This window comes from Enhydra lutris, unplaced genomic scaffold (genome assembly GCF_002288905.1).
Source record: "Enhydra lutris kenyoni isolate GAN:26980312 unplaced genomic scaffold, ASM228890v2 scaffoldscaffold6, whole genome shotgun sequence".
Taxonomy (NCBI): Eukaryota; Metazoa; Chordata; class Mammalia; order Carnivora; family Mustelidae; genus Enhydra; species Enhydra lutris.
Window position 1 is genome coordinate 26,153,907 of NW_019154090.1, and position 139,880 is coordinate 26,293,786.

The following is a 139,880-nucleotide window of genomic DNA, read 5'->3' on the forward strand; positions in this document are numbered from 1 at the left end:
CAGACATGGAAACAGATGGTGTTACAGAGTACAATAAGTATCACAATAGCGACTTTAACAAAACTGCTTTTATGTAATCTGTATTTGTGGTACAACATTCAAGACACGGCATGAAAGAAGGTTTCCTTCTCTCCTTATTATATAACTATACACTCTTCCAGCTTTGGCAACAACTGGAACCCATTTCTTATATCATTTCAGAACTATATACACTGTGCATATACACAAAGACATTTCCCACCCTCTTTAGACAAAAGGACACCACTCTTCAAAGTGCGTGCCTCTCTGCATCCTGCTTTTCCCGCCTTGCTTACTTTATCTTGGAAGTAATTTCCCATCCGTTCATAGAAAGCTTCTTCATTTTTATTAATGGCTGTATGGCATCCTATTATCTGTGTGAGCTGCGGATTACTTAACCAGTCTCCGATCACTGAACTTTTGCTTATTTATTTTTTTTAAAGATTTTATTTACTTGTTTGACAGAGAGAGAGAGAGAGAGAGAGATCACAAGTAGGCAGGCAGAGAGAGGGGTAAGTAGGCCCCCCCACTGAGCGGAGAGCCCGACTCGGGGCTCGATCCCAGGACCCTGAGATCATGACCTGAGCCGAAAGGAGAGGCTTAACCCACTGAGCCACCTAGGTTCCCCCATTTGTTTATTTCTAATCTCAACAGTTTTTTTTGCACATCCATCACCTCCACTTTTGTGAGTGTAAATGTAGAAGTTCCTGGCTGTGTATTTGCTGCGTCAATGGGTCCAAGCATGTAAAATATTGTTAAATAGGGTTTATAGCAATGTACATTTCCACGAGCAACGTGGGACAATGTCTGTCTCCTCGCACCTGTACCCACATGGTAAGTGACTAGACTTTCCAAACTTAGCCATTCCAGTGACTGAACAATGTTCTCTCGATGTGGTGTTAATGTATGTTTCTCTTACTATACGTGAGGTTGACACTTGCCACATTTCAGAGTTACTTGTATTTTCTTCTCTGCGGCCCGTACAAATAATTTGCCTATTTTTCTATTACACTGGGAGCGTTTATTATTTGTTTGAATATCTTCTTTGCACATCAAAGACACTATTCCTTTGTCTACCCGATAAGCTTCAAAAACAAGGATTTTTTGGTTTGTTTTTTTGGAACAAGTCACTTTTAGACATTAATGAGAAGTTTCTGCAGGTCATGTCATTTTCCGGGCATCGGGGCAGAGCTGCCCATGGTCTAGGGAGCAGCTGTGCCCTGTAAGGTTCTGGTGTGTGTGTTGGGGGAGGGTGAGAGGTGGGAGGAAGGGGCCAAGGAGGCAGTTGTTAATTCTTGCACTGGATGGAAAGGGCTGTCACCTTTCCAGGAAGGAAAAGGAACTCACCATCCCAGGAAGTAGGCAGGACAGGCTGGCCTAACTCTAAGACCCTTTGCCCTTCATCTGAAATGTCTGAGGATAGGCAAGAAATGGGAGGACACACCAATAGGGCTGCCAATTTCTGATCATTTAAGCCTGAATGGGTGGAGACTGGATCTGGAAGCTCCAAGCTACATTGCTTAATAGTAGTATAGATTTTCTAGAATGTAAACACCATGAGGCCAGGGTTCAAGTGTTAAACAGTTGTGGAAGGAAGGAAGGAAGGAAGGAAGGCAGGCAGGCAGGCAGGCACAAATGAATGAACGAATCTAATCAAAGGTTGTGAGAGGCAGAGTTTCTGAGCAGGGAGAGAGGAGGGAGCCCTCTTACCCCTGCCCCTCCTGAACGTGCTCTCTCCTCTTCCTTCCTCCTACCACATCTGAGTCAGGTCTCAGCTTTTGTCATCAGGTCCTGCCCCAGCTCTCAGGGCGCAGGCTCTCCTCTACCCTGTAGTCAACCCACCCCTCCAAGCAGCTAGACCCCTTGTGGTCACTCCCCACGACCTGCACTTCAAGGGACTTCTCAATCCACCTGCTCCTCTGCTTTCCTCTCCCATAAGTCCTATTTTTCACCCTCCACACCTTATGTTCCTCCAACAATGGTTGTGGTCACATTTACTGAGCACTTCCTGTATGTCCTTTTACATGGGTCATGCTGAAGTCTTGCAGCGAACTACAAGATCTACGAGAGTTATTATTATCCTTATTTTATAGATGAGGAAACCAAGACCAGAGACATTCAGGAGCTTATCCAAAGTCGACCAGCTAGCAGATGATAGAATTGGGATTCAGAACTCACTCAGTCTGGCCCCCGGGGCCGCGGTGCCTCACTGGTGTCGTAGAGCTAACTAGTTACCAGTCTTGGAGGGTGCGATGCTCCCTCAAGCTCCCTGCCCTTTGCTCATGATGGCCCCTTCTGGAGGGCTCTCCTGTCTACCTTCCTCTACTTGCCAAACGTTTTGCTCATCCTTCAAAGTCTTGCTTGTAAGTCACCCCCTCTGCAAAGCCTTTTCTGTTTTCCCTAGGAAGAGCTAGTTGCTCGCTCTTCAGTTTCACAATTGAGAACTTTATGCTGTAATTATTTAGGGACCTGTCTCCCCCATCAAGCCGTAAGCACCCCCCCCACCCCTGCCAGGGGACAGGGCTTGTTCTATATCTCCCTCTTGTCTAGCACAATGCCTGGTACAGAGTGCATGCTCTCGAAACATATGGTGACCAAAGGACAGTGGCCTGAGGACTCCTCCCAACACTCTTTTGTGAAGGTCTGCTAGGAGTCTCTGGTGGGAAGCTGGGAGAGTGTAGGAAGTTGCAGGGCCCAAAATGAAAAGAGTCACCACTGTAAGGGGCAGCTGGAGACAATTTCACTAATGTCACCATTTGACCATGGATCAAAACTGTCCCCTCGAGATCTAGCTGGTAGGGAAGTCCCATCCTTATACCACCTCTAGAGGTTTTTGGGAAGCAGCTGTCCAACCGCCTGTGGTTCCCCCCCTCTTGCAGTGCCAGGAATGAAACCATAATGAGAAGTGATCCTGGAAACTACAGGAAGAAGTGTGGCCAGACTCCTCATGCTGAGAGCCTGGACTGCCCCCACACAGGGCTCTTTGGACCTCAGAAACCAAGAGGTTACACAGCTTTGGTAAGAAGGTAGTTCCTGGATGGGTGGGGACTTCCTGGGGTGTGAGGGAAATTGCTCCATCCCTGGAACTATGGGGTAAGAACTGTCCCAGTGACTCTCAGCGGCCCTGTGCTATGTTTCTCCCTCTGTGTCTGTCTCACGCAGGAACTTACTAAAGTTCCCCATAGTCTCAGGACAAATGCCTAAGCCTGTGGTCACTACATCCCAAAAGTTGGTGGACAGGATAGCAGAGCAGTTAGGACTATGGGATCCGGGGTTGGCCAGATATGGGTCCAAATCCCAACTCACTGTGTGACCTTGGGTCTTTCACTACTTCACTTCCTTAAGCTCCAGTTCCCTCATCTGTAAAATGAAGATAAATAAATTTTAAAACATCAATTAAGGATTTGTTCAATGGAGCAAATTTGTTCAAAAGGAAGGCACAACGGGCCAGTGATTTGCAAAGTGTGTTCCCCGGACCATCAGGTACTTGAGTACTTGTTCGAAATGTAGAATCTCCAGCCTCAGGCCTGCTCTATTGAGCCAGAAACTCCGGGGCGTGGCTCAGCGATCTGTGTTTTAGCAAGCCTTACAGAAGATTCTGGTGCATGGTAAAGTTTGAGAACCACTGCCACAGACAAACCGGACGTGAGCAACATATTGGGGATGATATTGGGAACATCAACAACCAACGAGGCATTAATATCTAAAATTTACAAGTTACTTCTGCAAATTGACAAGAAAAAGATAGGAAACCCAATAGCTAACGGGCCCAAGACAGGAATGGGCAGTTCACTGAAGGCAAAGCCCAAAACCCGACAAGTATAGGAGAAGATTCTGAATCTCATATAATCAGAGAAATTCAAACAATGAGATGCCACCTTACACCCAAACTATAGGCAAAAATTACAGTCAGATAATGTAAGAGCTAATGAAAATGTGGGGAGACAAGCATCTTTCACATGCCATTAATAGGATTTAGTGACTTTTTTTTTAAGATTTTATTTATTTATTTGACAGACAGAGATCACAAGTAGGCAGAGAGGCAGGCAGAGAGAGAGGAAGAAGCAGGTTCCCTGCGGAGCAGAGAGCCCGATGCGGGACTGGATCCCAGGACCCTGAGATCATGACCTGAGCCGAAGGCAGTGGCTTAACCCACTGAGCCACCCAGGCGCCCGATTTAGTGACATTTAAAACATATATGTGTTCCGCTAATTCCACTCGGGTATAGGGTCCAAAGAAGTTTTCACATAGGCCCATAGGGTCATGTTCAAAGCTGTTCATCACAGTGTTGTTTGTGATGAAAGGAAGTTGGAAGCCATCTGGTTGTCCATCATTGGGGTGGGGGAGGGAATAATTAAAACCATGGATGCTCAACTTGGAATGCTTTGCAGCAATTTGATGCAATAAGCTAGACTTTCCCACAGCAACGTGGGTCTATCTTTTTTTTTTAAAGATTTTTTATTTATTAATTTGACAGAGATCACAAGTAGGCAGAGAGGCAGGCAGAGAGAGAGAGAGAGAGAGAGGAGGAAGCAGGCTCCCTGCTGAGGAGAGAGCCCGATACGTGGCTCGATTCCAGGATCCTGAGATCATGACCTGAGCTGAAGGCAGAGGCTTAACCCACTGAGCCACCCAGGCACCCCAATGTGGGTCTATCTTAAATATCTTTCTTAAATATCATATGATGGAGTGAAAAAAGGGGAAGCAATGGAATTAGATTTTTCACACAACACCATTCATGTAGTGTAAATATACACACAAAGCGTTGTGTGTACCATGTTCAGGGACACATATCAACACGTAGGGTGGGTGTGCACTGTGGGGAGGGGAAGGAGTGTGGGGAATGAGGGGTGAATTAAAGCAAAACAAAACATCAGAGGGCGTTGAAGGACTAATTACGATGGGATGGCCATTTGCTACAAACCGAGGATAAATCATGGAACTCTGGACCTAAAGCCCTAATAATATTACTTTAAAATTGTGATCATTGTACCTGCCTCACGGTGAGTACCATGTGTCTGGCCGTGGAAGGCTCTGTGAAGTTTTACAAATAAATTTTTGCAGTTCTGTGTGAGTCTCTGGTCTCCTCTCAGGGCTTTTACTTTACTTTTACTTGTTGTCCTTACGCTGACTTCTCTGCCTCTCCAACCTTGCCATCAGGTTTCTTCAGCTACCCTGGACTCCCGGGATGGTAGCTTGTGGAGTCTGGGGGACTTTTCATCTGGGGCTTGAGCCCAGAGCCAGGGTGCAACCGAGCCGTGGGGAACAAGTCCTATTTCCTCTTCACAAACTTCCCCAAGGGTCTTCTTACAGCCCATCCTCTCCTCAGTTCCTACCCCACTGCTCCCAGGTAAGACAGGCAGGACCAAGTCTGAAAGTATTAGGTGTGGAAGGGAACAGCTTTTATTGGGTGCCTATCAGGTGCTGGACCCAGCCCCAAGACCTTGACTTTTGTTAGTCCCCAGAACCACCCTGAGAAGTGGGAGGCGCCCACCTCATCCGACAGATTAGGGAATGGAAGTCACCCAGAGGTGAGAACACTAACCAGACAGGAGCCCTAGGTCTGTCTGGCTCCAAATCCAAGATCTAAACAAGCAACTCCTTCAGAGTTTTAGGACCAGGACTGGGACCCCAATCATCTACTTCTGACTCAACCAACGGCCAGGAGAGAAAAACCTCTGTTTCACACTGATGATCTAATTCCTGCTATCAGGGGAGGGGCGACCCTGACGCTTAGAGTCCTAAGAAGACCCTCGACGCTATTTCGTATGGTTAGCTTGAGGTAATCTCTAAGGAGAAATAGGAGATTCCCCTAAGTTCCTTCCCATTATTTGAACCTTAATTTCTCAAACTGTGAAAGAGGAAGAACTGCCTGGGCTCTGGGGCTTCCTTTCTCAGTCTGCCAGCAGGTGGAGCCCACCCTTCATCCCTCCCTTGGCCTCCAGAAAGTTGCGGTAGTGGGAGGGGAGGGAGGGAAGATGAGCGGTCCTGGGGCCGCGCCTGGGGCTAGCGGGACAAAGTGGGGCGCTGCCCATCCTGGTCTGGCAGAGCGGCCCGCTGAGCCTCCGGCGACTGCCCGAGACTTTAGGGCCCCGCCCCCTGCAGGACATCCTTGGTACTGCAGGGACTGGAGCCCCGAGGGCAGGGACGGACACCCTAGGGGAGTGGAGGTCCGCGTCGGGTGCGAGGGGGTCCCTGGGCCCGGGGTCTCACAAGCAGGAGCCAGTGAGACGCAGCCGGGATTGCGGCCCCACCGTCCCCTTCGTCTGCGGCTACAGGTAGTTTTCCTCCGCCGCGTCCCCCCCACCCGGGGAGTCCCTGGCCTCCTCGTCCGTGCTTTCATCATCGTCGGGGGCCAGCGCCTCGATGTCGTGCGTGATGTCGGCCAGCAGCCGGTGGAAGGCCTGCGCCTCCGGCCGCTGGGCCGCGCCGTCGTAGCTGCGCACAGCCGACGCCGACGTGGAGCTCATGCTGCGCTTGATGCGGCCGAAGCTGTCGGTGAGGATGCCGCCCTCGCGGATGCCCACGCCCTCCAGGAAGCCCTCGAAGTAGCCGATGTCCTGGTCGGGGATGAAGGGCCGCATCCCTGCGGGGCCGAGAGGCAGGGGGTACTCCTCGAGGTTCAGCCCTCCCCCTCCCACATCGGAGCCACCTTCTGCAGAGATCTGAGTTCAAATCCCTGCTCCGCCCGCTGGCTGGTGGCTTTGCTCAAATTCCTCACCTCTGCGCCAGAGCATAATGACCTAATGCTCCGCACAGAGTAAACACTCAATAGAGGTTAGCTTGTCGTTGTGACTGTAACGGTTACATCCCCATTTATTAGTTTTGTGACCCTCATTAAATAGCTATTCTGGGCTTTACTTTCCTCGCCTGTAAAACTCAGATAATCGCACCAGTTCTCGCGGTAGGGTTGTGAGGAGGTGTCTGGCACACACTGAGGGTCCCAGACAAGTCAGCTCGTTTTGCCTCCATCTCTACTCATTAGCCATGTGACTTCAGTACTTTGCTTCTCTGAGCCTCAGTGTCCTCATCTGCAATATGGGGGCAATAAGTTTCCATTTTCCAAAACTGACGCATTCAAGGAGGGTAACTGCGAAATGCCTGTTAGCTTATTAGTATTATCATTCCTGATGCTATTATTAGCCTTCCTTACCAGCAGCGTGAACTTGGACAAGTTCCTTAGCCTCTGCGAGCCTCAGCTGCCTGTGGGGTGGATGGGGAGAATCACTTCCTCGCCCAGTTTTGCAATGAAGGTGAATGGTTATACTAATGCTCTCTTCTTATGTGCCGTGACAGCAAGCACATCTCTCTTCCACTCTGCCCCTTTCTCCTCCCTGAGATGGATTTCACGATCTTGGCTTTATTGGAGGCTGAAGAATAGGAGTGAACACGTCTAGCCTGATGCCTGATTGGGAATGTCATGGACTATGTAGGGGCCTTAGCTGACCTTGGGGGGGTTTGGGGTGGGCTCACCAAGGAGGAGGAACTTGCGCCGGTCTCCATAGAGCTTCAGCAGGCCTGCACAGTAGTCCTGGATGGGCAGCCCCAGCCGGTACTCCCGCAGCAGCATCGCAAACTGCTGGATCTCAAGAGGTCCCAGTTTACTCCGCAACTGCAGGGACAAGATTCAAGATTAGTCCCAGGGAGCAACCCCCACCCAACCTCTGCCTAAAAGACCCAAAGCCCTCTGTAAGGCTATATTTGGCCAAGACTTCCCTTGAAACCTTCCCATGGCCTATTGGGGAGGGGGGCATCCAGATCGTCTGGGCTGCATGTAAGCATGGATGTGGACTCGAGCTACCTGAGTTCACATCCTGGCCCCTTGGTCAGCTCTGTGGTCTTGGGTAGGTGACAACTTCCCTGACCCTTACTTTTCTTATATATAATGAGGATAATGGTGGCACTTCCCACCTTGGTTATTGAAATTTAAAAAAAAATGCATAAAGGGTGCACAGAACAGTGCCTGGTATACAGCAAACACTCAATTAATGCTAGCTGACACTTGTTAAGGCTTTCACAAGCTGGCCTCTGTTTACTTTCCTAACCTCATGTCCCGCCCTGATCTTCAACATCGGCTTCAATTATGTCCAGGATTATTCATGATTCCTGAAATGCTCCCTGTGATTTCTCCAGTCTCCAGGCCTCTGTTTGTGCTGTTCGCATTGCCTGCCCCAGCTCACCGTAACCATGTAATCTTGCAACTGCTCGAGGCCCGGGCCGCTGTGGTCACTGCCGCTGCAGTGGGAGCCATGGAAAGAGGGTGTGGACGTGCCACTATAACACGCTTCAAATGTATCCTGGGAGCCATTACTGCAAAGAGAGGCAGAAAGGGGAGCCCTCATTCACCTCCCTCCAGCTCCTCTCAGGTGGAGGTGGGAAGGCAAAGCTACCGATGCTCTGGGCCTGAGGCCTCATCCTAGATCCCATTTTGGCCTCTAGGGCCACACATTATCTGGCCCTGAGTCTCCCTGCTGCCTTACTGCACCCTCACTTTGCGTGTTCAGGCCACTCTGCCTTCTCTCTACTCCTCTAGGACTCCAAGTACCTCTTCACCTCTGGGCCTTTGCACATGCCATTCCCTCTGCCTGAAATGCCTCTCTCCCCCTGTCTTTTGCTCAACTAACTCCTACTCATCACTGGGGCTTAAATGTCACCTTCTCAACAACATTTTCCCTGACCCCCCCTCCCGATAACTGGGTTAAATCCTCTGTCAAATGTGGTCACAAACCCATAAGTCCAATCATGACATGTGAGGCCTTTCCAGATCCCCCAATCAATGTCCACAGTGGCCTCTTGGCTGCTGTGCACCAAGCTTCATCCTGCTTCAGAACCCTTGCACTGTCTGCCCTCTGCCTAGGGTGCTCTTCCCTTTTCCTCCTTTGGGTCTCAGTTCAAGTGGCATCAGCTCTGAGAGGCCCTCCTAACTCCCCAGATGTGGAAGGCTCCCATGGCCTCTCTCTCAGCATCCTGAGGTGCTTATGCTCTTTCATGCTTACCATTAATGCTTATTTCTATTAAATCATGATTTCATCATCTTCTGTGTCAGACACTCTAACTGCACTTGCGCCATAAACCATGCAAGGGAAGAACCTTGGTTTCTTCGTCTGTTAAGTACCTGTTCAGTGCCAAGCACAGGTCTCATCCTTGTCTGGCTCCCCACTGTAACCCTAGCACACAGCAGTCTCTGGTGCAGGAAAGATACTCAAGAAATCTTGCTTAATAAAAATTCAACCTGGGGCACCTGAGTGGCTCAGTCAGTTAAGCCACCAGCTCTTAATTTCAGCTCAGGGCATGATCTCACGGTTGTGGGATGGAACCCCTCATCAGGCTCCAAGCTCAGCCTGGAGTCTGCTTGGGATTCTTTTTTTTTTTTTTCCCCAAAGATTTTTATTTATTTATTTGACAGACAGAGATCACAAGTAGGCAGAGAGGCAGGCAGAGAGAGGGGAGGAAGCAGGCTCCCTGCTGAGCAGAGAGCCCGATGTGGGGCTCGATCCCAGGACCCTGAGATCATGACCTGAGCTGAAGGCAGAGGCTTTAACCCACTGGGCCACCCAGGCGCCCCTGCTTGGGATTCTCTCCCTCCCTCTCCTTCTGCCCCTCCCCCTGCTTGTGTGCTCTGTCTCTCTTTCAAAATAAATAAATAAAATCTTTTTTAAAATAAAAGATTTAAAAGATTCTCTACCCCCTGCTCTCTCTCTCAAAAAAAAAAAGTTAACCTGCCTCCTGTTTTCTAAATTGTTCCTGAACCATCTTGCATTATTACCTCCAGAAAAGTAGTGTGGCATAGTGGTTAAGGGATGTGGACCTGGAGCTAGCCTGCTCAGGTTCAAATCTCAGGCTTACAACTTACTAGCTGTTTGACCCTGGGCAAGCTGCTTAGCTTCTCTATTCTTCAGTTTTTCCATCTGTGAAATGGGATGACAAAAATTGCTGTCACAAGAACTAGAGGAGTCTGTACAGCACCTGGAGTCATGGACTATAAGCAGTAAATGAACAATAGCCACTATAATGTTGCTACATGCGTTTTTTAAAAAAAAATGCAGTGCTTGGGGCACCTGGCTGGCTCAGTTGGTAGAGCACGTGACTCTTGATCTTGGGGTGGTGAATTCAAGCCCCATATTGGCGGTAGAGTTTATTTTTTTTTTTAAATGAAGTGCTTTATAGAACAGCACTAGGCACACAGCAAGCTCAAAGGTTAGCCGTTATCATGATTGCCATCTCTCCGGCAGATACCAGGTTGTTTAAGGACTGGCCCAAGTGCACACAGTATTAAGAAGGTGAATATATTGCCGCCAAAGGCGGGGGAGGGGAGGTCAGGCATATATTACAGGCAGAGATTGCTACCAGTCAAGCCTAAGGCCTTAGTAACAGAACCAGCATGACCAACTTGTCCCCCAGTTTGCCTGGGACTTCCCTGGTGTTAGTACTGAAATTCCCATGTCCAGGGAATGCCCTCAAGGCTGGAAGGGCTGGGGGGCAGGGGGGCAGGGGGCAGGCTGGTCACACTAAACAGAACCCTGAACAATGTTCCTGGGTGAGTTTGTTATGTTGCACTTTCCAGCCTTGCTGGCCGCTAGTGGTGGCCACGTGACCAAGTTCTGGCCAATGAGACATAAGCAGATGTTGTCAGGTGGGACTCCCCGCAAAGCTCTTTACTGAGGCCCCTGGCAGGACACTGTGATGACAGGAGCTTTGACCATCATCTTGGTCCATGAGGTGACTTTGAGGATGGGAACAAGTGCTAAGGAGGGGAGAGAAGAGAGGCCTGGACCCCTGCTGACCATAAGGCCATAAACGCCTGATCTATTTTATATAAGAGACAAGGTGGAAAAAAAGCTATCTTGTTTAAAGCTCTACCTTTCTTAGGGTTTTCTATCACATGGAATTAAAACTAAAGTAAACCCAAGTCATTTTTTGGTATTAGGGCTCTGCAGGCCACTATGTCTGGAAGATGAGCAGAGAACTACAGGCCTACGTGGGCCCTGTTCTGGGTTCTGGTCCTCCCCTGGGCCTCTCAGAGTCTTGGTTTGGATCCTCTGAGCTAACTAAAGCCCAGAGGGATCGGTTTACCTACCCCCCACCCTCAGAGTCCAGGGTGTCAACACAAATCGAGGTGGGGTCATTTTCTCCCACCCTCTCTTGCCCACAAGGGGCATAAGAATGCCCAGAAGAGTAACCTTAATTGTGCAGGGATGGGGTGGGGCAGGACGGTACCCACAAGGAGCTGCAGCAGCTGAAGTCGGCGTCATAGGCGTAAGTCCCATCCGTGCGGCAGCTCTCACCTGGGGTCAGCAGACAGGGTGGCTGTCAGAGGCCGCAGACCAGGGACCGACATCCCCGGCTCCCTAAGGCCCCAACCTCAGCCCCTCCCTGCAGTTGGGCTGGTGGCTGGAGCATGGATGGCCTTGTAAGCAACCGTAAGGGTATTAGCTTTTACCCTGAGTGAAATCAGGCAGCGGCTGGAAGATTCTGACCATGATTCCTACCTCCACCACCAACACACAGACAGCCTTTGCGGGGCAATTCACCCCCTCTCCTCGCCCTCAACTTCCCCAAGGCTGGGACAACACCACCTTCCTGCCTGCCTCACAGGGGTCTTGGGAATAGCAGGTAAGGTAACAGGTGAGGTAATGTTTTGAAAACTGTTTGAGGCAAGAAAAAGAAAAAGAACTTTGAGGGAAAGAACCCCAAATCTTGAGAGGATAGAAGCACTATTTACTGAGAACTTGCCCTCTACCTAGGCCTGTTACTCTCTGAATCCACTAGCCTTACCCTTCGGATCTTGGCTCACTCAGTGTCACTTCCTCAGGAAGTGACTTCCCAGGTGAGGCGGGTTCCTCAGTCTGTGTTCTCAGAGTACAATGTGTGGCTACATTTTATTTATGCAACTATTTAATTACTGTGGGCCTACCACAGCAATGCAAGCCTTGTGAGAGCAGGGGCACATCTGGTTCTAATCCCCAGTATATCCTGGTGATAGCAGGTGCTTCAGTAAATATTTGTTGAATAGAATGAAGTTGAAAAATTTGTTGACTTATCTAATTTACCCATCATCCTGTGAGAGCTGATGAGCCATCCCAGCTTCCCCATAACCACAGCCCACGGATGGGAATGCCTCCAGAAGGAAAGAGCTCTGTTGCTGGAGCTATGAAGGAAGGGAGCACACTGAGGGGGCTGTGGCTGAGGAAATTCACTTAGTGGCCTTGAAGGCAGTATGGGACTAAGGCTGCTGCAGATAGAAGCTTTAGAAATCAGACACATCTCGGGTGCCTGGGTGGCTCAGGGGGTTAAAGCCTCTGCCTTCGGCTCAGGTCATGATACCAGAGTCCTGGGATCGAGCCCCGCATCAGGCTCTCTGCTCAGCAGGGAGCCTGCTTCCTCCTCCTCTCTCTCTCTGCCTGCTTCTCTGCCTAGTTGTGATTTATGTCTGTCAAATAAATAAATAAAATCTTAAAAAAAAAAAAGAAGTCAGACACATCTGGGTTTGAATCCCAACTCTGCCATTTACTCGCTGTGTGACCTTGAACAATTTATTGACTACTCTGAGCCTTAATGTCCTCATCTGTAAAACTGGAATCATAAGGCTTCAGAGAGTTCTTTCATCTACTCAAAAAATACTTGTTGGGCATCTGTGATGCCCTTGGTCCTGTGCTAGGCACAGGGGATATAATGCGAATAGGATCGACAAGGTTGCTATGGGGATTAAATAAGACTTGGCACATTGGTACTGTGCTTGGCACACAGTGAGTGCTCAATAAATGCCTCTATTAGTCTTATTCTCATTCTAGCCCTTGATTGCATTCAAGGGTGGGTCTGAAGATCTTGGGTTTGATCTAGATTCCTGGTGGAGTCAGACAGCTCAGGAACCAGAAAGTGCATGTGTTTGGATTTCTGCAAAGCAAGGGCATCAAAAATGAAAGCGGGGAGAAAAGTTCAGTTTTGAGGAGCTCATTCTGAATCTGGCAGCCAGAACATCTGTGAAGAAGCTAAGTTGGAGGTCATCGTGAAAACCGACATTTTATTTTAACTACATAAGGGTGGCAGGAGTGGGGGGGGGAGCCCTGTAACTGTGGTAGAGATCAGGACCCCTAAAGGCAATCATTGACCCTGATTCCTGGGGCAGCCCCCCTCCCCAGCCTTATGAGTTGTTTCACAGGGAGGAGGGCAGCCAGGAGTTCCCATACTCACTGCGGCTGCACAGCCACGGCCGCTCGGGCGTGGACGTGTAGTGGTAGCCAGCTCGGTCCACGCACTCAATGCTCTGGTCCCCGTAGATGATCTGGAAGACCTGACAGATGAGGGCACAGGACTCCTCGGCAGCATCCTGGCCCAGGGAGGAAGACAGAGTGCTCAGGACCTCTCCAGCGGCCAGGGTACCCCTACCCCCTTTCACAGTGTCAGGAGGCTTGTGGGGCCATACACGCACCTATGGGCACTTTGGAGGGCATTCCCTATCAAAATTATATGGCCATCCTCTGAGTTTTGGACTCCTTTATAGAGTCCAGCAGCAACTCTAAGTCTTCTGCTCTGAAAAATGCACCCCATATTTCTAGGGGATTCATAGGACCTCCTGAAGTTTATCTAAAATAAGCCCTAGGAGCACCTGGCTGGCTCATTGGGTTAAGCATCCAACTCTTGATTCAGCTCAGTTCTCTTATCTCACAGTCATGAGTTCAAGCCCCACACTGGGCTCCATACTGGGCATGGAGCCTACTTAAAAAATAAAGTAAAATAAAATAAGCCCCAGTTTAGTTAAATTTGCCAGTAGGAAGTTGAGGCTCAGAGAAGTGAAGTCATTAGCCAGGACTAGAACCCAGGACTCCTGATACATACTAGGAGGAGGAAGAATTACATGTATAAAAATTTTAGGCTCAACATAGTTACTACTACTGGATGCCATATTTAGGTATGAGCTTCCTGGCACTCAGGGCAAAAATGGAAGTAGGATAAATACATAAACTTCAGTCTCTGATAGGAGGCAGGAATTTCAATTCTTGGGTGAAAGTTTCTCAAGACTGCAAATTTGAAGAAGAATTTGCCTTTCTAATTTACCTCTTTATGTCTTTAAGCAAGAGACCCAGAAAGACAATCACCGATGAGACCATCTTCAGGTACCACTTCCTATTTTGTGCCTCTAGAAAGCTCAGGGTATGGATTAAAATGTAACCCAGGAGAGGCAGGATTGATCCTTACAATAACCCTATGAAACAGACACAAGATCCTTCTGTTACAGTTAAAGTCACTGAGGCTTAGAGCGGTCAGGTGACTCACCCAGCTCACACAGCAAGTTCTTAGCATTGGTTATTATTGGCACTCGGTTTTTTTTTTCTTTTTTAAAGATTTTTATTTGACAGAGCATGAGAGAGAGAGAGAGAGAGAGAGAGAGAGAGTTAGAGAGTGCATAAGCAGGGAGAGCAGCAGAGGGTGATGGAGAAGCAGTCTCCCTGCTGAGCAAGGAGCATGATGTGGGACTCAATCCCAGGACCCTGGGATCATGACCTGAGCCAAAGGCAGACACTTAACCGACAGAGCCACCCAGATACCCCAGCACTCGGTTTTTGTTTTTGTTTTTAAGATTTTATTTAGTCATTTGACAGACAGAGATCACAAGTAGGCAGAGAGGCAGGCAGAGAGAGAGGGGAAAGCAGGCTCCCCACCAAGCAGAGAGCCCGATGTGGGGCTCGATCCCAGGACCCTGAGATCATGACCTGAGCCAAAGGCAGAGGCCCAACCCACTGAGCCACCCAGGTGCCGCACCAGCACTCAGGTTTTTTGTTTTTTTTTACTCTAACTCCTATGCCCTCCATTGGACCAAGGCCTTGGAGAGGAGGTCAGAGAATCAGATACTCCTGAAAAACAACTCTTTATTTACTCATTTTGCAAATTCTCATTTAGTCCCATTTTAGGCACTGGGCCAGACTCTAGGGTCTCAGGGTGAATTAGATGAGGTCTGTACCCTAAAGCCCTCACAGTGCAGTGAGATTAACAGGGCACACACTGTTCCTTCTGCCCAGAATTCATTTTCCTGCCAATTTGCCTTGCTCACTGCTTCCTCCCCTTCACATTTCAGTTTAAAAGGCACAAACTCACTTTCTCTTTGGAAAGTGGATCTCCTTTCTCATTATCACTGCAATCTGCTTGTTTTCTTCTTGGTCCCCACCCCAAGGTATAGTAATATAATCCCTATCTCTTCGTCCATTCATTCAATATTTATCATGTGCCAGCCACTGTTTTAGGGGTCAGAGATAACAGAGTGAACGATCCAGAATGCACAGGTCTTTTGCACTCTACAAGGAGACCAGTCTGGCTAGAGTGAAATGCATAAAGGGGGACCTAGAAAGAGGAGTCCAGAGAGGAAATGGGCTTCAGCCACCACCATAAGGTGGGTGGAGGGTGGACTTATAAGCAATTGTAAGGACATCAGCTCTTACTCTGAGTGAGATGGGGAGCCACAGGAAGATTTTGAGCAGTGATATGTTGTGACTTACATGTTAACAGAACTGCTCTGATTGTGTGTGTTGGTGGGGGGATGGGAGACAGATTATAAGCAAGAGCCAAACCCGTGATCTAGATGCATGACCCGAATGATAGAAAATGGGGTGCGGACCTGGGGGTTGGCGAGAAGTAGATAGGTTGGGTTATATTTTAAAAATAGGGCCAACAGGATTTATTGACAGAATGGATGTGTGTTGTGTGAGAGCAAGAGGAGCCACAAGTCACTGCCAAATTTTGATCTGAATGAGGCAAGGACAGAGCTGCCGTTAATCAAGACAGGGAGACAAAGGGAGGCGCAGGTTTGGGGGAGAAGACTGGGCTCTTAGCCTCAGATGTGTTGGGACATTGAGATGGTCATTAGCCCACCGAATGGAGAGGCCAATTGAAGAAAGGAGTCTGGAGATTTGCTGAGAGATAAAATTTGGGGCATTCTCAGTGTTTTAAACACCATGAGATTATTGTTCACTAGGGTAGGTATGGGGTTGGGGGAGGGGTTGGGGGCCCTGGGTTAGAGGAGAAGCTTAGACAGCTCAGGACTTGAAGGTCTCTCTAGATTGTGAGCTCCCTAAGGGAGGGCCCCAAATATTTCTTGTTCAGCTCTGCGTCCATAGCACTTAGCCCAATGCCTAGGACAAAGCTGGTGCTCAATAAAGATGGTCAAAGGAATAGAAGCAAGGGTGAATATAGAGAATGGAGGGAGGGGAGGAGAGGCAAGAATGGAAGGCTTCTGCCTTGAATGACTGCCATAGTTAACAAGAGTACAGGCTCTGAACATCCTGGGTCCCAGTTTCCTGTGTGACCTTCCGCAAGTTACTTAGTCTCTGGGTGTCAGTTTCCTCCTCTATAGAATGAGGATGGTTGTGATGTTTGCCTCTAGGGGTTAGTGAGAGAGTGAAATGTGTTCGTGCTGGTTCCTTGTCTGGCACAGGTTGGCATTCCATTCGTGCTGGTAATGAGTGTCCTCGTGATTGTTACTGTGGTTGTGCCGAAATCGACGACATGGGAGAAGGAGCAGGGCTGGAAAGGGGGTTAGATCAAGTCTGTTTGGGCTGTTTTGAGTTTTCATCCCATTGGGATGGCAAGGGGAGGCGTCCAGGCTGCAGATTTAGAAACCCTTTGGCGTCTGGAGTGCACAGGTAGAACCTGAAGTCCTAGGTAGGGCCTCGGGAGGAAGAAGGGAAGAGGCCAGGGTAGACCCCAGGAACGGGGCGGGGTGGGGTGGAGGACGACGCCCTCCAAATCCCCTCGACGCGCGGGGGAGGCAGGGCGCAGGGGCTCCGGGTGCCCTCGGGCTCACCCTGTTGGCCACGGCCAGGATGACAAGGTTGCAGTAGGCGTCGGGGCTGGGATCCTGCGGGTCGAGAGGGTTGGAGCCCGGGTGGCGCCGCTCCCAGCTGCCGCCGCCGCCGCCCGCCTGCCTCCGCTCCCAGCTGCCGCCCGGCTTGCCCGCGCCGCCGCCGCCGCCGGCGTGCCGCCGCTCCCAGCTGCCGCTGAACGTCTGCCGCCGCTCCCAGCTGCCCGACGCCCGCGCCCCGGCGCGCTGGCGCTCCAGGCTGCCGCCGCCGCCGCCCCCGGCCCGGGCCTCCGCGCTCGCACCCCCGCCCCACGCCATCCGCCAGTCCAGGCTGCAGATGGTGTGGCGCCGCTCCGTGGTGCCCCCCCCGCCGCTTCTCGGGCGCCGCGCCCGGCTGGCCCGGGTCGCGCCCCGCGCCTCCGGGGCTGGCGTCTACGCCTGCTGGCACCGGGTCCACGCCCAGACCTAGGAGGGGCGGGACCGCGGTCAGGAGATCCCAGCTAAGAGCCCCCTCCCGAGACCCGCTGGGGACCAGCGGCGCCTGGCCCTCGAGGCCAGATTCGCCCCCCGAGGTCCCTTACTTTTGGGGCCCGCCCCCGGCCTCGGCTCCACCCTAGTCTTCCTAGCGGTCTGACGGGTCCCACAGCTCTCCCAGCCGGGAGCTCCGCCTCCCCGGCATGCGGCCACGCCCCCAGTTCAGACTCCGCCCCCCTCCCGAGCTCCCAGCGCGCGGCTGCCTGGCTCTGCTTCACCACGCGCTCTAACTTTAGGTTCCAGAATTTGGGCTCTTCCAGCCTTAGGCCGGTGGATCAGGCGGTCCACCCTTCAACCTCAACCTCAACCTGGGGCCGCGTCTTCTTGCGTATGGCCATGGCCTGCCTTAATCTCAGGGTAGTGTAGTCAGTCCTTTTCCATCACACACCATCCACCCTCCGCAGCCCACCCCTCCCCACTCCGGGTCACGCCTTTCCCAAAACTAGACGCTGGTTTTTTTCTCTCCGGGTTCACCTCCCGGCCCCGCCCCACTCGCTGTACCGGTCTTAAGCACCAGCAGGTGCAGCGCGTCGTCCTGCAGGTAGGAGGCGGCTGCGATCTCATGCGTGGGGATGCGCAGGATTAGCTCCTCGTTGTCGCGCCAGGTGAGCAGCAGGCAGCGGGCCGACAGGCTCAAGATACTGTCCTGCTCCGCCGTGGTCTTCAGCGGCAGCTCCTTCAACTGCTGCAGGGTGGGTCGGATCTTTTGGGTTCCGGAGGGGCTCGGGTGGGAGAGGAAGAAGGGGACAAGACCCAGCCCTAACCCTCCCCAGGGCCTCACCCTGGCCGTGTCCAGTAGCTGCAGGAGCTCGTCGCGGCTGGAGGGGTTCAGTGAGGAGGTAACCCAGGTGAGGTGGCCCAGGAACTGGACAGAACATGGGAGGTAGAGGTGGGAGAAGGGCACAGAGAGGTCACCTTGAAGCCTGGAATAACCTAGAACTCCTCATTGACCCAGTGTATATAGACTGAGGTAGAACTATTTGAATTAATAATAACCTGATAATAACTACTAAGGTGGACACAGAAGCCAGACCCCCCAAAATGATGCCCTAAACCAACACAATAATTCTTTATTCTCAGTTATAACTTAATGTCATCACAAACTTTAATGTTATTCAATGTAAGAAATTAACTCTTTTTTTATTTTTAGCTTTGTTCTTCTAGGTGAATTCTACCAATCAAGCTTTTTTCTTCTTTTCTTCTCTATGAAATTTCAGTCCCCAATTTTTAAGTAGATTTATTGGTTAGCTCTACCCTCCACATATGGTTGCCAGGTGAGATACAAGATGCCTGTTAAATTTGAATGTCACATAGACCGTGAATACTTTTTAAGTTTTTTAAAAAGTATTCTTAGTCCCATGCAATATTTGGGACATATTAATACTAAACAAGTACTCACTGCTTTTCTGAAATCCACATTTAACCTGGCAGCCCGTTTTTGCCAAATCTAACCCTCCTACTCCCATACCAATCTTCCCTGGATAATGAGGATTCTCCACTGGTGTTCATGAAATAGTAGTAAAACCCTTGCATGACCTCAGTCCCCTCTGGCTTGCTGAACTGGGTTCCTTTAACAAGTTCATCAACTGTCGGTAAAATCTTACAGGAAGCTATGGCTTTGCCCATCTCTCTCCCCTCTGTTGAAATGGAGACACTGAGGCTGAGCAGGTGGAGGTCATTTGCTTAAGGTCCTCAGCATAAAGCAGGAGCTAGGCTGGCGTGAACCCAGCTCTCTTTTCCCTGAGCCTCCCCTATGTGAGACAGGGCTGGTCAGGGCTTGGTGTGAGGGAGAGAGGTACAGTCCCTCCTGATGGGATCCAGAACACGCTACACCAAAATCTGGCATCTTGGCATATGGAATATCTTTTTCTTAAATAAAGAGTAATTTTAATAGTGATAATAACAAAAAAATATGGAATATCTTAAGCTTGAAGGAACTGAAGAAAATGGTAGAAGTGGGAAGTTACTCTGAACTTCCCCCACCCCTCTTTCCTGAAAGGAGGAGATAATCTCCCACCTGAAACGTCCCCTCCCTGTTCCTGGAGGGAGACCTCCTTCTCACCAGACATAGGGAATTTAGGGCCGAGAAAGCTGTATAAACAAACCTTGTTATTTCTTCACCTTTTACTCCCCAAGCCCAAACCCCTCTGCTTTGTCAGTTTTTCATAAGTTTATTGTCAAGAAGATATAAAAGCTTCCTGTTCTGGTCACTTCTTTGGGTCTTCATTCTCTTGTGAAGGCTCTTCACGGACATGTAAACATTTAATAAAATGTGCACGCTTTTCTCCTGTTCATCTGTGTTTGTTGGCTTCATTTTCAGACCCAGCCAGGGACCCTAAGAGAGTTGATGAAAACCTTACCCCTCCTTTACTCCTCACCCCAAGAGTCTGCGTGCCCTTCTCCTCATCCCACACGTACCTTGACCTCTTTCTCCAGGTAGTCACACAGCAGAATCTGAGGGTCGATGAGATAGTCAGGGGGGTAAAGGGGCATCGAGTGCAGGGGCCGGCGACTCACACTGGTCCGAAAGGCAGCCCGGCGCGCAGACTTGGGGAACACCAGCCTCCGGATGGGGGATACAAAGCCCTGGGAATGGGGGTGGGGGGGTGGGGGACAGGGAGTTGTGGGGGAAAACAACAGTAACAACTGCAACTGACTTTCTCCGAACACTTCCCCATTGGACATTTGACTTCTTTACATAGTACCTAATTTAATTCTCATAGACTCTGCAGAAGCGGTACCTTTGTGATCCCCATTTTACAGATGGAGAAACTAAGCCTCAGAGAGGGAACTAGCTGATAAGGTCACCAGGTAGTGGTGGTAGAATCATGAGAGCAGTCTGGCTCTAAAACCTCCATTCTAAACACCCAGGGGAGCGTGGAGGGCCTACTAAGGCCCAGGCCCAGGCTGAAGGTGTGGGTCTAGGCTGGGACACTAAGAAAAATATTAAGATTCAATGTGGCTGAGTGGTGAGTGCATAGATATTTGTCACGCTATTCTGTGTGCTTTCCGCCAAATTAAAAATGGCTAATAAGTACATTTCAGGAGAATCCACAGATACCTGCATAAAAAATGACCCACAGCAAGGCTCAAGAAGCCAGTTCTGGGCTCCAGCACAGCCCAACGGAATCTACATCTCACAGTCAAGAGTGAGCCCCTCTTTAGAGCAGTTCTCAGTAAGTGTGGGTCCTGGGTCAGCCTCAGCAGCACCAAATGCACATTCTCTCATTCTATCCTAGATCTACTGGATCAGAGCTTGGGGGTGAGACCCAATGATCTATGTTTTAACAAGAGCTGCAGGTGATTCTGATACAGGCCCAGCTCGTATCTTAAAACCAGGATCTTGGAGCCTAGATGAAGTATCTGGACGTTCTGAGAAATGAGAACCAATGATCTGGGAAAGGGCGTTCCAGGCGGAGGGCTTAGCATGTGTAAACCCCGGGGCTGGCTGAGTGTGAGCCTGGAGATGTGTGAGGTCTATTGCGGCTGAATGATGAGATGAATGAACCCTTTAGACCAGCCTGATCTGGGTTTCTTGGAAGAAGAGGGCTGGGTGGGTGTGGGAGTTGGAATCTAAGGGACCCCCTGAATGGCAAAGACAGCCAGGTGAGGCGCCCAGGGAACCAGACTAGAAAACTTCTGACAGTAAGGAGGGGTGAGGATCTAGGGGGTGAAGGGGAGGACCCTCAGACTGAGGCTTTCAGAACAGAGCTGTCCTGACATAAAGAGGGGGAGGGGGCAGGCTAGGCTGGAACCCAGCAGGGGAGCAGGTAGGTGTCTCCACCTTGATAGCCAGTCTTGTAGCACAGAATTGCTCTGGCTGAGGTCCTTCTGTTTGGGGAGGTGAGGAGCAGAGGAATGGGTCTGTTGGGTGTTTGTTGGGCTCTCGGTCTGAGGAAACCCCAGGAAAGCCCTGGAAGCAGGTTGGGAGTATCTCCCAGCAATCTGTCTGGCTGGGTTTCCTTGGAAGGTATCTGTCTGTCTGTCTGTTCCAGGGAGGGCAGGCGCCACTTGAGAGTAGGGGAGACAGGTTAGGGAGCTTGAGCCCAAAAGTCTGACCGCCCAAGGGTTGGAAGGACAGTCTTTTCAGATGAGAAGAAAGACTCTACCCATGCCGGTCCCTGCCCACTACCCCCACCCCAGGCCTCCCACTTTACCAGCTCCAGGGGCATTTCTCTACCTGCATCCCTCCCAAACTCCCACCTACCTTTTTCCCTTTCTTGACTTCATATTCCATGGCGAAGCGTCCCCTCCGTTCTTGCCACCCTCCTGACCATCCCCTCCACCTCCCCCCGCCCCCATGCAGTTCCTTTGTTCTTTTTCCTGCCTGGTCGGAAACTCCACCAGCCCCGGAGTTCCTGCCCCTCCTGTCTGATAGTGAGCAGAGGTGGGGGGCCGGAGGCAGTGGGTGGAGGACTCAGGCTTGGGCCCCTCCAGCTGAAGAGTGGAAGGAAGCCCAGCCAGAGCAACTGACCAGGGAGAATGCCTCCAGCCTCCCTCCAGAAGGTTTGCTGTTGAGGGGGCTTGGGAATCCAGTAAGGCTAGGGAAGAGTCCCCCAATTTGGAGTCCGAGAATCCCAAATTCCAACCCTACTTCTGCCACTGACCTTGTTGTGTGACCTTGGCAAGGCAAGGCAGTTCCCTCTTGTACCGTCTTGGTTGCCCTCTCCTCTCTATGAGGTAGAAATAAACATTGCCTCCCTCTCTGGCTGCTGCGGTAAGAGATAAATGCACGAGTGGAGAGGGAAATGCTTCCTAAATTATGGAATACTGTGTCCAGGCAAGTTATGATTTTAAATATTATTCATTACCATTAAGGACAGCAGTATACATGGGCTTTGAGGATAGGCTGCCTGAGTTTGAATCCTGATTTTGTCACTTACTAGGGTGATGACCTTGGGCAAGTCCCTTATCCACTTGTTTCCCCATCTATAAAATGGGCATAATAGCAGTCTGACCTCATGGTGATCTTGTAAGGATTAAATGCACTTGGAAGAGCTCCTGACACACATGAAATGTTCAGTAAATATTAACTATTTAGCTATCTATGTGTCCTTGTGGCCTGGGCTGTTTTACTGTCTCTTGGGAGAATATTAGCAAGGCAAGTTTCTCTTTGTATGCTGAGCACTTTACATACATGCATACTTTACATACTTCATCTCTCCTATTTCTTACAATATTGGGGTATCCTTATACCTATTATATAGATTGAAAAATCAGGCTCAACTGCAGAGGCTGACCCAAAAAAAGTTATCAAGTTTATAAGAGGGAGACCCGGGATTTCTGGTCAGTCTGAATCTGAAGCCTGGTTCCCTACCTCTAGGGCCAGCGTGCTCAGCAGGTCCCACCCAGGACAGTTGAGAAGTTTCCGACTGACCCATCCATGCCTTGCCATGTCACATGGGTTCTGGAAGCCCCAGTTCTGGACTGATTTGCTGTATGATCTAGGGCAGTTTGCTTATTTTAACCTCTCTGGGCCTCAACTTCCTCATCTTTCCAATGACAACAATGATCCCAGATGCCCTGCCCTTTAGTCAGAGGTGTGGTGAGAAAGATACCGGACTGTGGATGAGAAAGCAGTTGGGAATCGTGAAGTGCAGGGGCCCATGCACTCGATTGTTTTGAAAGTTTCTTCTGGGGGTGCCTGGGTGGCTCAGTGTGTTAAAGCCTTTGCCTTCGGCTCAGGTTGTGATCCCAGGGTTCTGGGATTGAGCCCGCATCGGGCTCTCTGCTCAGCAGAGTGCCTGCTTCCTCCTCTCTCTGCCTGCCTCTCTGCCTACTTGTGATCTGTCAAAAAAAAAAAAAAAAATCTTAAACAAATATTTAAAAAAAAAGAAAGTTTCTTCTGGGGTCGCATGGGTAGCTCAGTCATTAAGCATCTGCCTTCGGCTTAGGTCATGATCCCAGTGTCCTGGGATGGAGCCCCACATCTGGCTCCCTGCTCTGCAGGAGGCTGGCTTCTCCCTCTTCCACTCCCCCTGCTTTGTTCCCTTCTTGCTGTGTCTCTCTCTGTCAAATAAATAAATAAAATATTTTTTTTAAAAAAGAAAGTTTCTTCTGAAAGCGTAAGTGTACAGAAAGAAGGAAGGAAGAAAGAAATAAAAGAAGGAAGAAAGAGAATGAATGAAAGAAAGAAAGAAAGAGAAAGAAGCACAATTGTGCCAATTCAGTGCCCATTGGAGTGAGAAAGAGCTCCCCACTACCTCTGGGAGTGGGGGGCACTGGAACCTCCAACCACTTGCCTCCCCCCACTTGCCTTCCCCCCTCCCTCCCTCTGGGGGAGGGGAAATGATCCAAGCTGCTTAGTGCTAGCTCACAGAGTCTCTCCCTCCCGCTCCCCTGTATCCGGCTGGCTGTCCTGTCCCAGCAGCAGGAAGTGAGCTCTCCACAGGAAGAGGCCAGGATGTGCAACCCAATTCCTGACTGCTCCAGACACCAATACTCCCACTTAACTCCTTGAGCAAATGCCAAATTCCTCAGTGTCCCTATCTGTAAAACAAGGACTTCTGGTGTCACCGGAATGCTGGGAATATCAAATAGGACAAGAAGCATTCTGAATGCTGCTAGAAATAGCAAACTCTCTTTGCATAGCCTGCGATGCCCATGCCAGGGCCACGAACAGGTCAAGCGCTTAGTAAATGTCCGTGGAAGTTGGCAGAGACAGGTGGACCTAGGTTCAAACGTGTATGACCTTGAACAGGTGATTTCTCGGAGCCCCAGAGTTTCATGTGTCAAAAGCAAAATGATGATGATGTGCTTGTCTCATAAGGCTGCTGCAGGGATTAAATGGGAATAGAAGCATATATGATAGGAACATTGATGATTACAATTGGCTTGTGAGGATAAAGAAGAAGTTGTATATATGTGTATGTACATATGTATACACACAGACACACACAGTGGAATATTACTCAGCCATAATAAATGAACAAAATCTTGCTGTTCGCAACAATGTGGGTGGAACTAGAGGGTATTGTGCTAAGTGAAGTAAGTTAGAGAAAAACAAATACCATATGATGTCACTCATGTGGAATTTCAGAAACGAAAGAGATGAACATAGGGGAAAGGAAAAAAGAGAGGGAGGCAAACCATAAGAGACTCCTTTCTTTTAAAGATTTATTTGTTCAAGGGGCGCCTGGGCAGCTCAATTGGTTAAGCATCTGCCTTCAGCTCAGGACATGATCCCAGGGTCCTGAGATCGAGACCCAGATCAGGCTCCCTGCTCGGTGGGAATCCTGCTTCTCCCTTTCCCACTCCTCTTAATTGTGTTTCCACACTCGTTGTCCCTCTCTCTGTCAAACAATTATATAAAAATCTTTAAAAAAAAAGATTTATTTGAGAGAGCGTGGGCACGTGAGTGCGCATGCACGAGTGGGGGACGGGGCAGAGGGGGAGAGGGAGAATCCTGACTGGACTCCCCACGGAGTGTGGAGTCAGAGGAGGGGTTTAATCCCATAGCCCACAACCTTGCGATCATGGCCTGAGCTGAAATCCGGAGTCAGATGCCTCACTGACTGAGCCACACGGGCACTCCAAGAGACTCTTAACTATAGAGAACAAACTGAGGGTTGCTGAAGGGGAGGTGGGGGGGGATAGCCTAATGGTGGATGGGTATTAAGGAAGGCATTTGTGATGAGCACTGGGTGTTACACGTAAGTGACAAATCACTAAATTCTACTCCTGAAACTAATATTATAAATGTGTTAACTAAATAGAATTTGAATAAAAACTTGAAAAATTAAAAAAAATTAGGGGCACCTGGCTGTCTCAGTCGGGGGGGAGGTGTGACTCTTGATCTCCAGGTCGTGGGTTCGAGCCTCACGTTGGATGTGGAAATTACGTAAAAATAAAATCTTAAAAAACTAACTTTTGAATCGAAAAAGATGAGTAAAACAAAGTCCTTGCTCTCAAAGACTGAACAGTTGTGGCAAATAGGATTTCTTTCTTTGGAGCTTCCTTCAGCGGATTGGCAGGGGCTGCCTACAGCTCTATGTAGAAGATTATAAAAACCAGATCTACTCTCAGCAGGAAAAAGGGATTGAGTATCAATGTCTGCCATGGGACGGGAGGCGGGAATGTGGCAGCAGGTGGTCAGCATATATGCTGACCCCAATCAGGCTAGCGGGAAAGACACATAAGCAAAATCTTGGAGACAGGCCAAGCGACTTGTCTGGGGAAGGCAGAATCAGGAGCCATTCACCAAGCCCTGTTATATCCAAGCCAAGCCTTGAAGGACATTTGGAAGGAAGGTCACTGTAGACAGAGGACGCAGCCTGAGCAAACACACAGTGCCTGGGTTTGATGCTTTTGGCTGCAGAGATTAGACTGCCCAATCAAAGGGCTTTGAGAATAAGGAAAATACATTACCTCTCAAGACAAGAAGTCCAAAGGCAAATGATTTCAGGGCTGGCTAACTGAGCAGCCCAAAACGGCATCAAGTCCCATACATTTTTTTTTAAAAGATTTTATTTATTTATTTATTTGACAGAGATGGAGACAGATCATAAGTAGGCAGAGAGGCAGGCAGAGAGAGGGGGAGAAGTAGGCACCCTGCTGAGCAGAGAGCCCGATGTGGACCTTGATCCCAGGACCCTGAGATCATGACCTGGGCTGAAGGCAGAGGCTTAACCCACTGAGCCACCCAGACACCCAAGTCCCATACATTTTTTACTGTGCTGCTGTTATGGGCTGAATTATGCCCCCCGAATTTATAAGTTGAAACCCTAATACCTAGTACCTCAGAATGTGGCTGTTTTTGGAAATAAGGCCTTTAAAGTTGTAACTAAATTTAAATGAGACTGTCGAATGGGCTCTAATCTAATCTGACCGGTATCCTGAGAAGAGGAAATCTGAACACACAGAGAGGTACCAGGGGCACATACACACAGAGGAATGACCACGCAAGGACAGAGTGAGAAGGCAGCCATCTACAAGCCAACGAGAGAAGCCTCAGGAGAAACCAACCCTGCGGACACCTTGATCTCAGCTTCTTGCCCCCAGAACAGTGAGAAAATACATTTCTGCTGTTTAAGTCCCCCGGGCTGTGGCATTTTGTTATGGGAGCCCTAACAAACTCATACAGTTGGCCAGATGCCTGCAGTGGCTTTTGGAATAATACAGACGTGATGTCATTCATCATTATCCTGCTTTTGACGCCATCAACCCTTGATGAGGCAGAAGGGTTTCCCCGTCTTGAGTGTCTTTTTATTGTGAAGGAATGCCTGTCCCACAGATGCTTCAAAAGACTTCCCTTAGGAGTCTAGGAGCCAGATGTATTAGCCAGGATATATTTTGGGTGCAATAAAGACACAAATAACAGCGGCTTAAACATAATAGAAGTTTTTCTCTTCTATTCCCCTAAGTGGTTCAGGGCAGCATACCTGGGACTGCTGGGTCTGGGACCCAGGGGCTTCCTATCTTGTTGCTATGCCATACTGGGATTTTGTTCTCACCTTCAACACAGCTACAGTCCAGCTGATAGGAAGGGTAAACCCTGCCAGCGAGAACACAACCCCTCCCTTTAAAGGGAGGTTGGGTAAGTAGTACAAAATTCTACTGCTCGTATCCCATTGACTAACTCTTGTTTCCTTGGCCACACCCAACTGCAAAGGAGGCTGGGAAATGTAGTCTTTTATTCCAGGGGGCCACAGGGCCCCGCTAAAAATTCCTTTATAGACAGAGGGAAGCATGGATACTGGGGACCACCAAAGCTGTCTCTGCCTCACAGAATTGAGTCACATGCCCCTGCTTCCCACCAACCCTAGGTCAGAGAAATGATCTTGGACCAGTGGTTCTCAAACTTGACTGAGCATCAGAGTCACTTGAAGAGCTTATAAAAATATGTGGCTCTCCACCTAATCCCACGGGTGGCTGATAAGGTGGTCTGGGTCAGGCCTGAGAATCAACATTTCTAACCAATTTCCTGGTAATGTTGGTCTAGGGACCGCGTTTTGATAACCGAGGTCTTGGGCTAATTGTGACTTGGCTCCTGGGGCCAGGTGGGGGCTACATTCCCTGAGCACTTGGGATGGGGGTCCCTAGGAATGGGGCTCCACCTGCAGGAGAGACTAGTGAGAAAGGCTACTGGGTGGCAGGCAGGAGAGGCTCACAAAAATGGGAAGATGAATGGTTTGGAGAGGCTAGGAGGGCCAGGTGGAGATAAGGACCAAGAAGTATTGGGGGGTCCGGGAGTGAAAAGTTGGCCTCACGCAAAGGTTTCAATCTTTATCCTGAAGGCCCTGGGGAACCACGGACGTTCTAAAGCAAGGAACTGTCGTGATAGAATTTGTAAGAGGATAAGGATGCATGAAGGCAGTGGTCCCCAAAGTGAGGTTCTCAAACCCTTTGTACCAGAATGCCCTGGAGAGCCTTTACAATGCAGGCTTCCAGGCAAACTCTGTCCACCTCTCTTCGGGAGATGGAAACCCCCTCTACTTCAAGTGATTCTGTGCACTTCGAAGTTTGAGAACCACTGGATAGAGGGTGGAAACCCTAGAGGCAAAGGAGAACTTTTAGGGGCAAAACTCACTAGAAAGTAAGCTTTATGAGGGTGGGGACATGCTTGTATTATTATTATTTTTTATTTAAAAATGATCTTATTTATTTATTTGACAGTCAAGGAACTCAAGCAAGGGGCGTGGGAGAGGGAGAAGCAGATTCTCCTGCTGAGCGGGGAGCCCGATTTGGGGCTGGATCCTGGGACCCGGGGATCATGACCCGAGCTGAAGGCAGTCAGATGCTTAATGACTGAGGCGCCCAGGCGCCAGCCATGCTTGTTTTATCTTTCTTGTTCACAGAACCTCGAAGAGCGCCTGGCACATAGTAGGTGCTGAACAAATATTTGATTTTGTGCCGTTAGGTACTTCAGTCTGGGTTTTGATTTTGTCTCGGATTCATTCTGGGACCCCTGACAAGTCTGCCCCCAGCCGCACCTTTCCCCCCCTTATCTGTAAAATGAAGAGATTGGAGATAGTCCCTAAAAACGTGGTGGGGAGGGGCATTCTTTGATTGATTGAGGCACTGTCCAATCAACAGGGACTTCTGTGTACTCTCCTATTCCGGTCCCAACCAAATGCTTTTGTCTCTTTAGGGATTGTGCCAGAAGATATCCTTCCTTCCCTCTCCCTCCTTCCTCCGGCCCAGAGCAACCAAAGCAATAGAACACAACCAGCACGTACTGAAATGACTTTTAATATCTCATGTCGCAGCAAAATTAAAAATATACAAAAAGTTTGTGGTGTACAAAAGAGTCTCAGTACAGAAGCCCCAGCTTGGGGTCTCCTCCCCCTCCTGGGGGAAGAGCGGAGGGGGGAGTGGGGGCAGGGGACTAAGGATGGCACAGATGTAGTAAATACCAGGAGGTGGGACCAGGAATGGGAAACAGGGGTGGGCAAGGGTGGGGGCCGGTTAGGGAGGAAAGAAAGAACCTGGAGGGGACAATCACCCGGAATTGTGCTGAGGGAGGGAAATCAGCCCCTCAATCATGGCTAGTGGTTCCTGGAGTTGGAGACAGAGTGGAAGGGGAAGCATTAGTGCTGGGAATGTTCTGGTGGGACCCCGAAGGACCTGGGCTCTGGTCCCACCCTGCCACCAACTGGCCCAGTGACTTTGGGCTGGCTACCTCTGTGGGTGTTCCCCCTTCAGTAAAACAGGACGCTGGATGAGTAAACCAGATTCTCAACTTGAGATCCCTAAGGATCAGGGGAGGCAGGCATGGGGGCCCAGGAGTGCTCTTGAGAATTGTGTATTAGACGCTCCAATATAATACAGATATCCCATCACCCTCAAGCCCTAAAAGCTAACTTGAGGCCTTGGTAGCATTTATCTATGATCAGAAGCTCAGCCTGAGTTAATTTAATGTGGGAAGATGAATTATTCTTTAAGAAGTGAGGCTTGTTTGGAAGAAAATTCTCCCAGACTATAGGATCCTCAGGGGTGAAAATCAGAAGAGGGGTCTGGGAATCATTCAGGTCCTTTCTAGCTATTTTACTAGTTTGCAAAACCAAGAGGGTTGGTTGGGGGTTGTGTTTATCTGAGCGCACCCTCCTTCCCCCTGCCGAGTTCCGTGGGTTAGCCCAGGGGAGACAGGCCTGGTTTGGGTTCTGGGATATTCGGGTGAGAGAAATGGGGGAATGTTCTCCACCTCCTACCCCCTGCCCTTCTCTGCTTTTGTCTCAGGCTACGCTCCACTCGCAGGTGCCCCAAGGGCCTCTCACGCTTCTGCCTGGCCTGCAGGTGCCCTTACAATGATTGTGCATAGAAAAAAGGCCAGGGAGAGGGCAGCGCCTACCTTGCTGTGATCAGGGAAGGGTGGATGGGGCCAGGCATTAGAGGACCAGCCCTCCCCCACTGGGGAGTTTTCTGCCTCTAGGAACCAGTTCCTGAAAGGGGTGTTCCTTTCCCACTTCAACCATTTCCTGCTCTTCTTCCCCTTGACCCAGGAATGTCCTAGCCCCTCCCCACCCAGAATGGCACGTTTTAGTCCCTTGGCCCCACCCCAGGGCCAGGGTCTTGTTAGGGAGAAGGGGCTCAGTCACCATGCCCGCTGCTGCCCAGGTGGCTTGGTACTCATCCAGTCCCTTTCAATGAGACCTCACAAAGCATATCAATATGGAAATTTGTGGCTCCTCCTCCAGCAGGCCCTACCTCCAGCTTATGTGGGAGGGAGATAGGTGCCAAAGGGTGACAGGGGCCAGCATGTGATGGGGGCATCTGGGTCTCAGTTTTCCTTATCCCCTCCCTGGATTCCCCCTTCACACACTGCAGGTTCCTCCTGACTGGGGGCCCCAACCCCGGAGAAGACCCCAGCTTGTAAACTGCTCCCTTCATGCATGGAGGGGCCTCTAGGCCTTATCAGATGATGGTTCCCCAGGCAGGGACCCTGTGAAGGCCCAGGGCTCCCTCCCCTTTCCACTTCTCAGGGGAAGGGGGAAGGACGGACAGCTCTCAGGGGGTCAGTTGGTGGGGGTTTTAAAAATTCTCAGAGGGAGCCAGGGCCTCTGTCCTTGAGTTCTCCAGAGGGGTTATCAGCATCTGCGTGGTTTCCTAGAACCTTCTCAATATTTTGAACCAGAGATTTCAAACTGGTGGCCCGTGGGCCAAATCTGAGATTAGTTTGGCCAGCACAGGGTTCTTCAAAAATGTCAGTTTTAGGTCCTATCGGCAGGGGCAGGCACTGCCCTGTTTTCCAGAGTCCTCACCACTCCCTATGGCATATCACTTGTTCTTCCTTCATTTTCATTACCTGAAGACATTTGAACTTGAAACCCATACACCCCTGTCTAGGAAAACCTCCTCACTACCTAAGGTTTCTGGGAACTCCAAGCCCAAGTGAGTTCCAGGCCCTGAGGGACTTTAGCCCTGAGAAGAGCGTTGGGCTGCAAGGTAAAATCTTCCCTAGTACTTCAGCCCCTTGGCCCCTCGCCAGGTCTCACCCTCCCCGGCCTCTGCTTTCCCTGACTCTTATGGTGACACACCTCTGTGGGACTCAGAGGGGCAGGGAGATGGCTGGGGGTAAGGCAGATTTGGGGGGAGACACCAGGGTGGGACAGATGAGAGGAGGGGACCAAGAAAGCCTTCCTTGTTGGGGAACCCCTGCTGGGAGGGGTGGAGGTCTGTGCTGTCCAGTCGGGGTGACAGTTACAAGGCACATGGTTTATCAGTGCATGGAGGTGTGATGAGGGGTGTGTGGTGCCTGGAGAGGTTTGGGGAGCACAGTCAACAAGCTGGGGGATCAGTTCAAGAAAACTGGGAGACAGAAGTCCACCCTGAAAATGGGGGAAATGTCTCCTGCGGGTAGAGACAGTGAGGGCAATTTTGGTACTTAGTGTCCTGTTTTCTTCCTGGCAAAATTAAGACGGACCTAACTACTGCTCAGCCTAACTCTCCCACTGACTTTCTGTGTGATCTTGGGCAAGTCCCTGGCTCTCTCTGGGCCTCTGTTTCTCCTCTATAATAGATGGGGAGGGTAGGTAGCTTAGGGGACCTCAAGGGTCTGGAATATTCTCTCACTGCAAAGACTCTTTAGGGATTCTGGGAAGGACTAAGCAGCCAGGCTGGGGTGCAGGACAGAGAATGGGGAGCAGGAGGCAGGGACCCAAGGGGTCCAATTCTGGCAGGGAGGAGAGGGATTGGCTGAGGTAGATTGTGTCACAGGAAAAAAAAAAAAAAAGAACCATGAATGAGATGGTGCCCCTTCTCCACTCTGACTCCTCTATCCCAGTGAAACAAAAGGATTGACAGGGACCAGATGTAATGGGGGACAGGCCAGCAGACTAAAAGGACAGGAACGGATGGAGTCCTGAGCTCCTGGCCATATGGGGGTGGTGGAAGGGTGGTGGTCCTTGGAGGCTAAGCTCTTTCCTGGGAGTGAAAAGCAGGAGAAGGTGTCCGTGGCCTGTCTGACGGCCCTTGACTGTGGCCATTTCCAGGGCTCGGTTGTCCCTAGAAGGGACAGAGGCCCTGAAGGTGGGTTTTGTGGGAGAGAAATACAGAAGGTGGGGATGGAGGAAGGTCAAAAATGTGGCCCTGGTTCCTCTGAGAGCCTTGTACCACATTTTAGCACTGCTGGCTCATTCCGATGTCCTGGTTCTCTGGTGCCTTCTGGAGCGGTGAGGACTCCTAATCCCAGGGAGGGTATTTCTAACTTTTCCTTCTAGGATGCTGGCTAATGGTGCAGCCAGATGGGCCGTTTGAGGATGCAGGGGAGTAAAATTTGCCCAGGCTGACCCTCATGTCACTTGTCTGAGCCTCAGTTTCCTCCTCTGTAAGCTGGGTTGCTCAGAGCTCTCTTGTTGAGCTGTCACAAGCAGGAGCGAGTTTAGGGGAGAAGCTGTCAGCCGGACCTCAGTCCGCTTCTCCACTGTTGTCGCTTCTCGAAGGGCTTTAACGCCCAACTGGCCATGGAATTCAGTCTCTGGAGACAGACTTGAGCGGAAGACAAAGTGGCTGGGTGAACTCACCAGAGGAGGTCTAGGTCACCCCAGACCTCCTCTGCCACCCATTCCCTCAGGCCTGGTTTCTGAGGCTTCTTAGGGATTGGGGAAGTAGAAGAAAGCAAACAATAAAAGCATTCTTTGTGTGTTGGTGGGAGGGACACACACACCATCTGGGCCCACATGAATGTCTATGCAGTCACCTGTGTGGCAGGGGTGAGGTTACTTGTGTCACGGGTGTGATGTGTACTTGCATGTATGCATATGTGTGTATATGGGCAGTCTTGGCCTCTCTGCCTTTGGGGTCGCCCGGCACCTTGTATTCTCAGTAAATTCACTATCACCCATTACCATCTGATGGAACAGCAGGATTCTGGGACCCGTGAGACTAGCAGCCACGCTGGGCCTCAGTTTTCCTATCTGTCACCCAAGGGAGTCTGAACCAGAAAGGGCAAAGTGACTCTCTAATTTGCATAGTCTAGGATTCTCATGGGGCTCCTCACCCCCAGCCCAAGTCTGCAGCTGTCCTTAATACTACCCGATGTGCCCTTGTAGTGAATGCAACTTAGTTGGCATGACTGGGGAAGTAGGGACATGGTGGGTGGTTCAAGTTCTCTTTACAGGCTCTGTCCCCTCACCCCACAGAGGCAACTGCTTCTCTGCTCCTGTCCTCCCCACCGCCGCCGGACCCAGGACTCACTGTCCCAGATAGACAGGAGGGGCTATGGGTAAGTGGTCCCATGGGCACTCCACGATGTTTGGGAATAGACTACTGGTCCTAGGGATTTGTCAGATCGGAGGCAAAACAAGCCAGTTTTCCAGCTGCTATCTCAGAGAGCTGCATCTGCATGGTGGCTGAGAGCCAAGATTTATGTCATGTCCCCAGAGTTAATTTTTTTCAGCTGGAAACCAGTTAGCAGTTGAAATGTCTCAAGAGTTAGGATGACAATTTCCTCTGGGGAAGATAGCTGTGGACCAAGGTGGATGGGGCATAGAACTATAAATCTGAGAAATCTAGAACTGGATTACCCATTTCTAGACTACTCCACTTACATGGGGCTCTAGAGCCCCTTCCTCCACCCCCATGGCAGGAGCTAGAACCTCCCAGAACAGAATAGCGGGGCTCCAGGGCCTTCGCCTTCATCACAGAATCCAGATCAGAGGGACTCCCTAGGACATTTTATCAGCCAAGTGTTCTAAAACTTAATCCAGAGTTAAGAATGTCTCTCTGGAACAGTTTCTCTGTCAAATGTGTTAGAACCTCATGTATAATTGAGCCCAGAGTGGCTTCCTAGACATTTTATCTGTTGTATTCAAGACCTTTATCTAGAAGGAATGTTCTAGATTCTCATCTAGAACAAAGGATGGCTCCTGGAAACATTTCACCTGAGGTGTCCAGAACCTCATTCATATTAGAGCCTACAACAAAGGGTGTCTCCTGAGGAGTTCACTTTGGGAACATTCTCTGTGCCGTGGATTGAGGGTACCCCGCCCCCAGACCTGCTAATCCCTTTGTGCCTCTGCTGGCCTCGACCCCTCAGTTGCCTCAGGGTTCTTCCTCCTCTCCAGTTACAGCACTGTCTGTTCCCACCCCAACTCCCCACCCGCCCCAACTCCCGCCTTTCATTCCCTTCTTGCCCAGGATCCGGCCCTCAGAGCCCGCAGGAACTGTACCAACCTGGTCCACCAGATGCCCCCACCTCCCTCACATCTTCCATGGCCTCCTCCATCCTTCTCAGAGATCTCCTCTCCCCAGAGAAGCAGCCCACCCCCCATGCCCCCTGAGGAGCACAGCGCCTAGGTCATGGGCCCCAGGCAGTTCCCTGTCTCTGGCAGGTCCACTGGGAGCAACACGTGGGTGACTCCCGGCAGGGGAGAGTGTGGGGTGCCCCTGGCACCAGATGTGGTGTGGAGGCCTTCATGAAAGTGGGGCAGCTAATGAGGACTGTAGCACCAGTTGGTGCCCTGGGCCCTAGTTCAGGGGAGTTTAGGAAATGGGCCGCAGGGCTGAAAACAGGGCCTAGGGCTGAGGCCTCCACAAAGCTGTCCCTTCCCCTGAAAGTACCCAGGGGTGGGGCACTCTACCCTTGGACCAATGGATCCACACCCCTTTAGCTGGGTGGCCCTGACATTCCGGGCTCAACACTGTGGTTGATGTGGGGTCAGCCAAGCCTGTCCCTCTTGGTGGGGGACACTGTGGCCTACACCGAGGTCTCATACTCCAGCAGCTCCTGGGAGGTCCCCACGCTCCGGTACTGTAGCCGAGGTGTGGCAGGAGAGGCGTACTCCAGTGCCAGAATGGTCTTCCGGAGCCGGCGGTCAATAAAATGAGCATCCCAGGCAGGATACTTCTTCCGGGGCAGGTCAATCCGAATGACAGGCCCTTCTGTCCGCAAAGGACGAGCCACTGGGGTGGGAGGCAAGCCAGGCCGCACCTGGAAGACAGGTGGCGTGGGGGTCCCTGCACGCTCGCCCCCCACAGAGACCCCATCCCTCTCGGCACCTGTAGTCCTCGGCAGGGACCTTGGGGGACTCGTGACAGCATCAGCTGGGGGGCCACAGGGTCCTGGGGTCTCCGGGCAGATGCAGCCAGGCATCTGGGGACCCAGCATGGGCCCATTGGGGTGCAGGAGGCAGTAGTACACACACATGAAGAAGATGCCCAGTGCAAAGCTGGAAGCCACCACGCAGACCAGGATGAGCGAGTGGAAGTCAGTGGAGAAGTTGCGGCTGGAGTACCAGAAGCCCGTGAGCGCGGCATTCTCCAGCAGCACGATGCAATAGTAGAGGGTCATGCGGCGGCGGCTGCGGCCCTCCTTGACATTGAACCAGCAGAAGATGTAGATGATGCCCACCACCATGTTGTAGATGATCTCTTCCCACTTGGACATGCAGAAGTCCGTCTCGCCCTGGATGACCCAGAAGGTCATGACGCACCAGTGGGCCACAATGAAGATGCCGAAGTAGAGCTTGTAGATGCTGGCGAAGAGCGCGAAGGCCAGGCTGCGGGCTGCGATGGTGAACAGGTGCCACAGCACCTGGGCCACAGCGCCCTTGTAGGAGAGCGGCCGCTTGTCATCCCGTGAGTCCCGCAGCACCTTCTGGTAGGAGGCCAGCGTCCAGGCCAGGGACACGAGTGAGGCAGAGGTGGACAGGGCTGCAGAGACAGGGTGAGGGTGGGGTGGGCTGGGTTAGGGGTGGGTCTGGGTTGGGGGCGGGGTGGGGGGTCTGGGGAAAGGGGGAGGGTTCTGGGTCAGGAGCTGGGTTCTGAGGAGGTGTGAGGGAAGGGTCTATAAATCAGGGCTGTGGGGAAGGTCTGGGGGGGGGCAGTCTTCCAGAGCAGTGATGGGAGCAGGGAGCGTGAATGGGGCTGGGGACTTCTGCAGGAGGAGGAGCATAAAGGAAGAAGGAAGGTGGGTGACTTTGGTCTTCATAAGGGTCAGGGCCAGGTCTCTAGAATAGGGATGTCGGGGTTCAGGGGTCTTGGTGTGAGAGTGGAAAATTAGGGTCCAGGATTCTGGGAGCAAGAAAGAAGGTGAAGAGTTGGGTGGTCATGATTAGGGTATGGAGGAGCCAGGAGGGGACAGTTAGTAGCTACAGGCCACCAGGGTGAAGCTGGGTTGTGGAGAGGCGTATCCAAGCTGAGCACAGCTGAGGACATGGGAAGACATCTGCGTGGGAAGTTTTGACTGGGGCCCAGTATCCGGGGCAAGGGGTCCTGAAGGGCCTGAGAGGGGGTGATAGAATCTTTTGGGTCATCAAAGGTAGTATGGACAGTGTCTGGGTGGGAGAAGCTTGGAGGACTCCCGGGGGGGGGGGGGGGGTTTTTCTGACACAGAATGGGTTGGCCTGGTCTATCAGAGTTAGGGGAGGGCCAAGGTTGGGGGTGAGAGCCGGGACCCCGGCTAAGCCTGGTAGGAGTCCCCAGGAAATGAAGACTACGAGAGGGTAGATAAACAGGCTCCCTGGAGACCGAGGGTGACTGAGCAGATCTGTGAGCCAGGGGTGCCTCTGGTGGATGCAATCTGGGATCAGGACAGTTTGGGGAATGAAGGGCAGGGTCTGAGCTGCGGCGATGGGGTCAAGGGCCTCTTTGGACTTAGCAGAAATGGGGTCTGCTCTGCCCTGGCAAGGGAAAAGGGAGGAGGGGGAGAGCGGGAGCACCCAGCGGTCCCAAAAGGGAGGCAAGGAGGTGGAGGGACCAGGCCCCTCCGGACACGGAGGGTAACTGGGCCACTGGAGGGGACATGGGGGTCTCCAGCGGCCTGGAGGGTGGTGAGAGTAGCAGGAGGAGGGGCGCCTCCAAATCCCCGACAGCAAGTGGGCCGAAGTGGGGGTGGTAGGAAGAGTGGGCGGGTGCCCCTGCAGCGGACTGCGTTAGAGGAGCAAGCCCTGGGGCGAGGGCGGGCGCGAGGGCGGAGCTCACCCGGCAGCAGGTCCGGCTCGCCGCCGCGGTGCACCAGGAGGCTGAGCTGCAGCACGAGCTGCGGCGCGCTGCGCAGGAAGGTCTCCAGCAGGCGCAGCATGCTCACGTCTGCGCTCTCGAACAGCATCCGCCAGTAGAAGTGGCGCCGCAGCCGCTCCCCGCGCCAGCGGCTCTGCAGCCCCAGGTACATAGCGCGCAGGTACCTGCGGGAGGGACGCCGTGCTCAGGCCTCCGTGCGCTCGCTTCCCCCTTGCGGCTCTCAAGCCACCCCCGGCCCGGCGGCGGGGGCCGGGGGGGGGGGGAGGGGGGACAGGTGCGCAGGGTGGTGTCGCTCACTGCGCCCAGCAGAGCGGGTGTCCTCGGCTGTAAAATGGGCATATCGGAACGATCGCCTCCGGGACTGTCGTCGAAGGAGCTCCGAATGTGCTCATTAGCTTAAAGCACCGGCACAAAGTAGGCCCTTAATTCAGCATTCTCATCATCATTCTCACAGGATTCCTGACACCTGACAGTGCACTGAGGTTCCACTAGCCCCGCTATTGTCCTCACTTTATAGACAAGAAAACCTGAGACCCAGAGAGGTATGCCACCTGTCCAAGGTCACCCAACTAGGAAGCAGTGGAACCAGGATTCAAACCCAGGCATTCAACCCCCAGCTTCCTGGCCTGTTCCCCAACCCCACCTCTTAGTGCCCAGTTCTTCTCCATAGGGCACAGGGAAGCTGCTCATAGGTCCCCTGGCAGGTGAGACTTTGCTGCTCCATCTTGAGCCATTTCTCTCAACAAACTTTATGGCTCCAGCTGCTCTGCACAGGCCACAGACCTTGGCTCCCAATATTCTCTCTTACCGCTGGGCGTTTGCACCTGCTGTTCCCTCTATCTGGAATCCCCTGCCCTGTCCTCCAGCCCCACTACAGCCCCATTCCCAGTAACTCCTGCTTTTCTTCCAAGTTTCCAGCTTTTAAAGTCACCTTTTCCAGGAAACCTCTGCTGACCGCTTTCTACCTGGGGTTGGGACCACTCAACACAGGCTCTCTCTAACCCACAGTGGGCTGTGACTGCCTGTTTCTTCATCCATCTCCCCCAGACTCTGAACTCTGTGAGGATGACAGAGCAGCTCGCTAACTGCTGTACCCTCAGTTCTTAGCACACAATGGGTGCTCAGTCCGTGTTGGCTCAAAGAGTGAACGCAGGCATGATTGCAAGTTTGTCTTCATTGAATGGAACTCTGGTCACCCAGTAGGGGGTATGGAAGGGATTCTGAAGTCCTGAGTTCAAGGGCTGACTTTGCTTCTAATTTATTGTGTGACCTCGAGCCAGACCCTCTCCGAGCCTTAGTGAAACCTCCCAAAGTGGCTGTAAGGATGAAATGGATTTGAAAATGCTTTGCACCTGGAAAGTGCAGTGCCCGTGTAGGATAAGAAGGGGCCCGCCACCCAGAACTCCTCCCTGCCCTCGTTCTTTGCTCAGCAGCTCTGCCCCGGCCTGCTGCAGCCACAGACCCTGGCCCCGCAAACCCTGAGTTCTCTGATTCATGGGGCAGGCGCACCCTTTGCTGAAACTAGAGAGCACTCCTCCAGAAGTTATCTCCCCAGAAATCAGGGAGGAAAATCCCAACACAGATTCAGTGATCCTGTTACTTGAATCTGAGATCCGAGAACCAGGTGTTTGTGGGTCTACTACAAGATGAGAAGCGCTGGCATTTTTAAGATGCTGTTTGGGAACCTGGGGGCCCACTGTATTCAACTGTGTGTTGCCAGCCCAAGAGAGGCATCAGGGTAGTCCCTGGAATTTGGGATCACCTGATACCCAGAGTTTCCCAGAAGGAGTATCCCAGTCATAGGAATGGCATAGCCCTCTCTGGGCCTCAGTTTCTCTATCTGCCAACAAGAAGGATGGGCTTGATGACTCTGGAGATCCTTTTAGAGCTACCATTCTGGGACTCAAACTCTCTTCCCCAAAATGTGGCTAGAAACATCCCATTCAGGGCCCTCCTCCCCATCCCTGGGTCTTCCAGGCACAAATCAATGGTGTAGAAACACCTTCAACATGACACAGTGTGGGACTAGCAGCTGGGAAGGGGAAGAGGCCTGTTCCCTCAGAAGCAGAATCAACAAAAGCAAAGACCCCTTGGTCTAACTCTCCCATCCAATGCTAGAAATCCTTCGGCAAATCCCAGCCCCATGTGTTTACACCTTCTGCTTGCGTGCTCTCCAGGATGGGGAGTCCCCACCTCTTGGAGCTTCTGAGCACCTCCAAACCTGGATTGTGTTTCTTCTGATGCACAGAAATTTGTTTCCCTGTACTTTCCATTCTTAAGGCCCCTGAATCGCCCCCGCCATAAGGATCCCTGAAGCATAGATTCATGTATCAAATATATTTTGATAGCTTGTTATATGCCAGGCTCTGTGCCCTTAAGTATCTCAGAGTCCCGTGGGACAGAGACAAGGTAAGACCTGAAATAGATGCTCTAAGATGTTATGGTACCCGGAGAAGAGATGGGTAGCTTTAGCTGGAGCGGGGAGATCAGGGAAGGCTGCCCAGAAGAAGAAACATTTGATCTCAGCTTTAAATCATGGGTAGGATTAGAAAGCAGGAAGGAGGGAGAAGGACATTCCAGGCGGAAGAACCAGCCAAGGCCAAGGCAGAGAGGCATGAGAGGGCACGGCCTTTTAGGGTAATGGCCAGTGCTTTGCAGGGCCTGGAGGTATGGCTTTTCACAGGAAAGGCCATAGAAGACCGGAATTGTGAAGGGCATCAAATTCTGGACTGAAGAGTTCATCTTTTATTTTAAATCTGAATTCTATCCCACAGTCAGGAGGATGTGATCAGCTTGCTGGCTTAGAAAGCTCGCTCTGGAGGCTGGCTTGGAGGAAAGCCAGGAGAGGCTGGAGTTTGGTCCAGGCCTGAGCTGACAGGCTGAGCTAAGGCAGGGCACCGAGGAGGGGCAGAGAGCAGAGGAGGAGACGGCCAAGGGTGGTGGGTGGGCTACGAGAGAGACCAGGATGCCCTGTAGGGCTTCTGGGGAGCCCAGAACACAGACTACCTTTTCCAGCCTCCTTCTTCCCCCAGACCTATCCCCTTCTCCATTCCTGTGGCTCTGGCTTTGAACAGAAAGGAGAGACCAGCTGGTCCAACGTGAAGGGGCCTGGGGAGTTGGGGGGAGGGCGACACCCTGGAAGTTTCTCTCAGGCTGGAGGACCATCTGTTTCCTGGCCCGGGTCAGCATGAGGGAGGCCCTGGCCCGGCCAGCATCCATCAGCACTTGACAGGCTGCCTGCCCACCTCCCCGCTCACTCCTGCCCCCTCCTCGGCTGGCTCCCAGGGCCCCTCGCCCCAGATAACCGCAGACAAAGGGCTCACCCAGCCCAAGGCTGCTGTGGGCTGAGTAGGGAAGGGGAGGGGAAGAAAGGTGGCCTCTGAATCCCAAAAACGTGGCATTGGGCAGTGTGGGAAGACCATGGCACAGTCTGGGGATGAGAGGACCTGGGTTCAACCTCACTCTGCCTCTTTTGGCAACAGGACCCAAAACCGTGACTGTTCCTTCCAGCCGGCACTAAACGCTCATTGCCAAGGGGCTGCAAGGTTCTCATGGGCCTAGGAAACCGTTGGAGTCCTGGGAAAAAAATTGGCTCTAAAACACAGGGAAAAACTGCAGAATCAAAATTAATAAATGTTTAATTAAATGTCTGCAAAACAGAACATGATATCAGCTGGTCGACGCAATTTGGCTTTTATCTGGTTATATATAATTTACATTTGGTGTTTGATGTGGCTGCATTTTAATATGCCTGATAAATGTGGGGCCCTGCCCAGGACATGTAACCTAGTTCCCTGTGCCTCAATTTTACCTTAAGAAGGGGCCAGCACTCACCATCCTGCCTGTGTCACAGCCCCTGGGGTGAAAGGCAAGATGGCAAGACGCTGGGCTTGTGGATTTGCTTCCCAACCCTAACCTGGATGCTGTGTGGCCTCGGGTGGTCTCTTTGCCTCTCTGAGCCTCATTTTCCTCTTTGTTGTGAGCATTGAATGAGGTGATGGGTTTGAAAATAATTTGTACACTTAAAAAGGGTGTGCACATAGGGAGAGGGAGTACATGGTAGGCAGAAGACTTTGGCTCCTGATCACCAAGCAGCCTCCCTTGAAACCTCCTCCAGGAAGCCCACCCTATTCCACTCTAGTTGAAGGGAAGTTGGAAGAAGTTGGTATTCACCACAGATGGGACGAATACCACCCGCAGAGAAGGATGCCTCATCGCAGAGAAAGGAATCCCACCTGGGGAGGGGGGCAGGTGCGTCTCGTTTCTAACAGTCCATCCATTTTCTCCACCCTGGTTCAGACCACCATCATCTTTTGCCTTCTCGGTGGGTTCCCTATATCCACTCCTGCCCCCCTGTAGTCCATTCCCCACGTGGCAACAGGCGGGGTACTTGAAAAATCAGTCCGATCGCGTCATTCCCCTTCTCAAAACCTTCCAAGGAAGGGCCTTCCATCACACTTGAAATAAAGTTCAAGGGTTTCCCTTGGCTTGCAGGCCCTAAACCATCCAGCCCTACTTGTTTCCTCATCTCAAGCCACTGTTTCTTTTGTTGCTGGCATTCCAGCTGCCCTGGAGGTTCCTCGAACCCAGTCTGATGTTCCTGACTCAGGACCTTTGCACTTGCTACTTGCTCTGCTTGGAACGCCCTTCCCCCAACATCCTCCTGCAGCTAGCTCCTTAGTGGCTCCCATGTCACCGTCTCAGAGCGGCCCCCCAGGTCACCCATCCCATGTGGCCCCCCAGCCCTCACCAAACCCCTCTCATCTGTCACATTGCCCCGTCGGATCTTCTTCATAACATACGCTATCAAACAATCTTATTGACGTACACACTGATTTTCTGTTTTATCACTGCAGCTCTACGAGTGTAGGGACTTGGGTGGCCTTGGTCACTCCTGTCTCCCCAGCATCCGTATGTGTAGTAGGCATTCAACAAATATTTGTTGAATGAATAAAGAGAGAGTGTTTGCCTGTGTCTTTCTCCTAACCTTGCAGAGTTTGCTTACTGCCAGAACTCCTGCTGGGCAACTCCTGTCCTCACTGACTCATTTCTGTCCTTCCTCCTCTAGGAAGGCTTCCTTGGTATTTCTTCGCCTGGTTGGGCCCCCCACAGCACTGACTTCAACTGCCCGAGGCCAGTGTGAACCAGACTTAACAGACAGGTTTACTGTATGGGAACAGGCGCTTAGGGGTCTATTTTGTGTCTAATTTGCTGACTGCCTATCATGTGCTCAGAGAAGCATGTCCTGGAGGAAATTGGAAGAGCAGATAAGTGTGTCCTGTTCAAGGTGGGGTTGGGGGCAAAAAAACACACAGCTCTAGGGAGAAGAGAAGGCAGCAGACAGTGTGTGAAATCTTATTCAGGATTCCGTAAAGCCATCTCTTCTGGACCCCGTTGCCTCTGAGAGCAGGCAGCAGGGTCAAGAAACAGACGGAGCTCATTCCCTCCTTCCTGGGTCTGGTTGCCTCTGTGACCCAGGAACCTCCATCGTCCCCCAGACCTGGGCCGGTGGAGGGGGGCGACGGGCTCCTCTCTCCTGGGTAGAAGGAAGGAGGAAGGGCTTTCATGTCCCCGAGAAGCCAGGAAGCTTCTGGGCCCAGTGTCTGGGTCGACCTGCTCTCTCCTGGTTTTGGTTCTCATGTCAGCTGGAGTCTCCAGTACCAGGCAGGATTTCTGTCTGGGCCTCCATCTCTGTGCAGACAGCCAGCTTGGACCTGTCCTTTTGTCTGGCTTCACATCCTGGGTCTGGGCCACTCTCTCTGTCTGCCACTCCAATCAGCCCTTAGCCTGTTTATTTTTCTGTTTATCTGTCAATCTGTCAGTCTTGCCCTGAGACCCTGAGTCAGTCCACCTGTCTGTCCCCTGTGCTAGAGGTCATGTTGTTACTCAAATACTAGTCAGACTGACCCTAGGGTCCTGGGTCAGCCTGTCTGTCTGCTCTTTGAGGCTGGGAACATCAGTCTGTCTGTCCATTGGATGTCAGGATAGCTTATCTGTCCCTTTGGATACTGGGCCTGGTTTTTCGTCTGTCTGTCTGTCTGTCTCTAGAATTCTGGGCATGCCTATTGGTGCGTTTGTCTATCTTTCAGTCTCTCAGCCGCTTGGTCTGTCTGGTGGTCTGTTGCTCATCTCGTGGCTCGGCATGACTGCCAGCTCTCCTGCCATCCGCCCCTGCCTGCTCCTCCTCTCCCAACTCTGGGTCTCTTTCTGTCTGTCTGCGTCTCTCACATCCTCAGCTCCTCCATCTGTTGGTCTCGGCGTCTCTGAGTGTGTGTTCTCGCCCCTTTCCACTCCCCCTCATGGCTCTGGGCCAAAAACACAGCAGCTTCCAGCGGCTCCCCCACTCGGGCTCCATCCAGGAACCACCTCGGTTCCTGGCACGGCAAGCTCTCCTGTCTCCCACCCAGGCCAGGCCTGCAGACTCTGGAAGGTTGAGCAGGCGGCACGGAGCCGGCAGGGCTGGTAGGAAGGAGCAGAGACCCCACGCGAGCTGAGCCCCTTACTGTTCTGTGGGTCTGTAGGGGGACAGTGTGCAGGTATGAATAATAATGATAATAGCTCACATTTATTGAGCACCAACTGTACGTTAAGCCTTGTCATACAGATTGTCCGTTCCTCCCAGCCAATCTTTGAGGTAGGCACTATTACCATCCTCACTTTACAGATGAAGAAACAGAGCCAGAAAGAGAGTGGAAGTTGTATAAAGTCCCACAGCAAATTAGCGTCAGACCTAGGACTCAGACTTGGTTCTCCATGGGTCCCTGCCTCGGAGAAGGTGGCTCGGTTCCCTGGAATGTGGGTGGCGCGGCTGCCAGGGAAGACCGATGCTGGGCAGGGATGGACCTGAAAGCTTTGCCTGGAATGGCACGGGTTCAGAGAAAACAGGAGAGGTGACCATAGTCACTGGAGTCAGGGGACCCAGGCTCAATCCTTCACTGGACTTTCTGCGAAAGTCCAAGCCCTCTGGGGGCCTCAGTCCCCCTCTGCAAAACGAGCCCTAGTAACAGGATTCTTGCCTATGGAAAGGGGTTTCCATAAGACCCCTCGCCCCACCTGTCCAGTTCTGGTGACCGCAGATGTCTTGAACCCAAGTACTTCCCTCCACCAGGTGGCATCACTCTGGGGCCGGCCACTGAACTCTGAGCCATGGCGGCCTCCCTCCTCGCTGGTCTCCTTCCTTCCTTGCCCTCCTGGAGCTTAGTCTTAACACAGCTACCTGAGGGATCCTGTAAAATCCTAGATCAGGCCACGCCACGCCTTACAGTACACCGTGACCTTGAGATCCAGGTTTGTCCACCTCTAGGACCTCAACTCCCTCCATCTTTCCCCTCTAATGAGTCCCCAGCTGTTTCCTGAATGCCCCAGGCCCATTCCAGCTTCTGGGCCTCTGCCTAGAAGGGGCTTCACCGAGAGAATTCTCATTCTTTTCATCTCAGCTCTGTGTCACCTCCTCAGGGAGGCCTTCCTAGACCCCCCCCCCCGCCACGAAGCACTTCTACCTGCCCCCCTCTCCCCGCTTTCCCTCCTGTCACCCTGTTTTCTTTTCTTAATTAACACATATCACCCCCTGAAATGGTCTAATTTCTCGCTTCCGTATTTGTCATCTGTCTCTCTGATGGTGCGGGGACCTTGGTTGTCCTGTTTTCTGCTATGCCCCTAGGGCCTGGCATAGAGTTAATGTTCAATATTTATTTGTTTCTTGAATGAGTGAATGTGTGAATGTACTTTATAAACTCTGCTTTGGAAGCTCCCCAAGGAAAGGCAGTCAAGGGCAGAGGGAAAGGACCCAAGCCCGGGGGAGACCTGTGTTCAGATTCCGGATCTATCATTTATTGTCTGCGTAGTCTTGAGCAAGCTGCTTCCCACCCTGAACCCCTCAGCTCAATGCCCACTTTATGGGGTAGCTATGAAATCAGAAAATAGTGATATGCATAAAATTTCCAGCCCAGTGGTGGGCGCTCGACCGGCGGGAGGTTCAAGAGGCTGGGAGACTCAGAGAACTCAGCCCGAAGAGGAGGCCTTGTAGTTTCTGGTTTAGTTCCTGGTAGACCTGAGACCTGCTCCCAGGCTGGCTTTCCCAGGTGCTCATTGAATCTGTCCCCAGGAGGCAGAGGGTCAGAGAAGTCCCTTTGCAGGGAATCCTAGGGCAGAGTCTTCTTTGGGGGTCTTTGTCCTTCCCCTGAAAACAGCTGCTACTCTTTGGAAGGCCTTCTGAATGTACTTGGCTAAAATTCTCCCTGCAGCCCTGGGAGGTTTTGTGGGCACGATCCCCATTTTCTGGAGTCTCTGAAAAGAGGAGGGTTATTTGACATTGATTCACCCAGCATTTTTAAAAACCTATTGTGTGCCAAGACCTGTGCTAAAATGCTGATGGACACGACAGTGAGCAAAACAGACCCAGTCCACCTGGTGTGACCCAAGTAGGAGAGCTGGACATTATTTAAATCAGCGTGTAAACGGGGATAAACATTCCCTGGCTTCCGGACATGCTCCAAACAGGACTCTGGGCCCCAGTACTGAGGAAGCCGGGGCCTGGTTCTGCTTGCGGGGAGGCATGGCCGTCAGGGAAAGCTTCTGCAGCAGGTGGGTACTGAGCTGTGATCTGAAGCAGGCACAGGAGTTAACCGGCTGAAGGAGGGAGGAAAGGGAATTTCTGGTGGAGGAACAACAAGGGCAAAGGTCCTGAGTGGCCAGGAAGCCGTACACGGTCAGAAGGGCTGTAGCTTGGAGAAGGAGGTGAGAAAGTGGGGGGGGGGGGCAGGGGGACATGGTGAAGCATTTGGCCTTTATCATAAGAGTAATGGGGAGCCATGGAGAGATTTTAAACAAGGGAACAATGGTACAGCTAGCTCATACCTCTGCCTTTTAGAGGGAGCATTCTGTGGGCAGCAGAGGCGGGGAGAGGCAAGGGAGGAAGGTGGGAGAGTTGAGTATGGCCCCCCACAGAAGGGCATGGACTCCAGAAGCAAACAGCAGGCACTTGGAGACGTGACTTGCCCAAGGTCAACAGCCAGAAGCATCAGAGCTGCATCTCAAATCAGGAATAGTGTCTCTGGCATTTCACCACCAGGTGCAAATCAAGCTGAGTCAGGCCCCGAGGACCCAGATGCAGTCTGTGAGTCCTCTGGGGCAAACTGGACCCCCTCCCCTTCCTTGCAATGGGGCCCAGAAAGCTCTTACAGGGAACGGCCTGGAGGCTCCCTTCCCATCTGTCTATCCCTCAATGCTGAGCGCTCCTGTAAGGATGCAAAATGGGACCTTCCTGGGGTTGGCAGCCAAATGAGTCATAAATGTCAGAAAAGAATGTGATTTTACACGTTTGGCTCCTATTTCGTGCAGCGCTGAGAGCCGGGCTGTTTCCCTCCTCCTTAGCAGCCCTCTACGAAGTCACGGCACCTCTTTTTTTGCTGGGCTAAGGCCAAACATTTCCCTGCCACTAATTTTAGGCTCTGGCTGAAAAGCTGAGACCCTCTCCCCTCCCACCCACTGCCATCAGCTCTTCTTTTCAGTCAGCAGGGAAGCAGGCAGCCCCTCTCCGGCAAAGCATTTGGGACCAGGTTCCCACCTCTTTTGTCCTTCACTGTATGAATGCAGACAAATCCCTGCCTCTCTCTGGGTCTCACTTTCCCTACCTGTGAAATGGGTGCAGAGCAGAGACTAAAGTCCAGTACCCCATACTCTAGCCCAGGGCTCATTGCTCCACATCCCCTACTTCTCTCTTTTCCTCATATCCCTGGGCAGAGTTGTCCCTGTGTGGCCAGGCATGAGCCAGTGGGGGAAGAGGGCTGGGTCCAGTCTCTTGGTGGCATCTGAAAGTACTGATCTGAAAGGAGACCAAGGAAGGCAAAAAGTACCACTTCTATCTGTCCCTGGCCCGTGAGCCCCTAGAAGGTAGAGAGGCCAAGCTGTTCTTATGGGGGTACTCTGGGAAAAGAGAGCTGGGTGTCTTGTCTAGAAAGCAGAGCTGCTCTAGCTGATTCCTGCCCTGCCCTGGGAGAATGTGAGCCCAATATGATGGAATTTCAATTTTTTAGGAATAGATGGAAATGAGAATATTTGTGCCCCCCAAAAATTCCAATTTGGAAATGTTGACAACTAATTTTTAAAAACACTGTATGAATTTTTATTTATTTTTATTATTTTTTTAAGAGAGGGAGAGGCGATGGGGAAGGGGCAGAGAGGGAGGGAGAAAGAGAGAATCCCAAGCTGCTTCCATGCCCAGCAAAGAGCCTGATTTGGGGCTTGAACTCACAATTCTGAGATCATGACATGAGCTGAAATCGAGAGTTGGATGCTTAACTGACTGAGCCATCCAGGCACCCCTACCATATGAATTTTTAAGAAATTATTAATCTTTTTTTAAGGTGTGATAATGGTATTACATATTTTAGTTATACTTTTTATAAAAGTCTATCTTTTCATTTTTTTAAAAAGATTTTATTTATTTATTTTGGGGGGGGAGAGGGCATGAGCAGGGGGAAGGGCAGAGGGAGAAGGAGACTCCTTACCAGCAGGGAACCCAATGCGGGGCTCCATCCTAGGACTCCGAAATCTTGACCTGAGCCGAAGGTAGACGCCCAACCGACTGAGCCACCCAGGCGCCCAAAAGTCTAACTTTTTAGAAATGTACTGAAATATTTATGGATGCAGTGGTATGATGTCTGAGATTTGCTTCAGAATAACATGGAAGGGAAAAATTTGGGGTAGGATCCAGACCTATAGTGTCCAACATCTAAGTGTCCCACTCTAGCCACATATGGCTATTTAAGTTTAAATTAATCAAAATACAATACAATTTAAAATTCAGCTTCTCAGTCCACTAGGCACCCTTCAAATGCTCAATAGTTATGCATGGCTAGTGGCTGCTGTATTGAACAGTGCAGGCATAGGGCATTTCCATCACGGCAGAAAGTTCTATTGGATGCCACTGGCCTAGATAAAGCAAGGTTGGCCAGGAGTAAATTGCTGAAGCAGGGCTGTAGCACTGGGGGGCATCATTATCCTGTTCTCTCTACTTTTGTATATTTAAATTTTTTCCACAATGAAAGGTTTCATCAAGCAGTAGGGACACACGAACACATCCTTGGGCTGGATTTGCCCTCAGGCCCACAGGCCACTGATTTGCAACCAGTGGTGTGACAGCTAAGCCTCGTAAAGGCCCCAAGTTCGATCCACAGAGTCTTAAAACTGTAAGGGGCTTTGCAGATCATCTAGTTTACCCTCCAAACGGAGGGCAGGAGGCCCTGCTATCGCTTCCCTGCCAAAGTCAGCTGCTCCTGACTGCACGCGGGTGGCCCGGAGGAGTTCACGGCTTTGGGAACTGCCCCCTCTGTTCCTGGACAGCCTGATTGTCTGGCTATCTTGTTCCTATCCAGATTCTGCCTCTCTTGGACACTGGGTTATCATCTGTCTTCACACTATCTCTGGAGCCACAGGAAAAAAGTGTCCTTCCTTGAAAGGCTGTCTGTGGATGAGGGTTAGAGAACGTTCGGACCCCTGACGCCCCTCCTCCTCCCCCTATTTTGACTAAGTAAGTGAGGTGGGCTGCTACTTGGGCCAATAATAATACTGATAACAGTAAATATTTCCTGAACATAGATATGTGAAAGTCCCATACATTTATGTGATCCCAGGACACGTTTACAAGAACTTTAAGAGGCGGGTACGCTCACCATCCCCATTTCACAGATGAGACTAGCGCTCTGGCTGCTGAGACAACTTGCCCGGGGGCACACAATGAGGAAATCGTGGAGCCATGAGCCCACCAGCACCCCAAGCTCTCAGCTACCCTGCCCTCACATCTGAGCCCTAGGGAACTCACCCAGTGTTCTCGAGCCCCTGATTGGACTTGACAGATGGGGCAACTGAATCCCAGGCAGGGAAGTGTCTTGCTCAAGATTCTGATTTCAAAAATTCCGTTCAGTTTACAAGAACATTTATTGAGCACCTACTGAATCCGTCTCCTGAGCCAGCCATTCACCACACCAGCATCCTCCTGGGAACCTAGCCCCAGGGCTGTTCTGACCACATCTTATACAAATATAAATTTGCTGCCCTTAGCCTGCATTTGTCCACTGCCACTGTGGAAGGCTGCAGATGGAGGCCTGGCAGACCCCAGCAGTGCCCATAACTGCCCTGGGGTCCCACACTGCCTTAGCACCCCCACATCAGCCACAGACACAAAGCCTGCTTCAACAGACTCACGTTCTAATAACTACTAGGGACCTCGCCGAAGCTGGCCAAGTGCAGGGTCCCTGACAGCAACAGAGGCTCTGCTCTGGGCCAATCACCATGGGGACCAGGGAAAAGAAAGGACAAAGCCTCACCTTCCCAGAGGCTTGTCATCTGGTAGGAAAACCAGCTAGGTGGGCAGGGGATCACAACAGAATATGATGGGGACTGTGGGACTGAAGAGGAATGAGTAATTGTGCCCAGAGGGCAAAGTCTGAGAGGAAGAACCCAGCATGTTAACAATGGGTACTTTATAATCAAATCAAAATTTAAAAATATCTTTCTGATTTTTTTTTCCCTCTCCAAAGCAATACATGGTTGATTGTGTTGTAAGAATACTCTTAACTAGCGGAGGGCAGGGTCGCTTGGTGGTCATACATGTGGGCTTGGGAGCCTGACAGCATCCCTTTAAGCCCAGGCTTTGCTACTTACAAACTGGGAAGCTGTTAGCTCTTTGTACTGTATTTCCACATCTGTAGTATGGGCCAGTAAGGCTAGCTCACACTAATGGAACACTTATGCTGAGTCCTGGACAAAGCAGGCTCCTTACATTTATCAATAAGCCTTCACTATGGCTACCTGTCTAGCCATGGGATGTTATCATCCCACCTCACAGATGAGGAAACTGAGAGAGGTTAAGTGACTTGCCCAAGGTCATACAGCTCACACGTGGCAGAGTCAGAGTTTGAGCTCCACAGCCCTCGTTCTTTGTCGCCACACCCCCTTCTTGACAGAATTGTGGTGAAGAGGAATGATCTCATTGAAGTTTCTATAAAGGTAACTAAAATTTTCAGTAATATCTGGCTTTCTAAAAGCAGGTGAGTGTATACATGTATTTCTTAATTAATTAAAAACCAAAGGAAATCTTTAAGCAATACAAGAAATATCTAATTAGTAAGTGGCAATCTCTCATAACCCCACCTCTGTGCACCCCTCCCCCAAGATTTTGAGGGGAGAGGAGTTTTTGTACCTTTTCTGTGCCACCTGAGGTTTCAACAAGTGCCTACAGTTCCTTTATAAACAGACACGACAACTAAACAATTTCCACTTTAGATTGAAAGTAACAACTTGGGGCTCCTGGGTGGCTCAGTTGGTTAAGTGTCTACCTTCAGCTTAGGTCATGATCCTGGAGTCCTGGGTTGAGCTCTGCATCGGGCTCCCTGCTCAGTGGAGAGTCTGCTTCTCCCTCTGCCCCTCCCCACTGTTTATGCTCTCTCTCTGCTCTGTCTCATTCTCTCAAATAAATAAATAAATAAATAAATAAATAAATAAAAGCTTAAACAACAACAACAACAATAACAATAACAACAACAACTTGACTGACGGAGTGGGAGGTGGGGTCTGAAGGGTCTTGAGGGCAGGATGGGTTTGTTCAGGGAAAGTTTCTCAGAACAGGCAGCCTCTGAGCTTGACTTGGAAGGATGCGCAGAATTTCACTAGGAGGAAAATGGGACAGGGTGTTGCTAGAAGGACCATGGGCAGCTGTTTAGAGGCACGAAGGGAAAAATTGTGTGGCTTGCTTTTTAGAGGGTCAGAGCAGTGAGGAGACAAAAGGTCAAGAGGCAAAGGGCTCTGACGCCAAGCTAAAGCATCCGGACCTGCTTGAGAGGCAGAGGGGACCCCGGGCTGGCCCTCTGGCTCTGGAGTGATGGCAAGGTCCAAGCTGAGCATTTGAAATATCCTTCCGGCTGCAGGTGGAGGCAGGATGGGGTGGGGTGGGGTGGGGGGAACTGGAGGCTGATAGGATTTCCCAGGGGAGGAATTTCAAGACCCTAACAAAGGCAGGGTGGTGAATGGAGAGGCCAGAGTAGATCCCAACCCATCCTCCTTCTCTCCCTAGGGACCTTTGCCCCAGCTGCCTGGGTTCAAAGCCATTTCCTGGCAGCCCTCCATCCTCCCCACAGGGCTTCTCCTGTGTGGTCTTTATAGATCAAACAGGGGACGCTGGGCCCAGCTGCCGCTGCTGTGTCTGTTAGGAGCAGCTCTAATGGCCTGTTGCAGCCGGATAGGCAGATAGAAGGGGGTGGGAGAGTGGGGGAGCACCTCCTGGAGAGGAGTCTCCCAGGAGGTGGGTGGCAAGGCTGGCCTGGAACAACCCTGCAAAGTCAGAACAGGGAGGAACCTCGTGGATAATCCTTGAGTTGGGAGGTGGGGTGCGGGTGGGGGCTTGTAAAATGTTTCAGCTGTGGTAGTCAAAACAAAATCCTACATAGGTAACCCAAATATCAGAAAAGAGAGACTCAGATCTCAGGTTGAAATGATGGTGTGAAGGCAGTGAAAGAGTCTGAAAACCACTGTGAAATCCAACCCCTGACCAGTTTTATAGAGAATAATACAAATAGTAAAAAACAAAACAACACAAAATTTAAAGAGTAAACACTGAAGAGATTTGCACACTTCCTGTGTTCCAGGCGCTGTGCTAAGCACTAGGTATACATTATTTAATTTAACTCCCCCCTCAAGCCACATGGGAAAGCTACCATTATTAGAATGTCCATTTTGCAGATGAGAAAACCAAGGCACAGACAAGTTATACCATTTGCCCCCATCACAGGAAGTGGCAGACACAGGATGTATGTGGCGGATTCCAGAGCCTGAGTTCTTAATCATTAACATTCTGGCCCCAGTGGGGAAAATGACAAAAGAGGGACAGATACTAAGAGGGACAGACACCTTGTCCGCTGTGCCTGAAACAGACCCCCCCCCCCCGCAGTTACTACCCTGGTCCAGCTCCCATCTTCCCTCACCCGGATCACGGAGCAGCGTCCTCCCAGGTCTCCAGACTTATCCTGGCCTCCCACCACTCTGTTTTCTGACAATCAGGGTGCCCATTGTAAAACAGAAGTCAAGACCCTCTTCCTTCCCTGCTCAAGTTCTCTGGGGCTCCCACTCATTCGAGTGAAAGGCCTAGTCTTCCCACGGCCTATGGAGCCCTGCATGACCCAGCTCCAGCCAGCCTCTCCACCATCATCCCCTCCACTGTCCCCAGACTCTCTGCTTCAGCCACATGGGCCTTCTCCTTGCTCTTCTCTTTCCCTCTGCCTTGGCCATCCTTCCCTAGGCCTCCACACAGCTCACCCTCACCTCATTCAGTCCTCTGTCCCTATGCCACCTCCTGGCAGGGGCCTGCCTGGACCACCTTCCCTCAAAGAGCCACAGCCTCCTCCCTGGGACTCTGTAGCCCCCTGAGCTGTTTCATTTCTTCCATAGCACTTATCAGTTGACCCATTAGATTTCATATTATGTTTACAATATATATCATATTTGATTTTACTTGTTTATTGTTTCCCCCATTAGACTACTGATCGCCACGAGAGCAGAGACTTCGTCTTATTCACCACTCTATTCCCAGCATGTAGCACAGTGCCTGGTATACAGTAGGTGCTGCATATATGTGTGGAATGAATGACTACAGATTAAATGAACAGGTACCTTTGAGGCCCTCTTGCCCTCCTGCCCCCTCCTTGGTCATGTGCGAAGTGAGCAAATCTTCCGCAGGGATGAAAGGGAGTAGTGATGTCACTACTCACCTCCAGGGGTCCTGAATACTTAACAATGGGACCAGCCCTTCTCTAAATCCTCAGCAGGTATTATCAGATGAAACTAGAAACAACCCAGAAGGTGGTACGATGATGGGCCCTAGATGATAAAGGGGCAACTCAGGCACTGGGAGATTATATAGCTTGTCACCATCACATACAGAAAGCGACCTGAGGACATTTGAATCCAGAATCTGGACTCTTAACCATTAAGCCAATAATATAGCTTCCCAGAGAGAAGACCCAGAGTCTGACTTTCACACCCAGTTGGTCACTAATTCATTTCAGAACTTCTCCTGAGTGCAGGTGTGTGAGGAGGCAGAGGGAGGGAGCAGTAGTGGACATAGAGGGAGTGTTTAGAGGTAAGGCCTTCCCTCTAAAGGCCGGCCTGCCTGCCTCCCTCCATCCCTCCCTCCGCATTTTGGGTCCCCAGATCCTGACAGCCTCAGAGGAATCCTATGCCAGATCATCTCCCACTAATTGGTTTAGCAAACTATGCTTATCTGGGCAAAGCTTGGGCCCAGTGAGTTCAAGATTAGGGAAAGCAGGATTCATGGTTTACTGCTCTGCTGCCCACAGGGTCAAAGAAGACAGGGTTAGGACTTTAATTGGCTTAACAATCCTGAGTGGCTTAACAACTCCGAGGGTTAGGGCTGGGGAGCCAGGGAGGAATGAAAACGCAGGTTGCTGTCCAGCTCACAGCCAGCTTCATGTCCCACCGAAGGATTTTCTCAGGGAGTCATCTGTCTTTGTGTGAGTCCATGGCTCCGGGATCCTCCCATGCAGCCAGTGTGGGGGTGCCAGAGATAGGACTTGGCCTTGGGAGTTGGAGAAAGCTGGGTTGGCACCTCCCCTCCCCCTACTTCCTCAGTGGATGAACTTGGACAAGTTACTTGACTTCTCTGAGCCTCATTTTCTTATCTGACGGGGTATATCAATTGCCACCAGAGGGGAGGTTTCAGGGTAAGATGAGAGCCAGGGTCTGGAGCACCTCATAAGGGGCCTGTTGGGTAGGCAGGATCCATGAATTCCTTCCCTTCCTCTGCCTCCTCAGAGCCCCATTTTGTGTTTAAAATAATAATAATGCCCATTCCACAGGGTTGTTTGGGAACAGAATCCAGCCTAATCAGTTGAACCCATGTGCCGTCACAGGTCTGTGTTACCTGGCTCCTCAAAGTACACAGACTTTTGATTCAGCATTGTATAAGCTTCAGGAGTTGCAAGTAATTTTTATAATTCAAAGTATTTTATTCAGAATTGAGGGTGTGGGATTAGAAGGCGGACTGACCAGTCTCCCAGGTTGGATCCTGTAGGACTCAGACATACCTCTCTTCCCTCATTACTCCAGGTTCTACCACTCAGAACATCTGCACCAAGGCCTGCCAAACAGTGAACATGTTCATTGTGGGAACATTTCACGTGGTAAGCAAACATATGCCAACATTGCTTAATTTCTAGGAATGCCAGCCCCAGTGTCTTCTCTCTGTCTCGTCTGGGTTTTCCTCCATTAGCCAGACCCTCAGCCATTTTAGAATCCAGAGCTTTGGGGACAGGGGTCCAGAGGCTTTAGCTCTGATAACCAGTCCCAGTGTCAGAATTCCAGAAAGAGAAGGCTCCTAAGGTCATCAGATCTGATAGTCTCATTTTACATACAGGGAAATTGAGGCCCAGAGATGGGAAGAGTCTTACCCAAGGTCACCTAGCAAGCTAGTTACAACCCTCGATGGAGCCATGGGCTTCCTGATCCTCGCCCCCAGTCCAGCATGATCCTCACAATACACTTTCTCCCCATCCTCGCCCACAATGTTCAAATCCCTCCCCCTCCTTTCACATTCTTATCTCAGTGCAGCAGAAGCTCTGGCTTCTATCTCCTGGAATCTTGGGCTCTCAGACTCATAATTCTTTGAGCTTGGGGAACACTTTAGTGGCAGAACTGCAGGGTGGATAAATTGAACTTGGGCTTTGAAGACAGAGAGTCCTAAGTCCCAGCTCTCCTACTCCTTAGCTGTGTGACCTTGGGCAAGGATGCCCCCTTTCTGAGCCTCCATTCCCTCAGCTGTTAAGTAGGAATGACAGTACAATCACATCCCAGGAGTATTAGGAGGGACACAGGAGATGAAACAGGTAAAAAATCAACCAACAGGCTTGACACAAAGGGAGTGCCTAATAAAATAATTGTTACAGAACTATAAGTTAAGGCTCTCATACTCCTAATGCCTAAGTGAAATGGTCCAGAGGTGATCAAAGGGAATGAAACTGGACAAACTGAAGCAAATATCCCCTGTCTAAATTGCTACAGGCCTGATACTCCTAGATTCCTTTTTTTTTTTTTTTTACCCAAGAGAAGCTAGAACTCCGGATTTTTGAAATATTATACAAGCCAAACAAGACACTTCTGTAAGCCATATTCAACCCCAGGATCATTAGTTTGTCATCCCTGCAAAATCATCTCATCCCAACCCCCTCACTTTACAAACGGGGGAGAGTAGAAATAGCTCTTGTATCTGAGAAGCCATGGAGCTTGAGGGACCCTCAGCCATCTTCAGCCACTCTCTTGAGACCTTCACTCCTACCCCCATGGTCATTTTTTGCCCTGTTTAAGGGAAACTCAGTTTATCTTCAAGAAAGAAGTATTTGTTTCTTGTAAGAAGATTCTGAACAAGGGGAGGAGGGGGTTTGAGGTAGCCAGTGAGTTGAGGGGCAGCTGGCCCACTTTAGGCTAAAGGGAAAGGGGGATGAATTTGGCTGCCAAGAATAGGAAGTTACCATTTCAGAATCTAAAAATATCTATCACCATCTGTCCACTCGGGCACAGAATGATAAATGCAGATTAGTTCCTGGATGTAGACATGAATATTTTTATGTGTCAAGCTAATAATAATAACACCACCTTGTGTGGATAGAGCTCCACCTCCGTATTCCCCCAGGGCAAGCTAAATGGAATATACACATCATCTCAGCAAGCCATGGATGGGGAAACCAAGGCACAGAGAAACTCAGCAACACAACAAGGGTGACACAGCAAGTGAGCAGCTGGGACAAACCCTGGGAGTCCTGTTTCCAACCCTCAGCCCAGTACTGAATCTTCTGAGTTAGGCAGAATGTGTTAACAAGTAGCAGAATAAATATAACAACAGCAGTAATCACACTTTACATCTCTATAGTGACTTTGACTTTTTCTGTGCTTTCCCCACATCTGTGATCATGATAATCTATTACATTCCTAAAATACATTACAGTCTGCAAGGCCTTTGCATAGACCTCCTCTCACCTGATCATCCCAACAGGTAAGAAAAGGTGATGGTAGACCAGTGAGATGAGATAAGGAGGGATTCTCCCTTGTTTCACAGGTGAGGAAACTAAGGCTTGGAGGGAGGTTTATCTAAGATCACATAGTGGGCAAGTTCATTCTCTCAGTGCACAGTAGAGCCTAAGTTACCAGAGCAATTTTGATTCAAGGGGAACCCCAGGTTCAGAATTCCCCCACTGGCCCCCGCCTCCCCCGTCTCCAATTAGCTCAGCTCAGCAGACAGACTGGAAGTGGGCTGCTTGTACAAAGCCTCAGTTTAGTTTTACTGCCCTGGGATTAAAGGACAGCTAGTGGCCATCTAATCTCAGATTGAAGATCCCAAATCCCTTTGGCCCTGTTGGGGTAGGGGAGAGAGTGGGGGACTCCTAGGAAACAGAAGAAGCCAAACTGCTTCTCAGCAGGGTCTGGCACACCCTTAACCAGAAGTCCAAAAAGTTTGGGCGGGATATTCATTTAGCTGCCTCAAATTCTGTTTCTCCCGGGAGGCTGGGAGTGGACTGCAATTCCAAACTGAGAACCCTTTGCGAGCAAGGAAGGACTTCTGAGATCTTTCCTAAGCTGAGGCTTGGCACTCAGGAAGAGGAGTGGGCTGGAGGGAGCCCTGGGGCCCTGTTCCAAGCTTCATACATCCCCTTCAGCCCTTCTCATTCACACCCCTGAGGATCACTTTCTCTCTTCTTGTCCCATTCCTTCCTCCCTCAATGGCCAGATCAGAGAGGATGGCACTGGGGTTGGTCAGAGTTTGAGGGCAGAGGTCAGAGAGAAGCTGGCAGAGAAGAAATCAGAGCTGCAAAAGGGTGGGGCGGGGCGGAGGTCAGGACAAAAGGGGGGCCTGGAGAGGTCAGAGTAGGGTTGGGGCGACAGGTAGACCCCTCGCCACCCCCACTCCTCGAGCTCAGCTCCCTCCACCTGCGCTTCTCCTACCTCCAGACCTGGCCGAGCTGCAGGAAGTGGACGAGGGTCTGCAGCAGCCAGACGCAGAGGCGGCAGCAGCGGCGGCGGTAGGCGCTGGCCGAGGAGGGCGCGGGCTCGGGACCCAGCTGCGGGCTGCCTTCTTTGGTCCGGAAGGCGGCGGCGCTGTCCTTGGTGCTGATGGAGGGCCCTCCGGCCTCGCTGTCCTTGGTGCTGACGGCGGGTCCCGGGGCGCCCGCGGGTTCCGAGTAATCGTAGACGAACCAGCGGAAGCTGAGCAGCTGCACAACCAGCGAGGGCAGGAGCACGAATAACAACGTGAGGCCGAAGTAGGTGTGCTGACCCTGCAGGTAGTAGGAGGCCGCCAGCCACAGGTCCGTGGCGCCGTCGGAGAAGAACACGAGCAGCGTGCACAGCACCCAGCAGCAGTCCCGCAGCTCGTAGCGCGGCCCCGAGCCCCCCGCCCCGGTCACTACAGGGCTCCCGGCCGCCACTGCCGCCGCCTCCCCGCGCCCGCCCGCACCACTCCGGGCTCCTCCGGCCGCCCCCTCCGGCCCCGGGCCGGCCGCGGCCGCCGCTCCATCCGACTTCGCGGCCATGTTGGCGGAGCAGGAGGCGGGGAGCGACTTCCGGGCGGCGGAGGGGGTGGGGTGCGGAGTGGGGAGGACCCTGTGCGGGAGGCTCCCGCCTCCTCCTCTTCCTCCTCTCCTCTTCTTCCTCCTTCCCTCTACTTCAATTATTCATTCCCCTCGGCGCCGCCCCCGTCCCTCCCCCACCCCGCCAGGGCTGCGGCCGGATGGGGGCAGCTCCCCAGGGAAGGGAGGGGGGAAGGGAGGGGAGAGCATCCCAGGTCACCCTCTCCTTCCTTCCTCAGAGGCGTGGGGCCCCAGCCACACGCTTTCTGCCTCTCACCCCCACCCCACTGCACTTCTTTATTTCCCTTTTCTTCACCGCCCCTCTCTCCAAACTCTCCTCTGCCATTTATCTCCTCTGTTTACCTCCAGTGGCCTAGGTCTGAGGAGGGTAGGGGATAGGGACTTGGAAGCAAGGGGCTGCCTAGGCTGGCACCTCAGTAACTCTTTATCAATCACTGGATGCTAACTAGCCATTTCCTAGTTTCCAGAGTGTTTGCATATTGTTCTATCCCTTTCTTTGATCTTGAAGAGTCCTTTTTCCTATTGTCTTTTTCATATTGTTTTGAATGAGAAAATTGCAGCTCTGAGAGCTGCTGTCTCTTCCCCCAACTCTCCCCTTCCCCCAACTCTACCTTTTCCCTCCCTCAGGGACTGTTTTCTTCTGGCCACAGCCCTAGTAGAGTTTGGCAGGGAAGGGGCAACATCAGAGGGAACACCAGGTAGAGGGAAGAGCAAGTAAAAGGTCTGCAGGCCTGAGATTTAAGGGCATATTTTCAAGGAATTCTGAACCACAGATCCAGGGAGGTGGAAAGATGGGGCTGGATAGTTCTGAGGGATGAGATCCTAAATGTCCAAAAGATGTACTTTACCCAGGAAGCAATGGGAAACCACTGCAGAATTTGAGCAGGAGACAAATGTGATCAAGTCTGGATTTGGAAAGAAGCCCCTCTGCAGCCAGAGGAGAGAAATGCTCACTAGGAAACAGCTTGAGGGTGGAGAAGACAGAGAGAGAATATAACAGGAATTTAGGAGAGGAGGTGGGGTTGCTTATACATCCTGGATACCCCAACTCACCCCTAACCCCTATGCTCAGATTGGATGTGTCAGGGCATTTATTGCACAAACACTCATGTAGCAGTTTCTCTTTGCCTAGATCCCTGGAGCCATTATGCAATCACTAACTCACTTGATCCTCCCAATTTGTGAAGTAGTTTCTGTTGTTTACCTCCCATTTTACAGAAGAAGAAATTGAGTCACAGAGAAGTTAATTCATTTGTTTGGAGCCCCACAGTTACTGAGTGCTTGAACCAAATTCAAGCCATCATGTGGCCCTAGAGTAGGCTTTGCTATCTCACAAGGCGAGGAGAGTTTGGTGAGAAGGGGAAGAAGTGAAGAAGGGAGGCTTGAGGACCACCCTGCTTCAGAGTAGCTGGGAAGGGAAGATGAAGGGCGACAGCTGCCCTGGGTCAGGAAGGAGCAGCCATCTGCAGTCCTGCAGCCTAGCATCCCTTTCATGTCCAGGGACTGTTTTGGTCCCAGCAATGCTCAGGAGGTTGGAGAGCCAGCTGTGGCCCAAAGCTGAAAACAGAGTAGGAAGAGTTAGGGATTAAGAGAGTTTTCTAGGCTGGATTCAAAGCTAATAGTCTCTATCCGCAGGCATGTGTAGACTAGTGGGAGTTTTTGTGGGTTGGGCTGGAGGGGAGTCTGAATCCCAAGTGATTTACTTAGGAAGAGTATCTTTTCCCTTTTTTTCCTGTTCTACAGCCTTAAGCAGGGAGACTCATGGAGTGCACAGAGTCCTGGGCAGAGGGAAGCTCTGCCCTTGGACCCCCTAACAGCCCTGGGCCAGTTCTGTAAGTGTCTGGATCTCTGCCTTCTCACAGGTGCCTGGATGGGGCCTGACAGTGAGGTTCTCACTTCTGGGCCCCACCCCAGTGAAGGCAACTTCTCTCCCTCCCATGCCTATCCACATCCTAGGATCAGCCTGTTCAAACAGGCAGTAGATGACATGCTTTTTACGTCTGAGACTCTAGAACCAGGAAGCCTGGGTTCAAAACCTACTCACCTCTTCCTGACTCCATGACCTTGGGCAGTCCCTCAATTTCTCTTAGCTTCAGGGAAAAAAGCAAAATGGCGAAAGGTAACCAATGCTTTCCTTTTGGGGGTGGGGTGAGGATAATTAATGCTAATTTCTATCTAGGGTGATGCCTTCCACTGAAAGCCCTCCTGGATCTCCCACCGAACTGTGCCCCACACCTTATCCCTCAGAGAAATCTCTTTGATACTCCCCTGTTATGAGCTCCGTGACATTTTACTCTTTTCCTTCTTAACATCAGTACACTGGCATTTTAATCTTTTACGTGTGTCTGTTTGGAATTGCCTGGGAGCTCCATAAGAGTTGGGACATTTTATCTATTTTCTTCACTAACAATTGCCAAGTGCCCATTGTTGTGCCTGGCACCCAATAGGCATTTTATAAACATCACTGAATGCATGAGTGAGTGATCAACTCTATGAAATAGTTTCTGTTGTTCTCCCCATTTTATAAACTAGGTAACTGAGGGCAAGGGTGGTGACTCAAGGAACTATCAAGGCCTTGTGTATGTCAGGAATTGTGCTAAGAACTTTATGCATATTACCACAGGTTACCTTCAAACCAGCCCCCCTCTTTTTTTTTTTTTTTAAATCACAAGAAATCTTGAGACCCAGGCAGTTGCTGTCACTTGCCCAAAGCCATTGGTTAGGAACTAGCAGAGTTGGCTTTCAAGAACTCTACTTTAGGCAACTGGAGCGGTGACAGAAGAAGGATTTGATGAGCTGCCTGAAGTGTGGACCAGGTGGGAGTGACCTACCTATCAGTGGTACTGTAGAGGGGGTGGTAACATGACCTGAATGGTTTGAAATGGTGAGTTCTGAATGGCCTGAGATCAAAGGTCAGGGATTCAGACTAGGACCCATAAGAAGGACAGCAATGGCATTTTTGTGGAAGCCGGGGGTGGGGGGGGGCTCAGAACAGCTTGAGCAAAATCTGTGCAATAGGACTGAGTCAGGCTCATTTAAGGGCTGAAAAGAGGCTGGGTGTGACTAGAGTGGAAGGAGAGGGTGGACAGCAGTTTAGATCTGGACAGGCCCTGAGATCTTACCCAGTTCCCCAAGGCCCTCTCACATTTTACAGGTGGGAACACTGAGGCCCAAAGAGAAGTCCCACCTCTAGCAAGTGGCAGAAACCAATCTGGGAGTCTTTCCTTCATCCCCAAGGGAATGGTCTCTGAGCTTTGTTGGGAATCTTGGGAATCACTCTTGGAAGCAAGTTCAATCCATGCTTACTGCACCCTCTACTAGGACCAGTTTCTAATAATATTCCTTTAGTTCTTGGGTAAACTATGTACAAGATAATTGGCACAGCATTGTTTATAACTGCAAATATTGGGAATGACTCAAATGCCTATCGGTCGGGGACCAGCTAAATAAATCATGGACTTTCTGACAACAGAATGGCATATGGCAGTAAGGGAGGTCATGGAGCACTTTGTCTCCTAATACAGAGAGGCCTCCATGGGGACAAGCAAGGGATAGAATGGGGGTGGGGTGGGGAGTGAAGCTGGGTGAAAGGGAGGATAAGAATCTATCTTTGTATTTGTTGTGTATGCACAAGGAAACTTTGGAAGTCTACATAAGAAAATGAGATTATCAAAGAAGGCACAGGGCAGAAGGGAAACAGGATGGGAGAGGGAGACTTCTTTATGTGCCCATTTATAATTTTCTTTTTGGAATCATGGGAATGTATTTACCTATTAATAAAATAAAATAATAATGAGGACAGCTGCTACTCAGCTAAGGCTGAATGGTGTCATATGGGAATAAGCGGTCAGTATGGTCAGATTTTCTAATTACTCAAGAGAAGCCAGAAATCTGGATTTTATTGTACAATCTCTTGATTTTTAAATGTTGGCTCCATTTTTGCTCAGACAATTTTCAGGCCAAGTAAATAGGTCAGTGGGTCAGACATGGCCTGAGGGCCACCAGTTTCAGCCTCTAATGGCTTCCTGCTCCCAGGGCTGGAGTTCTCAACACCCCAGGGCCCCACCCCCACGTGGGCAGCAGAGGACAGAAAAGCGCCTTGTCCTGCCCCCCTCTCCTGGCACCCTCAAACCCTTGCATCTTGGGGCTGCGACATTTGGGGCTCTTAACTCAAGATCTGGAAGGCAGAGAGGGGTTATGAACTCTCAGATAATTCCCTCCCCCAGGGCCCTGCAGGCTTCGAGGCCCAGCTGCCTCCCGCTGCCCACCCATCTGTCCCTGGGAGGTGGGGACTGGAGCGAGGCTGGCAGTGATGGGGGTGGACAGGAGTCCCCGCTCTGAGCCTCGGATCACTGGGCTCTGTCCAGACGCAGAATCCAAAGGAAAAGTCTAGAGACTGTGAGAAAAGGAAAACAGGCTTGGCTGTACCTACTTGGTGTGTGCTGAGTTAATTCACCAAATTACCGAATGCCAGAACTGGAAAGACCCTAGGGGACCATGTCATCCAACTCCTTCACTGCACAGATTGGGAGATGGATCTCTGCTCCCCATTCACTGCCCCAGGCTGTGGTCTTGTCACTTCTCTCCTGGACAACTGGACAGGACCAGCCTCCTCATTGGGCTCCCTGCAGCCCCTTTTTCGCTCCTAATGTTTAGTCTCCACCCTTAGTCAGAGGGATCTTTTTCAAAAAGAAATCTGATCAGGTTCCCTGTCCGCTCAAAACCTTCTGACTACTTCCTACCCTACTTTGAGCCAAAGTCTTCAGCCCAGCCTACAATTTCCTGCTCTCCTCTCTAACCTCACCTCCCCCAGTCTTTCCTTCCTTCATTCTGTTCCAGTCACTGGCTCTTTGCTACTCTCTTACCATCCCAACCTAAACCCTCCTGCCTGGCTTTGTTCCCACAATTCCCCCAAGTATTCACAAGGCTCCATTTTACTCTTCTGTAAAATGTTGCCTCTTTAGAAGGGTTTTCCTGGTAACTCCCCCCTGATACTCTATCCCTTCACCTGCCTTATTTTTATCCACAACATTTATTCACTGTATGATGTTATAATATGTATTTGTTTGTTTCTTGCTTAGAATGTAAGATCTGTGAAGGCAGCAATCATCCCTATGTCGTTCACCACTGTGTCCTCCACACTTAGTGCAACTTAGCACGTCCATGTGTAGGGATCCTGAGCCAGCTGTGACATGAAAGGACACAAGTCTATAACTGAAGTATCAGCCAGTCCTGAGTCTGTCGTTACCTGCTTAGGTGACCTTGAGCGAGTCACCTCACTTATCTTCTCTGGGCCTCAGTTTCCTCATTTGTAAAACAAGGGAGTCACTCAGATACCTTCAATTCAATGACCCTGGAAGGTCTTCCCTGTTCTGATGTCACTTTCTTCCGATGGAATCTGAAAGTCCTTTAAACAATTGTGTTTATTTACTTACTTATTGAGTAGTTAACACAGTCAGGTGGCTCAAAGTCCAGAGGTGCAAAGGGGACCCATTTGTCTGTCCTACCTTGTCCTCCAGCCATCACTCTCCTTTCTGGAGGCATTTAATGACAAGTTTCCTCTCTCAGTCTCTCTTTCATCTACTTATCTCTAAACCCTATTTCACCATTTTGAAGCACATAGCTTAATTATACATGGTTCTGTCCTTTGTGTTTTGTTCATGGAATAGCACTTTGGGAGGTCACTCCTCGTCAGTGCAGAGTGCCCTGGCTCTTTTTCATGGCTTCACAGCATTCTCTTGCAAGGATGGTCCATACTCTACTTCGCCAACCCCCTAAATAATGGGCAGTTAGGTTGTCTCTGGTCTGTTACAACAATCCGTCAGTGAATAATTTTGTGGACACACCATTTGGGGTATCTGTAGACTAAATCCATTTGCTGATGGACTGGTATGTGCGTTGATAATTTAGAGAGACACCTCTCTAGAGACCATGCCGATGTGTCCCACACATACTGGCATTGAGTAAAAGTGCTTATAAAAGGGTTTTTTTAAATGGACTGCAATTCAGCCTCAAGACTCCTTGCAGATGGGGGGATCATGCCACCTTGCTAACCCTGGTTCTTCTTCAAAAAAAGTATCCTACTTCATGATGTGTGGTGGTAAGCATCAAAGGAGATAGTATGGGGAAAGTGCTCAGCACCTTTCCTGGCACACATTAGGGCCTCTGTAAAGATTAGCCATTCCTCCTCTGCTTAATGTTATTATCTGCCCCCAGACTGTGGGCTCTGTGGGAACAAGGACCTTGTCTGCCTTGTTCACTGCTGGAGCACAGCTAACAGAAGATGTCTAATAATTACTTATCGAGTGAATGAGTCCACTTCTCAATGTCACTTTGCCCACCAGGCCGTCCATTGTGACCTCGCTCCTGCCTACCCATTCAACTTCAACTCCTATCCCTCTTTCCCCTTCTCCTTGGGTTCTAGCCACACTGGACTTCTCTAAGTTCCCTCCTGCCACAGTGTCTTTGCATGTGCTGTTCCCCCTGCTGGAAATAGTTTCTCTACCTCACCTTCACACATAGCTTCTCCATTTGCTTAGTTTCTTTTTTTGTCATCCTTAGATCTTGGGTCAAAGGTCACTTTTTAAAAAAAGCTTCTTTTACTCCACTGCCTGATTAAAGGTAGGTTAAGATATATAATCTTATTGGACTCTGAGCTTTTCATTTGAACCTTATTGCAGTTAAGAATGGTACATGCGGGGTGCCTGGGTGGCTCGGTGGGTTAAAGACTCTGCCTTTGGCTTGGGTTGTGATCCTGGGGTCCTGGGATCGAGCCCCACATCGGGTTCTCTGCTCAGCGGGGAGCTAGCTTCCCTTCCTACCTCTCTGCCTGCCTCTCTGCCTACCTGTGATCTCTGTCTGTCAAATAAATAAATAAAATCTTAAAAAAAAAAAAAGAATGGTACATGCACAAATGTCAATCTTTTCCTTGTGACTAAAACCCCACAGGACTTGGGACAGACTAGGCCTGTCCTATTTCCCAGTGGGTCCCAATGGCCTGGCATAGGCTAGACACTCAATAACCACTGCCTTGAGTGACTGAGTGAATGCCAACCTCTATTTTACAGATGAGTTGAGCCTCTCCTCTCCACCCAAGACAGGGGAAGTCTTGACTCCGTGTTTCACCCTCTTTCCAGTGGAATGAGCAACTCCTCAAAGGTTCTAGTTGGTGAAGAAGAGGAGAGAGGTGAGCGAGACAGACTGGATCCTTAATTTCCTCCAACACATGATTAGGTCATGGGTACACTCAACTGTTCAGTAGACCTCTCCTGCAGGTCCTGGGGACCTGAAAGGAAGCCCATGGAACCCCTAGCCCCAGTGGGCTCCAAGGCCAGTGAGAAAGCCAAAACAGTGGCAAAAAAAACAGGTAGTCCAAAACAAAAAAATGACTGGTGTCAAAAGAAAAGAAGGACCAAATTTCCTGTGGAAGACCTGAGGGAGAGTGAGCTTCCTGGGGAGTTAGGGGTGTTGGGGGAGGGTGTCTTCTTAGGAGGAGGGGCCTTAGGGGAAGAGTAAGCACTCAACAAGTGGAGAAGGAACGCGAAGAATATTCCAGGCAGAAGGCACAGCCTGAGCAAAGACAGAGAGGTGAGAACCTTGGGACGTGTTGGGGGACTAGGGTTCAAGAAGTGTGGAGGAAGATGAGGCCAAGAAGAAGCTGAGCTCACAGACAAGCACCAGGAGACATGGCCCTAAAAGGTCATTGCAGCACTTCTAGTAAAGACAGAAAACAACTTAAATGTCCTTTCACGAAAGAATTGTTTAATAAATATGATGCTTACCTCCACACTGACCAGCCAGAGACAGATGACTAATGTCTAACATCAGTGAGGATATGCATCACCGGTAGGGGAGTAAATGAGCACAGCCGTTCTGGAGAGGAGTGTGGTAGTATTTAGGGAAAAGAAGCATATTCATGCCTTATGACAAGGCAATAGCGCGCTAGCGTGATCAGGGTGGCTCTGTGTGGACTGATGGAGAGAAGAAAGGGAACTCAAGCATCCACAACCAAGGGAGAAGACAATTGAAATGAGGGGGGAAGGAGCTCGGGTTCTCTGGAGCTTCCAGGAGGAAGGACCTAGAGATACACAGAGTAGATGGACAGAGCTGAAAATACCAGATGAGAAAAAATAAAGGAGCAGGACATGAACATGGGTTGTATCACAATAATATTTATCTGGATTTAAAACACATATCCAGTTTATCCATTTCTATTAAAACTGGCCGAACCTAGCAACTCCACTCCTGGATAGAGACACAACAGCAAGGCTTGCATACGTGTTTATACTCATAGACATACAACTGTTCCTATCTGCACTTTGTAACAGCCCCACGCTGGAACCCACCATATGTCACCCATGGCAGCAGAATGGCTTAATTGTGGTGTATTTCGACCAGTGGAATACTTTACAGCATTGAAAGTAAGTGATCCATCCCAACTACACACATAATAGAGATAAATCTCATGAACAAAATGATGAGCAAAGGAAGTCAGACACAAAAGAGCATACACTGCGTGATTCCATTTGTATAAATGTCAAAAACAGACAAAATCAATGGCTGGTGTTAGAAGTGCAGGTGGAGGTTAGTCTTAGGGCAGTGGCTGGGAGGCCTTGCAGGGGATCTCCTAGTTCTGTGGTTTGATCTGGTTATATAGGCGTGTTACATTTTTGAAAGTTCACGAACTGTCGTATACTTACGATTTGTCCTCTTCTCTTTGTGTGTGTGATACCTTCATTAAATTTTTTAAAAAACCCATAAGCACACAAAACAGCTATTGTGCATTTTGTAAGCAGTCTCAAATATTTAAGGACGTCTATCAAACACAGAGAGAGTTTTAGTGAGGTCAGAATTGAGGGGGTTGGGGAGGAAAAGGAGGAAATGGTACAAACAAGAGAGGATCCTTGCAGATTACCTCCTGACCCTGTGCTAAGAACTGAGTGGTGGGACCTAGTCAACCCTCTGTACTTCAATGCATAAGAAATAAATGTAAAATTTAATTTAGAAAGCTAGAGAAACAAATGAAACATGGTACTTCTACACCATAGAAAACATGGCAGCTGTCAGAAGGCAGGAGAGTGATCTAAATATACCAATCAAAAATGTCCAAGAGAGGGTGCCTGGGTGGCTCAGGTGGTTGAGTGTCTGTCTTCGGCTCAGGTCATGATCTCTGAGTCCTGGGATCGAGCCCTGCATTGGGCTCCTGGTTCAGTGGGAAGTCTGCTTCTGCCTCTCCCCCTGCTGTGCTCTCTTTCTCTCAAATAAATAAATAAGTAAACCTTTATTTTAAAAAGTTTCTTTTAAGAAAACGTCCAAGAGTAAACAGACTACAGAGGGATGCATTTGTGAGTGCTGCCCTCCATCCGCCATCCCGCCCTGCCACCCACATGATGGTTGCCCCTATTTTCTGGGGGTTCCTAACTATGTCTTTAAATGAATATCACGGTTCTGAAAAGACGCACTCAAACAGGAACTCTAAGGGGAACTGGGATGGGGGGAGGGGTGTCAAAAAGGAACTTGAGTCTTTTCTGTAATGTTTTCACTTTTGGTAAGAAGAATCTATTCCTGGAATTTAAAATGAATAGATTTAGTGTTTAAGGTAGTAGTAAAGTCCAGTGCAGGGAGGCCTGGAATGTTCTGACCTTGCATTCTCTTTGAGGTCACTTAAGATTTTTCAAGTCGAGCCATGGGACCGTCTGTTGCCTGACGAAATCGGGGCGAGGGGAGCTGGAAGACAGGTCCCCACCTGGCGTCCCCATCTGGCTGCATGACCTCAGCGGGGTCTTATCCCCTTTCCGGGCCTCAGTGTCTTCATCTGCCCTATGGGAATCAGGTTTCTGTGTTATTAGGGGGTGTGGGAGGATGAGGTGAGGGCACAGAGGAAGATTGTATGAATATAAGGATTATTCTCTGGGTCAGAGGAGGAGAAGGAGTGGAGCCCTCCCCTCCACCTGCCAAGCCCACAAGGGCGCAAAGGAAGCAGAGAGGGGCTGGGGACCACCCAGGAGAGCAAACAGTCCATCTGTGGGACAGGGGCACGTTGTCAGCAGCTGGGAGGCCCAGCCTGGACTACTCACAGGCCAGAGCCCATGAGGCAACCACCCAGGTTGCCTGGAGAATTGGGGTATTGAGCGGGCTTCTTGCTGCTCCCAGCCCCAGTGCAGCTACAGTCCTGTTGCCTCTCCAAGTCCCCATCATCACTTTCCCACCCTTAATATCCCACTCCTGGGGCTGTTCCCCTCCCCCTTTTTAACCCATCTTAGCCCCACAGCCGGAGAATGCTTTCACAAAGTAAACTCCATCATGTTCCATACTCCCTCAAAACCTTCCAGTAGCCTCTCACGGATCTATGAACAAAATCCAATTCCCTTACCTTAGCCAAAAAGTTCTGGCATGATCTGCCACTCCCACCGCCCACCTCCAGCATAGGGGTTAAGAGCCTGGCCTCAAAGAGAATCTGCCCGGTTAGAGTTCTGGCTCTTTCCTTCCTCCATTCACTCAAAAATGCCTACTGACCACCTGTTATGCACTAGGCACTGTTCTAGGCATTTGGGATACATCAGTGACAAATGAGACAAAGATTCCTGCTCTCGCGGAACTCCCTTTCTAGCAGAAGGAGACTAACAGTAAATACAAGTAAGTTAATTACATAACACACTGGAAAGTGACAAATGCTATGAGAAAAAGGAGGAAAAGTGGAGCAGAGGAAGTTGATCAGAGTACGGGGACGAGCGGGGTTTACAGTTTTAAATGCAGGCAAGTGGTCGGGGAAGGTCTCACTGGGAAGGTGAAATTTAAGCCAAGACTTGTAGCAAGGGAAGAAGGGAGACGTGCAGCCATGAGGGCAGAGGGAAACAGTGGTGAGATAGGCAGGAAATGCCTCAGAGAGGCAGGGCTGGGCAGACAGGGCCTCATGGGTCTGGGCAAGGAGTTTGGCTTTTACTGAGTAAGATGTGAGTTTTGGGGGGTTTTTGACCATAAGGGGTGGGGGAAGCAAGACAGGGAAGGAGCAGAAGCCCAGCAGACCTTGCAGGTGTCCTGTGAATGGTGACTTTAGCTTGATCCCATGGGGGGACTGTGGGATGTAAGTCATACCTCCGAGTTATCCACCCACACAGGCACCAGCATCCCAGGCAAGGAAGGTAGGCTTTCATATCTCTGAAATAATGGGTTATAAGTTAGGCAGAAGATAAGTCACCCCAGGAGGCTTCAGCAGCCTGTGGGCAAGGGCTGGTCATTGAATGCATATCCAAAGAGGGTGCACAGTAAAAGGAGATCCTAGGGGGATGGGTACAGCATTAATCTTGTTGGCTCCAGTCCCCAAACACCAAAGTCCCAGCAGCCATATCCCTTCTGGCCTGGGCTGAGGGTGACAAAAGATCAGGGGTGTGCCCAGTGTGACCAAGCAGGGTTTTTCTGGTTAGGGATCAGCACCCCCAGACCTCTGCCCACCCCTGAACCCCCACTCAAGCCTGCAGAAAGATTCATCTTCTGCAATATCCTGACCATGTGGCAGTCCAGGCTTCCTTCTGGGATTCGAACTAGTTACCCTCACCTTAGTTCTGCCCATCTTTGAATATTGTGGATTTTAGAAAGTTCTGCTTCATGTTCAGTCTACTCTTTTATTCTGTAAACATTGGCTGAGCACCCACTGTGTGCAAGGCACTGTTCTAAGTTCTAAATACACAGCAGAGAACAAGACAGATATGGTTTCCGCCCTCAAGCTTACAGCTGGACAGGCAGATGATTGGAGAAAAAGATAGTATTTAAGCACAGAGTTGGGGACACTGGGGAAGCTGTGTGAGTCTAGAGGAGACTCCAGACCCTTGGGAAGAGGTGACACCAAGCTGATTAGTGGAGGTGTACCTTGACACAGGTACAAAAGTGCAGGAGAAAATTAATCCAGGCTAATGAGGAGTGAGTGCAAAGGCCCTGAGATGCGCCCCCCCTTGCCTGCTACCCCCACTGCTACTCCCTGATGCAATGACCATCCTCACTTTCTTAGATGATTGTAGCAGCCTTCCTCTTGGGTTTCCCAAAGAGGGACAACGAAGCTGGGATATGCAGTCACTAACTCTTCTGTCTTCTTGGTTAAGGGTCACTCCTATGGGCCTTCACTCACCAGCATTCCCCCAGTCAGCTCGCATCTGTGAGCAGAGAGAAGCCGGAAGCCACAGGCTTGTGCACCATTGTGTGCAGCTGACATCCAGGGAGGGCTTCTCCGGTTTGGGCAGGGCACCTACAACCCCTTCTATAGAATTGTCTGCTCAATATCCCCTTTCTGACCTCATCTCCTATCTTCTTCCCCTTGCTCATTCTGTTCTACCTACACTGACCTTGCTAGCCTTCCAATTTGCCAAACAAAGCCTCATCTCAGGGCCTTCACATTTGCTATTCTGTTTCCCCCAGACATTCACATGGGGGAACATGTTTCCCCCAGACATTCACATGGCTCACCCCTCACCTATTCCACATCTCTGCTCCAGGGCAACCTCATTAGAGAAGCCCTCCCTGACCACCTTGTTGGAGATAGCCCCTCCATCAGTTTTTCTCTATCTTGTCCTGAACTGCTGTTTTCCATAGCATTTATCCACCTGACACATATCTACTTGTTCCTGTGTTTATCATCTGTCTCTCCTGCCAGACTGGAAGCTTTCTGAGGGCAAGGACCATGTCTGGATTTTGCTCACGGCAGAGGTCCTCTAACAGGGTCTGGGCAGTCAATAAATGGTTCCAAACACAAATGAAACATATGACTTCCCTCCCCAACACTTTCAGTGGCCAGAAGTGCTCTCTAAGGGACAGTCACAGTCAATTTGGGAGCCTACTTTAACCCTTCCCCATCCAGGCTCATTTGGCAGGGGTCAAGGGTCAGCCTGGTCTAGCCCTCTTGGGGCCCCAATGTCTTCAGAAGAGACCTGGTCCTGGGGTCTAGGCCCTAGGGATGCCTGGTAAGCCCTGTTTCTCCTTTGGCAAATCTTCCTCCTTCCTTCATAGGGACTGTGCCTGCGTTTCTGAACCAGAAGGTGTTTACACAAAACATCTTGGGTTTGGCGACAAATTCACCCTCAGTGAGGAATCCTTAATGAAGCTCCTTCTTCCCCTAGGCAGGGCAGCTTTAGAGAAAATTAGCTCTGTCTCTGGCACTTGAAGGAAGCCAAGGCCAGGCAAGGAGGAGTTCCTATTGGAGTTTCTGGGGCGACAATCTGGGGGAGAGGTTTTTTTGGTTTTGTTTTGTTTTCAGAGACAGCCGTTGTATAGAGACCAGAACCTAGACACACATTTGCTCCTGACTTTCTGTGTGACAAAGCATTGCCTTTCTCCTGGCCTCAGTTTACAGCTATGAAATGGGCAGTGATAACCCATCTCTACACAAATTGTGAAATTCAAACAAGACAAGGGATGTAAAAGGGCTTGGTTGCGAGGGACCGAATGAGAGCATAAAAAAGCTGGAATCAGGGAGGCAGGAGGTCAGAATTCAAGTCTCAGGTCTGCTGTTGACTTTGTAAGATCCTCACCTCCCTCTGGGCTTCAGCTTTTTCACATGTATAATGAGGGGTTTGGGCATGAAGATCCCTAGGGAGCCTTCTTGTTCTGAAGGACAGCCACATTCCACCTGCATTCCTCTTCTTGGAGGTCCTTCCAAATCCCATGGCCCACGCTGATTTGCTTTCTAGCACTTATGGAACTTCTTTTCTGAGCTGACGCTTCATCGCTCACTGCACATGGTTTTCCAGCCCCTTCTTTGCGTCTAGGTCAACTGCTGTGGACATTGGGCCCAAGACAGAGGTTTAACAAATACTGGTGAAGGCTGAATTTTATTTATTTATTTTAAAGATTCTATTTATTTATTTCACAGAGAGAGAGGGAGAGATCACAAGAGGGCAGACAGAGAGAAAGGGGGAAGCAGGATCCCTGCTGGAGCAGAGAGCCCGATATGGGGCTCTATTCCAGGACCCTGAGATCATAACCTGAGCTGAAGGCAGAAGCTTAACCCACTGAGCCACTCGGGCGCCCCCAAAGTTGAATTTTAAAAATGATTCCTGCCTCCTTCTGATCCTGCAGAGAGACAATGAGGGGGATTTGTATCACTCCATTTTATAAATTGGAAACTGAAGGTGTCAGATGTTAAATAGAAGTCACACTGATAGGCTTTCTCGGTGTTCCTTAGACAGGGGAAGAATGATTTGTATTATGCCAAAACACTTATCACTGCTTGCCATAGTATGTAACTACTTGTTTTGTCATGAACTGTCGTTTTTCCCACTCGGATGAAGTTACACGAGGGCAGGGACTATGTTTTATTCACTGCTGCACCCTCAGCACCTAAGACTGCCTGGCCCCTCGCAGGTGCTCAACAGAGGAAGGGAGGTAGGAAGCATAGGAGGCCGCTCTGCGGACTATACTTTCTGAGCCTGCAGGGGCCGCTCCAATCTCGCCCCCAAAAGTAGGCCCCGCCTCTCGCGTCCTGCGGTCGCTTGCGAGTTGGAGCCTGCGCACCACAGTTCTTTTCATTGCGCTTGCGCGCCGGAAGCCTTGCCCAGGCGCGTGCGCAGCCGACGCCGCTCCCAAACGGAGTTTAGGCGGTGTAGCGGCCGGCGAGAGTCGGAGTTGGCGGACACCATGCTGTCACCAGAGGCGGAGCGAGTGCTGCGGTACCTGGTGGAGGTGGAAGAGCTCGCCGAGGAGGTGCTGGCGGACAAGCGGCAGGTAGGAGCCCCGTTCGTGGCTCTGGGGCCGGGGTTCGGCGGTTGGGGCCTGGCGGCGAGCGCTGTAGGCCGCGTGCGGGTTTCGGAATCCCAGTGGGCTGGTGGGGCTCACGGCGGTGACCACAGACGTGGGGCTGTGGGGAGGCAAGGTGGGCCAGACATCTGCTACGGCGCCGCGCTTCACGTATTTATTACCACGTATTAAATGAGCGCCTGGTCGGTGCCGGGGATTCTGTCTCCACCGTTCCTCCCTCACTCTCCGTGCCCTCCGGATCCCGAGCCGCTATCTCTTTGTGTGGTTTACTTGAACACCTTTTTCAGAATGCAGTTCCCTCTCAGGCCCCATCCCACCGACCGTGGGTGCACTGCCTTCGCCAAGGCTCTCAGGAGAAGAGGAAGAGAAAAGAGACCGGAGTAGTCTTGAGATTGGGCAGGTGGGGACGCTTTGTACACCTGCATAGGAAGTCTGGGTCTTGTGCTAATTTAAGTGCTAAGTGTTTGGAGAGATTTATTGGGGGAAAGGAGAGTGATGTGACTGGATTTAGGCTGTAAAAGGATTCCTCTGGCTGCTGTGTGGAGCACAGAACGTAGGGGGGCAAGGGGCCTGTGAGGGGCCACTGCCAAAGTTCAGGCAAGGGATGGGTTTGGGCCAGGGAGGTGGTGATGAAGACAAATGAGTGGGTCAGAGGTATATTTTGGAGGCGGATTTAGTAGGCCTTGATGATGGTAGTATGTGGGTTGAGGGAGTAGGAGGAGTGGAGAATGATTCATGACTCCTCATTTCCAGTTAGAATAATTGGATGATTGGTAGGGTATTTACTGAAAAGTGGAAGACTGGGGTAAGTGCCCATTAAATTAAACACTGCATCAGGGTGTGCGTGATGATAATAAAGTAGCGATTAAAATGTCTCAAGCACTTACTGTGTGTCAGGTTCTATGCTAGCTCATTTAGTTCCTGGCTCAGTAACCTGGGAGGTAGGTGCCATTCATCCCTCCACTTCTCAGAAGGTGAAATTACACAGCTCACATTCAAAACTTGGTATTGCAGACGCTCCAGAGCCAACGCTCTCAAGAAACTGTACTGCCTCCTTACTTCCTTAGTAGCTTCTGTGATGCTAGGTCAGAAACAGCTGGAGGAGCTTGTCCAGGGGGAGGCTTTGACTCCCCTCCTGATTCTGAAATGCTCTAAAGCTTGAGCATTAGCTCTCCTGTGAATAATAATGAATTATCCCATTTAATCAGCAAATATTTCCCCAGCACTTCTCTGTGGGGACAGTACCTGCACCCTTCACAAAGCATGGTCTTTAAAGACCTGGAAAGCGAATAGGGGAAGAAACACATTTACACATCAGTGTGCTTTAAGCGTGACATTGGAAGAAACCCAGGAATGATGCCTTGTCTCTGTTGGGTTTTAACAGCCCTGGTCTGTTGGAAGGTGGCGGTTTGGGACAGGAGGGAGCTGAGTTCCCTCCTGCCCCTGTGCTTTGCAGATTGTGGACCTGGACACCAAAAGAAATCAGAACCGGGAGGGCCTACGGGCCTTGCAGAAGGATCTCAGCCTCTCTGGTAAGTCAAGGTTTTGTCACTACAGCCCTGGAGGTGTGTTGTTTTCCTTCCAAGGCTTTCAACTTGTCCCTAATAGAGACCAAAAGCCACACATATGTGACACAGCTTGTGGAGATGAGGAAGAAAATGTTGCAGGTCTAACACTGGTCTGCTTGCTGTTCCTAAGACCCCAAGCAAATTACTGGTCTTTGCTGTTCCTGTTTCCTTTGCCTAGCTCACTCTTTCCTCAGATGTCTGCAGGGTTCATGCCTCTCGCTTTCTTCAGATCTCTGCCCAAATGTCACATAATCAGTGAGGCAATCCCTCTGACCCTGCTTTATTTTTCTCCAGAGTACTTAGCCTTATCACGGTCTCACAAATTGTATCTTTGCTTATTTATTCCTTCTCCTCCACTATATCATAAGCCCGATGAGGGCAGAAACTTTGTCTTGTTCTGCTGTGTTCTCAGCATCTAAAGCAAAGCCTGGCAGAGAATAGGTGTTCAAAAATATTTGTTGACAGAGTGACCATTTGCCATTTCAGAAGATGTGATGGTTTGCTTCGGGAACATGTTTATCAAGATGCCTCATTCTCAAACGAAGGAAATGATTGAGAAAGGTAAGGCCTTCTGGGGATGCGTCAGGGACACGTCTCCCCTGCCAGCCTCGGTCTTAACCCAGAACTGAGTCAGGCTTTGGGCCATCTAATGAGAGGCAGCTGCATTACAGGGCTCAGATCGGTGTGGGTTTTAATCCCTGCTCTGCCAGTCTTGAGTTATTTCCTCATCTCTGAAGGAGGGGATGCATCCCCAGAGCACAGTTGTGAAGTGGAGATAAAACTCTGTGTACATAGCTTAGTGTTTGTTTATCAGTGAGGAACGAGCTGGGCCACAAATACAGAAAACCCAATAAATGGAGGTTTGGGAAATCTGGTTCTGTTTTTCTCGTCAGTTGTTCACAGGTAGGCCGTCCAGGACGGGCACTGACACTCAGCAAGGTCACCCTCATGTATTCTTGGAGGGGCTGTGTCATCATCTCAGGCCTCATGTCCATAGGCCAGCCTGCAGGAATGGCAGAGGGCTTGCTTTCTCCATTTATGGCCTTGCCTTCTGTTTAGAAATATTGCTGTTCTCCTCAGACTTCTCACATCTCATTAGCGAGAACTGCGTCATGTGCTCCCCACCCCTGTAGCTGCAAGGGAGCCTGGCACAGTGCGCTTTTCTGTTTCACAGCCCTGCCGTAGAGATTGTACTGAAAATGGAGGTTTGGGGAGAGCGAGCCTCTAGGGTCTGCCACAGCCTGGGCACTCAGCATGTTACTCAAATCTTCACAACTGCGATCCTGGAGGCTCTTTGGAGAAGCATCATAAAGGCAAAAGGTTAAGGTGCAGATGCGTCCTTGGCTGGAAAAAGGAAAGATTATGCATGTTTTCTCTTCCCCTACCCTTGAAAATATATGTACCAAAGGACCAGCAAGGTGGCCTCTTTCCCTGAAGGCAGAATTTCTCTATCCTTGTTGAAATAAAATTTTAGCAAAGGAGACTGTATCAACTTAGAGAACTTGCCAGATTCCTGTTGGAAAATACACACTAATATTACGGTTATAAAATTAAGAGTTGTCATTGCACTTGAGTGGTGGGCAGGCCACTCAGGCTGACCTTTCAGAGGGGTCACTGGCCTGGGTTCAGGATTTGATCCTCAGCTGTCTCGGCCCACAAGTGTGGTCTTGGCACCATACCTAGAAGGGTTCTGGGACATTATCATCACTGGTTCTCAGGGGTCGATGGGAGCTCAACAAGCTCATAAGAGACCAGGGTTGCTCATTTACCATGAGCGCCAGAACCATTGCCCAGGCTAGAGGGCTTGGCTGCTCTGGTGTTCGCCCCATCAGAAAGAGCGAAAATCTGTGGGGAGGACAGACTAGCCAGCGTGTCATCGTGAGCAGGTGGAGTCAGGTGACATTAAGCAGTTGCATCACCAAGCTTTGTAGCCTCTACTTCTCACAGTGCAGTTTGCATTCAGGTGCATCCATCTTGGCAAGATAATCCTTTCTGTTCACGGTGAATAGGTTAAGCCTGAACATCAGGTTTGACCATTGATTGTTTAGGTCACATGTTACCGCGGTCATGTTGTTTAAAAACTGCTCACCTTGATGGACTTGGGTTTGTGAGATTCCTTAGCCACACATTTTCCAACCGTCTGGGATGGGCTGGGTCTAGGTTCTTCATTCTGGTCTCATGTTTCAGTATTCTGTAATTTCACAGTGGGAGGGGGACCTACTGTCCAGATGTTGCCTTCCCTACCCCCGAACAGCCAAAGGTACTTTGTATAATGAAAACAGGTCAGTGGACAGAGAGGTGGGTCCTCAGTCCTGTCCTGGGCTCTCTTAGCTGTCTTGGGCAAATCACCTCCCTCCTCTAGCTCTTTAGTTCCTTCCTCAGTTGGTCTCTGAGGTCCCCTTCTTCCCAAATGCCAGGAGCCCTTGCTTTCAAGGAGGCTGGAGAAAAGCTGACATCCCCAGCTGCCTCTGGGTCAGTGTGTCTGTAGTATAACCCCATCCTCTGCCCACCTCATCTTTTTCAGATCAGGATCATCTGGATAAAGAAATAGAGAAACTCCGGAAACAACTTAAAGTGAAAGTTAACCGCCTCTTTGAGGCCCAAGGTATGGGCCTGGATGGAACTGGAAACCGGGAGGGGAGAGAACTGTCCACATGGACTTTACAGAGCATGGGTGGGAAGCCTCTCCCAGGTGGGTGGGCGAGGGCCTGGGTGGCACATGAGCCACCCGGAGGCTGTGGGCAGGGTGGTGGTCATAGCTGCCCAGAGATGGAATGGACAGAGAGGTTTGTGGGGTGTTACTCCTGTGTCAAGTTGTCTTCTGCCGTAAGAGGAACAGCCTCGGGTGTCTTACGTTATATCCTAGGGCATGGTACAGGAACCAGAACAGCTCTAACTGAGGGGACTCAGAGGGCCTCAGGTCAGATGGTCAAGGTCAGAGCTGAACTTCTGGGTGACCCTAACCACTGCAGACCGGTCGCAGGTGTGGCAGCAATCAGTAGGTTTGTGAGCAGCAGTCGTGACTCTGCAGGTTCTTGGGGACTGTGTGCTTTGTCCAATACACTGCAGAACTCGAGGCCCTTCCTGTTAGACCTTAAGGCTAAGTGTTTGGCAGCATGGATGCCGCAAAAACCCCTTCCTGGGCCTGACTCCAGGGCCAGCAGGAGGTAGGAGAACAGGAGGCCCGACTTACTGATGGATTGTTTTTTCCCCTTAGGCAAACCAGAGTTGAAGGGTTTTAACCTGAACCCCCTCAACCAGGATGAACTTAAAGCTCTCAAGATCATTTTAAAAGGATGAAGCTTAAGAACCATGATGGGGGACCTATGACAGCATCTCCCCCTGTGGTCATGGAGGACCCGGGACTCTCCAGCTTCATAACCTGCAAGGACATGATCTACACTGCTAGGAGATTGGTGTCAGGAATCTGAGCGTGAGAAGCCTCTGTCTGTGGGGATTGTGACTTTGTGACGGCAGGAGGGAGCCCTCGGCCTGCCAGTGTCTGCTGGGTCCCACCATTGGAGCTGGATGGACACAAGACCCATTGATGGGCCTTGGCAGCCACCAGCGGTGGGCGGGGGCAGTGCCCGTGGGGGTGAGAATGACCGCAGCAGGCACTTCTGACAAGGGCCTGCTGTTCAGATGGGCCCCCAGCAGCAGCAGGGAGCATCATTCCTGCATTCCTTTCAGGAACAGAGGCATTCTCAAGCAGCATGCAGTGGAATTAGAGTAAAGCGGGAAGCTCATAGGTGGTTTCTGAATGAAGGACAGAATCTCGGTGCTTCATAGGTCACTGCAGCCATCTGTGGGGCAGACACGCCGTTCCCCACCACGGCCTCCGCTGTGGCCCTTTTTTCCTGCCTGCCCTTGGGACGGAGCCCAGAGCCGGTGCTGCATAGCAGACTCGGCACCTGCTGTTGAGTCAGAAAGTCCTTGCAGAGTCCTGCGCTGGGGGTGGGGGAGGGAGCTGCCTCTTCACATAGCTCTCCGCCGCCTCTGAAGGCAGGCCCTGGGCTGGACTGCTCAGAGTTCCTGCCTGCCCTCCGTGCTCTCCGATCCTGGGGTCAGTGTGCTGTGAGGGCAGCACTGTGTCTTTCATGTTCATTGAGGGCTTAATAAACGTTTCCTAAGGGAATGAACGGTAACTCTGTTCTTTACCTCATCTTGTCCTTAATTGAGGGCACATTGCCTTGAGGACATCACCTACGAAGGGACAGTGGCTCCTGTTGGGAAATGATGGCAGGACTCGATAGGCAGTAACAACGGTAATGGCCTCACCTGGTCCCCTCGCCCCACTTGGCTCCAGCCCATAATGGTTCAGGAACATAGGCTGGTATGGCCAGATCTTAATGTTTTATTTTTGTTGTTGTTTTCAAGAGGAGCTAGAAATTTGGATTTTTAAGTTGAATTTTGTCTTTCAAATATTGCTAATGCAGAGATTTTCAGAGACTTGGGTGTTGGCCAAACAATACACCTTACATAAGCCAGATTTGGCCCATACCTGATTTTGCATCTTGAGTTTAAGTAGAATAGCATGTGCTTTCCCTAAAGTGGGGAGTTGGAATCGGAAGCTAGATGTCTGTCCATAGCAGACTGGTTAAAGGAGCGGATAGCTTCAGATAGTGGAATACGGTACACTGCCATCAAGAAAGAGGAGGCTCTCTAAGCACCCCCTGGGAGTGAGTGCCAAGATGTAGGAAGCGAGAAAAGCAAGTGAACAGAGGGGTCTAATCCAATCATCTGTGTGCACACACTGCCTCATGGTGTCCCGTGCCCCCCGACCTGTCCCAAAGACAGAAGCTGCAGGGTTGGAGCACAAGGGTGAAAGACAAGGACACATAGACATGGCTGTGGCAGTCCCTGGCCCGGGATTCCTATCTGAACGTTAACGCCTGCCTGTCTAGCAGGGTGGTGGCTAGGCCAAAGGAGAGCCAATCGGATTGGCTGTTCTGGAAATGAGGAGCCTGTGTCTGGGGCTGTCTGGTCTTGCCTCTGTCACGAGAATGCAAGGAAGTCCCCACGCTCTGGAGGCAGGAGGCCCAGAGTGGCTTGGCTTCTGGCCTTCCCAAGGCTAGATGGTTCACTTCTGGGGTTTGCCAGTATTTTTCCTTCCAAACACCCAGCCCTTCCCTAGGCAGTCAGAATCTGCTATTTGCAACCCAAGAGCTGTCACGCAGCAGCAGGGAGAGTTGCAACAGGTGCCACCTGGGTCTCATAGGTAGGTCCCCCATGGAGCGGTTCGCCCACAGCCTGCCCTGTGGCAATCTCTCTTAAACCAAGAGGAGGCTTAGGAATGGGGAATATGGAGAAAATGCAGAACTTTTGACTTTTCGCCCAACTCCCTACGCCATCTCCTTTCCGGCCAAGCCAAGGCTTTCTGGTTTAAAATGCTCAGCTCCCAGGAAGACGCAGAAGGCACCTGCACCACCCAGCTGACTCAGATGAGCGCACCTTTGCAAAGACACTTGCTAAGCAGCCCTGCCTTCCCGATCCTTACCTTGTCCATCTGAGAAATGGGGATGTTCTGGTCCACTGGTTTTCAGATGGTTGGGGGAGCTCCATGAGTTCCCTGACACACCAGGTCAGGGTGTTGAAAGGAGACAAAGATGTACTTAAGAATCAGCCCTTCCCCAGAGCCCAGTAAATACAATCTAGTAACTGCTTGCAAGTCAGCCTTAAGACCAGTTCCCTAGCCCCTGAATCCTTCCTCCTGAGGGATCATTTTAACCTTTGAGACATCAAAGGGTCAAATCTGGGAGGACTTGGCTTCAGCCAACAGCATCCCCTGAGCCGGGGCCCAGTGTGCAGTGACTCCAAGTAAGTAAGGCCTGTGCTCATTTATTAGATGTGGTCTCTCTGGGGTAGTAGGGCTTGCCGCAGCTGTTCTCACTGGGCCCAGTAGCCATGCCAATCCCACAAGGTTAAAACACATCCAGTCCCAGGGATTAGCTGTCTCTGGGTGCAGAGGTGCCCAGGGTGGGGACCCAGAGAAGCAGAGAGCAGGCAGTAGCCTGGGCAGTCTGCAAAGCTGCCGCCAGGCCAGAGGGAGGGAGGTAAGTGCTTGGAGGTGCCACTGTGCTGGGAATGGGTGGGGAGGAGACTGTGGGGGAGCACCTCCTGGTCGGGTTGCTGTCCCTGCAGCCAGGACTAACTGGAGGCTTTCTTCTGGTTCTGAAGGGAGCGGAACAGCTGCCTCAGCTGGTTATTCCGGTCATTGACGCAGCCTAGAAGAGAATCGGAGTGTTGGCTGGGATGGCCTTGGTAGTGGATTTGGTAGTGGAGGTACGGACGTGGGGGGGCTGGGTGGGGCCTGTGCTCCCCCTACCTGGAGGGAGGGAGGAAGGGCCTACAGGAGCCGTGCAGCCCTGGATGGCCTATGGTTTGTTTGCGTACTGCCTCCACTCCGTGGCCCTTGAGCAGGTCATTGACCCGCCTCCAGCTTAGTTTTCTCATCCGTAACCCAGGACACCTGCTTCCAGGAGTGTATATAAGGCTCACCAAAAGCAAAATGTAACATTCACTAAAGCTAACTTTGACCCAGGTGCTGAATGTGGATTCACATGTTCTGCCTTCACAGGAATGATATATAAAAGAGAAACTGAGGTTCAGGAAAGTTAAATGTGCTCCAAATCACACCAAAAGTAGCAGAACTGAGACTTGAACCCAGGGTCTGTAGCACCAGAGTCCAAGCTCTTAACCAAAGCTCCACACGACCTGTCCTCTGGGCTGCACTTGCTGGAAACGCATGCAAAGCTGGCACAGTGCCTGGTCCCTACCAGGTGAGGTGCTACCTTCATCCCCTTCCCCAGCCCACAGGACAGGCACAAGCGGTTAGAGATCAACTTTCCCCATGAGCAGCCCCTATGCTCCTGGAAGCGTGTCCCAGGTGGCCCCCGCTTGAGAGGCCAACACAAGCTTCTGAGATGCCTCCTCTCCCAGCACGTTGACGGTGTCACCCACTTCGTGCTTGTCCTCGTGGTGGGTCCACGAGACAGCTCCATGGTCATTTAGTTGTGCCAGGCCCCTGGTTGGTGCTCACCCATGCTGGCTGAGTGGCTAGATGGCTGTGGCCACCACTACACTGACCTGGAAGTGCCTGCCATCTTTCTGAGCAGCCCTGCGCCCCATCCCTGCCTTCGAGGCACTGACTGGCCATCAAAGCTTCAACCAGTGGGGACCTGCTATATGTGTCCCCAGGGTTTGCCAAAGTGTGTTCCACAGAACCCTAGCTTTAATCGCTTCTTTCATAACTCCCAAAGCTTCGTGTCCAGTGCAAACCTGTTTTTGGAGTTCGAGACTCATCTCTGAGTTGCCTGCTGATCTTTTCACCCAAAAACCCCTCAACTCTTCCCTAACTCACTTCGTCCATGCTCTTCCCACCCCAACCAGCTCGTCTTGTACTCACTACCCTCCATCCAGACACTCGACTGGAGGCTTGGGAATTACTTAAGAGACTTCTAAAGCAGCAGCTGTCAACCGAGGCTGCACTTTGGAGTCACCTGGGACCTACAAAGAAGACTTATGGCCTGACCAATGTACCTTTACCTTCAGCGGGCATTAGTATTTTTGAAAGCTCCTGCAGGTGTCCTCCGGCAGCCAAGATGGAGAGAACCATGGTTCTCTCCATCTTGGCCACTCAGACCGGGTCCAGAGACCAGCAGCATTCATATCTGAGGCAGGTGGCTGGCAAAGATGGGCTACAACAAGCCCTTCCGTTCCTCTCTGCACGTGTCTCTGCAAAAGGGGCTTTGCGGCTCCTCTGTTTGAAGGTGGGAGCTACTTCCCGGCTCTGTGAATCTGGGGTGAATCAGCTTTGACGGGTGGATGGCGGCAGAATGACACTATACTGCGGGACTTCCGAGCCTAGGCCTCAAGAGGCTTCCCTAGGACTTCTCTCACCTCGGAACCCTGAGACTACCGTGTGGGGCCGGACTGCTGGAGGACGAGTGGCCTCCTGGAAAGAGAGGCCCAGCGGACGGCCAGTCTCAACCACCACACGAGGCTATTCTAGGCTACTGGCTCTCAGTGAATCTGCCAGGCGCCTGCAGCCCTCTGAGTAACCCCAGGCAAGACCTGAAGGATCAGCAAATAAGACAGCGGTTGCTTTAAGCCTCTGGGTTTGGGGAGAGTTGGTTTGTTATATAACAACAGTTAACTAATAGAGCACCACCTGGGAGCTTGTTAGAAATGCAGAATCTTAAGCCCCCACTCCAGACCTACTGAATCATAATCTGCATTTTAACAAGAATTCCAGATGATTACATGCACATCAAAGCTCGAGAGCCCTGGATAGTCATCTTCCAACAACATAACGCCACAGACCCTAGGGAATCGGATGGAGAAAAGCTTTTCATAAACGCCCTCTCCTCCGCCTTCCTCAAGCAAATTACTTGACATCCCAGACTTCCTTGCAGCTGGCATGGCTACACAACTCAGTTCATGCCAGTAAGATGTCAGCCCCAGGAGGGTTGACTCTATTCTTTTGGAATAGAGTCAAAACTTGAAAGAAGATCCTTGGCCCTTGGGCCTTCCTGCTTCTTCCTGCCTGGGACAAGGACACGGTGTCTGGAGTAGGAGCAGCCATCTTGCAACCTTGAGGCAACAAGCAAAGTGTGGCAAAGCAGAAAGAGGAAAGTGCTGGGTCTCTGGGGGCATTTTACATCCATTGTGTTAGCCCTGCCTGGCCTCCCCAAGACCTGTGGCTCGAGATAGATCACTCCTCTCTGTGTAACTATTAGCTGGCTCTTCAGTTGGTTGCTGCCAAACTCAATCCTAAAACATACCAAACCCTAAAAAAGATTTAAAACTTTTTCTAATAAAAAAAAAAACCACAAATAAAATTTAAAAAACAAATAAACAAATTCAGGAAAATACCATAAGTTTGACAGAGGGGTAATATCATCAATATATTAATATCCAAGGCCTTTTTAAGTTTAGAAAGCAGCCCACTGAAAAATACATAAATATGGACTGCTTACAAAAGAAGAAACGCAAATTGAAAAATCCGAAACTTCACCAATAATCAATGCAGTACATACAAAACGAATCAGAACTTTTTGCCTATCAGGTTGACAAAGGGTGTTTTTTTTTTCCTTTTTTTAATTCAGAGCAGGCACATTTGTGTAATCTTTCTAGAAAGCAATTTAGTTATAATAAGTTCATCCCTCTGACCCAGTAATTCTACTTCTAGGAATCTGTCCTAAAGAAACAGCCAGAAATTTCAGCTGAGCCTTATGTGAGAGGATGCTCATCACGGAATGGCATTATTTATAAAACTAAAAAATTGGAATCCTGCCAAATGCTCAATTATAAGAAATGGATTTAGTAAGTTTGGCACATATACGAGCTGAAATACTTTACAGCCGTATAGTACTTTTGCTTTTAACTGTGGTAAGGGACAGGATTTTCTAGTGGCCAACCATTCAGGTTTTAGAGTAAGAGAAACTAGGGTTCAAGTCCTGGCTCACCATTTATAACTGGGACCCTCAGCAAGTTAGTAAGATCTGGAGACAATTTCCCCATTTGTAAAATGATAGAAGCTGCCTAAAAATGAAATTATGTGTATATAAAATATTTAGCTCTGAATTTGTGTTCCAGAAGAGAGGCTCTTATTAATATCATTGAATGACATGGAATATGCTACATGGAAAAGTGGGGCTCAAAACTCCAGCCCAGTACCCATTTTGTGAAAGAAAAACTGTGAATATATGCATTTTTTAAACCCTGGAAGGAAATACAACAGATTGTTAGAGTTGGTTATGTCTAGATGGTTTACTTCCTTTGGGTTTTCAAATATTCTATGAGTGAATACTTTTTATAATCAGGAAAATTTTTCATTTTTTGAAAATCAAGAATAAAGTCAAGGCCTAAAGTCCTTAATTTCTTTTAAGGACTATAGTCTGGTTTTTTTCTTTTTTTGGTTGTTTTCCACATAAGCCTTTTGAAATCCACCTCCTGACAGATTAATATCTCTTCCCATGTACCAGGTGGTGTTCTAGGCGTATATTGAGAGTAAAAACTCTTCAATCTCCATTTTACAGATGAGGAACAGAGAGGTTATATCCCTTGCTCAAGGTCACACAGCTGGTAAATGGTAGGTCAAATGAAAACAGTCTAACCATTGTGCCAAGCTGTCTTTAGACTACCTGGCTCCTCTCCTAACCCATCCCCAGTCCCCATTCCCCATCTAGCCCCACATACCAAGGTGTGTGTTGGTCACAAAGTTCCCCATCCCAGACAGGTCAGGAGCCCCCTCTTCTCTGCTGACAGGGCCATCATTCCACATGAGGTCAAAGCCTCCCACTCTCTTCTCCCTTCCTGTGAGCCTGGATGGGCAGGAGATACAAAGGGGTAAAGAAGGTGCACCTGTTGGGGGCCGGAGACCCAGGCCAGTCCCCTGATCCCTCCCCGCACCCTACTGGTGCCCAGGCTGTCAGAATTCCTTCTTTTGTCCACCCATTTCCTGGGGGCCCACACAGGTCTCAGAGTGGTCATCTCCCATGTGGTTCCCAGGCTCCCACCCGTGCCCTCAGTAACATGAACCTACTTATACTTAAAGTCTGCTGTCCTTCTCAGGCCATAAAATTCAGGAAAGCAGGGACTAGGTCTGTTGTGTCCTCTACTCTGTCCCCAGGGTGTGGTACATGTCCTTGCACAGTATAGGGTCTCAAATGTTTGTTGAATGGATAAGTGAAGGTAGATATAGAGGACACTTGAGGTTCTACCTGCTTAGCACCCATTTCAGCTTCTTTCAGCCTCAGGGTACTTGGCTTTTCCTGTGAGAACCACTCCTTCCTCTCTCACTCACATGGCTCAGGTGGGGGCTGATCCTGACACACTGGGAGATGGGCATGAGATGTAGGTCCAGTTAATCAGAGTCACGATGATTGGTTCAGAGGTGGACATGTGACAGAATCCCCACCAATAAGAATGAGAGCTTTCAAACTTGCTGGAATAATTGGGAAAAAGCTAATGCATAGGGAAGAGACAGGGAATGGGGAGGAAGAAAAGGAGAGAAATGGAATGAGTGAGACAGAGAGAGAACGAGCCAGTAAGCAGACAGACCAACCAGTATCAATGGAGCACCTGGATCCAGCCATTCCTGAAGTCCGTTCTTGGATTTTCCCATTATATACACATTGTTATAACAATATATAGACTCTTACTGAACACTTATGGTGAGCTAGGCACTTTACAATAAATAATCTTGGTAAATTAATTTAGCAATCTTGAGAGGTAAACATGATGTTTCCCATGTTATAGATGAAGAAACTGAGGCTCAGACAGGTGAAGTCCAAGGTCTCATATGGTCAAGAAGTGTGGAGGAAATCCTGCTGGGCTGAATCTCAGAAGCCTGTAGTTGGTCCTGCTCTGCCCCAGAAGGGCTGAATCCTTGCACCAGGATCTAACCATGTGTGGACATCTCAGTTTATCCACCCATAAAATGGCAGGCAGACCGAGGCCATCCTTACATGTCACTCAAGTCCTAGTGCTGTGAGTTCTCTGTCTTCCTTGCTGGGAGCCCCAGCTGTCATGTACAGGGGTGCCTGAGGGAGGCTGTCCCCCGCCCCGCACCTGGCCTCCATGTCCACGACGTGCAGGGTGTCTTCCAAGAGGCAGGTCTTGAGCTCATAGTCCTCCTGGCTGCTGGCTGTCAGCGATGGGGAGGCGTTGACCTCCAGGAGCCACCTGGGGAAGGATGGGAATGGAGGGCTTTAGGGTTATCTGGTCCATGGGGCCCCTTGGAATTTTGCAGAGAGACTTCATGTGTGCGTGGGCCTAACCCTCAATTCAACCAAGATCGCTCTTTCCATTTTTCCACGAGGAGAAAGGTCTCGGCGGCTAAAACTTTTTGAAAATAATGGTCACAAACTCGAAATCCCCACAGGGGCCAAGTGGTACCTAAATGAGGCAAGCTGGAGGGGGTGGAATGATCTTGTCGCCCTCCCATTGCTCTTCTTCCAATAGAGCCCCGAGCACAAGACCTCTTTCCCAGTGAACGCCTGCCTGCAGAGGGGACAGGAGCTGGGAGGGGTGGAGACTGGCACAGGCTGGCCAAAGCCCCTCTGCGGGAGTGGGAGCCCAGAGTCGGCAGACCCTCTGGGTTTTCCAGAAAAGGCAAAACTCCAGACTGTTGTGTAAATGTCACCCTGTTTTTTTAGAGATTGTCAATGTATTTAAATAAAAAATCATCTGAAGTCCAAACTCTGGGCCAAAAGCAGCCCAAGGGCCTCCAGCTTGCAAACTCTGATTTTGTGCAACCCGGTCGTTTACAGACAGGAACCTGGGGCCCAGAGAGGGAAGGGCTCACCCAGCAGGCTGGTGGCAGATGCAGCCCCCCCACCCCCCCCGCAAGCTCATTTCCCCAGCCCTGTCCTGCTGCAGGGGGCAGAGGAGAGATTGGCCCCAGAACCCTGTTTCTCTCGAAGCTGCATCTGACGTGGGCCTCATTCTAGGGTTCTAGCTCCTGCCTCTGAGAGCCTGTCCATACCGTACAGGCCCCGGTGAAGGGGCTGGCTCCAGGAGCCTCAGTGCTGGCCCAGAAATGATGACCCAGGGTCTGGCTCTGTCCTTGACTTACTGCATAGCCTCAAGCATCTGAACAACCCCACTGGGCTCCTGGGTCCTTTTGTATCGCATAAGGGCCATCACTACGGTCCCTGGCACCTCAGGCTTGTTTCCTCATCAGTTCAACCCCCTCCGTGGACACTGTGGGAGGGCACCAAATTCTTGGCAGGAAGTGACATGGTAACTATTCCCTTACGTGACACTTTGTATCCTGAAAACAGCAGGGCTTACAAAGAAGTTTCTTGCCCAATACTAGGGAAGGATCCCTGACTCAGCAGATGTTCTGGAAAGGTCTGTTGTGCCAGGCATGGGGTTCAGTGCTCTATAGACAGTACATCAGTCATTCCTCATACTAATGCTATAGGCACAATGCCCATTTTAGAGATGGGCAGACTGAGGCACACCACAAGGAAGTGGCAGAGATCAAACCCAGATACGGCGTGTGTACCACATCTGCCCACTCCGGGCCACGAGGCTACCCACTTACGGTTTGAGAGTCTGGTCTATGAGGATGTCATAGCCGTACAGCTCAAAGCAGTGCTTGTCACTGATGATCACCTTCTGCACGCTCTGCAGGCTCTTGACAAAGATGTTGTCCATATCGCTGAAGAGCGTCTCCACTGCCTCGGGCCCGTGCTTGGACGCGAGGTACTGACGGAAGCGCTGGAGCATCCACTTGCAGCCCTGGGGCCCAAAGTGCCCGGGTCAGGGTGGGGGGAGGGAGAAGGAGCCTCAATTAACCAGGACCCGGCCTTCTGGGACCCTCAAACATTCCCTCTTTATGAGGCAAAACTACAGCATGCTGGGCCAGGGAGGGGGTGCCTGCCCAGGGCCCGTGCCTCCAGGATACCCAGGACCCCATAAGTCATTGCTCAGACACCCTGCACACGCTTCTTCCCCGGGCCTGCCTTCCTGGGGACAGACTGCACTGACCATGTGTGTGCCCAAGGCCCAAAGATGAGCAACAGGTTACTGCTTTTGGGAAAATGGGAGTGCATGCAGGTGACCCCCACTGTGCGGGATGGAGCTGGGGGAGGGGAAGGAAGGGAGCAGGTGGGAGCTGGGGGACAGTTCTCCCTGTGCCCCACTGTTCTGGCTCTTAACTCTGGGAAGTCTGAGAATTCTAAATTTGAACCTCGCCTTTATCAGGTTATTAGGTGGATGGACAGGTGGATGATAGGTAGATAGATGACAGGGAGATGGAGAGATGGAAAGATAGATGAGAATACACTTGTCAAGGTAGGAGGGTAGAACACATTTTGTTTTAAGGTGTGTTTCTTTGAGTCGTAAATTAACTATTTAAACACGTGATGTGGGGGGTCTCCATCCATACTCCTGCCCTGGGCCCTGTAAGTGGGAAGGGTGGTCCTGACCTCACTGGGGACCTATGAGCCCAACATAGGCCTGTCCCAGGCTCCTTGGCACCCCACTTCCCCACCGCAACCTGGTCCCAAATGTGTGGACCTGGAGGGCAGAAGCCCGGCTTCCTCACCTTCTTGGGGTGGTAGTCAGGAGATGTCTTTTGCACAGCAACATTGGTGAGGTGAACATCTAGGAGAGGTTTATGGTCAAGGACTCGTGTGAACAAGAAGGACAAACCCTGTCCCACGTCCCATGCCAGAGATCAAACAAAGACTTGTTCTTGGCCATTGAAGAGGAAGGCTACCAAACAGCCCAGACAGCACCGATGTGGGCCTTGGAATCAGATGGGCCTGGGTTCAAATACTGCCAGCATCTTTGCTGGATGCCATCCCTGAACAAGTCACTTAACCTCTGAACAAGTCAGGTACAGAGGTGGAGAAAGTGAGAGAGAGTAAGCAAACCATCAAAACCAATCTGTAGAGAAATGGAACTGATTCATTGTAAAATCTTTCAGCAGGAAATTTTTTTTTTTAGCTTAGAGATGACAATAGAGGGGCACCTGGGTGGCTCAGTTGGTTAAGCGACTGCATCAGGTTATGATCCCGGAGTCCTGGGATCAAGTCCCACGTCAGGCTTCCAGCTCCATGGGGAGTCTGCTTCTCCCTCTGACCTCCCCTCTCATGCTCTCTCACTCTCTCTCTCTCTCTCTCTCTCAAATAAATAAATAAAATCTTAAAAAAGAAAAGAAAAGAAATGACGATAGAAATCAAGAGGAAGTCAGTGGATGGACCAACTATGTAAACATAAAAATGATCAGATTACCAAGGCAAGAATGAAAAAGCAAACATGACTAGAGACAAGATTTGTAGCAACTATGACAGGCTAATGTTTTTTGTCACAAGAAAATCCCACATAAATTGTTAACAATAAAAATTTATGGCCCTAAGAGATGAGTAGATAGAGGGATACGAACACACCAGAGGAGACATAACTGGCAAAAGACCATCTGGGAAAATGCCTGAACTTTCCAGTAATAAAAGATACCCACTTTTAAAGGCATGTAAATGGGACAAAAATACAATTGGAAGAAATGCAAATTTTAAGGAAAAACCCTGCTTCCCCATTAAGTCAGTTACCTATGTATTAACCTTTTTATTTGGAAAAACTCAAAACTCACAGAATCATTGCAAGTATAATGAATGCCCATATATACTTCACCTACATGTGCCAGTTGTTTCAGAAATGTCTTTTTTAAAAAAAATATTTTATTTATTTATTTGACAGAGAAAGACACAGTGAGAGAGAGAACACAAGCAAGGGGAGTGGGAGAGGGAAAAGCAGGCTTTCCGCTGAGCAGGGAGCCCGATCCCAGGAGCCTGGGATTAGGACCTGAGCCAAAGGCAGATACTTAACGACTGAGCCACCCAGGCACCCCTGGAAATGTCTTTTTAAAATGGTTGTCTTCAGAACTGGAGAGCAGGGATAAATAGGGCCTTGTCAATGGAAGAGTAAAAATACAAAAGAACCTTCTGGAAAAGAATCTAGCCATAAGCCCTTGACCCAGCAGTTACACTTCTGCAATGTCATCTGAAGGAAAAATTTTAAATATAGTAAAAGATTTATAAAAAGTATGTTTCTTGGTGACATTCTATATAACTGGAGGAAACAATATTTCCAAATGCCTGTAGCATGGAGGATTAGTAAACCAGTAAATCCACTCCATGGAATATTTTATAACTAATAAAAAATTCTACAAGGAAAATACTGACACGTTTAGTGAAAAACAGTTATGTTTATATGGTGGGATCACTCCTTCATAAACTACAAACAACAACAAGAAAAAGCCATACAAATGAACCTGGGAAGAAATACATTGGAAGGGTTAGTAGTTGTCTGAAGAAAACATGACTAGAGAAGGCTTTTCTCCTCGCCCCCCCCCACCTCTTTTTGTACATTTCCCGAATTTTCTGATTTGTCTTTAAAAAGCTATACTACTTGTATTGTGAAAGCTATACTCTTTAAGTGTTTTATTATTTTTATTATTAAAGAACTATATAATGGTTGTAAAAAATAATACAGGAAAACATGTGAAGTTGGAAATAAAAGTTCCTGACCTGATCCTAATCCTCCATGGTTTGCAGAATTAATAAATTAGTGAATATCCTTTCTTACTTTCTTCTAGACAGAAACATCCTTCCGTAAAAGCCAAATCAGGATCATAAACCTACCGGTTCTATCCCTGCATGTCGTTATTCACTTAATAGTCTGTCTTGAATGCCCTTCCAAGACAGTTCAATTGACCTCCATGTAACAATTTCATACAGATGCTTTAGCATTCCTTTTACCATTCTGCAAGGGTATTTTAACTTATTTCTATTTATTATTACAGTGTTGAGGTGGTTATTCTTGTATTTTGTGTGTGTATGTATATATGTGCATATAATATTGGAATAACTGTGTATGAACTCTATATAAATATGTAAATATATATATTTAAGGTCAGGTTAAAATGGGTCTTATTATTTTGTGATCCAAAGTTGCTTTATTATTTTATCTTTTTAAAAGAGATATTTATTTATTTGAGAGAGAGAGAGAGAGAACAGAGGGGAGCGGCCCAAGCGGACTCTGTGCTAAGTGTGTAGCCTGACGTGGGGCTCAATCCCATGACCTCAGATCATGACCTGAGCTGAAACCAAGCGACAGTCACTTAACTGCCTGAGCCACCCAGGTGCCCCCAAAGTTGCTTCATTGTTTTAAAAGCTGGGTGTGTAATAGAAACAAATGTGGCAAAGTATCAACATCTATCAAATCTGGATGATGGGTGCCTGGATTTCTTCAAGAGTCTTTTCTTAATTTTTCTATATGTTTTAAATATTTTAACATTTAAAAATTAAAAGCAATGAAAAGACATTGTCGAAAATAATGTGTGTTCACTCACTGCACAAACAGCAAAACTCATCCACTAGAAAGCAGTCCTGGAGGAGGCTGGGATTTGCTTATTAAGGCCCCACGACCCCAGAGATACACAAACATTTATAAATAGGGGAGAGCGGTTGGCTAACGTGTGCTGAGCACTCATGCTGGGCTCAGCTCTGTCCTAAGTGCTTTACGTGCATGATTTAATCTTAACCAAACACATGGAGTCCAAAAACTGAACCTAAAATAGATGTTAACTTGGATATGATAAATGCTTGTTGGAATTACAAAATGAAACAAACATTCTAGAAATGCTGAAGTTGGAAAGATAGGGGGGAAATTCTTAGGAAATTGCCAGGAGGGCCCACTCCCATTCCAGCATGTGGGCAACGTACAGACAGTAGCTCAGACAGACCCGTAATTGAGAGACAAAACTAAGGTGAGAGGCGGGAATTGGCTAGGAGCATTGGCTAGGAGCATTGGCTAGAAGCATTGGCTGGGCTGCCCACACCAGCAGCTCAGCAGACCCAACACCTTCCATTCCTTCTCTCCCACATGCAGGTAACCTAGTTTCATCTCCGTTTTTGTACTGTCAACCTCTTTTCTTCTGATGCCTACGTCTAAAAATCTTAGAAACATTATTTTTAATATCAATATTCTAATATTCTAATAATACACTTTTATGCTTCAAAAGTCAAAAGGCTCCAAAATGTGTGTGAGGACCTATCTCCTTCCCCACACCTGTCTCTACCTGCCCAAGTCCCCTCCCAAAGGCAACTTCTGTTTTCAATTTCTTGTACTTCATTCCAGAGATCTGTGCACAGATACACACACACAGATATGATCTGTCACATGAATGGAAGCATACTTTTGAGTTCTATACTTTGTTTTTTTCCAGTTGACAACACACCACCGAGATTATTTCATATTTCATAAAGCACACCCCCATGCCTTTGTAACAGCCGCGTAATATCCCACCGTGTAAATGAGCTATTTTATTTCCTATTGGTTTTTTTGGTTTTGTTTTGTTTTTGTTTGTTTTGCTCTCACAAACAAGACTATACAGAGCATAACCATTCAACCTCTCTCTTCCCATACTGAGTATACGTGGAGTGTAAATTCCCCAAAGGAAACCGCTAGGTCAGAGCACAGGTGTTTCTGCCTTTTGATAGACATTTGTCAGATTGTCTACTCCAGATTTCTACTCCAAGAGCAACACGTGTGTTCCCCCAGCCTCGCCAGCATAGCGTGTTACCAAATTTTCGGCCTCTGCCAGTGCAATGGGTGAAAAGGGCATCGTGTTTGAGTGAACACGTGAGTCAATGACTAAAGCACCTGAAAGGCTGCAAACTTTCTCCAAAAGGCCTCAGACTCCCCCATCCAAGGACTATGAACCAGTGCACATGGCCGGCACACCACCCAAACGATGGTCAAGCAGAGCAGTTTGGGGAGAGATGCTCTGAGCTGATCAGGGCCGCTCTTCTGGGATCACTAGGGGCTCCCCCACCCCCACAAGACTGTCAGGGCCCAGAGGAAGAGACGAGGCCCTATCTGCTGTGGCCAGACCACAGCTTGGGGTTCTGTGGAATGAATAAATTCTCCCTGAGCAGCTGGGGGATGGGAAAGGGGCAGGGTGCAGGGGGGATGGGTAGGCAGCGATCCCAGGATACATTGGTCATCAATGCTGCTCAGGGTGAAGCGGGTGTTGGAGAATCGGGCAAAGCCATCCCGGTACAGCCAGGCCCGAAGCGGGATGTACTGCATCCAGGAGGGAAAGGAGGGACAAGCAGAGGAGGGAGTGAATAGGAGCTCTTTTGCTCCTCTGAGCTTTTGCACCTGCTGTTTCCCCCACCTGGAGTTCCCTTCCTCCCTTCCCGCATCACTCCTTAAGAATCTGCTCCAAAGTCAGCCTCCTCTGATTCTATCCCCTCCCTCCCTGGTGCTGGGAGTAGGAAGAAGATGCAGAAGGGAACAGAATGAACAGGTCTCGTCTCTGCTCCATCACAGCAAGCAATACCCCAGCTCAGGGTGTGTCCCTATTCCCCACCAGATGGTAAGCTTCAGGAGCACCAGGGCTGGGCCTGCCTCCCACAGCCCTATGTCCTACGCCTGCATACACTGGCACACCATGAAGGTTTGAATGTTGTTGAATGAGTGGGTCGGGGGAGGGAGCATAGCAACTCCTCCTTTGAGAGCAGGCTCCGGGGCTAGGCTGCCTGGAATCGAACCCCAACTCTGTCAACCACCAGTGTGACCTTGGGCAAGTCACTCAACCCTTCTGTATCTGTTTCTTCATTTGTAAAATGAAGATAATAATAGAGCCAACCTCTCTGGTCATTAGGAGGATTGAATGAAATAAACTCTGCCAAATACCGGGGTGTGGTACTTAGTAGGTGCTCAGTAAAAGTTAGCTGTGGTGACCATGGATGGTTGAGTGAATAAAGAACAGTTAGAGGGCAAATCCAGACCCTGGGATGGCAAAGTGGGATCTGTTTACCTATCCTCCCCCTTATCTTCAGAAGCCTCCTGGGCTCTCCCAGGCAGGCAAAATCAGACAAGCTCACATAAGTGCCCCCCAGAATGGCTTCTGACTCCTGTCTCCCAGTCCAGCTGTTCCTTACCTGTGGCTGGAGGAGGGGACCCTCTTAGCTACTCACCGACATCACCAGTACATAGACCCGTAGGTCAAACTTGCGGCCTGTGAGGCAAGGAAAGAATTTGTGCAACAAATACCAACTGTGTACCCAGCAGCGTGCTAGGTTTGCGGGTTATAATGATGGACGGACAGAGGTGAAAGCCAATAAAGGCACACAAGGTACAAGGAGAGGGTGACTGGCGGGGAAAGGCCAGATGCCTGAGTGGCTCTGTTAGGCCTTTGCCTTTGGCACAGGTCACAATCTTGGGGTCTTGGGATGGAGCCCAGCCTCAGACCTCCTAAGCTAGGACCCCGCTTCCCTCTCTCCCTCTGCCCCTCCCCGGTACCCCTCCCAGCTCATGCTGTCTCTCACTATCTCTATCTCTCTCAAATAAATAAATAAAATATTTGTTTTTGTAAAAGAGCCAAAAAGATCTCTTTTTTCTTTTCTTTTTTTTTTTTTTTTAAGATTTTACCCACTTATTTGTCAGAGAGAGAGAAGACAAGCAGGGAGAGTGGCAGGCAGAGGGAGAGGTAGAAGCAGGCTCCCCGCTGAACAAGGAGCCCAATGCAGGACTCTATCCCGGGACCCCAGGATCACGACCCATGCCAAAGGCAGAGGCTCAACTGACTGAGCCACCCAGGTGTCCCATCAAATAAATAAACAAAATCTTAAGAAATGCTGGGGAAATGGTGAAGAGATGGGATCAAGGAGGCTTCATGGAGAAGTGGTGACCTAGAGGAAGAGAGGTGCCCTCCTAGCCCACATGGGTGGACTGTGGGTCTTGGGGCAGAAGGCCCAGAGGGGGCAGAGTCAGCGAGGTCAGCAGGGGCCAGTCTTGGAGGAGTTCGTGTGCAGTTTTTGGATTTCGTTTTGCCAACCATGGGAAGCCCCTGAAGGGAGCCTTGTCCCCCTGTTACTGTGTTGGTGTGTAGCACAGGGGACCAGAGCAGCAGTGGGTACCAGTGAGGACAGGAGGGGACAGTGGCCAGAACCAGGATGGAGGTGGTCAGACAGATTCAAGAGCTGTCTGTGAGCCTGATGGAGGTCAGAGTGGGGAGAAGAAGAGACCGACATACCCAGAATGGTCTCCGACTTCTGGCTTAGCAACCAGGGCTGGAGGGGCTGGGGACATTGGGGATGCTGGGAAATGAGTTGCATAGCAGGGTAAGGGTGAGGTTGGATTTCAGGCTCGCTGTTGTGTTGAGTTGCTGGAAGGTGCCCACGAGGGCATGCCACAGGCTGTGGGACATCAGAATCCAGGGTGTCAGGGTGATGTCTCAGCTAGAGACAGAAAGCTGGCATCTCTGGCATCTGGGAGGGTGTTTAAAGCCATGAAAAAGGATGGGGTCACCGGAGGAGGGAGGGGAAGATGTCGCCTGGAGAGGCGAGAGCGGCCACACAGCTCCGACGCTGTTCTGGGCAGAGGCTGCCATCTCACCTCCTATCAGGTAGGGGTTTTCGATATAGCGCTGAGCCACGTAGTTCTCCACAGGGATCTCATCCTTTTGGTCATCAGAACTTCTTGCGTCCTAGTTGTGATAATAACTATTATTAACATTTATGGAACGTTCCCTGTGTAGGAGGCTTTCTGTTAGGTACTCTCCTCGGGGCATATCAATCCCTATCAGAGAAGTACTCATGCTATCCCCAGTTTATAGATGAAAACCTGAAGAACAGCGGGGGGACTGACTTGCTCAAGGTCACACAGCCGTGCAGTGGTAGACCAGTAGGCTGGGCCCAGAGCCTTGGCATTTAACCTCCAGACCTGTGCCATCCATTTCTATTTAAAATATTAAAAGTGAAATTAAGTACTCCCACATGGATGAACCTTGAGGACATTATGTTAAGTGAAATAAGCCAGACACAAAGGACAAATGCTGTTTGAGTCCCCTTAGAGGAGGTCCCTAGAGTGGTCAGATCCCCGGAGGTGGAAAGTAGAAGGGTGGCTGCCAGGGTCCAGGGTGGGGAGGAGAAATAGGGAGTTAGTGCTTCTTGAGGACAGAGTTCTGAAAGTAGATGAAAGCATTCTGGAGTTGAACGGTGGTGACAGTTGCGCAACAATGTTAATATAATTTATGCTACTAAATTTTACACTGAAAAGTAGTCCGAATGGTAAATTTTACATACATAAAAGAAAGAAAGGGAAAGAAGTTTAAAATCCAGCCCTCGGGCGCCTGGGTGGCTCAGTGGATTGGGCCGCTGCCTTCAGCTCAGGTCATGATCTCAGGGTCCTGGGATCAAGCCCCAAGTCAGGCTCTCTGCTCAGTGAGGAGCCTGCTTCCTACCCCCCTCTGCCTACATGTGATCTCTCTGTCAAATAAATAAATAAAAACTTAAAAAAAAAAAAAAATCCAGCCCTCAAGCGGCACCAGCTTTTCATGCGCTCAATGTCAGCACCATGGCTAGTGGTCTCTGTGCTGGGGAAAGCACAGACACACCCCCTTCCCCCGCTCTGTAGAAGGTTCCATGGGTCAGCGCTGCCTGTCGCACCACACAGATGCCCAAGGACATTCCTGTCCCTTCTCTCCCTACAAGTTCTCTCCCTGCCGGCCCAGCTCAGGAAGACAGCAACGCCTTCTCTCCCCGCTGCGCGGCACCTTAACGTCTGCAAAGCCCTTTCTCACCCACTGCTCCCCTTCACAGTAACCTTGTGAGGAAACTGAGGCCCGAAAGCAAGTGTCACACACTTGGTGAGGTCACACGACAGCCCACTGGCAGGGAGCCCCTGGAAGTCAGGGTTCCTGGCCCCCAGGGCAGAATTTCCTACACTTACTGTCACCCCCACCCCAAGGTAACCAGGCCTTCCCTTCCTGGGCACTGGACCACCCCCTACCTGTACTCACATGGCTTCCAGAAGGATTGACAGTGCTGCGGGCTGGCGGGGCTTCTAAGCTAGTGAGCTTCTTTCCTGCGGTACCCTGCCGGTTTCATGGGAGGAATCGGGAGACGCAGGGGAAGGGGAAATTCACTGAGTACCAGCTCATGTGGCAGGTGCTGGTTGTGTAGGAGGTCATCCTGCCCTTCTCCCTCGCTCTGCACTATTAGCCTCTCCAAGGTTCAGAGGGGCTCAGCAATTTTCCCAAGACCACAGAGCTGCCAAGTGGCTGAGACAGCACTGGACCCAGGGTTTCCGCTAACACCACATCTGGGGTAGGGATGGCGTGGTGGGGAGGGAGGGAGCTACCTCAGGCTCAGCCTAGGATCTGCAGGAAGAGTTGGCCAAACTCTCCCCGGCCAGGGGAGCAGGAGGCCTGGGTACAGAGGCCATGTTCTCAGGTTTTAGTCATATTAATTCATTGCGTCCTCAGCAGGTCCTATTACTACTATCCCCTATTTCCCTGGGCACTGACAGGTGAAGTATCTTACCCAAGGTCACACAGCTATTAAGGGGCAAAATCAAGATTTAAACCCAGGCAATCTGGCTTCGGAGACCCCCTTCCCAGGGGTCTGCTCCAGAGCCTCCCTGTCAGCCCTCCAAGCCTTGAAGGAAGGAAAGGGGGGGCCCCCTCATTGCAGCAAGGGCAGAGGGAGGTTTCAGGTGCAAGGGGGAGAGGTTAGCTCACCTTCCTCCAGTCCATGATGTCCTTCAGCCTCCGGAAGAGGAAGATGCCCTTCCCCTGCGAGCGGGCTACCTGGGGTGGGAGGGGGGAGGACAGAGAGGGCGGCTCTCAGCTCCGTGTGGCTCCTTGTTGGCCAGAGTGCCTGGGGCACCTCCCCACCATTTCTTCCTCTCTGCCTTTCCCATGGGCTTCCAGCTCTCCCCAGAGGAATGGCCCAGCCCAGCGCCATGTGGCCTGGCCACAGAGAAGGCTCTAAGCCTGGCAAGAGGGAGAGGAAGTGGGGAGGAGACAGAGGCCCACTTCGCTCACAAAGGCATACAGTGGCATGAATAATACAAAAGAGCCAACAATTAAAAAACCATTTCTAACAGTCTTGGGAACACATCCTCCAATTCTTTTTTTGGAAATCAATTTGCCTTCCTAATTAGGTTTTGCTTCAACTAATACTGATCAGTCTGCCTTTACTGAATCCCGGCTTGGGTAATTCATAAGCTTCACAGAGTCTAGGGGCTGGAAACATCTTTCATATCATGCAGAGTATTCAGCGCCAAAGGCATTACTCCCTCCGTGAAATCCCTCTATGATGGTCACCTGCCTGGCCTTGCCTGACCACAGTGCTGGGGAGCTCACTACCCACCCCCACCTCCTGCCGCAGCCCATCTGTTGCAGGACAGCACTATTCAGCAGTCATCCCAAAGGCAAATACGAGGTGACTACTGTGTGCTGGGCATGATGCACTCACAGTGACCTAGACCTCACGGAGCTTTCATAGCCTAACCTCTGTTGAGCTCAGATTTGCCTGCCTGGCTCTGGCCTGTAGGGCCTCCCAAAACAAATCTGATCCCTGGGCCCCAGAACAGCCCTTTGATCATCTGTAGCCATGAGCAGATACCCCCAAGTCGTTGCACCCAGACAATGCAAACTCTCTTTTCCCTCTGTTCTCCTCTGAGCACGGCCCAGGTGGCCAGTGTGAGGTTCTCTGTACAATGTAGGGGCAGGTGGAATGGTCGGGTACGGCTGTCCAGGTTGCCCACAGCATGAAGGGCTCCCAGCCCTGGGAGCAGTGGGAGCCGAAACCCAGCCCCGCTATGCCAACAGCGCTGCGTGCCTGATTCCGGGTTGTGGACACCCAGAAGACAGGGTGCCCACAGGCTATGGAGGACCGCTAGTGGCTCAGGCGACACCTCCTGGGCACTGCTATTTTGGAAAGCCCCTTCTCAGTGCGCATAAGGGCTTCCAACAGCTCATGGCTCTGCGAAAGACTTAAATTCACTTCACAGAAGAAGCTCACCCAGTGTAAACAAAGAAAAGTCACTCAACTTCATTAGTTTCATGGAAATGCACATGAAAATCCCAAGAAGATACCACTCCATGTTCCTTGAGTCAAAGAGAGAAAGACAATTATTTGTGGAACATAAGGAATAGCATGGAGGACATTAGGAGAAGGAAGGGGGAAATGAAGCGGGGGAAATCAGAGGAGGAGACGAACTATGAAATACTGTGGACTCTAAGAAACAAACTGAGGGTTTTAGAGGGGAGGGAGGTGGGGGGACGGGTGAGCCCGGTGATGGGTATGAAGGAGGGCATGGATAGCACAGAGCACTGGGTGTTACACCCAAACAATGAACCATGGAACATGACGTCAAAAACTGATGATGTACTGTATGGTGACTAACATAATAAAAAAAAAAATTATATTGAGGGCACCTGGGTGGCTCAGTGCATTAAGCCTCTGCCTTCAGCTCAGGTCATGATCTCAGGGTCCTGGGATCGAGCCCCACATCGGGCTCTCTGCTCAGCAGGGAGCCTGCTTCCCCCTCTCTCTCTGCCTGCCTCTCTGCCTACTTGTGATCTCTCTCTGTCAAATAAATAAATAAAAATCCTTTTAAAAAATTTTAAAAACCATAGGGAAACTCAAAAAAATAAAATTAAATTAAAAACAAACAGCGGGGTGCCTGGGTGGCTCAGTCGGGTCAGCAACTGACTCTTCGTTTCGGCTCAGGCCACCATCTCGCAGTGGTGAGATCCAGCCTCATGCCGGGCTCTGCGCTCAGTGTGGAGTCTGCTTCAGATTCTTTCTCCCTCTCTCTGCCCCTCCCTGATCTCTCTCTCTCTAAAATGAATACATAAAATCTTTTTTTAAAGATTAAAACATGAAAAACAAACAATAGCCAGGGTCAGTGAGGCTGTGGGGAGACCGGCCCTCACAGCTGCTGGTGGGAGAGTGCACATCATTGGAAACCGGACAGCGTCCACGAAAGCTGAACCCAGGCCCCCGCTCCGGCCTGGAAGGTCCTTTGCTAGGCCCCTGCACGGCAGGAACGCGTGCACCCGGGCACCCACGGGCACGCGCAGGAATGTCCACGGCAGCACGAGTCCCAGCAGCTCCAATCTTGAAACTCCCAGGTGGGTAAAGAGTCACGCGGTGGAACAGGACACAGCAATGACGACGAGCAGCGTGCAATCACCCATGTCAGTCGGGATGAATGGTGTGAACACAACGTTGATGGAGAGAGACCAGACATACCTCATGTTTCCCAGGATATAAAGTACAAAGGCATCTATGCTGTTGGGGCCTGGAGGGGTAGCGAGAGGGAGAGGGTCTCGGGGGAGCTGTTGAGGGGCTGGAGGCTTTGCTCGGTCTATGGCCTCAGAGCTCGTGTGCACAACTTGTAAAAATTTACCAAGCTGTGCCCCCATAACTCGAGCATATTTTTTGCTGAACTTCAGGGGAGAAGTTTTATTAAGTCTCCTGCATTTTGATCTAGGAGCCCCCCACTCCCCAACCTTCATGGGCTGCCTTCCCTACAGTCATTCCCTTCCTTCTCTCTGGCCAGCAGAGCCAACCTCTCACACGGAGTCCAGAGAGACCATACACCTGTTCTGTCGGCCTCCCTTGCAGCTGTCGGCAACCCCGTGACTGGTTCTGGCCAATGAGACCTACAGAGACACCCGCTTGGGGCTTTGGGGCTTCTAAGAATGACTTTCTTCCTTAAAGATATCCTTAAAAATACAAAAAAAAATAACCCTTCCTTAAAAAGATCAGCGTCAAGGAGGAGGATGAGGAGAGAGGGAGGGAGTGAGGGGGAGACAAAGAGATGCCTGGCTCTTTTCCTTCTTTCTTTGAATGCTGTCGTCTGAGGTGGTGAGGCTTACGGCTGTCATACGTGGTGTGACACGGTGACATGTCTGATGGCAGAAAGCCAATACGCAGAGGCTGCAGAGTGATCAGACAAGTAAGAAAGATAAGGAGCCTGGGCTTTGAATGGCATCATTGAGCCCCTCCCTAAGCCTGGAACTTCCTACCTCTGGCTTTCTTGTTAGATGAGGTAATAAAATGCCTTTATTGTTTAAAGCATTGTCAGTATGTTAGCAAACATGCGTGTTCCAGGAGCTGCCTTCCTAAGGGAACCATCCCCAACAGGGAAATAAACTTCCTGCTTGGTAATATATCAAGGTTGTTAAGACTGGAAATCACCTACTATCTAGCTCCAGCAGATTGTAGTTTGCAAAAACAGTCCCAAAAATATTTCCAGTCCCATATGTTTTTCCAGAACCTTGCTACCCCCACCCTCTGACAAGAGGTGAAGTCGATGTGCCCTCCCCTTGAATCTGGGCGAGCGTTTAGGTCTGTCTCTACTGAGCGCATATGGCAGGAGTGACGTTGTGTGGATTCCAAGGCTGGGACATCAAGGCAATATAGCTTTCTCCTGGGGGATGGTTGCCCTTGGAAGCTAGCCACCATGCTGGGAGGAAGCTCGGGTCACATGGAGAGGCCCACACGGAGGGCAACTGAGTCTTCCTGCCCTCCACCCTGGCTGAGCTCTCAGCCAGCAGCCCGCACCGACGTGCCAGCCCAGGGAGTGAGCCAGCTTGGAAGCGAATCCTTCAGCCCTCGAGGGAGCCATCCCAGCACACGTTGGAGCAGCCAGGAGCCTTCCCTGTCAAGCGCTCCCCAAAGTGGAGGCTCAGGAGCTAAATAAGACATGACTTTCGTTTCAAGCCACTGAGTTCTGGGGTGCAGCCATCGAACCCGAGCACTAATGTTGGGGGAATGGTCTATAACAATTGTGGCTGTTTCCTACGCGCCCGGCACCAAGATTTCCACACCTTAACCTCGTTAAAGCTTTTCCAAAAAATCCTCTATGTAGGCATTAATACTATCCCCATTCTGCAGCCAAAGAAACCAAACAACAAGGCCAAGCACTCTGTTCAAGGTTACCCAACCAGCAGGTGACAATCCCAAGTAGTGAAATCTGCTTCACAAGCCTGAGGCTCACGCACTGCCTGCAAAGGGCCAGGGAGGACACAAAATCACACAACAGACATGGTCCTACTCCTGGGAGTAACAACCTTACTTGATAATTTGGGAGTTAAAATATATTATTTTCCTAAAAGAGATAAATTAATTGGGAAATAATATGAACGGATTATCCGAATGACCCATGCTTTGATTTTGCACCACCTGTGGTCACTCGTGACCCTCAGCCCGCTGCCAGCTTCCTGCCCTGCCCCTGGGGGCCATTCATCACGTGGCATTCACTGGGGGTTATAGATGTGATTGGTGGTCTACTCAGCAACCCTGAGTAGGGAAAAATTCCCTTTTTTTCCTCTGCCAACGGAACCCCATTTGTTTTTTGGTTTGTTTAATGTAAGCGCTACCCCCAACGTGGGACTTGAACTCATGACCCTGAGATCAAGAATCACACGTTCTGCCCACTGAGCCAGCCAGGCTCCCCCAAGCAGAACCCCACCTGGATAAGCTCTTCCCAGTGGTCCTGCCCTCTGGGAGTCTGAGCCCTCCCGGTAGTCCCACGCCCCTGCCGCCGCTTGGATAATTCACACATGGGCCCACAGGTGCAGGGGAAGTCTGCCGCAGTGACCTTTGGAAAGTTCGTGTCTTCTTCAAAAGGGACACAAGACCAGGGTGTTCCTTTACTCCTGCAGCAGGTAGAGGGGTGAGGAGACAAAGCTAAAGGTGTGGCAGCCACACTGAGACCGAGGGGAGCAGCCAGCCCACTGGGGTGGGGACAGATGACGCTGTTGGGCTGCCCACCAAGGCTGTTGAGTCATTCCTGGAATCGACCTTTCATCACTAAAGGAAATGTCCTGGCATCCGTAAACTAGAATGAGAAGAACAGTTTTCATCCTAAGCAGATTTTCCCAAGGCCTTCCATCATGAATGTGGACAACAGACTATAGTAGTATTGGCCACACCTGTGACTTCACTTTCAAAAGAAATCTCAGTTATTTTTATACCACATTACGGTTGTGGCCAATATCTCAAAACATTGTTTATGCTCATTATGACTTTGAAATTAGGCTAACTACGGACCTGCTGTTAGGCTCTCCTTAGCTGTTAATGAAACTGCTACGGCATCAAGAACATTTCACAGTTGGCTTGGCGGTCCTGGAGAGGCTCTAGCTGGTCTCTAATGGGAGGGTCGTGCTGACTGCTGGACCAAAGGCCAGTGACCACTCCAGCCATGGGCACTGTGCCTGCCTGGAGCTGTGCCTCTCCTGCAGGGGCTGCTCCTGTCACCAACTGAGGACCATGGGGACAAGAAGCCTGGCCCACTCCGGGGAGACAAGGATCTCCTCTGGCCAGAGGCCTTCCCGAGGCCTCTAGATGCTTCTCTTCCTTCCTCTCTCCCACACTAGGGCCTGACAACCATCCCAGCTCCCCTATTCCCTCCCCCTACTCCTTACAGGCTAAACCCCTGGCATGTTCCATCTTGCCTTGGCATCTGTTTCTCAGGGGACCCACTCACTGTTTCATAACTGGTTTTCAATGTAGTTGCTTCCTTTTATAATCAAATTACTTTATCCTTTTAAAAACATTCTTTCGTGACAGTGTGAAACACAATTTTCATCAGATGCCAAAGAGACTCATAAGAGCCCCTGCCATCTTGTTTGAGCTCCCGTTAGCTGGGGCTTCTGGTATGTGCTGCCCAAAGCACCCCCGAACTCTTAGACGATTGCAGTAAAAAGGTTTGAGAAGCTCTGATGGGGTAAACTTGAGAAACAGAAGGTTAAATCCTGCTCTTCCTGTCTGCAATTTGGACAGAGGCCCCCAGAGCTGGAAGCATCTTAGTGGTTGCCCAGGACACTCACAGCCCTGAGTGAAATGTTCAACCAGATCTGCGGACACGGAGGGACTGATGGACAGGCCCTAGGACGGATGGACAGGCCTGGGCCCTGACAGCCAGCACCTGCCTCCCCCCTGCCGCCCCAAGCCATGTGAGGGAGGCTAGACAAGCAATTGTGGTCCCAGGTTCTGGGTCCTGTCTACCTCCTGCCAACACAGAGGGCCTGAGGTACAGGGGAAAATGTTCAGATGGAAAGGAAATTTGGATCGATGCCATTTTTACATCACCTGGCAAACCCAGGGACTTGTTCTTACAGTCTGAGAGCGATAGCAAAGCTCCGAGATGGGCTGGGGCTCAGGCTCTGTGGGAGGAGGGGTCCCTGAGGGTGACATGGAGGGGACAATGCTGCTTATTACCTTCAGAGTCCAACTCGCCCCCTCATTGCCCCTGCTCTGCTGCTGCTAAAGAGGAAGAAGACTCAGCAGGCCCTAGGGAACCGCGCAGAGGAGATGCCAGAGGGGAAGGCAGGCCCGTGGTTGCCCTCCCCAGCCCCACCACGGCAACTATGTGAAAACTCTTATGTGTGGGTGTGCAAGGACAACCCGGCTCACAAACAAGGCCTTGTGGAAAGAGTGGAGGGATTTGGGATTTTTTTCCCTCTGTTTTCTAAATTTGGAGTAATGTCCTATTTTTTTTTTTTTTTTTTACATTTTCCTACCCCAAAGGAATCCACACAACAGGACCTGTTGATTGAATTTGCACGGCCTAATACCCTAGCCCAGTGGTTCTCAGCTCCACTGCTCTGGAGAACGCTGGCTACTATATCTGGGACACCGTTAGAATTGCAAATTCTTAGCCCACCGCCCCCCCTCCCCCAGACCTACTGAATCAGACACTAAGGGATGGAGGAGGGGCTTTAATAAGCTCTCCAGAGGGGCGGCCTGGGTGGCTCAGTGGGTTAAGCCTCTGCCTTTGGCTCAGGTCATGATCTCAGGGTCCTGGGATCAAGCCCCACATGAGGCTCTCTGCTCAGCAGGGAGCCTGCTTCCTCCTCTCTCTCTGCCTACTTGTGATCTCTCTGTCAAATAAATAAATAAAATCTTAAAAAAAAAAAAAAAAAAAAGCTCTCCAGAAAATTCTGATGCGCTCTCAGGTTTGAGAATCACTTCTCTACAGTCTTGGTCCTCAAAGTGTGGTCCGGGGACCAGCTGCAGGGGCCTCACCCCTGGGAGCTGGTTAGAAACTCGGACTTTTGGGCCCTACCAGGTTCTACCTTGAACCAGAGGCCCAATGATTGTGGGTGCGTGGTGGGTTTGGGAAGCACAGACCTCATGCTTTCCAGCGGCAGGGGGAGAGAGGGTGTTGCCTGGACTCTCAGAAATCACAGTAAAAATGGTTCATGCCTGGACACCTAAGGGCCAAGCCCTTTGTATCACGTGTATAACTCATGTTTGTAACGTGTTATCCCTTCGTTGGATTCTCTCCCAACCCCGCCAGGCAGGTACACTCATCAATTCCGCTGTAGCGCCGATGAGAATGCAGACCCAGAGGGGCCGAGGAACCCGCTCAGGGTCAGCCGGCTCACAAGCAGCAGGGACAGAGAGCCCAGAGCACCCACTCTCCGCACCCCACACCCCAGACACGGTGTCGCAGCTCTGCGGGGGCAAGAACGCTCGCCTGCCGCCAAGATGCCGCCTCTTAATTACAGCCATCTTGCGTCTGCCTCTAACAAAGGCCGTGGGCTGGGAAAGGCATCAACTTAATATGCGACTGCTCGTCCCAATTAGCACAAACTACCATTTGTCTCGGAGGATAATGCTGGGAGCTGGAACCACCCAGTGGGCTGCAGTTCTCATCTGCCTAACCCCTTCCACTCTGGCTGCAAAGAAGGGGATGCTAGGCTCTCAGCAGGCCCCAGCAGGGACAGGAGCAGGAGGCCCCAGTAAATGACTGCCTGGGACCCGGCTGGGAGCATCCTCGGATTTCGTCTGCCCTTTCGACTGCGCAACACTGGCCAACACTGGCCCGCGTTCCCAGCTGCACCAGGAAGGGCTGCCCCCAGCTCTGCTCTGCACAGCTCCCTTCCTGGGGTCTGTGTCCCAGCCTGGGAAATAGTAGGGGGCTTTGCTTATGCCATTCAAGGCTCTGGTGGCTTTGTAGTGAGAAAGCAGCCCTGGCACGAGGAGGGACCGAGGGGCTGGCGGGTACTTGCCACCCGTGGCCTCCACTCAGTTTCTGGATCCCTCGAGGGCTACCTCTGGATGCAAGGCCTTCATCCCTCTTCCTGGAATGCTCTTCCCTGTGTCTGCCCTTCTCCAGGGGATCTGACCCTCTGCATCCTTCAGGCCACGGCCAATACTAATCCTTTCAGTAACAATAACCGCAGCAGCGGCTGTCACTCATGGAGGACTTCATGCACGCTCTGCCTGTGGTGATTCACTTAGTCACCCAACAGCATTATGTGCCAGGGACTGCAGCCTCACTTTGCAGATGGGGAAACTGCGGCACAGAGAAGTTAAGTGACCTACCTGAGGTCACACAGCTAGTAAGGGGTCCAGGCAGTATTTGAACCAAGGGGTTTGGCCTCAGAGCCTAGTCTCCCTTCAGAAAAGCCTGCCAGGCAGCGGGGAGCCGCCTACTGTTTCCTCTCTACTGACACTTAACACAGCACGAGGCATGCAGACGTCCTCTGTTTTGTCTGCCACCAAGGAAGGCAGAGACCCACTTCCAGCTTGCTGAGGGCTGCGTCCCCAGCGCCTAGTCTGGCATGTGGCAGGTGCTCCATGAGTATTTATGGAATGTCTGAATACACGGGTCTCATTCTCCTCCTCTTTGAAATGAGGTAATAGCTCCTCCCAAGGGCCATCCCGGGACCCGGGCAGCACAGGGAAAGTGCTGGGCATGGCCTGACACGGGTTTCTCTTGGGGATCTGAGCTCCAGCAAGCCTCACGATTCCCTGCCTCGGTGTCCTGAGGATCACTTGTTCATCTAGTAAACACGCATTGAGCACCTACTATGTGCTAGCTGTCATAGCTGCTGGGTCCACACACTGCAAAGAGGAGATGAAGTCAGCCCTCGGGGGGAGGCAGATGGTGCCTCTAAGGCTGATTTTGCCAGGCAGAGCTCTCTCCTGGGATGCCCCATGAGGGACCCCTGCTCTGTCTGGTGTCTGGGAAGCCCTCCCTCCCACCGCCCCCCTCCCCCTGCTCCCAGCACTGTGCACGCACGGGCTTCATGATCCAGGTGATTCCCGGGTTTTTGCGGAACTCCTCCACGAACAGGTGGTACTCGCATGGCATCTCAAAGGTTTTGGGGAAGAAGTCGCACTTGGCTGCCTCCAGCTTTCCGGCCTCGCGCTCCAGCTGTTTCCGGAATCGCTTCAGGTTCTTGACCATGTAGTTCTTACGGGTCAGCTGCGCAGCAGGGTGGATGAGCAGGCCGTTAGTGCTTGTGCCTGTCGTCCTGCTCCGGCCCCCAGCCCCAACCATCCCAGCCGGTCCCCGCAACCTCTGGCCTGCCAAGTAACAGTCACAGGAAGAGTAATTGCAATTCTGTAACGATCCCCATTTTATAGGCCAGAAAACCAAGGCTCAGAAGGGTTAAGTCAGTTGCCCAGAGTCACCCAGCTAACGGAGGCACAGCAAGGATGTGACCCGGGTCCGTCTGACTCCCAAGTTCATGTTTCTAACCGCTAAGCTGCACTAACCTTTTCAAATCTCGGCTTCGTTTTCTCCTCCAGTCCCATCTTTGCCGTCTGGTTCCTCCCGGACCTCCCTCCCATCTCTGGACTCCTCGTTGCTCAGCTTGTCTCTCCCCTGAAGTCATCATACAGCTCAAAAATCCCGCTGCTTCGGCCCCTGCCCCACCCATCTCCAGTGCTGAGATGCCAACCAGACTGTGACGTCAGTCCCCACGCCAAGGCAGCCTGTCGTTTAGGTACCAGGTCCTCACTCTCTCACACTGTTTAGCTCTCGTGTATCTGTGCACGTGCTCCCCACCTGGCACCTACCCCACATTCCATTCCGCTTTTCCATTGCCCGTCCTTGCACCCCCACAGCTGCCCACTGCCACATCTAGTGACATGAGGCCCTGGTCTCCCAGCTGCCCCAGCTCAGCTCACCTCGTAGTGGTTTCGGAAGTGACTGATCCGCACGTGCTCGTCCATGTAGGTGTGGTCAAAGTTCTCCCGGAGCCAGCTGACGTCACACCAGTAGAAATCCCACTCCCCTTCACTGTGGGGTGGGGGGGGACACACAGGATACAACAAAGGTCATGACCTGAGGACCTCAGCACAGCTGGGGGTCTGGGCGAGGGGCAAGTGGCAAGTGGCAGTGTGTCCCTGAGGAGTCTTCGGCAGGGGGCAGGGTGGGGGCGGTGCTGCCCACAGTGCACTCCGTGAGGACAGAGTGAAAATTAGAGAAATGTTCATGCACAAATCCAGGCTGCTGTCTTCCTTTGACCAATCAGCAGAGCAGCTGCACAGTGCCCTGATGCCTCCTGGCACCTGTCAGCTGGAAGGAGGAGCCGCCGCCAAGTTAGGGCACGCCCCCTCCAGGTCACAGTCCCCACCACTCCCTATGGCCCACGACAACCAGCCAGCCTCACCTGGTCACATTCCTTGCCTGGGCCCAGGAAACATCTCTGTGGCCCAGCCCGCCATCCCCAGCCCACATGACCAAGCAGCGCAGTTAGGTAACATCTGCAAGGCCTTCCCAGTTCAAAAAGCCTCAGAGCAACCTCAAAAGGTGACAGCAATCGTCCCTGGAGCCCTCAGATGAGGATGACCCTGCTCACCGAGGCCCTGGCAGCCCCAGGATTCCTACAGGTGCCTGCCCGACACCAAATTCCCACCTGCTTCTTCCCCCGCACACTAGAGAGGGACAGGAAACCAGGCTAGTCTCCCCAGTCTGATGCCACAGCTGTGGGGCCGAGAGGAAGTGCTTAAAAACTATGTAGGTGGGAAAACTATGTGGGTGGGAAGCCACCATGCCAGCTACCAACTTCTTTTTTTTTTTTTTTAAGATTTTTATTTATTTATTTGACAGAGATCACAAGTAGGCAGAGAGGCAGGCAGCGGTGGGGGTGGGGGGGAGCAGGCTCCCTGCCGAGCAGAGAGCCCGACGACGTAGGGCTCGATCCCAGGACCCTGGGATCATGACCTGAGCCGAAGGCAGAGGCTTTAACCCATTGAGCCACCCAGGTGCCCCCAACTTCTTCTTAAGTAAAAAATTACAGCCCCATGTGGAGGAGACTAGACTCCAGTACCAGGCAGTGGGAATCCTGAATTCCCCCATTCACTCACTTGTTTCCTCATTCATGGAGAAGCTGTGAGAACAGGATAGAGATGAGCCTTGGACTCGGCACGCAGGCTGACCAGGTGCCATCCTAGCCCAAGCCCTCACAAGCCGAGTGACCTCAAACATGGCAGTTTTTACTCCTCTATGTCCAGCTTTCCCACTCTCAGTAAATGGATACGATAAAAGCAGCTCCCAGAAGGTCAGATGTCATGCATGGAACACACGCAAGAACGTCCAACAGGTTTAGCTGCTTTTAGACAACAATATTCACTGCGCACTACGTCAGGGCAGCTGATTGTCCTGACCCCTCATATCTATTCTCTATAGTAGCAGAATTCCCGACATTTACCTGGGAAAATGCCATCTACGTTCTCCAAAATAAAGACTGCATTTTCCAGAATCTCTTGCAGCTAAGCTAAGTTCTGGCCAGTGTGAGAGACTTCTAGGCTGAGTCCTTCAAGGGCAGGGCGTGCATTTTCTTGCCTCCTTCCTACGGAGGGATTGTGGCTTGGACTCTGGACTCTGGATGTAAGGCTAGGGCTCACCTTAGACTGTGAGGACAAGGGCCTCATCCAAGAGATAGCAGAATGGAAAGATGGAAATGGATGGATCCAAATTCATTTCCCTTTCTTTCTTTCTTTCTTTTTAAAAAAGATTTTATTTATTTATTTATTTATTTATTTATTAAGATTTTATCTATTTATTTGTCAGAGAGAGAGAGGGAGAGAGAGCAAGCACAGGCAGACAGAATGGCAGGCAGAGGCAGAGGGAGAAACAGGCTCCCCGCCAAGCAAGGAGCCCGATGTGGGACTCGATCCCAGGACACTGGGATCATGACCTGAGCCGAAGGCAGCTGCTTAACCAACTGAGCCACCCAGGCGTCCCAAGATTTTATTTATTTATCTGACAGAGAAAGACACAGTGAGAGAGGGAACACAAGCAGGGGAGCAGCAGAGGGAGAGGGAGAAGCAGGCTTCCTGCTGAGCAGGGTGCCCGATGCGGGGCTCGATCCCAGGACCCTGGGATCATGACCAGAGTTGAAGGCAGACAGTTAATGACCAAGCCACCCAGACACCCCAGATCCAAATTTTTATACCATCTCTGAACTCCCTACATCTGGACTTCAGTGAGAGAGATAAATAAACTTCTAGTCTGTCAAAGCCTCTTTTCCTTTGGGTCTCTGTTACATGCATCCAAACCTTAACCCTAAGTTAGATTAGCATCTACTATGTGCCAGGCATGGATGTTTGTTCATCTCAGTATCCCCAGGATTCAGCATAGAAGAAGAAATGCAGGCTTGGGGTCAAGTAACTTGTTCAAGGTCACAGAACCAGTAAGTGGTCAAGGAAGAGAAGCCTTTGACCTGGACCTGCCATCATTGGCAGATTCAAGCTAGCTAGTTGGTCATGACTACATTCCTTGATTCTCTGGAGAACTCCAGGACACTGGCTTTGGACAGTCTAGCTGTTCACACCTGGGTGTGAACCTCACTCTAACACTTCTGTGAGGTGTGACCTTCAATGATTGGCTTAATACCTCTGACCGTAATCATATCTTGCTGGATAGTTGTAGGGCTTAAATAAGAGAGAGGGTATGTGTAAGGCGTCCGACACATTTTGAGTGCTAAATATACAAAGATCCCTATCACAGCCAAATTGGGACAAATCCCAGCTGCCACCCAGGGGAACTGGGAGAAAACAGAGGGAGACAAGGACCTTGAGGCAAAGGGAAGAAGGGACAAGGTTGGCAGGGGGCGGGGAAGTGTCTTACTCCTTTACTTCCACCCAGCCTGGCCTGTGGCGAAGGACGTCCATGAGTGTATTCACGAGAGTGGTCTTGAATCGGATGGACGCTCTCTGCTCTCTGAAAGACAAGGCAACGGAACGCTCAGGATCACGCAGAAACCTGGACAGGGATGTTCATAGCAGCTTCATTAGTAATATCCCCAAACTGGGGGATGCCTGGGTGGCTCAGTCGGTTAAGCATCCACCTTTGGCTCAGATCAGGATCTCGGGACCTGGGATCGAGTCCCACATCAGGCTCCTTGCTCAGTGAGGATCCTACTTCTCTCTCTGCCTGCCTCTCTCCCTGCTTGTGCTTGTGCTCTCGCTCTCTCTCTCTCTGGACAAATAAATAAATAAATAAATAATCCTAAAAGAAGTAGTCCCAAACTGGTAACAACCCCAGATGTCCTTTAACCTTTGACGGTTAAACAAATAGTGGTCCATCCATGCAGTGGAATACTAGTCAGCAATAAAAAAGAGTGAAATATTTATATATTTGGCTTGGATGCATCTTTAGGGAATTATGCCGAGTGAAAAAGGCCAATCCCAAACATTATTACAGACTGTACAATTTCATTTATATAACTTTTTGAAGTGACAAAATTATTGAAATGGAGAACAGGGACGCCTGGGTGGTTCAATTGGTTAAGCGGCTGCCTTCGGCTCAGTGGAGATCCTGCTTCTCCTTCTCGCTCTGCTTGTTACTCCCCCTGCTTGTGTTCGCTCTCCCTCTGGAAAATGAATTACTAAAATCTAGAAAGAAAGAAAGAAAGAAAGGGAGGGAGGGAGGGAGGGAGGGAGAAAGAAAGGAAGGAAGAAAAAGGAAGGGAGAAAGAAAGAAAGAAAGGGAGAACAGATTAGCAGTTGCTGAGCATTAAGGACATTATGGGGGAAGAGGGGGACTGTGGTAGCAGGCAGGGGGAGAAGAAGGGAGTGGGTGTGACTATAAAAGGGTCATATGAGAGGAGCACGTGGGTGGCTCAGTGGTTTAAGCCTCTGCCTTCGGCTCAGTCATGATCTCAGGGTCCTGGGATTGAGCCCACATTGGGCTCTCTGCTCAGCAGGGAGCCTGCTTCCCCCTCTCTCTCTCTGCCTGCCTCTCTGCCTGCTTGTGATCTCTGTCTGTCAAATAAATAAATAAATTCTTTAAAAAAAAAAAGGGGGTCATATGAGAGATCCTTGTAGTGGTGGGAATTTTCCTTACGGATGTCGGTATCCTGGTTGTGATACTGTACTATATCGTTTCACTCTCTATTACCATTGGGGGAACCAAGTACAGGGCACATGGGATCTCACTGAACTATTTTTTACAACTGCATACAAATCCACAATTATCTCAAAGTCAATATTTAATTTTTTAAAAATGTAACACATCTTTAGAAGTCTGGATAATGGCTACTTCTATGGGGGAATGATTGGAAGAGAGCATGAATGGCATTCTGGGGTGTTGGTGATGTTTTTTCCTGCATATTAAGTTGATGAAAATTCATTGAGCTGTAAACTTATGATGTATACACCTTTCTGTACTTACAACAGAACTCCGTAACAAAATATTCCACAAATAAAGTTAAAGGACTGGCTATAGATTAAGACAAAATATTTGCAATGCTTACAATCCATAAAACATTAGGACCAAGTACAAAAAGAGTTCCTACAGGTCATTAAGAAAAAGACAAAGAACTCTGGGTGCCTGGGTGGCTCAGTTGTTAAGCATCTGCCTTTGGCTCAGGTCATGACCTGAGGTCAGGTCCTCAGATCGAGTCCTGCATAGGCCTTCCCACTCAGCAGGGAGGCCTGCTTCTCCCTCTCCCTCTCTCCCTGCTTGTATACCCTCTCTCCCTGTGTCTCTGTCAAATAAATAAATAAAATCTTTAAAAAAAAAAAAGACAAAGAACTCAATAGAAATGTGCCTAAGGGATATGAACAGGCAAATCACAAGAGAGGAAACTTACCAGTATGCATGTGTAAAGATACTCAACCTTCCCAACAACCCAGTAAATTAAAATACCAAAGAGAGGATTTCTGCTATAGGTTACAACATAAAAGGATATGAAAGACGTCTAATCCTATAGTAACAACAAGGGGGAAAAAGTGTACAAAATAAATATCACACTTGACTATGGGGCTAGAGGAGAGCCATGGACAAAAGGAAACATGACCAACTGATTCCAGAGAGAAACCCCTTGTGGGGGTGCAGAGAGATGCTGAAGTTTCTAGGTCTAGGGGTGTCTGAGTGCGGGCCAGTGGAGGTATGAGCCAGCCGTGGAGGAGAGACCTTGCAGGCACCAGGGGAATGCAGCTGAGCTTAGACAGTAAGTAGGGTGGCCAACCAAATCAAAATCTGGAAGAGACCCCTTCCAAAACCAAACCAAACCAGATCAACAAGCGACAAAAAGAAGCAGTGGTTGGGATGCCTGGGTGGCTGAGTTGGTTAAGCGTCTGCCTTCAGCTCAGGTCATGATCCCAGGGTCTTGGAATCGAGTCCCACGTAGGGCTCTCTGCTTGGTGGTGGGAGCCTACTTCTCCCTCTCCCTCTGCCTGCTGCTCCCCCTGCTTGTACTCTCTCTGTGTGTCAAATAAATAAATAAAGTCTTTAAAAAGAAAGACAGGGGCGCCTGGGTGGCTCAGTGAGTTAAAACCTCTGCCTTCGGCTCAGGTCATGATCTCCCAAGGTCCTGGGATGGAGCCCCGCATCGGGCTCTCTGCTCAGCGGGGAGCCTGCTTCCTTTCCTCTCCCTCTGCCTGCCTCTCTGCCTACTTGTGATCTCTGTCTTTCAAATAAATAAATAAAATCTTTTAAAAAATAAATAAATAAATAAAAAGAAAGAAAGAAAGAGTAGAGAACACAGTAAAGCAGAGAGAAATCCCAGACTCCCACACATTAATGTGGTGTGTGCATTTAGGCAGCCTTGCCAGAGTTGAATCCAAAAGTGAACCAAAAAACTGTAATAAACAAACAAAAATGGAAATGCTGTCCACCCCCTCCCAGGGCAGAAGCTCAAAACAGCAGTACAGGAGGGCTTGGAGTGAATTCAGTGTAACTGATGTTTCAGTCCAGGGGCACCTGGGTGGCTCAGTGGGTTAAGCCTCTGGCTTCAGCTCAGGTCATAATCTCTGGGTCCTGGGATCGAGCCCCACATCAGGCTCTCTGCTAAGCAGGGACCTTGCTTCCCCTCTCTCTCTGCCTGCCTCTCTGCCTACCTGCGATCTCTCTCTCTCTGTGTCAAATAAATAAATAAAATCTTTTAAAAAAATAAATAAATAAAATAAAGTTTCAGCCCAGCCCATGTTCCACTCAGCTTTAGGAGAACTCTAATGATCAGCCCCAACCTAACTACTAGTCAGAGCAAAGGGCTTACAGTCTCTGGAAAATCAGTCTCTCTATCGCTTTGTCTCCACACACTATTCTTCTTGTTGATCTGAATCTCCATCTGGTATACTTTTTCTTCAGGCTGAAGAACTTTCTTTAGTATTTAAATACATGACAAAAGTAACAGCACCAAGGACCAGAGGGAAGTGAGCAGAGCACGCAGTTCTAGGGTTCTTAGGTTGTGCCAAAAGTGGTGTAATACCGATTCAGGGTAGACAGTGATGAGTTAAGGATGCTGATGAGTTAAGGATGCGGATTGTAATTCCCTAGAACAGCGGTTCTTGGTGGGTGGTCCCAGTATTCCTCAGGGTCTCCAACCCTCTTTCAGAGGTTTATAAAGACCTCCCTTTTCCAACTACATATCTTTGTGTGGCTGGATTTTCTTCCTGTTCAACCAAAACAACGTATCACAACGGATTGAATCCAGAAGCTTTGGGAAGCCAAATGTTTTCTATTGTGCCAGACATTAAAGAAATTCACAAAAATGTAAAAACAATGACTACTCATCTTAGTAAACTTGGGGGAGGGGGAACACAGTTATAGTTCATAAAAATACATTATTTATGCTACCAGGTAGAATATATGGTTGCTTTTTAAATGACTGAATAAATATATTTCAATTAATGATTTTAAATTGCTAATATGATATTGATAAATATAAACCACACAAAAATTAATAGGAGTCCACAATAATTTTTTAGTAGCAGAGAGATCCTGAGCTTAATTTTTTCTATTATGTTCTGTCAGCCACTGTATAGTACATCATAAGTTTTTGATATAGTGTTCAATGATTCATTATTTGCATGTAGCACCCAGTACTCCTCACAAGACATGCCCTCCTTAATGCCCAACCCCGTCACCCCATCCCCCACCCACCTCCCCTCTGAAACCTACAGTTTGTTTCCCCAGGGTCCACAATCTTTCAGGGTTTGTCTCCCTCTCTGACTCCTCCCCTTTCAGATTTCCTTCCCTTCCCCTACTGAGCTCAAATTTTAAGAACCACTGCTCTAAAGTAGTTACGTAAGGAGTATTTAAAATCTAATCCCAGGGGCGCCTGGGTGGCTCAGATGGTTAAGCCTCTGCCTTTGTTCGGGTCATGATCACAGGGTCCTGGGATCGAGCCCCACATCAGGCTCTCTGCTCAGTGGGGAGCCTGCTTCCCAACCCCCTCTCTGCCTGCCTCTCTGCCTACTTGTGATCTCTTTCTGTCAAATAAATTAATAAAATCTTTTTTAAAAAATTTAATCCCAAACAACGAAGAGGTACAATTTCAAAATCCATCAGATTGGTGGACATGTTTAATCAGACAAATACCAAGTGTTCGCAAGCATGTGGAAATGATAATTACCCTCTAAAGCTGATGGAACTGGAAATTGGATAAATCTTTAGAGAGCAATTTGGCATATTGAAACTGTCAGGTACTATTCGTACACATCAGACTGGCAAAAACTCGAAAAGTCCAAGTTTGGCAACAATGGGCTAAAATTGGAAACTCTTGCTGTGCTGGTAGAAGGCACTCTGGAGAACACATGGCAGTGTTTAGTAAAACTGAATTTGCACATAAACTGAATTTGCCCATACTCTAGATGCAGCAGACCCCTCCTAGGTCTAGACACTAGATAGCTACCTTACATATGCAACTGGGCATTACAGGTACGGGGAAGCTCATTTGTAACCGCTCATATTTTTTTTATAGAAATAACCTGCAGCACACAGTTGGTGGTCCACCCTGGCTCCCTGGGCATTCTCTATTCCTGTGCAAGTCAGTCAGAGGGCTTTCCACTGCCAGCACACAGTAAGGGTGGGGGGATGTGGGCGGGGGAGGCTTAAAGCAAATCCAAAGTGCCCCTCCCCCAACAGCACACAACCAATGACAACCAGAGTTGATGGATAAATCCTCCAGCCCCTCTTGGCTCTGTTGGGATGAGCCTGCAGTGTGTTTTGCACTATCTCCTAGGAAGCCCCGGTGGGACTGAGCCTCACGTGCCCACCGCAATAACCTGTTGGTAATGGACCTTTTATTGGTTTCTTTCCCTTGGCTGTCTCGTATCCCCACTTCCCTGCCAGTGCTTACTGGAATCACCTTCCAACCTTCCTAATAAACTGCTCTCGCATCCTTGTCTCGGGGTCCGCTTCTGGAGAAAATCAATACTAAGGCACAACCTAAAGGCCTTTCAACGGGAAGTAGGTAAATAACCAGCGGTATCCAATGGAACACACAGAGTAGTTAAAATGTACCAACATGGATAAATACTGAAAATATAGTTTTATGTGACAAAAGCAGCCCACAGAATAATAGTATAACATCACGTATGTGACATTTTCCTTGCCTCATGCTGCCAGAGGTGGACCACATCACACAATTCTGGTCAGTAAGATAAAAACTTAAGATTGCTAAAGAGGGTGCATTCTGGGAAAGCATGGATTCTTTTGGTTAAAACAAAGAGAGAAAGAGATGTGGCTTGAGACTTCCTTTCCCCACTTCTTCCCATCTTGATCTCGACATGAAGGCTGGAGCTGTAGCAGCCACTTAGTGTCCATAGGGTGAAGGTCAAGACCATCACAGAGACACCAGCTCTGACAGTGTTGAACCACCTCACCGGCCCTCCAGACTCTTTGTTACATGAGGAAAGTTAATACAATTTTTTTTAAAACTACTGTGGGTGGGGTTTCCTATTACTTGTAGCTAAACACATCTCTAATTGGTGTCCACCCTAAAACAGATCCCATTAACTGAAGTGCCCTTTTTTGGGGTTGGGGCGGGAGTGGGTGTGTAAGTTCAGGGTTAGCACCTGGAATAGTTCTGAATTGCTCTGATGGGTGCTGCCGGACGGAAGGGTCAGGGACTACACATGCCCTCCTCGGTGGCAGTGCCACCAGAAGTGACTTTAGAAAGAAGAGAAATAGCTAATGAAATAAGAATAGAAATATCTAGAATAGGGGCGCCTGGGTGGCTCAGTGGGTTAAGCCGCTGCCTTCGGCTCAGGTCATGATCTCAGAGTCCTGGGATCGAGCCCCGCATCGGGCTCTCTGCTCTCTAGGGGAGCCTGCTTTCTCCTCTCTCTCTGCCTGCCTCTCTGCCTGCTTGTGATCTCTCTGTCAAATAAATAAATAAAATCTTAAAAAAAAAAAAAAAGAAATATCTAGAATATGTGTCAGTGTGTGCAATGTAACCTCCCCTGATTCCCCACAAAAAAACTTCAGTCAAGCCTACAGTGCTCCTTCCTGCTCTGTGTGAGTGGATTCCATTTGGGGGATCCAACGAGGGGCTGAGTTCTGCACCCGGGTTACTGCCGTAGAGGGAAGCAGAAGAATAGAGTAGAGTAGACATTGGACTTATCAAGCCAGCACATGGTCGTTGAAGGAGGCAGGAGGGCATAGGTAGATACAACATGGGCCTGGGAGCCCAGTTCTGCTACTATGATCCTACAGTCTCGAGCAAGTTACCTAGCTTCTCTGAGCTTCAGTTTCCCCATCTATAAAATGGACCCAATAGTAGTATCAACTTCAAAGGAGTGTGGTAAGGACTCAAGGAGATAATACAGCCTGGCACATGGTTAAGTGCTCAGTGATTGATTATTATCATTATCATTATTGAAGTAAAGAAGGGGGATGGAGAGATTGAAAAAGGGAAGGAAGGAAGGTAGTTAGTTCATTAGTTCTGGGTTTATTAGATTGCATGGGACCACTCACCGCTCTTTTCCCTTTGACAATCCGTGGCCCTTGTAATTTTGATTCTACAAGAAGAAAAGAAAAGCGATGTAACTGGTTCTGTATACCCACCCTTCCTTCCCAGCTCAATTTACTGCAGATATTAAAAAGCTCAAACCATTAGACACAACACTGCCCAGATCCTGAGACAGGAAGGACCAGCCTGGCCAAGTTCACATTGGTCAACATGTTCCCAGCAACTTGATCCTTGGAATAAATCTCCAAGTATTCAAGGACCCACTTCACAGGATTGTTCCACAGGCATGACCAGTAGAGTGAATACGTAGTTTTCAGTGCTCCAAAGGTCCAACCCTGAACCCCGGTTTTGAGGGCTGAGATCAGCAGGCTCTGTGAGAAGGAACTGAAACTTGAATGTTTGGTTAGATCCATGGTCCAGAAGGGGCTGGGTCAAAGATTCAGAATGAAGTTAATTTCTTCCACCCAAAATGGACCTTTCAAATCCTCAACGGGTGTTGGGGGTGGGTATTATTTTGCTTCTACCGCATCTAAAACAGTTTGGCCTTTAGTCCTGGTAAGACTAATCCCTAATGGCAGGTATGAAAAAAGAAATCAAAACTGGTCTTGTTCAGGATGACCATTGCAACTTGGACAGACTGGTCATATGCATTAGTTTTCTAATACTGCATAACAAATTACCACAAACTTGTCAGCCTAAAATAGTACAAATTTATGTCTTGGAGTTTCCATGGGCATGGCTTAGCTGGATCTTCTAGCCAGGTCTCACAAGGCTACAACCAAGATGACGGCCTGGGTTATGATTCTCATGCTTCTGCTTGGGGTCCTTTTCCAAGATCATCCAGATTGCTGGCAGAGTTCAGTTGCTTGGGGTTGCAACGACAGAGGTCTCTGTTTACTTGCTAACTATTGATTAGGGACTGCTCTCAGCAACTAGAGGCCCCCTGCAGTTCCTTTCATCATGGCCCCCTAGGCAGTTCACAACATGGATATTTGCTTTCTTCCAGGCCAGCAGGGGCTCATCTCTCTGACTTCCAACACTCCCCACTCCAAGTCACCCCTGTATGATGCATGGTATATAATCATGGTAGTAACTATCCCATCAAATTCACAGGCTCCACCCACACTCAAGGGGAGGGAATTATACAAGGTGCGTACACAAAGGGTGGGAATCTTGGGGGCCTACTAGAATTCTGCCTACCACACCATCCTATCCCTCAAAAAGCCAGTGGAATGGATAGAGGATACTGCTTTATGAAACTGACGGAAGTTAACGCCCTACAACAGCACATGGACTCTTATCCCAGTATCACATTCAAGCCCCTCTATCTCCCCTAGCACTGTAAGGTGTCCTACTCTTTTTTGATTATATCTTGTATACTCCTTCACATTTTCAGTTCTATTTTCCTTACATTTATCCAGTATTTTGTTGAAAAACTTTTCCTGGGGCGCGTGGGTAGCTCAGTCAGTTAAGCATCTGCCTTCTGCTCAGGTCATGATCACAGGGTCTTGGGATAGAGTCCCACATCAGGCTCCCTGCTCAGCAGGGATCCTGCTTCTCCCTCTGCCTGCCACTCCCCCGGCTTGTGCTCTCTCTCTCTGACAAATAAATAAATAAAATCTTTAAAAAATAAAAATAGAAAACTTTTCCTTTCCTCACTGAATTGCATTGATTCTTCTGTTGAAATTCAGTTGACTGTGTATATGTAGGTCTATCTCTAGAGTGTTTGTCTACCCTTATGTCACTACCACACTATCTTACTTACAATAGCTTTCTAGTAAATTTTTTTTCTTTCTCTAGATTTTACTTATTTATTTGACAGAGAAATGGTGAGAGAGAGAACACAAGCAGGGGGAATGGGAGAGGGAGAAGCAGGCTTCCCACTGAGCAGAGAGACACATGGGGGCTCTCCCTAGGGTCATGACTTGAGTTGAAGGCAGGTGCTTAACGACTGAGTCACCCAGGCATCCCTCTAGTAAATCTTGAAATAAGGTACTATAAGTCCTCCATCCTTGTTTTTTTTTTCAAGATTGCCTTGAAATCTTGAAATAACCCGCAGTTTGGGGTTATTTGCACTTCAATATAAATTTTAGAATCAGCTTGCTGATTTCTACCAAAAAAGGTGTGTTGGGATTTTATTTGGATTATACTGAATCTATAGATCATTTTGAGAAGTGACATCATCAAGTATTGACTCTTCCAATCCATGAACATGGTCTATCTCTCCATTAAATTAAGTCTTTTTAAATGTTTTTCCACAATATTTTCTAGTTTTCAGTACAGAAGTCTGGGACCTTTTAAATTAAATTATTCATAAGTATTTGATTTTGTGATGCTATCTTAAATAATATTTTTAAAATTTCATTTTCCAATTATTTGATGATAGAATATTGTGGTAAGCAGAATAATGCTCCCCCGAAAGATGTGCATGTCCTAATATGCCAGAACCTGTAAATACATTACATTACAAGAGGAAATTAAGATTGCAGATATAATCAACTGACTTTAAAATAGAGAGGTTATCCTGGATTATCTGAGTGGGGCCAATGTAATCACTCTTTTGTTGCGAGAGGGAATTAAAGAAATGAGGGTGCCAATTCATGAGAAGTAGAGCACGGGATACAAGCAGGCTGGGGGCGGGGGGTGTGCTGGATTCCGGAGTAATTCATTACCCTTCTTTGGGTCGCATTTTTCTCCCCCCCCCCCACTTTTCTCCTTTTTAAAGTGGGGGAGTTGGCCCGTGCACTCCTAAGGGACAGGGACTTGTCTGGTTGACCTCCGTGTCCTTACTGGTCAGCACTGGGCTCAGTTTAAAGAAGGCCCTGATTAGCGTTTTAGGATGAATGAATGGATGGATGGGTAGGCAAGTGAGAGGCGGGATGTACGGATTTCTAAGAGCTTTTTCAGGTCAGGAAATCGAAAATTCTGAGGTTCCCCCAGGGTCACAGAAATCACTGATTACAGTTTAGAATCCCAGATTTTCCTAACTTTTCCGCCAGCAAGCCTGGTGGTGGACCCGCGCAGCACCTCCGGCGGCGCGCGGCCAGCCAGGGCTTGAAGTCTTTTCTCTGTATTCATCATTTTCCTCCCATTCTATCCAGAACCACTCCGCGGGGACCCCCAAGTCGGATGCCTCCGTAGCCTCCCTCCCTTCTCGAAGGACGATGAAAACATCTGGATCCCGTGGCACTCCTACCTTCGGGCGCGACATGGTACGATCCCCCAGCGCGGGACCCAAACCGCCGCCTAGCCGCGCGCAGGCCTCGCGTCCCGTTGCCAAAGCGACAGAGGGCGCCCGGATCCGCCGCTCTGATTGGATGAGCCGAGGGCCCTCCTCTCCGCGGGATTCGTGGGCTTGTGTCCGATCCCAGCCCCTGAAAGTTTTGCGCGCCGCGGCTGCCCAGATCCCCTTATTCGTTGGACCTTTCTCTCCCAGCCCCTCTCTTCCGCGACCCTAGGGCGCGCTCCGCAAGGGACTGGCCGCCTTCGGCGGGCACTAACTGCCCGGCGCCTCTTCCAGCTGTGTTTCGCCGGAGCTGCGAGCGCTCAGTCTGAAAAGTTGTCAGCTGTTGGTAAACGCAATTGTTCTAAGTTTCCTTCCTCGGCCCCTCACTAAGTCGCCTTGTCATTTGGTTAGTTAGTAACGCGGCCACTTCTGCCTTTTCTCGAACACTCTAATTCTTAGGCCCCAACTCGAAGCCAGGATTCACCTGAACGCCTGTAGTAGCCTCCTCACCAGTCGGCCGGTGCCCACCTTTGCGCTATCCATTCCAGTTCATTCTTGGCACTGCAGTTGAAGAGCACAATTCGTGAAGAACACCAATCCGGTCTCATCTCTCCACGGCGCGTGACCTGAAGTAGCAATTTACTCGTCATTGCACCCTGTATCGGCTCCCCGCCTTTCCCTGCCTCGTTTCTCCACAGTCCTGGATCTACACACCAACCACCATAGCTAATTAGAAACTGTTTAAAAAAAAAAAAAAAAAAAGTGTTGTTTGTTTTATAGCAACAAAATATGTTATGTAGGAATATATCTAATAAAATATATGCAAGACATTTTGTTAAACAACAAACTCTTAGTAAGCCTCTATGACATGCTTCATTCATTTTTTTAAAAAGATTTTATTTATTTATTTGAGAGAGAGAGAGCATGAGAGGGGAGGTCAGAGGGAGAAGCAGACTCCTCGTGGAGCTGGGAGCTGGACCTGGGACTCCATCACAGAACTCCAGGAGTACGACCTGAGCTGAAGTCAGTTGCTCAACCAACTGAGCCATCCAGGCGCCCCAAGTATGCTTCATTCTTGACTCTATGAGGACATAGCAATGAACAAAACCAAGTATCTGCTCTTGCGGGGTTTATATTCCCATAGGGAAAATTACAAAACATTGAAAGACATTAAAGGAGACCTGAATAAATGGAGGGCTGTACCATGTTCATGGACAGGAAGACTCAATATCAAAAAGATGTGTATTTTTTCAAATCCAACCAGGACTTTTGAGAAACCTTCTCAACCCAAGAGATGCAAATATCAGGAATGATATGGGGATCCTAGAAATAGGTACAGGTGTGTGTGTGTGTGTGTGTGTGTGTTTTAACTTCATGTACAATAGAAGTGGCATCATAAATCAGTAAATGCCATTGAGAAACTGGCTTTGCATAGGAATAAAAAAAATCAAGCACATTAAAGAATAAATATGGCAAACAAATATTTCAAGCTATTAGAAAAATAAGTATATATACATAATATTTTATGATATCTGAGTGGGGAAGTGTTTCTTTTTTTAAAAAGATTTTTATTTATTTATTTGAGAGAGAGAGCACACAAGCAGGCAGAGCAAAGGCAGAGGGAAAGAGAGAAGCAGGCTCTCCGCTGAGCAGAGAGCCCAATGCAGGGTTCAATCCCAGGACCCTGGGATCATGACCTGAGCTGAAGGCAGGTGCTTAACTGATTAAGTCACCCACATGCTCCAAGGATTTTTTTTTAAGATTTTATTTATTTATTTGATATAGAGAGAGAGAGAGAAAGAAAGCAGGCAAAGCAGCAGGCAGAGGGAGAAGTAGGCTCCCCTGCTGAGCAGGAAGCCCTTTGAAGGCCTCCATCCGAGGACCCTGGGATCATGACCTGAGCTGAAGGCAGATGCTTGAAGGATTTCTTAATAAAGCACAATTCATAGAAGAAAAAATTAATCTGTGGCTCTCTCAAAATCTAAACTGCCATAATACAAAAGACATTGTAAGTTTAACTAAAAGACAAGCTACATAAATAAATGATTAAAATGTTTAAAAAGGGGGTGAGGCACCTGGTTGGTTCAGTCAGTTAAGCGACTGACTCTTGGAATTGATACCAGAGTCAGCTCTGTGTTTGGTGGAGTCTATGTGGGATTCTCCTCTTCTCCTCCTTCCCTCTGCCCTTCCCCACACCTTGTGCTCTCATCTGTGCCCTTTCTCTCTCTCTCTCAAATAAATAAATAGGACACCTGGGTAGCTCAGTCAATTAAGCTTCTGACTTCAGCTCAGGTTGTGATCTTGGGGTCCTGGGATAGAGCACCAGATCGGGCTCCCTGCTTGGTGGAAATCTGCTTATCCCTCTACCCCCTTCCCCCACTCATGTCCTCTCTCTCAATACATAATTATATAAGATCATTAATAGACAAGCTACACACTAAGAGGCAATAGGTGTAACAAAGGACTAGTACTCAAAGAACTACAACCATTAAGAAAAAGACTACCCCCCACCTCATAAGAGAAAAGAAAAATGGACAAAAGATATGAATAGAGGACTTTAAGCAAAAGAAACTCCAATAGCCAATAAGAACATCAAACTATGTAAATCAAAATAATTATATTATTTTAAACATATCACCTAGACAAAAATAAAAACACGTTTCAAAGTCAAGTGTTTTTGAGGATGTGGGAATCTGAACTATCATATGCAGTTGGTAGATTCACAATTTGGGACACAATGTGCAATATCTCATAAAGTTGAAAATGCATACAACTTACAACCTGGTTCCTCTACTGGACAGATATCCAAAGGCTCTCTGAATACACCTACACAGCCCAGGGACTATCACTTTGGAGCTAATGTGCCAGATGACATTCTTCCCTAAAGAAATTCTCATCCTTGTTCATAGGTCATATGTACAAGGATGTTCATTGCAACATTCTTTATAATTATGGGAAATACTAGAAAAAAATCTAAATGTCTACTCATAATGAGATGATTAATAAAATGGAATAAGTTCTAAAAATAAATACTATATAGTGATAAAAATTAATGGCCCAGATCTATACCAACATACAAATATCCCCCAAACCTACTGTTGAATGAATAAAAGGGAGCTATAGGGGCATCTGGGTGGCTCAGTCAGTTAAAGTGTCTGCCTTCAGCTCAGGTCATGATCCCAGGGTCTGGGATCCAGCCCTGCATCGGGCTCCCTGCTCAGTGGGGAGTCTGCTTCTCCCTCTCCCCCCTGTTCCTGCTCTTTCTCTAGATCATGCTCTCTCTCTCTCAAGTAAATAAAATCTTTAAAAAATAAAAGAGTTGTAGAATGATAAATATTTTTAAAGATTGAAATTTGTATTAATTATAAACATGCAAAAGTATATTCTACATACTTATGGGGATATTGGTATTAAAAATTTAAAAATACAGACTAGAGGGGAGCCCAGGAGGCTCAGTCATTTAAGTGTCTGCCTTTGGCTTAGGTCATGATCCCAGGGTCCTGGGATGGAGCCCCCCCACACTGTGGGGCTCCCTGCTCAGCAGCTGGCGGGCTGCTTCTTCCTCTGCCTCTCCCTCTCCCTCTGCCCCTGTCCTCCCCTCAGCTCATGCTCTTTCTCACTTGCACTCTCTCTCTCTAAAAATAAATACATAAATAAAATATTTTGAAAAAAGAATATCAGGGACACCTCGGTGTCTCAGTGGGTTGGGCCTCTGCCTTCAGCTCAGGTCATGATCCCAGGACCCTGGGATTGGGCCCTGCATCAGGCTCTCTGCTCAGCAGGGAGCCTGCTTCCCCCCACTCTCTCTGCCTGCCTCTCTGGCTACTTGTGATCTCTCTGTCAAATAAATAAATAAAAATAAAATCTTTAAAAAAAAAAAAGGATATCAGAAGACTATCAGGGGCACCTTGGTGGCTCAGTGGGTTAAAGCCTCTGCCTTTGGCTCAGGTCACGATCTCAGGGTCCTGGGATCAAACCCGCTCTGATCAGCATGGAGCCAGCTTCCTCCCCTCTCTCTGTGCCTGCCTCTCTGCCTACTTGTGATCTCTGTCTGTCAAATAAATAGATAAACTCTTAAAAAAAAAAAAAAGAAGACTATCAGTACTCCCATAGAGGAAGAAGTTTAGGATGCCTTGGGAATGCATAATGGTGGGGTCTTACCATTTTTTATTGGGGTCAGCAAGGACTGGCAGGAAGAAATGAGAGTTAGACTGGTAACGGGAATGGGAAGAACATTCCAGGCGGAGAGAATGGTATGTGCGAAATTGGGAATCAGAGAGAATGAAGCATGTTTGTGGAAACAAATGCGGGTCAGTGGCCAGGAGAACGTGAAGAAGAGGGGAGAGATGAGGCTGCCAAACCCCCATGTTGTTGTTGTTTCCTTTATTACTAATGTGGAAACAGAGCACTAGTGAGGAGAGCAGAACCATGGCCTCCTAACTCCTTGTCAAATGCTCCACGATGATAATAATGAGAATGATAATAATGATAACGCATCATGTGCCGGTCTCTCTACTAGGTACTTGAAGCATATCCTCCCATTACTCTCACTACAGACCTATAGAGGTTTTTCCTCCCCATTTTACAGATGAACTGAGACTCACGAAAGTTAAGAAATTTGCTCAAAGTCAGAGAGGCAGAAGCCGGATCCCACAAGGCCTTGCGTCCGATGCTGAACAGATTGAATTTTTCCTAAGGACGTTGGTGGGTGTATTGGGTTCCTATTCCAGCTGTAATTACCACCAACTGAGTGACCTGAAAGAACTCAAAGGTATGAGCTTGTAGTTTTTGAGGTGAGGCGTCTGAAGTGGGTTTCACTAGGCTAAGATTTAGGTGTCAACAAGGCTGGGTTCCTAGGAGGTCTTAGGAGAGAATCTGTTTCCTTGCTTTTCCACCTGCATTCCTCAGCTCCCAACCCCCTTCCATCTTCAAAGCCAGCAATCATAATACTCCTGACCTCTGTTTCTACCATCAGCTACCCCCGCCCCCCCCAACTCTATGCTCCTGCCTCCCTCTCTCGCTTCTAAGGACCTGGGGGATAACACTGGGCCCACGCGAATAATCCAGGACAGTCTTGTCATCTCATGATCAGCTGATTAGCAACTTTAATTCCATCCACCAGGTTTAATGCCCCCATCTAACATAATATATTCACAATTTCTAGGAATTAGAGCATCGACTTCTTCGGGGAGACCGTTATGTTGCCTACCACAATGAACCACGTTGAAGGGTTTTAAGCAAGGAAGTGACAAAGTGAGACCTGTGTTTTAGCATCTTCATATTCCTGGTTTTGCAAAACAATCTCTCCCTGACTTATTTAAGGCAAACTGAGCTTTGCAACAGCTAACACTTCCGAAGGCGGAACAGTTCATAGACACTAAATGTGTTAAGCCTAATAACTACAGCTGGTGTTTTTACAGAACTTTTAACGTGATGGAGATCCTTTGTACATGTGATTTGCTTATTCCCCCAACAACCAAGTCCAAGTCCAAGGCACTGTTAATTATTGCCCGTTTATGAATGAGGAAACTGGTCCAGGGGCATTTGGTCGCCTGCCCAGGGCCATAGAGCTGCTAAAGCCAGGGCCAGAACTAGGAACTAGTCTGCAGACCCCTCCACCAGCATTTCTTTACGCCATCTGTGGGGTGGGCATTCTGGGAAACTCAAGTCAGCACATCTTTGGTGTAATGACTCATGTATAACTTGTTGCCCAACAGACATGTGTTGAATAGATGAGGTCCTACTTTCACTTCTGTGACACAAACAGTGGTTTTCAAGGCAGGAAAATGGGGAATGGTCCTAGAATTCCCCCCTTTTCCCCACGTCCAATCAATTTGCAAGTCCCATCAGCTATACTGCCAAAATATTAAGTCTGTCCCCTTCTTTCCAGTTTTCTCTGCTCCTGCTGTGTCCCAGGGCACCACCGCCTCACTGGTCTCCCTGCTTTGCCCCTCTAATATATTCGCTCTGGATAGGCATCAAAGTGACCAGCTTAAAATGTAAACCAGATGACAGGGCGGCCTCCCCTGTTAAATTTTCCCACCACATTTCCATCATACAGAGGAGGAAAACCTAGACTCCCAGTTATGGCCATACACAGTCCTGTGCACTGGGCTCCCCACTTTCTCTTTATCCTCAAGTCCCTTGGCACCCCTCCTCTCCAGTCCCACTGACTCTTTGCAAAGGGCAAACTCTTCCCACCACAGGGCCTTTGCTTGTCTTGTTCCTTCTGCTGGAAATCTCTCTACTCTTTAAACATCTGGGTCTTTCTTATACATCAAGTCCTAGCTCAGATGTTGCTTATTTAAGAAAGGTTCTTCCTGCCTCCTTCTCTTTCCCTCACTGAAAATTGTGAGCATTTGTAAATACTTTGTCTATTTGCTTCTTTTGTTCGTCTCCCCTCCTAGACCCCAGATGTCCTATATGTAGCTACCACCCACATATGGCTGTTAAGCATGTGACATGTGGCTAGCCTGAACTGAGATGTGCTCTAAGTGTAAAGTATGCACTGGATTGTAAAGACTTAATACAATAAAAAGGATGTAGAATGTCTCAATAATTGTTCAATATTGATTGCATGTTGAAATGATAATATTGTGGATATACTGGATTAAATGAAAACATTAACAACCTGTTTCTTTCTACTTTTTTAATGTGGCCACTAGAAAATTTAAGATTACACATGTGGCCCACATTATATTTCTTTTGGGCAGGGCTGGTCTACACTGTTAGCCGACAAAGGTAGGAACCTTCTCCGCCTTAGCCATCTTTGGGTCCCTAGTATCTGCCACACAGTAGGTGTTCAGTAAGCTTTGTTGTAGTTTTTATGAGAATCCTATGCACAGGGAGAGATGAGACAGGCAGCCCCAAGGACGCTGTGAATTTGAGGAAGAAAGAAATGCCAACGACAGTTTTCTCTCTCTCCAGTCCCTGCATTTCAAACCAGTTCTGTCAACGTTCCGTCCTGCTCTGTACCAACATTCCCCCCATGGTCACCTGCTACTGTAGATGCCAGGTGGTGGGTGGCTGGAGGACGGGAGCTGGAACTGCTGTTTCCATTTCAGACCCATAGGAGATGCCTCTTCTCAAGTATTTTATGATCTTCAGCTTGGGTCCTAGCAGCCAGAAAGGGCTCACCTCCACATACTGGGACACACATGGCAGCTGGGAGCCAAGGGAAGCTGTCCAGGGTCACCAGCAGGTCAGAGGTGAATGGGACCTAGAACCTTTTCAGGTCCAGGACTCTGGCCTCTAACTGCATCCTGTTGTAGTCTCCCTTATTCCAAGGGACTCAGGTGTCTGGAACCTTCCCCCTTGCCTCCCTCTCCTCACATTTGACCTCTGATCTCTTGAGGTCCCTTGAGGGCACTAATGCCAGGTCTTCCCAGAGCTGACCCAAATGGCGCCATCCGCATAGACGCCAACGCGGATGGTACGAATGGCTGGGAGGGAGTGAGGGAGGGAGGATGGATGGACGGATGGATGAATGGATGAACGGAGGTAGGGATGAATGGTTGGACTGGAGGATGGGAGGACAGATGGCCGCATGAGTGGAGGAGGAGGACGGCTGGCTGGTAGGACGTCCGCATGGGGGCGGGGGGGGGGGAGGCAGCAGGAGTGAGGATGTACCGAAGGAAGGAATTACCCACACAGTATCTGAATACAGGGGACCCATAGCGATCCAAGTCCGGCTCCCGTCACGTTTCTGCTAGGAAACCGCGGCCAGGCGGATGGAGCCGGGCGCTCAGCCCCAGGGCCCGCAAGGAGGTCCGGGGCAGCGCCGGAGCTGGCATCCGAGTGGCTGCGCGGCCGGCCGGGGGCTCTTCCCGCCCCCGCGCCCACCCCACCCCCCCGCGCCAGACGGTGCCAGGTGGGGGGAGCGTCCCCGCCCCCACCTCCGGAGGTGGCGGCCCCACGCGGCCCAACAAGCTGCCGTTGTCCCGCGGGCCCCGGGCCCGGCACACTGGGGCTTTGTCCAGCCCCCCGCCGCGACCCACGGTGGGGGGGGGCCCCACATGACCGAGGGGGTAGGAGGAGCCTGCGGCGGCGGCGGCGGTGGCGGCGGCGGCGGCGGCGGCGGCGGCGGCTCCACCACCATTTCCCTCCCTGGCCGGGGGTCGGCGGGCGGTGGCGGCGGCGGCGGCGGCGGCGGCGGCGGCGGCCGGGCAGGGGCCCCTGTTCCCCGCCAGGCTGCAAGCGCCCGGCCTGGGCCCGCAGGGCAGCTGCGACCCAAGCGCTCTCCGGGCGGCGAGCTGGGGGTGCGCCCGGACCCCCGCCCCCGGGATCATGGGGAATGGCATGACCAAGGTAGGGGGGCGGGGATCGCGCAGTCCGCACCTGGCCGCCCCCAGCCCCGCCGGGGCGCAGGCTCCTCCTGGGTCGCTGTGCCCGCCTCTGACCTTCTGGCCCTCGCCCTGAGGCTCTGTGTGTCTAGATCTGTCTCCCGGTGACTCTCTGACCCTGCATCCCTGTGTCTCTCTGCTCACGTCTGTCTCTCTGGGTGTCCTGGCCTCGCTCTCCCTGTGTCTCTGTCTCTGCCTGTTTCTGTGACTCTGTATTTCTTGTTGGGTCTTTTTGTGGCTCTCTGTCACTCCCACACGCTATGTCTCTGAGTCCCTTTCCCTGTCTCCAGGTGTCTCTGTCTTCCTTGTCTCTGATTCCTTGGACTCTCTCTCTGGTGCTGTTTCTCCATCCTTTCCCCTCTGCCTCTGCATGACCCTCCTTCTGTCCCTGCCTTCCCACCTCCCTCGGAATTCCCCACCACCCACCTGGCAAGTCCATCTCTCTCCCTGTCTCACCCCCCACCCCGCACCGCACAGCGTGTTTCTCTTCCCTCCCTGCTTCAAGCTCTCACCCCTACCCAAGCTGGCCTCCCCTGGTGCCCCCCTCCTATCCTCCCTAGCCCCTCTCACAGAGTCCAGGTCCAGGAGGGGGAGGAGATTGCTGCCTGAGTCCTGAGGTCCAGACACTGGTCATAGAATGGAAATGGGCTGTGGGCCCCCAGCTAGGTAATGGGAAGTGGTGCACCCCTACGCCACTGACCCCAGCCTGTCTCTCCTGTAGGTACTTCCTGGACTCTACCTCGGAAACTTCATTGGTGAGCACTGCCCACTCTGTCCCAAGGCTGTGGCACTCTGCCTGTCCAGGCCCATGTCCACCATTCATGCTGTGGCCCACGCACCTTGGAAGCACTCAGGAATTGGGCCGGGGGCAGGGAAGCAATGCCAGGCTGGGAGGGAGAAGGAACTCATGAGGACTAAGGGATATGTAGGATAAGTGTCCCTAGTGCACAGGGCTCAAAACACCTGTCAGATGTCAGGCAAGTCTGCACCTGCTCTGAGCCCCAGCCTCTCCCCCAGCACATGGCCCACTCACCTCTCCAGGCTCTTACAGCCCTGAGGTTCCGGGTTGAGGTCTGTTCGGGGTGCTGCTTCTAGCTGGGAAACCAAGAACCTTACCCCTACAACCTTCTACACAGAGGGGAGGTTTCCGGAGACTGGATTGTACCCAGAAACTTGTTAGTGAGCACTGCCCATTCCATCCCAAGGCCATGGCCCTCTCCCTGTCCCAGGCATGTGCAAAGAGACAGGCTGATCCTGAGACTCCACACTTCTCCACGTGGAGTCAGAGAAAGCTTCAGAGAGGAAGGGGCATCTGCACCAGGACAGAGCTTTCCCCACCCATCCCTACCCCCCTCCCCCCTGCCCTGGCATTGATGCCCCACTCTTGTGAATCTGATCTCCTCCTCTCTGGGAGCCACCTCCGCTGTTCACACCCCCTTGATTTCTGAGTATTGAGCTAAGGAAACTCTGGACCCTCTTGAAGTCTGTAGCCCCATGAGGGCAGCGGCCATGAAGTTGCCCATGAACCCCCATGCCCAGCCAAGGCTGCACATAGTAAACACACAGGAAATGTGTTGAATGAAGTAGACTTACGGAGAGAAAGAGGATATGTGTTATTTATTCTGATTCTAAAAGACCCCCATACACTGGAATTCCAGCCCCTAGAGACAGCCACTGATACAAGTGTGAGGTTTAGCCTTGGGTCGGTTTTCATACATCTTTGTGGATGCAGATGTAACATTTAAAACAAAAATGGAAGTCTACTCTGCACACTGTTCAGTCACCTGTTTCCTGTGTAATAATGCACTGTGGACATGCTCGCACATCAGCACAGAGAGGTCTTTTCTAGCCATCGGCTGCACAGTATTCAAGTATGGGTACATCATTATTTATGTAGCTTTCTCAGGGTGGATGTGTAGGTTGCTCCCACTTTTTAACAATTTCTCGTGTGTTTACTGTTATGAGCAGTACTGCAGAGAACATCTTCTACACACAGCTTCTGGGTGAGCAAACCTTTCTGCAGACAGAATTCCCGGTTCCATCAAGGATATGCCAGGAAAGGGTGTTTGCTATGGAAGGAACTCCAGGGGCAAGGCTGGGAAGGGGCTGGGCTGCGACTTGTGGGTGCCCCAGCAACAAGACTGAAGCCTAGGGGTGCGGTGGGACCTGTCAAACCAGGAGCAGGAGGGGGCCAAGGAGCAGGGGGCTGGCAGAAGGTGGGACAAAGTGGAGAGGAAGGGGTGGGGAGGGGAGCTGGGCAGTGAGCTCCCACCTCTCTTGGCCATCAGGGACATGTGAGTCGCACCAATCAAACAGGCTCAGGCATTTCATTTCTTTCAGATGCCAAAGACCCGGACCAGCTGGGCCGGAACAAGATCACACACATCATCTCTATCCACGAGTCACCCCAGCCTCTGCTGCAGGTACTCCTTACGCCTATCCTTTGGTGGTGTACAGGTGCAGAGGGGAGCTTCAGCAGCGCCCCCAGCACCCATTTCTCAGGTACTTACTATGTGCCAGGCCCTATACTGCCTCCCTGACCCATACTTGGCCATCCTGTTAAAAACTGCCTTGTTTTACATCAGCATCCTCATTTGATCCCTATTTGGCAACCGAGGCCCAGAGAAGTAAAGTAACTTGCCTAAGGTCACACAGCCAGGAAGCTAAGGAGCTAGGATTTGACAGTCAGAGCCCAGAGGCCTCACCCTGAACTTTAAAAAGGCCCCTCCACGGGCTTTCCATTGCCCAGCTGAATTGATTACTACAAATGGATGGTTCTGTGTTCTGCATCTTGTTGTGTAATCTTGGGCTGTGACTTTACCTGTCTGGGCCTCTGATCCCTCAGTCCCATCTGCCCCTAGAGGGGCTGCTGTGAGGATGCAAAGGGGCTGTAGGACGGTGAAGATGCTTTGCACACAGTAAAGCATGGCCCCCACCAGAAGGGTTGGTGCTGGTTTTATGGGAGTCCTGGAAAAGAGAGGGTAAGGTTGTTCTTTTTTGGGGGTGGGGGGAGTAAGGTTGTTCTAACTCAGAAAAGGAAAGTAGTAAATCCAGAACACTTTCATAATCATGGGCACAGGACTTTACCATTCTGAGCCTCAGTTGCCTGATTTGTAAAATAGGAATTTTATAAATATTTATTTGAGAAAGAGAGAGAGGGAACGAGCAGGAGGGTAGAGGGAGAGAGAATCTCAAGTAGATTCTGCCTTGAGTGTGGAGCCTAATGTGGGGCTCAATCTCACAACCCCGAGATCACGACCTGAGCGGAAACCAAGAGTCAGACACTCAACCAACTGCATTACCCAGACGCCCCTAAGATGGTGATTTAATAACAGCACCTACCTTACTGAGTTGTTGAGCTCCACATAAAGGCCAACACATTACAGCTGATCTAGCAAAGTTAATCATATTCTTATCCCATACATAGAGCCCCTTCCTCCTTATCTATTAGAGTGTGTGTCACCCACTAAACGGGGATAACTGCAGGTGGAAAAAGGCTCTGGAGATCTGAAATCCAGACCGGATTTGCTGTGTGACCTCAGATAGTTTCCTTCCGCTCTCTGGGCCTTAGTTTCTCCACGTGTCCGTGTTGATGGTCTCTAAGAGCAACCTTCAATAATCTGGGATTCTCAGCGTCATTCAAACAAGAAACTTCCAGGTCAGTGGATCCTGATTTTGTTTTACAGGGCAGGCTTGTTTTGGAGGATTTGGAGTATGCAGTCACTCGATTGCACAGGGAAGGCTGTCAAGTCATGAATAGATTGACTAATGAAATGACTCCTTGCCAGATGAGTCCCTACTCCAGCAGCCTTCCCTTCTTCCCACGGGCAGCCCTGCCTCCCCATCTATCAGTGAATTTACCAGTCAGGGTTTGATAATGCCCAACAATCCCAAGGCCAAATGTGTTGCAAAGTGAAATTGCAAACCTTGCAAAAGAGGCAGGATGGTGTGACCTTGGGAAGAGTGAGCCAGAGAAGGGCTGGAATCTCACACAAAGCCATTAGCAAATGAGGACCTGGCCCGGGGTCCCTTAGCCAGGGCTGGTGGCAGGCCTGACACTGGAAAAGAGTCGTTTGAATATCAAAGGATTAAAAGAGGTCCTTGAGAAAAGTGATTCTTGGAACAGGAGCCCAAATCATCCTATGATCTTGTGTGAAGGTTAAGCACCAAGTAAAGGATGTCATAGCCAGTTTGTGGGAGAAATTACTGATAATTCATCCCTTGATTATTTTAATAATTAGCACACAGTTTTATAGCCACAATTAATGAGGTAGAAACTTATTTTCATGGTTTTTGTTTCTTCTCAAGATAATGAAATTTATTTTTTTAAAGAATTTATTTATTTATTTGACAGAGAGAGATCACAAGTAGGCAGAGAGGCAGGCAGAGAGAGAGAGAGAGAGGAGGAAGCAGACTCCCCACTGAGCAGAGAGCCTGATGCGGAACTCGATCCCAGGACCCTGAGATCATGACCTGAGCCGAAGGCAGAGGCTTAACCCACTGAGCCACCCAGGTGCCCCTACTTTTGATAAGACCTTTAAAAAACCTTTTTGGGGGATGCCTGGGTAGCTCAGTAGGTTAAGCAGCTGGCTTCAGCTCAGGTCATGATCCCAGCGTCCTGGGATCGAGCCTGCCTTTGGGCTCCCTGCTCAGCAGAGAGCCTGCTTCTCCCTCTCTCCCTCTGCTGCTCCCCCTGCTTGTGTGGTCTTTCTCTCTCTCTCTCTCTCTGTCAAGTAAATAAATAAATAAAATCTTTAAAAAAGAAAAGGAAAATAAAAAATAGAAAACTTCAAAAGAAAAAAAAAAAGAGTCTGCCTTCAGCTCAGGTCATGATCCCAGGGTCCTGGGATCAAGTCCCACATGGGGCTCCTTGTTCAGCAGGGAGCCTGCTTCTCCCTCTCCCTCTGCCTGCTGCTGCCCCTGCTTGTACATGCTCTCTCTCACTCTGTCTCTATGACAAATAAATAAAAATCTTAAAACAGACAAAAAAAACACACCTTTTTCAATAAGTAATCTCTCTGTGTCCAACGTGGGGGTTCGAACCCACAACCCTGAGATCAAGAGGTGCATGCTCTACCGACCAAGCCATCCAGGTGCCCCTGTTTTGCCCTTTTTTTGTGTGTAATTTTGTAATCCTCATTTGGAGGAGAGTCACTGTTAGTGGCCCCTTCCTACCTATTAAATAAAAGATCCCTGAATTCTTTTTATCAAGTCCTTATGCCCAAGTCACCTATGAGGTTAGGATACCAAAAGGTATCTCAGAAGGTTCTGGAACCGCAGACAGATAGAGCCAGGAGGCACTCAGCTGATATCTAACCTCTTTGGATAGAGAGGGCAACAGTGGCTCAGAAAGGAGCAGGATCTGGGCGGGGGTCATGAGGTGCTTGGGTGGCCCAGGCCAAGGCCGGCAGCACAGCCGAGGGCCCCCTACTGCCCATGTGTGTTTTGTACTTGCAGGACATAACCTACCTTCGCATCCCTGTGGCGGACACCCCTGAGGTACCCATGTAAGTTCTCTGGAGGAACTGAGAGAGGTGGTGGTGGTGGTAGGAGGGTGGGGGGTGGTCTGGGGGAGGACAGAGCGGACTCATGCCAGAAAGCTGTCCTGGGGAGCCTAGCACAAGTGCTCACTCAGACCTCTCTTTGCCTCTGTCCCAGCTATGCCCTTGCCTATGCCCCAGGCCAAGACCCTTAACCTCCCAGACCTCAGTGTCTTTAGCTGTGAGATGGGGAGAGTACTCTGCCTAAGGACCAGACGCCCAGCAGACTGGAAGGGGTCAGGCTCAGCCAGTTCCTGGCCCTGGAGTTAATACATCCGGGCTCCAGCCAGGCTTTGCCATTTTCTTGCTGTGTGACCTTGCACCAATGGCTTTCCCTCTCTGAGATCAGATGGTGCAGGTTGAGAATCCAGGACAGGGCCTGGTCTGTAACAGGGACTCAGAAAGCAGGATTTTTGTGTGTGTTATGAGCTGTAGTGCCTTCCCAGCCTGGGAGTGACCCAGACAGACACTCCTCCCAACCCATGGCTGACCACCCTTGTCCCCAGGTGCTCTGCTTGCAGACCCCAGAGGAGTGGGACTCCTCTGTCTCCTCCCACATGTCCTTGAAAGACCAAGATAAAGCCTCCATGAAAAGAGGATCCAGGGGACCCACAGGAGAGGTGCTCCTGCCTCTGTGATGGAATTTCTCATCATTGGCTGCTTTCACTACCTGAAATGTCCCCATTGTGGCTTCCCACAGCCTTGCACTTGCACTACCATACAGGCCCTGTTCGCTGCCTGGGCCAGCCGCCCTGAGGACCCTGGGCTCTTGACATCCCATCAGTGCAGAGGGGGGTGACTCCTAGGATACCTGCCCCCCAATGCTCATTACCCTATTGCTTTCTTCTCTAGCAAAAAGCACTTCAAAGAATGTATCAACTTCATCCACTGTTGCCGCCTCAATGGGGGGAACTGCCTTGTGCACTGGTGAGTTAAGAGAGGAATGAGGGGAGCAAGTAAGGGACTGTCCTCCATCACACCCAAGCACTCACACTATGGGGAATTAGGAACCTGGGATAGACCTTCTCCAGCCCGTTGTCACGCATGACTGTCCGCCATTCATCTGATGGAGGCTGGTCAGGGGGGCTCCAATCAGGGCTCTGTCCCTTACCAGCTGTGTGGCCAAGGCCAAAGAGCTGTTTCTCCCCGAGACTCCCACTTTCTCATCTGTAAAATGGAGGAAAGACTGTTACCAGATGGGCTAACCGTAGGGAGTAGGTGAGGTCAGGCAGGTGGCCCTGCATCCTGAGTGTTCTTGCTATCTCTCCTCCCCTCCATGCTTTTGAGGAAAGAGGGCTGAGCAGTGGGGGACCCCAGGCTGGGAGACAGGGACTCACACCAGTTGATATCATTCATCCCATAACTTCTCGCTGAGCACCTTCAGGTTCAGGGCGGCTCTCTCAGAGCCCTTGCCCTAAGAACAGCTCCTCCAGCCTGTCACCCTTTGCCTCTGCTTGTCCCACTCCAGCTGCACTAACCACCTCCCCACCCTTCAAATCCCCCAGCTCCCACCTCGTGGGCTTCACACACTGCCCAGAACATTCTTGACTGACCCCTACCCACCTTTTAGGACTCAGCTTGATGTCACTTCCTCGGAAACCCCTTCCCTAATCCCTCCCCAACCCCTCCACTACATTAAAACCTTTTCCTATACGATCCCTTAGCCCCTGGACTCCTCATTGGAGCAGTTATCCCTACCCGAAATTGTTTCCCTGGTTAGTGGCCTTCTCTCCCAACCCTCCTGAAAGCCCTGGGACAGACCATGTTTGTTTTATTCCCCACCATATCCACAGTACCTGACAAATAACAGATGGTCAGGAAACGTTTGCTGAATGAATGAATGAAGTGATTTTCCCACTCAGGCCTCTGATGTGGGAGAGTGCCCGGGGGATACTCCAGGCAGAAGGAACAGCATGGGCAAAGGAAGTGGGAAAACAGGTCCTGGCAGGCTCTTTGGGATGGGAGCTCAGAGGCAAGGGCAAGAATGAGAGCAGGTGGGAGAGCTGAGGTGGGGAGGGGGTGTCTGGGAGCAGGGCATGGAGGAGATTGGGCCTTACCTGAAGCCTGGGGGTGGGGGGTGGGTATCCCAGCTTTGCAGGCATCTCCCGCAGCACCACCATCGTGACGGCCTATGTGATGACTGTGACGGGGCTAGGCTGGCGGGACGTGCTTGAAGCCATCAAGGCCACCCGGCCTATCGCCAACCCCAACCCAGGCTTTAGGCAGCAGCTCGAAGAGTTTGGCTGGGGCAGTTCCCGTAAGGTAGGGGCTGGGGCAGAGGCAGGAGCTGGGCAGGGCTGGGAGACTGCTTCCCGCTTGAATGGAGCACTGATGGGAAAGAAGTTAGCCTGTGCTTCAGACCTGACAGGAGATTTTCTGGGGTCTCGAACTCGCGACCCCTGAGCTAATCTAGCCTCTAGGTGTATTTTGTTTGGTCAGCCAGATGTTTTCTTTTCCTTTTTAGTTTAATATTTGGATGCCTTTGGGCTAGACTATGGACCCTTCAGTTTGACCACGTCCCAGCACTGCCTTCTCTATCTGCCTGGAACCTGGAGGCATTTGAATGTTTGACCCCTTTGGGGAGTCATTCCCTTACTCCACCCCTGGGTCCCTGATAAGGCCAAAACCTCTCCTTCTTTTATACCCACTGGGCGGATAGCCAAGAGGCCAGTGTGGAGGGGGTTGCTGCTCAGGGAGGAGGACTCAGGTGGTCCCCACTGGGCTGGGGGCGGGCGTCGCTTTAGCAGGTCTGGGAGATGGAGTGTCCAAGGCGAAGTGTGGTCCAGGAGAGGGAAGGGACTTAGAGGAGGAGGGGGCTCGATGCGGGCGAGGGAAACTCAGAAGAGAAGGGGAGAGGATGCTCAGGAAGGGGAGGGGCCTAGCGAGGGGTGGGGAGCTCGCGGACCCGCGGAAGCGACGAGGACCCGGGAGGGGACCGGCCGGCAGCCCGGCACCGACCGACCCCTGGCCCCCTCCTCCTCCCCCCCACCCCCCAGCTCCGCCGGCAGCTGGAGGAGCGCTTCGGAGAGAGCCCTTTCCGCGACGAGGAGGAGGTGCGCGCGCTGCTGCCGCTGTGCGCGCGCTGCCGCCAGGGCCCTGCGCCGGCGCCCGCGGCCCCCGCGCCGCACTCGGCTGCCTCCGAGGGAACCCTGCAGCGCCTGGTGCCGCGGCCGCCCCGGGAGGCCCACCGGCCGCTGCCCTTGCTGGCGCGCGTCAAGCAGACTTTCTCTTGCCTCCCGCGGTGTCTGTACCGGAAAGGCGGCAAGTGAGGATCCCGGCCCGCCGTGGCGCCCCTCTTCCTAACGACCGGTCCCTTTCGGGGCTGTCTGGGCCTCCCTCGGCCTCCTGGACGGGCCCAGAGCCTGTGGGAACCCCGCGGCGCCCCGAGCCCTGCCCCTGCCCCTGATGCCCACCCTGCTTGTCTGCGTCTGCAGTCTGTGTGTCCTCCATCCGTGCGTCTCTGTGTCTAAGCCGGCCTGCTGCAGCCACTTGGTGCCTTAGTCCTTGGGCTGGGGGGAGGGGGCACCCGGGCCTCCACCCTTAAAGGCAGCGGGAGTGGGAGTGGGTGGGGGTGGGGGGGTTGGATGGGCCTGGAGGATATTAAAGAGACACAGAAGCTGTCTGTCTGAGCTCCTCCTAGTCATTCAGCAAGGGGCAGGGATGCAGGACTCTGCATGGGGCTGGAGCTTGCAGGACACAGGGATGGGAGGGGGCTGGCATCCCCAAGGGTCTGGAGGAGTCCGCCACCTCCTCAAAATCGCTCTGGGCAGGGCTGAATTCCTGGACTGGGGTTCACTGCCTGACCACCCCATCCAATCTCTCCCTGAAGCCCTGGTCTCCTGAAAAGGCCCCTGAATCCCTCCTTCTCTCTGAGCCTTTTTGCCCTCTAAGCTCTTCTCCATGTCACCAGCTCCCTCCTCTTCTCTACTCAGAAATACTAGCTAGTAAGCTGTCCAAATAGTGCCTCCTTCATGCCTGACTTTTTAAATGCATGAATTCCCTTCATCTCTCGAGGAAACTGAGGCTCAGAAAGGGTAGGCAGCTTGCCTGAGGACAGCTGGAGTAGGGGAGGCTGGATTTGACCCTAGGCTGTCTGTGTCCCATGGTGGCTGTTAAGAAGTAGTTCCTTGGTGACCGTTTAATCGGATTATTACAGGCCCTTTGGTGGTGACTTATATAAAGTTCTTTATATATTTTGCATATTAACTCCTTATTGGATGTTTCATTTACAAATACCTTCTCCCACTCAAGACCCTTCCCACCTAGAGCTTCAAGGCCAGGGGGCAGCCATTGAGAAGGGAAGGAAGGCCTCGGGGCAACCCCAGCAAGCAGCAAATGGACTCGAGTTGAACAGAGGTCATCCGAGCTGAGTTTTCTGAACTAAAAGTAACTTGGAGTTGAGAGGGGTCTGAAAAAACTCCAATCTAATAGCCACCTGGCTGGGGTCCCTGTTATGCACCAAGCACCCTGTTCAGGGCTGTGGAGGAAGCCCAGATGCCAGTATAGGGGTGAGAGGATGGACGAAATAATCCTCATCTGCTGCCCAGCCTCCTTCTCAGGAAACTGAGGTTGATGTCCGAGGTCACCAGCTGGCAAGTGGTGGGGCTGGGATTCTAATCCAGGCAGTCTGGCTGGAAAGTCAAGGGAACCCCATCCTCCTAATCACTATGACTCTGCCACCCAAAAAATGAAAAGATTGTCTGACACATTTAAGATTCCCACTTTGATATAATTATTACACTTGGAATTGATCCTATGAAATGCTTTGCTCCCCCCACCTCACCCCAGCCCCCGCCCCTGAGCCCTACAAGTGGGTCTGAATTGTGTCTGTAACTGTAGGGGGTCAGAACTGAGTGGCTGCTGGGTTGGGAGAACAGAGGGTGGAGAGCATGAAGAAGATGTCCCCGACATGTGCACAAGGAGGGTAGTACTTCCAGCCTCTGGTCAACACTGCCCAGGCATCCAGCTCTGTGCTCATTCGGAGTTTTAGTTTCCCCATGTACACAACAAAGGGTAGAGCAGCCTGAGCTTCTTAACCTCTTTCAAACTGCAAACTCCCTTTGACAGTTAAATGAAAGATGCAAACCCTAGAAAAATGTATATACACGAAAAAAAAATTGTATATACTTTCTGTGGGGAGTGGGTGTCCCTAAACCCCAGGTGTAAGCTGTTGGGAGATAGTGGGGGGCACTGTGTAGTGTCCTGAGCTTTGGGGACAGAGAGACACAGGTTCAGGTCCTGACTGCCTCCGAGTACTAGCTCTACGACCTTGTTACAGGGCTTTAACCTCTCTGAGCCTTATTCTTCTTACTAATAAAATGGGTAGACTCTTCTCACATGTTGTGGTGAGAACCCACTGAGACCCTGTAGGAAAGGGTTTGGCCAGGCCCACACCCTAGTGAGCCATCAGTGGATGAGGACTCTCAGTATTTAAGGAAGTATTTCTCCAAGTGTAGCTCATGGACCACCTGGATCAGAATCCCATGGGAGAACTGGTTAAATACAGATTACTGGTTTCTTGCCCAGAAAGTCTTTTTTTTCTGCAGGTCTGGTATGGAAGCGAAGAGTGTACATTTTAAACTAGTCTCTGCCTCCCAATTCTGATGGGAGTTAGTCTAAGAAGCACTATGGCTTTTACCTGTACAGTCCAGGCGCTGAAAAGAGCCTGGATTGTACAGGTAAAAGCCATAGTGACTTCACCATAGGCTGGGAAGTACAGAGAACAGGTGCACCGGTGGCGCAAGGGACGCCTCTGGGTGACCGCCGGGGCCCCTCTCCAGGGACGGACAGATCCCTGGC

General features: G+C 50.2%; 5 protein-coding genes across 6 annotated transcripts; 2 read left to right on the forward strand and 3 right to left on the reverse strand.

Annotated features, from left to right (window-relative positions):
* Positions 1-6,545: 6,545 nt before the first annotated feature.
* On the reverse strand, positions 6,546-21,581 carry LOC111141486 (CCM2 like scaffolding protein). Its single transcript, XM_022494079.1, is given in 10 exon segments — positions 6,546-6,604; positions 7,492-7,630; positions 8,199-8,328; positions 13,210-13,345; positions 16,814-17,176; positions 17,178-17,275; positions 17,846-18,029; positions 18,126-18,209; positions 19,763-19,930; positions 21,552-21,581. Coding segments are annotated over 9 exon segments (1,296 nt in total). The 3' UTR covers positions 6,546-6,604; positions 7,492-7,527.
* Positions 21,582-34,478: 12,897 nt separating this feature from the next.
* LOC111141939 (XK related 7) lies at positions 34,479-57,333 on the reverse strand. Its single transcript, XM_022494816.1, has 3 exons — positions 56,747-57,333; positions 36,704-36,906; positions 34,479-35,434 (listed from the first exon to the last, which is right to left on the reverse strand). The coding sequence occupies exons 1-3, from the start codon at positions 57,331-57,333 to the stop codon at positions 34,479-34,481; spliced, it is 1,746 nt and encodes a 581-aa protein (XP_022350524.1).
* A 14,604-nt stretch (positions 57,334-71,937) lies between these two features.
* On the forward strand, positions 71,938-77,835 carry LOC111141854 (p53 and DNA damage regulated 1). The gene is made up of 5 exons (XM_022494699.1): positions 71,938-72,099; positions 73,589-73,664; positions 74,187-74,261; positions 76,225-76,305; positions 76,918-77,835. The coding sequence occupies exons 1-5, from the start codon at positions 72,013-72,015 to the stop codon at positions 76,998-77,000; spliced, it is 402 nt and encodes a 133-aa protein (XP_022350407.1). The 5' UTR covers positions 71,938-72,012; the 3' UTR covers positions 77,001-77,835.
* A 2,012-nt stretch (positions 77,836-79,847) lies between these two features.
* LOC111141869 (tubulin tyrosine ligase like 9) lies at positions 79,848-120,184 on the reverse strand. The gene is made up of 15 exons (XM_022494712.1): positions 120,170-120,184; positions 116,979-117,022; positions 109,902-109,994; positions 106,955-107,066; positions 106,062-106,247; positions 96,748-96,816; positions 96,028-96,102; positions 94,623-94,713; positions 93,203-93,243; positions 92,216-92,303; positions 87,760-87,818; positions 86,755-86,951; positions 85,275-85,388; positions 83,901-84,025; positions 79,848-79,924 (listed from the first exon to the last, which is right to left on the reverse strand). Exons 1-15 carry the CDS (start codon positions 120,182-120,184, stop codon positions 79,848-79,850), a joined length of 1,386 nt encoding a protein of 461 aa, XP_022350420.1.
* Positions 120,185-128,214: 8,030 nt separating this feature from the next.
* LOC111141618 (dual specificity phosphatase 15) lies at positions 128,215-137,529 on the forward strand. 2 transcript variants are annotated; one of them, XM_022494315.1, is made up of 7 exons: positions 128,215-128,226; positions 129,263-129,296; positions 130,882-130,964; positions 133,999-134,048; positions 134,934-135,008; positions 136,172-136,343; positions 137,078-137,529. In XM_022494315.1, exons 1-7 carry the CDS (start codon positions 128,215-128,217, stop codon positions 137,348-137,350), a joined length of 699 nt encoding a protein of 232 aa, XP_022350023.1. In that variant the 3' UTR covers positions 137,351-137,529. The 2 variants fall into 2 exon arrangements, with proteins under 2 accessions (XP_022350023.1, XP_022350022.1); XM_022494314.1 differs by lacking the exon at positions 128,215-128,226 and adding an exon at positions 128,486-128,506.
* Positions 137,530-139,880: the final 2,351 nt, after the last annotated feature.

What these genes read in the sequence shown, in the direction of transcription:
- LOC111141939 (XM_022494816.1), bottom strand. Translation starts at nt 57,333, where the DNA reads ATGGCCGCGAAGTCGGATGGAGCGGCGGCCGCGGCCGGCCCGGGGCCG. An exon ending in CAGCTCGGCCAGGTCTGGAG is followed by an intron (nt 36,907 to 56,746) that starts GTAGGAGAAGCG and finishes TCCCTCCCGCAG; the next exon opens with GTACCTGCGCGCTATGTACC. An exon ending in CGAGCCGGACCTGCTGCCGG is followed by an intron (nt 35,435 to 36,703) that starts GTGAGCTCCGCC and finishes CTGTCTCTGCAG; the next exon opens with CCCTGTCCACCTCTGCCTCA.
- LOC111141854 (XM_022494699.1), top strand. Translation starts at nt 72,013, where the DNA reads ATGCTGTCACCAGAGGCGGAGCGAGTGCTGCGGTACCTGGTGGAGGTG. An exon ending in TGCTGGCGGACAAGCGGCAG is followed by an intron (nt 72,100 to 73,588) that starts GTAGGAGCCCCG and finishes TGTGCTTTGCAG; the next exon opens with ATTGTGGACCTGGACACCAA. An exon ending in GAAGGATCTCAGCCTCTCTG is followed by an intron (nt 73,665 to 74,186) that starts GTAAGTCAAGGT and finishes TTGCCATTTCAG; the next exon opens with AAGATGTGATGGTTTGCTTC.
- LOC111141869 (XM_022494712.1), bottom strand. An exon ending in ACATCATGGACTGGAGGAAG is followed by an intron (nt 96,103 to 96,747) that starts GTGAGCTAACCT and finishes TGAAACCGGCAG; the next exon opens with GGTACCGCAGGAAAGAAGCT. An exon ending in AAACCCCTACCTGATAGGAG is followed by an intron (nt 93,244 to 94,622) that starts GTGAGATGGCAG and finishes CTTGCCTCACAG; the next exon opens with GCCGCAAGTTTGACCTACGG.
- LOC111141618 (XM_022494314.1), top strand. Translation starts at nt 128,486, where the DNA reads ATGGGGAATGGCATGACCAAG. An exon ending in TGGGGAATGGCATGACCAAG is followed by an intron (nt 128,507 to 129,262) that starts GTAGGGGGGCGG and finishes TCTCTCCTGTAG; the next exon opens with GTACTTCCTGGACTCTACCT. An exon ending in CACCCCAGCCTCTGCTGCAG is followed by an intron (nt 130,965 to 133,998) that starts GTACTCCTTACG and finishes TTGTACTTGCAG; the next exon opens with GACATAACCTACCTTCGCAT.